We start from the raw sequence: 121,896 nt of genomic DNA, 5'->3' as shown, positions 1-121,896 counted from the left end.
AAATTCTCAAGGCGGCCTCTCTTTGTTGAGGTTTTAGAGAAAGGACAGTGTTTGACGATGACGTTCTCTTTCTGTGCTAGCAAAAGAAGAACACCGACCCCCCCCCCTTATAAGAAATAGAGAATCTTGCCCCCATGCCCTTCTGACCACCAAGCTGGAAAATTCTGGGTGGGACTTGGGGTGTCATGGGTTTGATGCCTGCTAAACAACGAGGCAAGCGACGACTTCTTTCTGCCCCGGCTCCGGAGAGCTGAGATCACTGAGTCGGAGGGGACTCCGCGCGCCTTCCACGCACGCGCCGATTCCCGTCACATCTAAGCTCGGGGCCGTGAATGCGTCCCCGGGCCAAGGTCGCCAAATGACCTCATCCCTTCTCCACCCCGCCGTCCACCCTGCCGGCTTCTCCGGCGGCTTTTCCACGCCCTTCCAGGAGCTTCAATGCGTTTTATTCAGCCCGAGGACCTCCCTGATAGACTCCAGTATGCATTTTAATTGCCTCCATCAACAATCTTTCTCCTCCCAGCCGTCAACCCGAACCTGGACGGTGGCTCCGGCGGCCACGCTCTCGGAAGGGGCAGGAAGCAGCTTCCCAGGGAATGGCGCGGCTCAGCAGGCAGCATTACACGCTCCTAAAGAGCGGTAAAGAGCCGGTCAGCTCCCGAGCACCCTCACCCCGCCCGCCCCTCCCCCGGCTCGCCCTGGGGGATTCAGGCCCGGTCCGCTGGCGCTCTGGAGGTCACCGCGACCTCCCAGCTCCCGCCAGGAGTCAGGGTGACGGCGCCTTTAAGCCCGAACCCCGAGGTACATCTCTCAAACTCATCTCGGTGCCCCAGCCCGCCCGGTCGGGGTCTCCGGGTGTTTCGGTCGCCGCCGCGTTGGTACCCTGGACAGCGCACGCGGGCCAGGCCGGCCGCCCGCACCTCCCGCCCGCGCTCCCCCGGGGCTGGCTGGCCCGCACGCCTCCCGCCTCCTCGCTCTGACTCCAGCTCGTGCGCACTGTCTGCTACGCACCCTCACGACTCAGCGCCCCTCCCGCTCCGCACCCCCCCGTTTCTTTCCCTCCGCCGCCCCCTCATCCATCCCTATTGGGCTCCCCCTCCTTGACAATCACGCTGCGCTCTGCTCTTTGCCGTCTCCTGGCTGGGAGCGAGGAGGATCGGGAGCGCTTCGCCGGTAACCTCCGTCAGCTCTCGGACCCCGGCACCCGTCTCGGGCTGCCACGCACCGTCGGCCGCGCGGCGCCCCCTCCCGCCCCCTGGCGCGCGCTCACGGCTGAGCCCACGGCAGCTCGCGGACACTTGACACTCGGCGGAGACCTGCTCCGGGCTCGCAGCGCCAATGGCATCTCCCGGCTCGGGCTTTTGGTCCTTCGGCTCTGAAGATGGCTCTGGGGTTCCTGAGAACCCCGGCACAGGTAGGAGACACCAGACGTGCATCGGGCGAGTTTTCGGATGGTTTAGGGGATTGGGGGAAGATGGAGATTTTTTCCCCCACCTGCAACAGGAAACTTCAGATGTTTCCTTTTGCGCTGGGGCAGGTCTTGATGGTCTAAAAGATACCCCCGCTCCTAGACTTTCATGCCCCTGGGGAAACGCCCAAGGGGACCCGGGATATTTTGTCGAAGTCTAGGAGAGTCATCCCATTTCCCCCCCCCCCCCAAAAAAAAAACAGCGGTGCCACCGCGATACCGAATTTCATGGGGTCTGTCTGGGACACAGCCACCATCTTAGCGACTGTCTGAACCCTGGAGAGGGACAGAGCGGCCAGGTTGAAAAGAAAAAATATGAGATTGGGGAGCAAATTCTAGGTCCGGAAGGAGAGTGAGCGAGGAAATGGACGGGCCGCGGTGCGGATGTCGAGGAAACTCGCCCAAATGAGGTAGGAAGTGGCTGGACAGGGGGATCTGGCTGACCCGAGCGATGCAAACGGGCTGCCGCTTGCGCTTCACCTTCGGGCACGCAGGGGCCCCACCGAAGGCTGCTCGGGGCCGCCGGGCTCCCGGCCTCCTTCCGCACCTGTCGGGCCCTTAGAACAAAACGTCGCGCGCTGGTGCGCGGTTCCCCGTCTGCCTCGCCTTCATCCCGCCTGTCTTTCCTTGCAGCGAGAGCCTGGTGTCAGGTGGCGCAGAAGTTCACGGGCGGCATCGGGAACAAGCTATGCGGTGAGTGCTGTGCTGGAGGGAGGCGAAGGTCGGCGTGCTCGGGGTTGCGGGCCCGGGGGTTGAGGGAGGGAGGGAGGGCAGGCGGCGGCGGGTGACCGAGGCCCGCGCTCCGTGTCCTTGGCCAGCCCTGATCTACGGAGACGCCGAGAAGCCGGCAGAGAGCGGCGGGAGCGAACCCCCGAGGACCACCGCGCGGAAGACCGCCTGCACCTGCGACCAGAAGCCCTGCAGCTGCCCCAAAGCCGACGTCAACTACGCGTTTTTGCACGCAACAGGTAAAAGAGCCTCGAGGGGCCCACTGCTCGGCCCGGGCCCTCGCTGCCAAACGGGATCGGGGGCTGCGAACCCCAACCGAAGCAGAGACGGCCCCTTGGAGAAGCTCCAGTCCCAAGCCAGAAACAGGCTGGCCTGATCCCAGCCGGGTGTCGCGAGTCCGACGCTTCCCCGGGCGCCGCGCTCCGTCCGCAGGTGGCAGGCCCGCCCGCCCGCCCGCCCGCCCCGCCGCCCTGGGTCGCGGCTCCTAGGCCCCCAGAGGAGAATGGCTCGACCCTTCTAGGTCTTTATCGCTGGAGTAATTTATAGATTTATAGCCGCTATTTCACTGGAGAACGATCGTTCACGTGAGATCTGTACGCGGCTTTACTCTCCTGCGTTTAACCCATCCCAAACATGCGCGCTCCCAGGCGCGCGCACATACAAACAACTCTCCCTCCCTCCCTCCCTCCCTCTCTCTCTCTCTCTCTCTCTCTCTCTCTCTCTCTCTCTCTCTCTCTCTCTCTCTCTCTCTCCCTCCCTCCCTCCCTCCCTCCCTCCCTCTCTCTCTCTCTCTCTCTCTCTCTCTCTCTCTCTCTCTCTCTCTCTCTCTCTCTCTCCCTCCCTCCCTCCCAACCTCCCTCCCTTCCTCCCTCCCTCCCCAAGATCCTAACATAGCATATTTTATTTGGTTTACCCAACAGCACTCCCCAAACAGCACTCCCCAAACCTGTCTTTATTCTATGATCATTTAAGATGATTCACTGAGAAATCATGTTCGGAATGAAGCTCTGTGATACAGACAAATAGAGGCATTTTTTCTTTATTTTTTTTTTTTAAGGAGGGGAGCAAACAAGCAAACAATAAATGATAGATGTAAACACCGGGAGTGTTTAGGCTGGGGCCCTGGGAAAATCGTTTAAACCCGAGGTTTAACTCTTTCGATTTTTGAGCCCCATCCTCCACTTAAAATGCTCTGTATTTCCAAAAGCTTTTTTCATTTTCTCTTTTTTCTTTCTTTTGTTTTTTGTTTCTAAACACAAAATCTCCCAGTTAACAGAGATGTTGAAGCATCAGTTCTTGTCTGGATATTTTCACAGTAAAATTAAAATGTGGCATTTTTATTCCATTTTAGACCTGCTGCCAGCCTGTGAAGGAGAAAGGCCCACTTTGGCATTTCTGCAAGATGTGATGGACATTTTGCTTCAGTATGTGGTGAAAAGTTTCGATAGATCAACCAAAGTGATTGATTTCCATTACCCTAATGAGCTTCTTCAAGAGTATAATTGGGAATTGGCAGACCAACCACAAAATTTGGAGGAAATTTTGATGCATTGCCAAACAACTCTAAAATATGCAATTAAAACAGGTATTGTATGATCTGAAATAAAGCTTTTTTTCTTTTACAATTTTATTTTTCATGAAATATTTTGCTTTCTGGCATTACTAATATTTTTAAGTACAGTTTTTTTTCAATTTGAAAAATGCCATTATTTCAATGATTAAATTCAAAGTAACTTTTACTATTCATGATAACATTTCTGAACTTAAACATATTGGAAACATTATCTAAATATAGTCAGATTTCATATTGCACATATTTAGCTTTGGCGATTAACCACTGATGTAGAGGCAACTGTTTGTCAGCAGAGGCCAGTAGAAGCAACCCAAAATGAAGAAAGAATGGGAATATGGGAATAACAGCTCAAAAAGCGTAAGCCAAACAAAAGCCCGAATACCAGTTGTAGGACTGGTAATTTCCTTGACATAGAGATGGTTAGAAGTTGGGCAAGTCATCCTATGTAATGATCAAACCAGCAAGATCACTGTCTTAAGTGATCTTAACTGTCTTAAAAATTAAAATCTGGATTTCAGATGATTTCAGTTAAGGGAAAAAGCATACACAAAGCAAAATGTAATAATAGCTTCACAACTCCCCCAGATTGACTACTCATCATGAATGACTTTAAAGCAAACACCAATACATTTGCTTTGTAGTCACCCTGTTTACAAGGTTAAGAAAAAGAAGTGGTGGAGTGGGGAGAGGCAAGAAATATCCAATCAAATATTCTTAGACACTAATTCCACAAAAACGTACTTGGTAGTCTGACTTTTTGTCTTCATGGTATTCTTTATGCCCTATCCATTTTATGGCCCCAAGTGGAACATTTGGGGGGGATACAGCCCAAGATTTATTTTTCAGCTCTTCATCATCCCAGGACTTGTTTGTACATCTTTCTTTCCTGCATTGTCTCTAACCATCTAGCTGCAAGGTGGCACACACTTCATTCAAGTCATAAAAATAAGTACAAATGAATTTCTGGGAGACATAGCTGGCAGGTCTATATTGATCTGTAGGTTTAAAAAGATTTGCTAGCAAATAAAAGGATAAAATACTACTTGAATAGTAATTGCTATAGCAATTTGATCTTTTTATATGCAAAATTTTTGTTGATGAATTATTAGTATCATTCAAGTGAACAATAAGCATTTTAAGAATTTTGCTATGGAACTTTTAGTTTGATTCACTTATTTTGCACAAACTTTATGTCAATAGAAAGGATATGAATGCCTAGACACATTCTAAGGAAATGAGTTCATTGAATTATTAGTAATACCTTTGTGAGCCTATAAACTTAGACCTAAATAGATGGGAAGAGGAATTTAATTTGGAGATTTTTTTCAAACTCAGTCTGTGGAGTGTGATTTTTGAAAGTTTATTAAAAAGCATTCTTATTTTATTTAAGAGAACTTACATAATGTTTATACTAAGCAATTGACTTTTTTTCTCCCAAATTTTCTTGTATCTGTAGCTGCAAAGATGAATAATTCTTTTTTATTTGACCCATTCCCCTAACCTAATATTTAAACACATTAGCAGTAAATTACTACCTATTATTTTTACTACCTATTATTTGGGTTTGGCTACCAAACCAAAAAAAAATAAATAAATCCATAAAGATGTACTATGTCTTTATCCTTAGAGCTAGTGGTGTCTAAAAGGCAATTTTAAAGACTTACCATAATGGGAATTTACATGTTAGTGAAAGTAAGGACTCTTTCTGTCAGTGTTCTGCTTGGGATCAGAAAAAGATGGGCTAATTTTGTTCTTAGACTTTTACCATAATGCTTAGGAAACCATTAGTCAAATGTAGCCCTGATGCATTTTATTGAAAGTTTAGTAGAAATTCGACTAAGTTGAATTTCTAAATAAGTCGTGTCAATATTAATAATAATATCGATATTATTCATAATGTTTTTAGTGTTCTATCTCCTCAGCCTCAGTGACACACTCTTGCATTCAAATAACAGCTGGCCCTTTTCTCTTTTTGATTGGCAAGTTTATAGTTTTTATGCTCAAACTTGTTCTTGACAACTATTTCGAGTCTGTGAGATATTTACTATCCCAGCATTTTAAGATTCCTGGAGAGATTGTTTTACCAAACCCATGTTTTCACTTGGTTTCTACCAAGAGTCCTTAACCTAATTTCCACTTTGGGCTACGAGCTCACAAAGGAGTGCGGTGCAGACAGAGAAACACTTTACAGTGAAATCCTCCACGCGTGGCTAGAATTACCTCTTTAAACAATGCTAAAATACCAAACTGGGAGAATGATAGAACTGAAACCATGAGCATTGCAAGAGTCATTCGATCTGGTGGCAGTGGTGGCTGGGAACAAAGGGGTTAATGGCATCTTAACGCTTTCAACCAAATCATCAGACAAAGGAATTGAAGGGCCAATCTGCCGGGTGGCCCTGGATGTCTGTGGCTAGCACCTAGAATACAGCTGGGACCAACTTTGGGCCCCTTTCCCCACTGACTGTGGGCTCCAGGTCTGAACTATCGGAATTGGTTGTTCTCGCAGAGTGAAACGCATCCTTCCTGGCTCTCTGGATAAGCGGTGGAGAGCATTCCAGGGGCTCAAAGGGCTCTAATCTCACGTCCCGAGTTTATCCTCTCTAGGGCTATCTAGGCAGGTTGCATAGAGCACCCGTGCCCAGCACTAGCGCTATGTTACCTCGTTACCTGACAGCAGCAACCGCAGTTGCAGCAGCTGGATTCGGGGAGCTGCCATCACAGGGGGCTTGTCTCCCAGGCGCATCCCTCATCTCCTTGCTCTCAGAGATGCTTTGAATTTGCAGGCAGCCTGTAGGGATCATGGGAAGAAGGCAAAAGACTCTAGTTCCTCTGCATACTTTTGCAGAAATCAAAAGGACGTATTGTTCTGATCTGTGAAATGACTTCCTTTTGTATTTTCACATTCAGAGTGGACAGAAATTTTGAGGCAAGAGAGATTCGGGTGAAATAATAGACCAAAGTATGAAAAAAAAAAAACGAACAAAAAGTGAAGGAGCCACACATTTCTAGAATCAGTCTTGTTTCTGCAAGTCCCTGCAGAGACCAGTCTGTATGCTTTCTCCTGAGCTCCAGGGCTCCCAACATGCCTGGGAATCCCTTTCAATTGTAAATAGAGGTTTTCACGTCATCATTCCCCTGGAGGTTAAATAGTCTGTGATAATAGACATCTTTGGGGGGCGAGGGGGGGCAGGGAGGGAGGATAATGCATATGGATGGTAGAGTAGATTAATTAAGAGCTTTGCTGATCCATTTTCATTCCCTCACTTTAAAAAAATGGTTACGGGGAAGAGAAATGAAGGGACATCAGGATGCGGAAGACAGCTATGATTTCAGCTGTGAGTGCTAATGAAATGGAGAGTCAATGAGGCAGAGAGTAGTGAAGGGTGGGCTCAGACGCCAGCAGCAGCAGCAGCAGCAGCAGGAGCAGCAGCAAAGGTTTTTTCACTTTTCATGTAAACTGACAGCAGTCAGCATTAGAGAGGGCTGGAAAAGAGCATAAAGATAGAAGGTACCACGCAAAGCCCCAGCAAGGGTAAGACAATGAGGGCGGATGCGAAGGAATGAGACCTTGCATAAATCCCAACAATTGTCCAATGTGCTTTTCCCAATTCCTCCTTTTCCTCCATGTCTCGTTCTCTAGCCACATGCCAGAGGCTGATAAGCAAACCCTCCAGTCCTGGAGATTAGCTCTATGTTGATTCCTGTGTCTGATTTCCCCACTGCTCTTCTTTATCTGGTTTTGCCCATGCTGTGGAGGAGAGACTATCTCATCACCAGGCTTCAGATTATCATGTCCCCAGGTGTCCAGTAAGGACCAGGGGTCTTTTTATCAGATGATAACACCTTAATTGTTCTTTTTCCCAAATTTCAGCTGCTTGGTAAATTACAGTTTTATAAATTACTTATGTGGGTCAAGACAAGGAATTGGAATTCTAATTTACAATCACAATTGGAGACATTTACAATCACATCTTAAATAATAGGCCTGGGGGCATTTAGATATGAAATCCTTTGGAGGGGTTTGGAGAAATCCAGAAGCTAATTAGATAAGCTTTGCTAATGGACTGGTCAGGTTATTGATTATATCTGCCTGTATTTTGTTGACAAGACAGCACTACTGTATTTTAAATCTCAACGATGAAGGAGCACTGCTATTTACACTCTAGTATTTTAACAGCAAATAATTGACAGAAATTAGATGTGCCCATGCCATGTTTAATATATCATCATCTTTTGAATACAGGGCAAGTCACTCAACTGTGTCCTCATTCCTCATTTTTGCCTTGTCTGTAGTAGCCATCAGTCATTTGTCACCATTATTAATAGGAATGTTGGAGTATCTGGAGGATGTCATGGTTTTGTCAGAGCAAGTTCAATAGAAAAGGATTTTTTTATATATGAGAAGTTGACTATCTTGGAATAACTTTGGATCGCTTGAGCTTGTTAGTTTGCAAATACATTGAAAGGATAATACATAGGAGAGAACACAGGAAATTTTTGAATCCAGATTGCAACTTTTATTTGGGATGTTTTACAGAGTGTGTAAAGGATTTTTCTAGATTGTGCTTTAAGAAATACTCAAAGCCCCAAGTAGTTGTGTTTGTTAGAAGAAATGCTCCATGTGTATGTCAGTGAGTACCTATGCATGTATGTTTGTCTGAATATGGATTTTCAATCCTTGAAGGGACTTTTCAGGTTCCTTAGTTAGGTAAATTATGTGTTTGAAAGGCACTGATTTTGGTTGAGTGTGATACTGATTCTGGTATTCCATTTTATTCAGGGCATCCCAGATATTTCAACCAACTCTCCACTGGCTTGGATATGGTTGGCTTAGCAGCAGACTGGCTGACATCCACAGCAAATACTAACATGTAAGTAGCTAAGTGTGTTTCTGTCTGATCTAATTATTAGTGAGATTTCATAGTCTTTACTTCTTATGTGAAAATCTTTTATTAAGTAGCAGCAAAATTGAGGCACGAAGTTCAGAAATACATGAGTGATCTGTCTTAGTGGAGTAAAAGCATGATGTCTTTCATATGATCAATGCTGTACAAATAACTTAAAATAAGGGCTTTTCTGGCTTTTAAAAGAGACATGTAGCCAGCTGTAGTTTTACTCTGCAGTGTTCTTTTTTCAATATAATAATTGATCCTTGTGAATTATGTCAATAATTACAGCTCTTGACTTTCAGGATATAGAAAAATGAACAAAACTTTCTGGCATTTATAACATTTGTGAATATGGGTTTGAAAAGGGAAATGGTTCTGTACATATTATGATACTGATTTTTGTTTTCCTTTGAGTTACAAACGTAAAATGTGGCCATTACTACGTTTCAGGTTCACCTATGAAATTGCTCCAGTATTTGTGCTTTTGGAATATGTCACGCTAAAGAAAATGAGAGAAATCATTGGCTGGCCAGGGGGCTCTGGCGATGGGATATTTTCTCCTGGTATATAATATTTCAATCTTTCTTTGTGTTTTTCTTCTGACATGCAATGCCTCGTGATGAGCTTAGGAAAGATTAAGAATCTAGCCTGTATTTCTCCTTAGGCTAAATTGATTCCCTGTTGATCACAAGAATGAGAATGCTGCGGCTCATATAGCCATTGACCAGACCTCCAAGCCAGCTATTCAGTGCTTAAATGTTGGTCAATCTTTGCAAAGAGCATAATCAGCTCAGTATATAGCACTGCTGGTACTTACCCAGTACTTGTATGGGACCTACCACAGGTTTTATGGATCATGCAGAACATAAGAATAAAGAATTCACTCTTAGGTGTTCTCCCCAGAGTTAGTGAAAAGTTGTCTTATCTATTAAAACAGAGAGAGTACAGCAGGTAAGGTGTTTGCCTTGCATGCAGCTGACCTGAATTCAATCCCTAGCACCACATATGATCCTCTGTGTCCCACCAGGAATGATCCCTGAGCACAGAGCCAGGAGTAAATCCTGAGAACTGCTCAGGGTGTGGCCCCCAAATTAAAAAAATACAAAAATAAAAATAGTCTGTTATGGAATACATAACAAGACAGTTGTTATACTTAATAAATCCCACATACCCTATTCCTTTCCAATAAAAGGCAGAGAAATTGATTTTAAGGACAGAACATCTGTCAAGATAATTTCTTAGACCTAAAAAGGTGATGATTTCTTCTAGAGGTTCCTCATTCCTTCTCACCTTTCTCATGCCAATCTTTCACACCCTGCTTCTTTTTTGTTTGTTTGTTCTTTTTTTAATCACCAGCCATTGCATTCTCAGGGCCATTAATTATACCTCTTACAGTCAAAGAGATTCGATTTGAATCAAAAGCTCTGCCCTTGAATGAGGCACTGTGTGAACTTAGTTATATACAGAGAAAAAATTAGTCAGGAAAGTAATGAGACAAGAGAATCAATGGCCCAGAGGAAAAGATCCTGGGGTAGAGCCCTTCACCTAAGGAGAAGTGGTGTCATCAGAACAGTACATTCTCCCCCTGGGTTCAGCACACAGGGACTCATTCAGACAGAGTGTCACACACTCACCATGTGTCAGACTTCAGAGTTCCTCATGACACATCCAAAGAAATAAGGGAAAGTGGAAAAGAAATGGTAACAGAAGACTGATGATGAACAGGTAGCAGCAACTTCAATGCCTGGGTTTAAATTGGGCAGGTTTTCCTGCCAGTTCAGGTCTACTCATTTATTTGATGTTTTAATGATAGAGCATAATTTTTCAGGTGCCGAAGGGAAATGTGTTAGTTAAATGGAAGGGAAAATTAGCCTCTTTCCTTTTGTCACTGAACACCAGCTGTGATGAATTTTAAGCTACCCTTAATTTGGTGGGGAACTTCGGATGTAGTTTCCTATCAGAAAAGTCAACCTCTCCTGAGGAAACTTTGTCATTATTGCCCAGAATTAATGCTTTGAATGTGCTTCACATGCATGAGGCACTAATGAGTTTAGAAATCAATAGTTTCTCTATTTTGATTCTTCTGCTTCTGTGGTTGGTTGTGTGATTGTGTTGTCCCCAACGCAGCTCCTGGACTCTCTATTGGTTTCCAGGAGTTGGGAGAAAACAGCTGTTCCTGTTGATCCTGAAAATTTGATAAAGGGGCTGGGGCCAGGCCTCATTTATCTAGCATTTTTTTATCAATCCACATGCCTCTGAAAATCTACAGTCAGCAAAGAGTCCTTTTGGTAGTTTGTAGTGCTAGGATGAGTCTTAGGAATTGCCTGACCTCCCTCACCAATGATAGGGAACGTTTCCCAAACCTAAGCTTGATCTTGTACTATAAAGACCCTTATACTGTCCTCACTCCAAGTATAGCATGCTCTACATGTCATACTGCAGTCTCATGTAGACACCATAAAGCTGAGAAGAGACAGAGGACAAAGCTTTTGCAACATGTTATTTAGCTCAATCTGCAGAGCATATTGAGGAGAGGTGAGTCTTAGCATCATTGCCTGCTCAAGGATGGCCTTCTCTGTAGATTCAGCCTGATTCTGAGCATAATGGAGCTTAAAGGAGCCAGGGCAGGGGAACTCATACAACTTAATGTTCCTGAGATGGGAAAGTCCCATGGTTATATCAGTGACTTGAACTCCAGTTCAATGGGTTTGCCTGATGCTAAACATATATATATGCTAAACATATATTTGCTAAACACATATAGCGTTCCCAGGATACATGCTTGGTGAAATGTCCAATGGGATTCTAGAAGAAATTTGGTGTGATGTCTCTTTGTCAGAACCAGAGAGAACTGGAATGTACTTTACTGCTGAAAGTCAGGAAGAGCTGAGGAGTGAAAAGGAGAGCTTGTCTTATCACAACCTTTTCTTACCCCACAGGACTTTCAGCATAATTCACCATCCGTTTTTGCATCTTTTTTCTGGAACATTCCTGGAAAATAAGAGTCTGCAGGTCTCAGGCAACTGCCTGTGTTATACAAAGCAATCTGCTCTGTCCAAAGGGCCAGAAACTCTGACCCTTTACACAGAGACTGAGATGCAAAATCAAGAGTGAGAGGAAAACTGGAAGATTCTTGATGATGAAATGAAATACACTTTCTTTGTGCATTCTCTCCCCACCCCCTCCTCTGGGAACAACTAGGGCAGTATTTACCAACTGGAAGCTACTTGGCTTCCCAGGGACCTTTGGCATTGTCCAGAAAAATGTGAAGTCATCACACCTGGGTTGAGACAAAGTACTATTGGTATCTAGTTCGTATGGCTACCCCACAATGCACAGGACAGCCCTCACCATGAGGAATTTCCCATCCTAAAATATCATTTAATGGCAAGACAGAGAAACCATGAGCTGATGTGAAAGTTTCTTTAAATTCTGGTCACCTGCCCAATAGCTTTCTCTTCTAGGCAGCCCTTGGTACAGGGTGCCTCCTCAGAGCAGTCCTGACCTGAATTCTGCTCATCCCATATCTCTGTGGTCCAGAATAGCTAAGAATTGCCCTCATTCTGACAGAGGACAGACAGAGCTAGGATCTGGGTGATCACGGCCCTGCCTGCTTACATCAGAGCCCCCAGCTTGGTCCAGAGAGTGAGCTTCCTCAGCCTCCAGGGAAAAGCTGAACCAAAACACTCCCATGATGGTATGACCTGAACATCCCTCTTTGGGTGGGGGAGAGCATCGAACCATCATGAGAACCAGATGTGAGAACCATCACACAGTCTCATGGGCTTCCAACATTCATGCCAGCTTGTTCATTTGCACTCACAGCAATCTGTCATTTTCCTGGATAGCCAAAACCTCACCTTCCCATCAGTGCTTGGGAGATCTCACTTCCCTTTGCTTGTCAAATGAGACCTGTGTAAGATACAGATCTCATCTCATCCTGAACCACTGGAGGACAACCCAGGAAAAGCAGTTCTGTATGAATTGGACATTCCCTTGTGTGTGTTTTCTCCTCCTTGTAAATAAGATCTTATCAATTTATTGCATTATTTTCGTTCTGTCTTTGAGGGGGAAGAACTGTTTGGGGATGAATTAACAAGCATGATGAGATATGTTGGGATACGTTCTTCTTTGTCATAAGAATTGTTGGCTAGCAGTCTGCATCATTCACAGGAACTGATTTGTCTCAATCTAAGTGCAAGGCATTGCATGAGCTAAAATGAAGAAAAATAAGTGTTCTCTGTGTGCATATAAGCTGGATTTCCACAGATCTAATGCAGAATAACCAGACTCTAAAGCTGGGAAGGAAGACAGCAGTCCCTGAACTTGTAAAAGACTTTTCAAAGGGCTCCCAGCATAAGTAGAATTCATTGCAATTCCCCTTAATTACAGAGATGGGACAGAGGGATAGCACCCATCCTATGGTTGGGTCCAGTGCTCCTCCTCTGGACCCTCTTAGCCAACACCTGAGTCTGGGGGCTCCATTCAAAGGATGGTTGATAAGGTTATCTCCTTTGTCCCAGGGGGACTCTAGGGCAGCAGGAATTAGGAATGTGATTTGCATGGAAGTGAAGTTGATGACTAGAAAAGGTAACTGTATCACTGTGTACTCCAGGTGGCGCCATATCTAACATGTACGCCATGCTCATCGCTCGCTTTAAGATGTTCCCAGAAGTCAAGGAGAAAGGAATGGCTGCAGTTCCCCGACTCATTGCCTTCACATCTGAGCATGTATGTCTTTCTGTTCTCTCCAACTTTTAAAATTATAGTCTGGAAAGCTTGAGTTGAAAAAAATGTATGATATTTGGGAATGCTTTATCTCCAGAAATTCTCTCTCCAGAGACAGTTTTGGGGATAAGAGGAGGGAAGAGAATGTCTGAGTAGCACTTGCATCACTTGTATCACTTGTCATCTCGTTGATCTTTGATTTGCTCGAGTAGGTGCCAGTAACATCTCCATTCGTCCCTGTCGCGTGCTAGTGTAGCCCAATGGTATCTGCTCGCGCCAGGAACACGAAGAGCCTCAAACTGTTCGTTCAGGTTTTGACAAAGAATCTCATAGGGGGGTGGCCATGTGGTCTTTTGATGTCCCGTGGAATCCACTCGGTAACAGCTCTAGTCCAGCGGTCATCTCTAAATCTCATTACATGTCCGGCCCATCTGATTTTTGACGTCTTGGCAAACAAGACAGCATCCCTGATTCTTGATCGTCAACGGAGGTCAGAACTCCAGAGTAGGACAGTGGGGGGAATTTCTTTCTCTCGGAAATTCAGGAAGACTGGGGAAAAGAAAAGATGTTTTAACCTCTACTTCCAATACTTTGTGTTTCTGTAACAATGTGATGTGCTAGGAGGAGAGAGCACAGAGTGACTGTGAGCCCCACCATTAGACTATTTTTTTCTTTTGGGGTCACACCCAGCGATGCTCAGGGTTACTCCTGGCTCAGTACTCAGGAATTACTCCTGGCAGTGCTTGGGGGACCACACGGGGTGCCGGGAATTGAACCCAGGTCGACCACGTACAAAGCAAACAAACTTCCCATTGTGCTATCGCTCCAGTCCCACCCTATTAGACTATTGATGCAGTTCCTACATAGCTACAATGCAGTCCTCAGATCAGGTATACTTTCACATCACCTTGAGTCATGAGAAATGGTTAATACCATTTCTGTCTAGATTTGATCACACTAGAGAATGGCCTCATGCCCTGTCATATCTGGACTCTGCACAGCTCAGTGTCAGTCAACTGACCTCTCACCTACTGCCAGCCTGCTCTTATCTTCCTGGTTAAATGCTGACATAGTACTTGATAGTCCCCTGGGGTTTTCAAAGAGTTAATGCTATTCTTCCTCAGCCCTTGGAGGAACTAAAAATGTGTCCCATTCTGCTGACATAAATTGAGGAAAACAGCTTTAGCTTGCCATTGTCTCACCTAATGGGGTAAAGCTCAAAGGTACATTAAACATGTTTGAGCAATGTCTTTATTCCAAAATATACCCACCATCCTGGTCCTGCAGTAAACCAGAGAAATTTTCTGACAAGTGTTTCATAAGCATTACCTGAGGAATTTCCCCGGCTTTCCTCAGAAAGTTCTTCACTAACTCCACTTTAACACGCTCTATGATCTGGAAAACAAATGCCTCAAGGATGACTGAAAATGCTCAGAAATAGGAAGTGGAAGGACAGAGAGTTCTAGAGGGATGCTAGGAGCACCTTGTAAGTTTCTCGCTCAGAGAAACTGGAGTCTTAACGGACCTCAGATGTACCATGGAACATGGTTCCTGTTTTGAATACTCTCTTTCTCTCTCCATTCCTCTCTCTCTCCTCTCTCTCTTTCCTCCTCTCTCTCTGTGAATTTGTGTATGAGAGAGACTTCATAACAAAGAAACAAAGGAAGATCAAATTCAGATTGGAATCCGCTGAATACAATTCGCAATGACCCACAGAATTAGTCATGACAAATGATAGAAATGAATCATTTCAGTTAACAGTTTGTCTTTTCCATCTTGTTTTTACTCGTGTTTAAGCATTTTTAAATGTCTTTTATCAACTGATAGGAGTCAAATTTATTAGGGAAGGTCACATAACATAATAAACCCTACTTTTCCGTGGTTTCTGGGACAAATTACCACAAACTTAGTGGCCTGAAACAACTGGGATTGTTTATCTTAGAGTTCTAGGGGTCCAAACTATATAATGGGTCAGAGAGGGCAACAGTCCACTGGAAAACTGTATAAGAGAATATGTTTCCCTGTCACTTCCAACTCCTAGAGGCTGACTACCTTCCTTTATCATGAGCACTTCCATCCTCTTCAAAAATAGCAGCAGAACATGTTCAAATCTCTGCCTCCATGAGCTTTTGCCTCTGACCCTCCTGTCTCTCTCTCCCCTTAACAGGCTCTGGTGATTGCATTGCATCCACCCAGAGAATCCAGGGCCCTCCACTCTCAACAACCTTCACTTATTCACATCTGCATTTTAACATATATTATATTATATATTATATATTTTGTATAGGGCTGAAGTGATAGCACAGAGGGTAGGGCGTTTGCCTTGCACGCGGCTGACCCGGGTTCGATTCCTTTGCCCCTCTCGGAGAGCTTGGCAAGCTACCGAGAGTATCCTGCCCGCACGGCAGAGCCTGGCAAGCTCCCCATGGCATATTCAATATGCCAAAAACAGTAACAAGTCTCACAATAGAGATGTTACTGGCAGATCAATGAGCAATGGAATGACAGTGACAGTGACAGTGATATTTTGTGTGTGTATATATACGTGTGTGTAATTTCTATATAAGCATACATCTTCTCACGTTTCCAGGATGAGGATGCTGTATCCAGGTTGAGGATGTTGCATCCAGTATCAGGACATAACACCAAGAGTCAAATTTTACTTTTCAACTTATTCCAGTGTTCCCTCTACCCAGATCCCCCTTTTTCCAGTAGCTAGGCAGTCAGACCTACAAACTGCCGTGTATTCCCATCAACAGCCAAGATCCAGAGACTATAAAACAAAGTTCCCAGAGACCTCTTATTGTCTAGTTCTCCCTCTCAGAGAACCTGGCAAGCTACCAAGAGTATCCTGCCTGCACAGCAGAGCCTGGCAAGCTCCTTGTGGCATATTCGATATGCCAAAAATAGTAACAATGATGGGTCTCATTCCCCTGACCCTGAAAGAGCTTCTAATGCAGCATTGTTAGGAAGGACGAGTAAAGAGTCTGCTAAAATCTCAGGGCTAGGACTATGGAGACATTACTGGCGCCCGCTCGAGCAAATCGATGAACAATGGGATGACAGTGATACAGTGATACAGAACTTCTTTCAGGGTAGAAAAGCCTTTTGATATAATCTTTTTCCCAATTTCTATTTTCCTGAAATCCATTTGGGTTCCAAACAGTTAAATGTTACTATATTTGTGTGACATCTTTTTCCTTGGGGTTCCATGCTATTTCTACAACCTGAAAAGAAGTAGAAAGTTACCCTGTGTTCTCAGGTTTATGAAGCTTAATATGATTTGAGAAAAATTCTGTTGTATCTCCTTTTAAAAGATCTTTCTCTTTTTATATTTTAAAGGTTCTCTTTAAATTTTAATTGGATCACCATGAGATAGACTGTTATAAAGTTGTTCATGGTTGGGTTTCAGTCATACAATATTCCATCACCCATCCCTTCTCCAATGTACATCTCCTCCTACCAATGTCCCTCGTTTCCCTCCCTCATTTTTTAAAAATTGAGATTCCAAGCACAATCATCTTTGGTAGCCACCAATCTCTTTATCTATGAGTTCAGTTTGAGTTTTTTTTCTTTTTAGTTTTAACATGCAAGTGAAAGATCATATCATATTTGTCTTTCTCAAATATGGCTTGCTTCACTTAGCCTAATAGCCCACAAGATCTATCCGTGGTTGTCACCAATATCAAGACTCCCTTCTTTTAATATTCCATTTTATATGTTTACTTCATTTTCTTTAACCATTTTCCTGATGGACACTTGGACTGCTTCCATATCTTGGCCATTATGAATAATGCTGCAATAAATATGGGCAAGCCGACACTTCATTTCCTTTAGATAAATACCCCAAAGTGGAATTGCTGGGTGAATAAAAATGGCAGATCTATTTTTAACTTTATGAGAAACATCCATCCTCTCCTATAGTGGTTGCACTAATGTTCAACCTAATCTAAAGAGCATAAAGATTCCCTTTTTCAAACTTGCCAGCACTTACAATCTATCTTCTTGAAAATAGCCATTTTAATTGAGTTATCAAGGTGATAACTCAGTGTGGTTTTAATTCTCGTTTCCCTGATTAGAGATGCTGAGCACCTCATCATGTACCTATTGGTCATTTGAATGCCTTTTAAAAAAATTGTTGCTCAGATCCTTTGCCCATATTTTAATTAGACAATTAATTTTTCTGGTATTGAGTTGTAAGGAAACCTTCTCTTCTTGATGTTGCAAAACTTGGAGTTTTCTTCATTTCTAATGGAAAGATTTAGCCATACAATAACCATTTCACCCTTTCTCCTCTTTCTGCTGCCTCTATGGACACACTTTATTTTGGAAAAACATTTGAAGTTGAGTCATAGAATGCATGTGTGCCTTGCATCTATGAGCTAATGGGTTCAATCCCTGACACTCTTCTCCCTGACACCCCCAATTTCATGAAAAAATAAATTTGAACAATAAGCCTTTTCTAAAATATGAATAAATTTAAACTACCAATCTTATTAATTGGTCTAATTTATGAGGTGACATATTTTTCTAGCATATAGTATATTAGTTTTTTTAATTGCTGTTTGATTATCTCCAAACACTTACAATATACATAATCTCTTCGTTATCATGAAATGGTAAAGCAGGAAAGACGAAGTTAAATTTATTTACTCTTTGCACTTCCTGCTATATCTCTGCTTTCTTTCCTGCACTTATTTTAGGGTGTTATTCTCCTCCACATTATTGTCTCTTCCACCCAAAGTTGTCAAAACCTACTGCCAGGAAAGAACTCAAAAGCCAAATAAATGGTTGTCAGACCCAAGTATTGTCTCTCACGCAGGTGTTTCCATTGCTATAAGAGACAAAGAAGGGCTCGGAATGATAGTACAGCAGGTAGGACACCTGCCTTGTATGTGGCTAACCTAGGTTAGGTTCCCTAACACCCTAAATAGTCCCCTAAGCTCACCAGGAATGATACCTGAGTACAGAGCCAGGAGTATGCCCAAGCATAGCTGGATGAGAATGAAAGAGAGAGAGAGAGAGAGAGAGAGAGAGAGAGAGAGAGAAAGTGGTAAAACACAAAGCCAGTGGGGAAAACTGAAAAGCTTTCTGGTTTGGTATTTTTTGTTTGTTTTTGTTTTTGTTTTTTGGCTTTTGGGTCACATCTGGAGATGCTCAGAGGTTAATCCTAACTCTGAACTCAGGAATTCCAAACACTGCTTCTGCACTGAGAGGCTAGTAGTGAACAGTGCTGACCCAGGAGCTTACAAGGAGCAAACATGATACTGGAGAGAGTGGGAGGAGAGATCGCCCTCCTCAAGAACCTTGAGATTGCAATCCACATCAGGAAGGGGATACATCCCCTTATTCTGAATGCCAAAGAGTGACTGGAGACTTTTAGCTTTCTTTCAAAGCTTTTGACTTGACTGGAAAAGGTGACCAGCTCACCCACCTCCCAGGACCTGACCTCAGAGTAGCTACTTCATTGCTTCCTTGTCTGTATCATGGGAATTCTGATGCTGAGCTCACAGAGTTGTTGTGGAAATGAAGCATGATAATATGGGTCAAGGGCAGAGCACAGCATCTAGCCTTCAGCAAGCATTCCTAAGAGTGCAAGAATCACAGCTAATGTTGCTGTTCCAACTGGCCAGGTTCTGGTGCCCCATGTGGGAAAGAGCTGACTCCATAGGAGAGGCAAAGTGGAGGCAGAATCCATAGGAGAGGCAAAATGGAGGGGGTGTATCTGGTGACAAACTATGTCCTTAACATAAAAAGAGATGCAGATGGGAAGCTTCTAGAATACCAGATCAATACTCAAGTACTCAGAGTCCAGGGACAGCTTAGTTTACCTCTCATTACTTGCATGAATGAGACATGTACCTGTATTCTCCATGGAGTCTGTCTTTATTTTAAGTCAACAAAGTAAATTGACATTGACTTTGTCTGAAAATTTCAAAATTCTGCTCAAGGTGACTTGGGACAAGGGAAGAGGGTATGGCATGAGGTCGGAACTTTGGGAATAAAAGCCACAGTTTTGGGAGCTATGGAGAGGATGAAGACTGGGCTAGCCAGAAGAATTTACCAGTGATAAGTGTGTGTCTCACCACAACTCTGCTGAGAGAGAAATTCATCATTGCAGTTGAGCAAGCTATGACTCAGAATGAGGAAGTCACTTGCCTAAATAGAGCTGATGTCAAACCCAGCTCATTTAGTCTCAAATGACCTTTTGATAATTATGTACTTCTTATTGTATTCTATATAGGAGCCTCAAATCCTGGAAATAATTGCTTTTCATTGAATAGGCACTCTTTCTGAAGACACACTCAGTGTTTATATGATGTTTGTCTCTGAAGAACATACTTAGATCCATTTCCATGTCAGTTTACTTCTGTTCATGTCATTGCTTTAAAAAGAAATAACACAGAGTAAGGGAGCAGGAAGCAGATTTTCAATGGGGTGACTTTAAATTTCAGAAATGAGTGTGAATAATAAAGTAGCAGCCTCCAGAAAGGTCTTGTGCGCATGTCCAGACCACCTCAAAATCACATGGCATCCCTACGAGCTGGTTGGATGAACCCTCCCTCAAAATCTAAAGATCATGGAAGTATGAAGTGGTCTCACAGGACACATGATTCTTTGCAAAAATAAGGATGCTTTAGACAGCAGCATGTCATTTAAGTCATTTAATGAGTTTATGCAAAACAAAGTCTGCCAAATTCTCTAAGGTAGATGAAATTCTCACTTCTCCAGTTCTAAAGGTGAAAGATGTGTGGAAGGGTGTGGAGAAGGGTAACAAGGGAAAGACTGGTGGTACTGATATTGCCAAGGCAGGGGAAAGGGTTTAAAGGCATGAGGAGTGAGCAAAGAGGCAAATTCCAATTTGTTCACAGGTTGAGCTTGAAGATCTGTATGCTGGTGACCTCTGGTATATCATTACTCCATATACTTCTGCTCAACTTTTCTCTGCATACACTCTACATCTCTGGAAAAGTGCTGACACAAAAGAATCAAGCCCAAGAATTTTTGCTAAAACTCAAAAGAGAAGAGAGCCTTTCATAAAGATTCAGATGAGTTACGGGCTCAGCCCTCCAAACTCGTTTGTCCATCTTTTCTCTGTTGGTTAGAAGTTAGTGAACAGCTGCTTCCTGCTAGGAAAGATCTCATCTTAGACCTTCTGATCTGAGTAAGATCTCCATACTTGCTTTTAGAATGGGTCCAGGATTGGAGGTATTAGAGTCTATTTATCCTACCTGGATTGTCAGGCTCCAGTCACCAAAGCCATACCTCAGTACCGGGATCTGAGGCTGGAGATTTGTAGCAATAAATAGTGTACCCTTCCCTAAAACTAGCTCTGAGCTTGTGGTCAAGTTCAATTACATTTGTGAACTCTAACCTACAATAAGACTGTTTTCATACATCCTATATTCTACAGATAATAAATAATAAGTATTTAATGTAACATGGTGCAAGAGAGTGGGGTGGCAGTAAACTATCTTACAGGATGGTCATGAAAGTTATCTATAGGATGATACATAGCAATGACCTCCATCCAGTGAGATACAAAGCCCTATGTATATTTGAGGGAATGATGATTTTTCTGAAAAATGGGACATCAAGTATAAAGGCCCAGAGACCCTTGGAAGGACAAGTTGAGTAAACCTCAAAAATGGGTCCAGGAGTGTCACTATTCCCATCTACAAAGGGCAAGAGTGGGAGGTTGGAGATAAGGGGGAGAGAGAAACAGAGATAAAGACAGAGATACTGGGGGTTCTCTTAATCTTTGTGTTCTCTGGTCCACACTGGGGCTCACCTAAAGTCCTATGAACAACATAGGAGTTGAACCTGAGGATCAGTAAAATACCTAACTGACTAATAAAGACTTGAAATAATGCATTAATTATTTATAAATATAATTTATTTATAATTAATGTATAAATATAATTATTAAACTGCTTATAGAAATTATTTTTATAGGGGAGTATTGGGCCACACCTGGAGATGCTCAGGGCTTATTCATGGCTCTATGCTCAATAATCACTCCTGGTGGTGCTCAAGATTCATATGGGGTGCTGGGGATTTATTTAACTTAGGTCAACCTCATGTCAGAGAAGTACCCTCTCTGCTGTACTATCTCCCTGGTCCTTGCATATAGAAATTCTAACAGAGAAAAAATTTAAAAAGCAATTTTAAAAATTATAAAAAAAGAGATTCTAACATGTCAAAATGCTGAAGTGGTTTGTTTCAAAGCTTTCAACTATAGGGGCTGAAGAGTGGGTAGGGTGCTTGCCTAGCATGCTGCCAACCCAGGTTTGATCTACAGCATCCCAGATGGCCCCAGAGCACAGCCAGGAATAATTCCTGAGTGCAGACCCACAAGTAACCCTTGAGCATCTCCGTTTTGGCCCCCCAAAAACTAACCAAACTAAAACAAAACAATTGCTTTTTATCATTCCCCTTGTTTTCTCATTTTGCCTAAAGAGAGAAAGGATTTATGAAAGAATACTCAATTCTTAATTCTTACTCTTAATCTCATTCACCTTAAATCCCAAAAGCCTACTACATTTTTAAATTTTTAAATTATTTTATAAGTACAAATCTCATACTTATTTTCTTTTTTTTTTTTTTTTTTTTTTTTTTTTTTGCTTTTTGGGTCACACCCAGCGATGCTCAGGGGTTACTCCTGGCTTTGCACTCAGGAATTACTCCTGGCGGTGCTTGGGGGACCATATGGGATGCCGGGGATCGAACCTGGGTCGGCCGCGTGCAAGGCAAACGCCCTACCCGCTGTGCTATCGCTCCGGCCCCATCTCATACTTATTTTCACATATTTTAAATGTCATTTAAATACTTTAAATGTCAACTGAATCATGTAGCCTGTATCTAGATTATGATATTAAAAATAGAGAAATTAATGTTCTATCGCCTTTGAATGTTTAATTTAAATTTGCATCTATTACTCTTGAATCAAAGTATGATTTAGTCCTAAGTAAGCACTAGATTCTATCAGAGGCCTATTGTTCTTTTTTCCAAATTCTGGGTGGGGGAAGTGTGAGAGGTGTTCACGAACTCATTCTCCAACTTTTCAATTGATGAGACAGTGATTATCACAAGAACACTTATTTTGAGGACTTATCTGAATGCTTAGAACTTCCATTTTGTTCATGACTTTGTCTTTTGAAGCCACCTGAGTCCATCCTTCTTCCTCCATTGCCACTTTGGCAGAGTCCTTCAGATGTGAAGGCCACACATCACTCATTCCCTCACTTCTGGGCAAGGTATCCTTTAAGTTCTCTCTAGAACCCTGGCCCTCAGACTTCTCAGCACCCCAGAGGATGCAGTTTAGATGTTGTTGTGCTCTGATTCATCATGTGCTTCCATTAAACCTGGTGCCATAGATTAAAAATGATTCTTAGCGTGCTGTCTCACCAACACAGGGATGTGCCATTTAAGCCCTCCTCACTCTTTCTTCTTCATTAGGCAATATTTTTTTTTTTGTCTCTCCAGTCTTGTCCTCTTCATGGGTTCCTTGCTATTTGCAGATAATATTGAGCTATTTCTCTATTCCCTTTCCTGAAAATATAAACAGACTCCATTCGGAACACAATTTTCTCCGTCATGCCTCATATCACCTTTGTTCCCTTGTCTAAAAGCTTTCTATACGGGCATGTATCTTTCCTTAAGTGTGTGGCATTTGGTACAGCCATCAATTATTCTAGGTAATTGCTCCTCATTTGAGGAGCTCTTTTCTTTCTCATTAAAGAACAGACAAAACTACTTCCTCTCATTGACCAGGTGCACCAAATCCCTTACTTATCCCCAATTTGCCATTTGGCAATTTAATGCTTAAGAGCTCATTCACCGAAAAGCCTAATTTGAGTAGTTTGTGCATGCTCAGTGGGGCAGCTGCCTCATCCATTCTGTGCCCTCCTGGCAGTAAGATGCTTCGCACTGTATCCCCCAACCTCCTGTTTTTCAGAGTCGCCCAGGAATCTGCTAAGTGAGCATGAACAATATTTTTAAATTGAGGGAGTTTAAAAAAAAAAAACAATGAAACTTTCTCTCCCAACTCCCAGGAATCGCCCTAAAGACTGCTACTTTTCTTTCCTGTCTGAAGTTGCCAAATGGGGCTAATGGCCATTTGCCATCACTTTTTAGCCACAATGATCTTTTTGAATGCAAAAACATTCAAAAGAAATTCAATAGAAATTCAGTACCTTGGTTATTGGTTTACTTTATTTTCTGGCTTATCAAACACACCCCCAGAAAATGTGTATGACCACTTCCTACAGTGCATATTTGAAAATTCAGGTGAATCTAAACGGCACATTTAGAAGAACCCTCTGCAACCAGAACTTAAAAATTCCATCTGGATGGCGGGGGGGAGAAGGGGGGAAATACTGGGGACATTGGTGGTGGAAAGTGCACTGGTGAAGGAATGGAAGTTCCATCATTGTACAGCTGAATCTCAAACATGAAAGCTTTGTAACTCTATCTCACACTGATACAGTAAAATAAACAAGTAATGTGGGGTTCATGCCCAATTCAATCAGCTTAATCAATGTCTGAACAAATAGCAGTACTTCAACATTTTTTTTTAAAAAAATTAGCCAGCAGCCCTTTGGTGATGTAAATTGAGGAAGCAGCCCTTCCTTTGGACAGTTTAATGATGTGTAGTTAATAGTGAGAGGCTGCTGGGCAGATGCAGTACAGCTGGCTTAGCTTAGTTAGCCTTTCTTAGTTCTCCAAATTGCACTGTGATTACAGCCATTGAGATTCAGAACCCTACTGGAATCAGCAACCTACAGCAAAAAGATTGGGTGGCTGCTTGTCAATGTGGCCTTTCTGCTTACACTGTTTTGCTTGAACCAGTAGCCTTCAGAAGCCTGCCCCAGACTGGACAGTGGAGTAGAATCCAGGAACTGTACAATACCGCCTCAATGTGGAGAGAGTTACTGTGTTCTACGCCTCTCAACTAAGTACAATTGGTTTAAATTAGTATTCCGGGACGCAGGCCTCTTACAATTTCCAGGGATTGTTTTTTTCACTCAATAGCCCAAGTAAATTTTTTGAAAAGAATTAAAAAATGAGCCAAGAATCTTCCCCCAGAGAAGATGTACAAATGGCCAATAAGTACTGGAAAAGGTGATCAACAGCATTAATAATTAGGGGAATACAAAGCAAAGCCATAATGAGGTACCACTCCACACCCTGTACAATGATTATTGTCCCAAATCAGGAAATAATAATGGCAATGATGTGGAAAAATGGGAACCGTTGTGTACTGATGATGGAAAGGCAAAATGGTACAGCTGATATGGAAAAGAATGGCAGTGCTGACAAGTAGGACTGCTGTATGATCCAGCAATTCCACTTAAACCAAAAAGAATTCAAAGCAAAGCATAATATCTTTTTCAAATATTTAAACATGTTTTGAAGATACTTAAACAGGCTTGTTCATAGAACCATTATCTACAATGGCCAAAAGGTAGTCATAACTCAAGTGTTACAACTTGAATTAATAACTTGAGTTACAACTGAAATAAATGAAAACAGAAAATATGGTCTATACATACAGTGACTGCAATTCATAAATTTAACATGAAATAAATCAGAGACCAGTTGCAACATGTATTTCAAGGACATTGTGTTAAGAGAAATATGTGAGCCAACAAAAGTGGCAATTTCTGTGTGATCCCACAAACATGAGACATACGTAAGATTCACAGAAATGGATAGTAGGACAGTGGTCACCAGAGGCTGGTGGGAAGGGAAGAAGGGGACACTGTTATTTAATGGTATAGAGTTTTACAAGATCACAATAATTTCCTAGATGGCTGGTGGTGATGGTTGTGCAACAATGTAAATATTCTTTTGCTTTTGCTTTGTTGTGTTTTTATTTGGGCGACAATATCCAGTATTTCTCAGTTGCTACTTCTGGCAGTGTTTAGAGCACCATGTGGTGCCAGGATCAAACTTCATCCCATATGCAAACAATGCACTCCAAATCCTTTGAGCGATCTAACACACAATGAAAGGCACTGAATTGTACACTTGAAAATGGTTAAGATGATAAATTGGTGGGGGCCAGAACAGTAGTACAGCAAGTAGGGCTTTCCCTTGCACATGGCCGACCTGGGTGCAATCTCCGGCAATGGTCTCCCAAGCACTGCCAGGAGTAATTTCTGCGTGCAAAGTCAGAAATAACACCTGAGCACATCGCCGAGTGTGACCCAAAATGCAAAATAAAATAAAGTTAATTAAGTTTTTATGTGTATTTCTCCACAATCAAAAAATTTTTGTGCTCAAAGTGTAGGGGTTAAGGAGCTTGACACTTGCCGTGCATACAGCTGATCTTGGTGCAATCCTCGGCACTTCGTGTGATCCCCTGAGCATCAGGAGAAGTGGCCCTGAAACACGAAGCCTGGAGTAGGCTCTGAGCATAGCTGGATGTGCTGCGCCCTGTCTCAGCACCAAAAAAAAAAAATCAAAACAACAACAACAACAAAAACACAAAGTTCAAGTGGAGAATGGGATCTTCTTTTATCAATCCAGGGTTTAGAGGACAGATCAGAAATATGGTAGTGCCCCTTCTAAATATAGAATGTACACCCTGTCAGAGGTACACTCCAACACCTCAAGGGCACAGAGGTGTCAGTGGATGTCTGAAACACTACACAGAATTGAATCCTAGATAAACTCACCCCAACTTACTTATGATTCGTTTTAATTTATAAATTAGGCACAGTAATTGATTATCAACAACAGTGAATAATAAAATATACTTATTATAACAATATGCTGTAATAAAAATTATGGGAATATGGTATGTCTCTCTCCTGGTATTTGTATGTTTACTGTTCCTTAAAAACTGTTGGGCTTTGATTGACCACAAGTAATGAAACCGAAGAAAGTAAAGCCACTAATAAATGGGTCCACTGTAGAATGAGGGAAGGAAAAAACAGCAGAGAGAATGGATCCTGACTTTCTCTGTAACTGCATGTAAAGTTTTTTGTGTTGTTTTACAGAGCCACTTCTCTCTCAAGAAGGGAGCTGCAGCCTTGGGGATTGGAACCGACAGCGTGATCCTGATTAAATGTGATGAGAGGTGAGCATGAATCTGCAACCTTGCTACTCGCTAGTTTGCAAGCTCCACACACAGACCTCTGAGTCTGTGAACAGGTGGAGATTTCATGGATGGGACAGTGAGCTTCCAGCCAGCCCAGACACCGCCTTTTGTTGGTCCTTTCTCACATGGGTTCTTGCCCGGAGTCCTGGGATGTTGTTCCTCAATGCCACAGAGATGTTCTCCAGCCCTGACTGAATCAGAACCATTGTTTAATCCTTCAGAATATTCTGCCCTAGGGAGGTGCAGAAGCACCTTCATCACTTGAGCACTTTGCGACAGAAAGCATTGGAGCTCTGGCTTATGAGGGTGTCAATAGTCTGGACACTAGTTTAGTCTAGTGAATTGTGTGAACTAGGTTGCTTCTGAAGTAGTGTATTGCTTCTGAAAAATTCACTCATTAGCAAGAATAAGCAAGAGTTCACTCAAAGGCTAATTCCTGCCTTTTTAATGAGTTATTATCTATTTTTGCCAAATAGTGATTTTTTCCAATTCTACCATTCTTTCTGCTTCTACTAATGCCTATCATTCTACTATTAGAAAGAGTTCTCCCTTCTCTCCATTTTTTCTCTCTCCTTGTTTTCTCCCATTTTGTATTAATATACTTATATACTTTTAGAATTCACTCTCTCTGGCACTCTCTCACTGGCTAATCCCCCTTTCATTTATCCATGTCGTTTTTTTCTTCTATCATGATTTCCTTTAAAATTTAGTCACTAGTAAATTGCTGAAAACTCTTATAGAAAATAAATCTGTCCAAGATACATGATATCTGCTTTGCAAAGTCCTATGAGAGTCATTGTCTTTTCTAACTTCCCTGTAACCTAAATTTCTGTTAGCTATCTTGATTAAAAGTTTAATAAAATAATTTCTATTACATGGTACACATTTTAATTTTTCTTCTCAACATATCACTTAGCTATAAAACTTATCTAGGTTTTATTTCCCTGTGCTTGGTAAATAACACACTTTTTCAAACAATTGTTTTAAACATCGAAAGCATAAATAATTAGGAATCATTATACTCTTTGTTGAGTCAGCTGAATTGCAGCCAGTGTATGAAGGGGTCTAGGGATGCTAGTGAACTCTTTCAGGTGCTACGGGAGCTGTTGAGTGCCCTGTAATAGGGTAAACTTCACTGAGACCCTAAATCAATTATGATGGAGCAGGACTAGAGTAAACTTTCCCAGTGTCATCTTTCCTATGGGTTTAAGATAATAGTGGCAGAAAACTCTGCATTATGCTCTATATCAGGGCTTGTAAAGTAATAATAACTGACACTGATATGTGTTATGGGCTGAGCACAGTTCCACACATTATGCACAATTCATCTTATTTGATCAGTTAACAGAGACACAAGTATATTCCTTTGTCTTTACCCGGTACTGACATAGTTACAAACTTTTATCTACACAGCCATCCTAAATGGTGTTCAGACTTCTCCTTCTTCCATTTAGCTCCTAACCCTGGAAGCCGTGCCACACTTCCAAGCTCATAGACTTACTCAGTGCAGAATCAAGGCTTGGGCTGAGAACTGGTCTCGTTCACCAGTTCAACCTTGTGCCTACTTCATACTATCAGAAAAGCAGAATTTTCTTTTTTTTAATAGATAATATTCTCTGTATTTATACATATTTCTCTGTATTTATACATATAAGTGTATGCGATACCATATTTTATTTATCCTGGAGATATAGTTTATTTCCTAACAGATTAGGAATATTGTGAATTGTTTTTGCGACCAATGTGGGAATGCATATATCTCCTCAAGTTACTGACTTCATTTCCTTTGGCTATATGCTAATGAGAGTTCTCATAGAGACTGTATAGTAGTTATATTTCTAATTTTTTGAGAAATCTTCCTATCGTTTTCCATAGTGATTGTACCATTTTACATCCTAGTCAACAATGCATAAGATTTTCTTTTTGTCATACCAATCCTTGATATTTCTTGTTTTTTTAATAATAGCCATCATAGCAAGTATGCAATGATATCTCATTATGGTTTTGATTTGCATTTTCCTGACACTACTGATTAGCTTTTCATATACTTATTAGTGATTTGTATGTCTTCTTAAGGAAAAATGGGTCCAGAATCTTTGCCCAAGAGATTACTTGGGTTCTGGTATTAAGTAGTAGCAGTTTCTAATCTATTCAGAGTTTAACCATGATCAGTTATAAAGTTTACAAATTGTCTTCCCAGTCCCTTTGCATTTTGTTCATTGTTTATTTTGCTGTGCAGAATAAACCTCACTTGACTTCTAGATTTATGTAATCTCAAATGTTGGCTTTTGATTTTGTAATAACAAATAATTGCCAAGATCAATGTTAAAGTGATTTTACCCTGTGATTTCTTCTAGGGGGTTTATGGTTTAGATCTTATGTTTATGTCTTGGATCTCTTTTGAGTTAATTTTACTGTTTTGGTATAAGATAAGGATCCAATCTGCTGTTTCTTATGATGATAACCAGTTTCCCCAACCTCAGTTATTAAAGCAACTATTCTTTCCTCGTTGTGTACTTGTGGCCCAAGATTAGTTGGCTGTGTGTGCAGGCTCTCATTTATGGTTTGTTAGTTTTTTGATTTTTGGTCTATACCCAGCAGTGCTCAGGGCATACTCCTAACTCTATTCTCCGGGATCACTCCTAGCAGCTTGGGAGATCATATAGGATGCAGGGAATCCAATCCCCATCAGCCACCATGCAAGGAAAATGCCCTACCCACTGTTCTATTATTCTATCCCATGTGCATTTCTGGGATCTCTTTGGTTCCATTAGTCTGTTTTTGTGCCAATATGTGCCATGCAGTTTTTATTACTGTGATTTTAATAATATAAAATGGATCCCCACAAGATGGGATCTATTCACCACTGTCTGTCTTTCTCAAGACTTTTTTATTATTAATTTGGCGTGTGTTTGTGTGTGTGTGTGTGTTCCCTCTACATACATTTTTTTGTCTTTTTAAATAAGGACCAACTCCACTGGTCCTTGGCAGTCTTGAGACCCTCCCAGAATATTCAACCTCCTAGTGTGTTTTTGACAGTGCTTGTCACAAGGGTCAGGAGTTGGGGGCCATAGCAATAGCACAGCAGGTAGGGTGTTTGCCTTGCACGTGGCTGACCCGGGTTCGATCCCCAGCATCCCATATGGTCCCCCAGCACTGCCAGGAGTAATTCCTGGAGTGAAGAGCCAGGAGTAACCCCTGAGCATCACTGGGTGTGACCAAAAAAGAAAAAAAAAGGTCAGGGTTTATCTGGGATGCACCCGGTGATGCTTGGGGGGCTTATGAAGTGATGGGTATTAAATTCAGGGTTTGGCACAGGTGTCTTACCACTTGGGCTCTCTCTCCAACTGAATTTTATAATCAATTTTTGCTATTTCTATGAAAAACGACATGGAAATTTTGACCAGCTGAACCTGAGACCTATTAACATTTATTTGTGCCTTCTTTCATCAGTATCTTTAATCTCCTCCTAAAGTTTTTTCCTAGGGTATTCTTATGTTATTATAAATGGAATTGATTTTCATATGTTGATCTTAAACCTTGCAGGTTTACTTAATTCATTTACTATTAATTCTAACTCTTTTTTTTTTTTGGTTAGATTTCGAAGTTTCTATTTACAAGATCATGCCATCTACAAATAGAGTTTACCTTCTTTTTATTTGATTTCTTTTTCTTGTTCATTTGCTTTGGCTGGAACTTTACCAAGTAGAAGTGGTTAAGAATGGGAATTATTGATTTATTCCTCATCTTAGAGGAAAAATTTTTAGCTTTTCATCTTTGAAGATGATGTTAGTTGTAGGCTTGTTACATATGGCCTTTACTGTCATAAGGTATGTTTTCCCTTAAGTCTTCTTGTATTCCAGAGAAAATTCCCATTTGATGTGTATAATCCTTATGATGTATTATTGACTTGGCTTTGCCGTTACAGCCTATGCTCATCAGAGACTTAGCCTGTATGTTTTTTCTTGCATTATCTTTATCTGACTTTGGGATAAGGCCAAAATTTTTCTCATAAAATGAATTTGTAAGATATCTTTCCTATTCAAAATATTGGAAACATTTGAGATGAATTAACATCAACATTAATTCTTATATGTTTCGTGAATAATCAACTCTGAAGTCATAGAGTTGTGACTTTTACTTTGTTGAAGACAGTTGATCGCTGCTTTGATTTCTTATGGTTTACTAAGATTTTGGTGAGAATCTTTGCATCTCTGCTCATCAGGAATATTAGTCTAATTTCCTTTGTGTGTGCTGTTTCTGTCTGCTTTTAGTATCAGGATAATCTTGGATTCATAGAATGCACTGCTGTAGCACTGTCATGTACTGTCATCCCGTTGTTCATCAGTTTGCTCGAGCAGGCACCAGTAACGTCTCCACTGTGAGACTTGTTACTGGTTTTGCATATCAAATATGCCATGGTAGCTTGCCAGGCTCTGCCATGTGGGTAGAACACTCTCACTAGCTTGCTGAGCTCTCTGAGAGAGATGGAGGAATCGAACCTGGGTCAGTTATGTGCAAGGCAAATGCCCTACCCGCTGTGCTATTGTTCCAGTCCAGATTCATAGAAATATGTTTGAGAATTTTTTCCTCCTTTCCAGTTTGAGACATATTGGCAAAATTCTTCTTTAAGCATTTAATAGAATTTACTAGTCATTGGGTCCTGGGCCTTTGTTTTGTAAGAGGTTTATAATTACTGATTACATCTCCTCAATAGTAATCAATCGATTCAACTGTTTTATTTCTTCATTAATCAATCTTAAGATGGTGTATGTTTCTATGAATGTGTGTACTTTTTTTAGGTCATCGCTCTATCCTTGAGAATATTCTGGAAGCTTGTTACATATGTTGTAGGCTTGTTACATATGGAAGCACTTTAAAAAGCGATGATGATTTATGGGTAGAAAGCTCTGGAAATATTTACTCAATCCATGTGATCTAATTTGTAATTTAAAACCATTGTCTCCTTGTTTGCTTCCTGTCTGCATTATTTGTTTATTACTGTATATTGAGTTCAAAACTCTCTAATATTATTTTTCAGTCAGTGTTTCTCTGTAGGTCTGTTAATATTTGCTCTAGATATCTCAGTGCTGCTATGTTGGGTACAAATATGATAAGAATTATTATGGTATTGATCTCTTTATCATTATATAATGGCCATGTTTCTTCTTGCCATCTTTTTTGGATGAAAGGGTTGTTTTGTTTGTTTGTTTTTAGTCTGACATAAGAAGAGAAGATTTTTGCACTTCAAAATTTTTCATTGGAGTATCAGTTTCCATTTCTTTGCCTTGTCTATGTTTCTTATTATAGCTTTAATGAATCTCGTGCTCAGCATATAGTTAGGTTTTGTCTTTTAAACTGTATGTGGCCATTCTGTGATTTTTTATTAGCAGGGTTTTCTTTCCAGTCCATTTGCATTTAGGATGATTATTGATACGTGAGGGTTTGCTACTATCATCTTGTCTTTAATGTTCTGGTTCTATTTCCTTATTCAGGTTTCTTTGGTACTCTTCTTAAAATTTTTATTGCCGGTTGAGGAGATTGTACTGGAGTTAAGGCACTTGCCTTGCATGAAGCTGACCCAGGTTTGATTTCTGGCACCACATATGGTGCCATGAGCACCACCAAGGGTGACCCTTTAGTACAGAGCCAAGAGTAAACCCTGAGCACTGCAGGGGGTGTTAGCTAGTTCAGAAAAAGAACTCAGGTTTTCATTGTCCTCTCTATGAGTTTTAATATTAAATGTTCTAGCACTGTCATAGCACTGTCATCCCGCTGTTCATCAGTTTGCTCGAGTGGGCACCAGTAACGTCTCCATTATGAGACTTGTTGTTACTGTTTTTGGCATATTGAATATGCCACAGGTAGCTTGCCAGACTAAGCCATGCGGGCAAGATATTCTCGGTAGCTTGCCGGACTCTCCAAGAGGGAGGGAGGAATCAAACCCAGGTTGTCTGTGTGCAAGGCAAACACCCTACTCGCTGTGCTATTGCTCCAGCCCCAATAAGGTTTTATTTGAAAAAAAAATTTTCATCACTCATGCCTGGACTCCCAATTGCAACTGCCCATCACTTGGCATTTTGTGGTGTCTGTATGCAAACCCCTGTTTTCTGGGGTAATGTTTTTAATTAATCAATCAGTTAATTTCTATTTGGCGGCCAAACCCAGTGGTGCTCAGGGCTTCCTGCTGGCTCTGTGCTCAGGATTCACTCCTGGTGGGACTCATATGTGGCGCTGGGGATAGAACCCAGGTCAGCCACCTGTAATACAAGTGCCCTACCCACTGTCCTATCTCCTTGGCCCCATATAAATTTGTAAAGGCTATTGTTGATCTGGAATCTCAAGGCAAACAGTTTATCAAAGTCAGCAGCCTGGTTCTACAATTCTCACTGGAATGACAGTCCTGGCTTAACCCTAACAGCTCCCAAGGAACCCACCTTAAAGCTTAACTGTGAGCCTAAGGCAGGATTGTAAACATTAGAGGTGCATGGGGTTTTTTGCTATCAAAATACTTCCAGGCCAGACTTAGAGAGGATGCATCAGCTGCCCTGCAGAGGCTCCTGCACCAAGAGGCTTGTTTGGAAAAGCCAGTGCTAACCAGACAGCTCCTAATCCTCAGAAACCTGATGTCACCCCCTGGCACACAGATAGGCAGGAGATGATCAGGGCCACATCTGATGTCCCTTCTGCTCACTTCTGCCCTGCAACCAGGAGGCCTCAAATCCCAAGATCATGGGACGACTGTGGGCTAATATGTAACTCTGTTCTTTAAACACCTATAGGCTGAAATGTGTGTTTGTAGAACAATATTTGTCAGTGTGTGGGCCGAGGGCTGTTCTGGATTGCTTATTAGGAAGGTCGATCTCTAGATGTGCTTGCCTATTTACTCTGCTTAGTAAATACATCTGGTTAGGCCCTTTTCTGGGTCTAAAATAAAAATTGTTCTGATTGCAAATAAGGTTTTTGGCACAGAATTCGTGCATAGAAATGATTTGCAGGATAAATTAATCCCTGGGCCCTTTAACTCATCTATTGAATCAGAACCTCTAATGGTAGGTTCCGGAACCTGCATGTGAAAACACATAGAGGTGATTTTTATGCACCCTGACTTCCTTTTGTTCGTTTTTGGGCTATGCCCAGGGGTTACTCCTGGCTATACACTCAGGAAATACTCCTAGAAGTGCTTGAGGGACCATATAGGATGCTGGGGATTGTATACAGGTTGACCACTGGGCAAGGTAAGTGCCTTGCCCGCAGTACTATCTCTCCAGCCCTTATGCACCCCAAAATTTTAAGAATCATTGTTCTCGAGTAATGTAGCCAAGAGATTGTGGCGATAGCACAGCAGGTAGGGCATTTGCCTTGAATATGGCTGACCCGGGTTCGATTCCTCTGTCTCTCTCAGAGAGCCCAGCAAACTACCAAGAGTATCCCGCCCACACGGCAGAGCCTGGCAAGATACCCATGGCATATTAGATATGCCAAAAACAGTAACAATAGATCTCACAATGGAGATGTTACTGGTGTCCTCTTGAGCAAATGGATGAACAACAGGACAACAGTGCTACAGTGCTACAGTAATGTAGCCAATTCTGAGAAAAATGGAAAGATGACAAATTTGGGGGCCTTCATCCAGCTGCATGTTAGATGCTGGATGAAGGGAACATACTAATACATGCTAATACATGAACAAGCCTTAGGTTATATGTTCGCCTTCTTGTCACAGGCCTCCAGAAAATAGGTATGTGCCACCTGTAGTGTACAAAGCTCTGGGCCCCTAAGAGGGCAAAGTGATCTGGGCATGGAAAATAAAGCCCTTGGCAGAGAAAAGCTGCACTGTTGTTGTGTGAGAAGTGAACACTTGGGCTAGATTATTAGGTGAACTTTTCCCTACTGCCTACCCAACACTCACTGACAGGGAAATACAATTATTTTGCTTTCTCGACTACATCAGAAACTTAAAGCAAGGGACTGGAAAGATACATCTGGTTAGGCCCTTGCCTTACACCTGCCCCTCTTCTGACTCTATTTTAGGCACGGCACTGGCACCTGAGCACTTCCAGGAGTGATCCTTAAGTGCAGAGCCAGGCGTAAGTCCTGAGCACTGCCAGGTGTGGCCTCAGAGCACAACCCACCCCCACCCCAGCCTTTCTCACTTTGTTCCAGAGGTGATCTTAGTTATCCCCAGACTTTCACCAGCATTTGGACTTGAGCAGTCACTTCCCTCTCTTAGATTGTTTCCTTACTTGAAAACAGAAATAATTAAATGCAAAATCAAATAGAAGTTGCTGCCAAGCCCAATGCCCCTTCATCTAAGACTTCCGATGACACCTCATTTTCTCTGCTTAATGTAACATTCATTAGGATGTGGTTTCAAGAGTAAATAACAGTCCTCATGTCCACCCAAAACTCTTCAAGGCAGAGGAGTTTGACTTGTAGTAGATGAGGCAAATGGGAATTTTGAGGTAATTCCTAAGAATTTTTTCAGTCTCTGTGTTCACCTACAAAATAATTGTGACAATTTTAATGAAATTAAAACTGTATTACTGTTTCACTGTTGTCCCATTGTTCATCAATTTGCTCCAATGGGTGCCAGTAACATCTCCATTCATCCCTGTCACATTCAGAGTCACAGGGAATGAGGTCAATTATTGTTACTCTTTTTAGCATATCGAATACCCCATGGGTAGCTTGCCAGTCTCTCCCATGTGAGATTCTACATCTCTCCCTTCTGGGGCTTTGTTTTATAGTCTCTGGATCTTGGCTGTTGATGAGATTACATGGCGCCGGTGGGGAGCAGTTTGGGAGTGTGACTGCCAAGCTACTGGAAAACTGGGGATCTGGGTGGAGGAGGCCCAGTCCTGATCTGAGCAGGCTTGGTGATCTCAGCCAAGGGTCCAGCATACCCGGGTTCCTCTGCTGGTTCCTTCATAGGTGAGGCTTGTCTCAGTGTGTGGAGAGTGGCCTTGAGCATGGCTGTGGCTGGGTTCTGGAGGTTTTAAACTGCCCAAGCTCTGCTTGGGGCGGGGAGGGAGACTCAACCTGCCTCCCTCCAAGGGGACCCTGGTGAAGATGGCCTGGTGCAGGGGCAGGAGATTCTGCATCACTCTCTTCCAGGAGCCAAATAAAAACTAATGTACAAAATAAAGATATTTTCCAATTTTTCCCTGAAAGTTGCGTATCTTATTTAGAACATGAGACTGTTCACTGCTGGATGGGGGTCAAAGGTGCCAATCCCATTTGCTTTAGACATAAGTGAATGACAAAATAAGTGAATATAAGTATAGTCAAGCCCAGTTTTGAAGGATGCCTCCAAACCAAGTAGTGAAGTGGTAGGAAGAGGGATGCTCTTCAAAGCACCTTTCTCTGACCTACTGTACCTCTCTGCTCTATTAGCCTCTCCTGGAGAATCTCATCTCACAAAGGAGAACTCCTCTGAGTCATTGAATGCCTTTGCTCCATTTCACCACTGTCTAATCACCGCTGATGTGTCCATTACCATTGCCCAAGTGATTGCATTTTAACAGCCTTTCTTTGGAAAACCTCAATCAATGAAGATTTCCAGGTCTAATGTCTACTTCATAGTCCAACTATTTTGTAACTCCTTTTTTATTAGCCTGCAATCAAGACTGCAGAAACAAAATTACTCACTCTATAATGCCCCAATTATGTTGATAAAATGGTAAAAAGATATTAGAAAAGTAATTTATCATAACATTTTAATGCTGAAGAGACAGCACTAGACAATAAAATGAGCTAATCCAGTTCATTTTACTCATTATCTAAAATCACGGAGAGAGTTACACATAGACTGTGGAACTAGTGACAAATATCAAATCCCCATTTATTACTCACTGAAGGCTAATAGTAACCCCACCCATTCATTGTGACAACCTGAATTTAACTCCCTCTATACCTTCTCTTGAATTACCTTTTAAATCTCTGTATCAATGACCCTTGGATAAAAGTTGGGCAAATTTAGCAGACTCAAGAGATCTATTTTGGTTAAAAGAATATGTCACTCCATCCAGAACCACATAACTGCAGTCTTGCATCAATGAATGACATTCTGAGAGATGCATCTTCAGGTCATTTTATTACCATGGGAGTGTCTTATAGTGGAATCACACACATGTAGATGGAGTAAACTAGTACACCTATGTATATGGTAGAGACAAAGAATACCACCTTTGTGTAGGTCTGGCCCATCATTGTCTGAATTGTCAATAGAACTATCCTCTGGTTTTTGTCTGCCCCCTCCTCCAAATCATCAGAACAGAACATCACCATGTGTAATCCTCTCAATTTTAAAGGCTAATATCCACTTCCCGTGGAACACTTCCCATGTGCCAAGCCCTGTGAGCATGTAGCAATCCTTGTAACTCCATAAGCAATATTAGCACTATGTTCTGAGCATAATTGGCATAGAGAAATTAAGTCAGTCAACAGAGATCACTTGCCTAGTCACATCTAGCATCTTGTAGAAATCAACTCTCCTTTAAATATTAGGAGGGTAGAGTCTTTTGTTTGCTTCTTTTGGATTGTTCTGTTTTGTGGATTTTTTTCCCCATTTGAGGGGTCACACACAATGGTGCTCTGTGGTCACTCCTGGCAGTGCTCAGGAGATCATGCCATCAAGAAATAGAATTTAGGCCTCCTGCTTGCAAAGTATTCACTCCAGCCCATTGAAGTATCTCTCTAGCCCATTTAGGTGTTTTTTTGTTTTGGGTTTTTTTTTTTTTTTTTTTTTTTTTGTATAAGCAAAATCCTGTCCTTGTTTTAGGAATGAAAATTTTCAGGGAAAAAAAGTCTTTTTCTCCAATGCCTGTCTACCTAACTGTTTAATATCTGAGTTCTTTTGTTCTAGACCCTCTTTAGGCTTTTAGCATTCAGCTTAATAGTTTTGATTTAATAGTTTTATTCAAATGTTTCTGAATGGATTCGCTTTCTTTTAGGCATTTGTCTATATGGGAAATTGTGGAACAGTTAAATAGTAGATTTGGAAGCACTTGTTTCCCTGAAATTCTCTAACATTGCTGAGCTTTTACTCCAAAACAGGCTCCTTTCTGACTAAATTAGGTCATTAGAATCACAAAGTAAACTGTGTGTGAGGGTCACAAGTGTGGCTCTTCTCCATAGGCGATCTGGAATCTCCTACATGCGCCAGAAGCTACAGCCATGCATTATGCAGGGAATTAATGCACTTCTTTCTGCAAGTAGCCCAGGAGTTGTTTTAACTGATGATTGATATTAGCAGCTTATCATCACAATATCATGTCACAATATCATGTAGCCACTTGTAAAGACAAATAAATTATTCAAAGCAAACCTATAATATATGTACTTCTCCTTTCAGGGGAAAAATGATTCCATCTGATCTTGAAAGACGGATCCTTGAGGTCAAACAAAAAGTAAGTTTTTGTAAGAAGCTTCATTCAGTCCATTCCAAGCTGAAAACACACATTTCTATTTCCATCTAGTAAAGAACACACTTTGCTTTTATTTTTCAAAGAGGACTCAAATCTCCTACTGTAATGATAATGTGGAATTTTGTACCTGGTTATTACTTATTTCTCTTTGCTTCTGAGAAGTCCAAGTTGCTGAATAAATAATGTGCATGATGATATTGTAGCACTGTAGCACTGTCATCCCATTGTTCATCGATTTGCCTGAGCTGGCACCAGTAACGTCTCCATTGTGAGACTTCTTGTTACTGTTTTTGGCATATCGAAAACGCCATGGGTAGCTTCAAAATCATTTGTCTTCCTAAGTGGCGAAGATTGACATGAAACAGATACATATTTGAAAGGTCATTTTTACCAGTTGAAAATAGAATGCTAAGGTGGCATGTGATTTATTTTTACAGTTATGGACTTACTCTTTCCACTTGGACACATACTATTAAAATTGCTTCTCCAAGCATGCTACTTTTTAGGACACCATTTAGTCCTGGTTCCAGTGATAATAATTCTGAAGAACTGCTAGATCCCCACAAAGCTCTCCAGAGTCATTCACCTCCCTGAACGGCTTGCAAACTGGAAGTCTTGTTTTTAGAGCTCTCTTAATTTAATGTTTAGGAAATAGTATCTATAATTCCTAGTTCAATCATGTAACACGTATTTTATTATTATCAGCCCAAGGGTAATTTTTAAATTTTATGCCTCCCATCTCCCCGCCCACTCCCCACCCTCACAATGGCAGCTAGGTTTCTCTGATTCTTGTACTTGAGCTACTAGGAACTTAAGCCACAAACTAGATCTTTACTGCCACCTAAGGGCTGACTCTATAAATCCTGTCTTAAATATGACTGTCCTAAAGATGCTTTTTGCTATCTTTCAGAGGCCGCCTGTCATTTCAATCTATTTTATTCAGCCAAGGCTAAGAAACACAGATAAAAGACAGGCTAATTGTTTGGATCCATATGAATGCTGCTTTTTAAAACTCAAAATAACTTATTCAGCATTTTCCAAATGGGGATAATGGATTCTTCCTCCTCTTGCCTGCACACCCTAAAGGATGCATTAAGTTCAAAGGCCCTGTCCCAAACCAAAAAAAGTAAAATATGGGCCAGGGACATAGCTAGACAGTAAGGCAGAGCACATGCTTTGGATATTGGAGGCCCTGGGCCCTGGGTTTGATCTCAGGCATGAGAGAGAGAGAGAGAGAGAGAGAGAGAGAGAGAGAGAGAGAGAGAGAGAGAGAGAGAGAGAGAGAGTGTCTGGGTCAAACATGATCTCTTCTGAGAACTGAATATCTGTTCTAATAAGGCGATTGTGGGGTCCAACAGCAGGAGCCCTCAACTCAAATATCACGGAATAAGCCTCATTTCTGCCAGGCTCCAGGGAATCAATCGCTTTTCTAATCTTGCAGATAGGTACAAGGGGAGAGAATTTTTATGGCTTTTGTCAGCATTTTAAAAGAAACTTTGACCCCTCACTTTTAAAATATTTGACTTTCTCTCTTTTACATAGGGATTTGTTCCCTTTCTTGTGAGTGCAACAGCTGGCACCACTGTGTATGGAGCGTTTGACCCCCTCTTGGCTGTTGCTGACATTTGCAAAAAGTATAAGATCTGGATGCATGTGGATGTGAGTATCCCACAGGAACTGCTGCTACGGTGGCCTGGCACATTTCTCACTTAGGGGATGCTCTTTCTCTCCCCCCTCTCTCCCTCTCTCTCTCTGTGCCAGTTCTCTCTTCCCTCTTTTCCTTTCCCCTCTTTCTCTCTCCCCTCTCCCTCCCTCTCTCTTTCTCTCTCTACTCCCTCTCTCTCTTCTCAAGATGATTTTTAAATTTTATTTTTTAATTCTTATACATTTTATTTTCATAAAATAGTTCACAATAATTCATTACAAATAATATTCAAACACTCACCCATCCAGCAAGCATCTTCCCACCACAATAAAAGGGAAGTGTGTGAAGTTTGTTGATTTCATTCTGGGCCCCTTTAAGATCATATATAAGAAAATACAGACAAGTATGTTAAAACCGAACACATGTGTGTTGCTTTCGGTACATAAGTGGGCTAGAGTATAAGAGGTTGCATGGCCCCGAATGCGGCCACACGCTCCAGGAAAAACTGCATCACTCTCTTCCGGGAGCTTTGTTTTATAGTCTCTGGATCTTGACTGTTGATGAGATTGCATGGCACCGGAGGTCGTATTGGAAAACTGGGGATCTGGGTGGACGAGGCCCAGTCCCAATCTGTGCAGGCTTGGAGATCAGCCATGGGTCCCACATACCTGGGTTCCTCTGTCAGTTCCTTCATGGGTGAGGCTCGTCCGAGCATGTGGAAGGTGGCCTTGAGCATGGCTGTGGCTGGGTTCTGGAGGTTTTCGGCTGCCAGGGCTCTGCTTGGGGCAGGGAAGGAAACTTAACCTGCCCCCCTCTGATGGGGCCCCGGTGAAGACAGCCTGGCACGGGGGCAGGAGATTCTGTGATTTTTAAATTTTAAATTATGAAATTTAAGCTCATAAAGGTACCACAGACATGGGTTGGACACAATAGTATAATGGCTAAGGCATTTGCCTTACACACAGTCAATCCATTTTGATCCCCAGTAATGCATGTGGTTGGTCCCCTGAGCAGCACCAGAAGGAACTCCTGAGCACAGCACCCAGAGTAAGCCCCAAACATCGCCACTAGGTGTGGCCTAGAAATCAAAAATGCGAAAAAATAGAGATGCCAGAGACAAATTAACCCCCAATTCGCACAGTACACAACAATTCTGAGACTGGTTAATCCTCCCTCTTCCCAGATAAGATAATATTCCTACTTCAAAAACCAGGATCTAAGCCAGGTGCTTAGATCTCAATTCATAATCTCTTGGATGAATACAGAAACTTATGTTCATGTACAACCATACCCATGAAGATCTTACTTCTCTAGAAGAATGATCAAGAGGGTGAAAAGGAGTAGCATTGATGTTGGAACCCCAAGGATTGTAAAAGAGAGAGAGAACAAAACTCAAGTCAGGTTTAAAAAAATAAGAATGACATACCCACCAATACATTTTGAAATGATGCCCCAAATGTTCCTTTTTAAAAGGTTCAACAGAAGGGATTTGCATTTACATCAGTTTTGCTCAAAGTACAAGTCAGAGGTCAGATTCCATTTGCAAATTGTTGGTTAATGATCCATGATGGGAAAAGGAGTTAGTGCCAACATCACTGAGCACTGTTTGCTTCAGCTTATTTATTTACTTACCTTATTGCAAGATCTTCTTTCTCAATAAAAGGAGCCATAGCTGGCTTCCATTCTAGTGCAAGTCTATGTTGTTCAGTGCCACTAACGTAGGTCATTTGAATTTTTAAATAAATATTTAGATGAAATTAAACCCTCTGTTCAGGATCCCAATACTCCCATAGGCTCAGCCAGGTAAATTTTGATTATTCCAGAGTTCTCAGGCAGAACAATTGCAATCTTCTTTTCCTTTCGGAGTCCCAATGTGAGTTGTTCATTGGGCTACCCAAGTCTCCTTCATTTTAAGCATGAAAAGACTAAGAAAAGATGGGAAAACTCAGGTGCCATTGGTGACTTAAATCTCAGCACTGGAGAACTTGTTAAAAGTTGGAAGCTGAATTCAGGAAGGGGCTAGTATAGCAACTGTGGGCATAAGAATGTGGACCTTGGGGCTAAAGCTAAAGGGCTGGAGCACAGGGCTGGGCACCTCTGAACTCTGTTGGGCTCCAGCAGCACTGAGTCTTAGGCCTGAGCACTGAGCATTGTTGGGAGTGACCCCAGAGTTCCCTAACCCCATGAATACTGCATAGGAACCTTTCCCCTCTGCACCTGCCCTTAGAAGAAAACATCTTTGTGATCAGAGTTGGTCATTGCTGTGCTCTCTGCTTCACTCAGTCTTCTTAAATTTGAACCAAGGGGCTCTTATACCCAATAATGTTAGTTTCTTTGATCATTGTCACTGTCATCCCATTGCTCATCTATTTGCTTGAGCGGGCACCAGTAATGTCTCCATTGTGAGACTTGTTGTTACTGTTTTTGGCATATTGAATATGCCATGGGTACTTGCCAGGGGCAGAGGAATCGAACCTGGATCGGCCACGTGCAAGTTAAATACCCTACTTACTGTGCTATTGTTTTGATACACATACTAAAAACATACATATACACATTCACCACTTATTCTTACTCGCTTTCATGTATATGTTCTACAGCTACACTAGAAAAAATTAATTATTACACTTATAGAAAATTGGGTAATTATGCAAAGTAGAAGAGAACTAAAATTACCCAAAAAATGTATCCTAACTATTCATTTTTTCTTTAAAATTATCCCAGACTTATTTTCATATGCAAAGAATGTCAGCATTTTCAAACAAGTCTCCATCTGGGTTTTTTGTTGCTGCTGTTTGTTTGTTTATTTGGGGGGAAGGGGCTAGGCCACACCCAGAACTGCTATGGGGGGTTTTCCTGGCTTTGTGCTCAGGGGTCACTCAGGGTGGTGTTCCAAGAACCATCTTGTTTTAAAAGGAGATACTACATGGTGATGGAGTGCAGGGAGGGTCTTTTTCTTGCAAACTGAGGAAATGCAGTTCCCAATCCTTATATCTGTATAAGTACGGGGTGGAGCCTGCGCCCTGAGACTCAGCCCTAATTTCAATCCTGGAAGTCTAGGTCCAGAAGAAGGCAGGTTCGGGGACTGGAGGAGGTTCTGACCATACGTACAACACCATAGGAGTGAAGGTGATGAGCTCCACTACTCTCTCCCTCATTTGATCTTCCTTTTCCAGGCAGCGTGGGGCGGGGGACTGCTAATGTCCCGGAAACACAAGTGGAAACTGAACGGCGTGGAGAGGTACCCGAATTTTTTTCTTGTCAACAATGTCAAGTGTCAATGTCAAATGTGAAAATGGATTTTAGCCCGTCTCTAAGGACTCAGAACTCAGATGAGTTCTCTCTGTGCAGTGCCTGCCTGCCTGGTGTGGGTCACATCTTGTCAATATGAGGTGCAAATAGGAACACAAAAGATTAAATCTCAGACCCAGTGACCCAAATGGACTGTGTCATGCACAGAGATCTTTAGCCAGGGGCTGAGGAATACCTTTCTTGGGGTCTCTCAACCAACTACCAACATGCTTTAAAACCTTTCAGGCTGGGATCAGAGTGGTAATAGTAGAAAGATATTTAGATAATTAATAGGGAGATATTTAGATAATTAGTAGGGAGATTGCCTTACATGCAGCCAACCTTAGTTCAATTCCCGGTACCCCATATGATCTCCCTAGTCCCTCTGAAGTAATTTCTCAGCATCAACAGATGTGACCCAAAAACAAAAACTAAAAAATTTTTCAGACTGTTCAGTTTTCTAAGGAGAAAACCCATGACCCTTAAAGAAGTAAGAGCTACTGCTTTAAAGAAACCAATAAAAAAAAGGTGGTAAAGCAAATTTAAATACTCTGCAGTTCAATGTTAAAAGTTGGGGGGAGGGCAAGTTAACTTGAATAAAATTCTCAAAGTGGTCATTTGAGGGTCAGAGACATGGCTTGAAGGACTGAACACATGTTTTGCAGGCAAGAGACCCTGGTTCAATCCCTGGCACCACATGGTCCCCCAAACATTATCAGGAGTCACCCCTGAGCACTGAGATGGGAATAACCCCTGAGCATTGCTAGGTGTGATCTCAAAACCAGAAGCAAATGAAAATATAAATGTAAAATAAAATCATCAGTTGACTTAAAGAAAGACTTTCTTGTGATGACATAGCTCCTGGCTTTGTACCCATAATAAGTTTTTCCTGGTAGAGCTCTGAGTGATACTGCAAAGCACCTGTTATTCCAAGGGATATAGTCAACCACTTCGAACAGCTACAAAACAGAGACGGGGGCTGTTTGATTGGCATCCAGCTGAGTCAGAGGGAAAGGGAAATACAGAATGCACAGCCAGCCCTGGGCTTCGGTCCTGAACTTCGTGTAAGGGAGCACAGAGTCCCCAGCCTCCCTGCACATGGTGGGTCAACCCCTGCCGTGAGCTTCGACACTGCAGGCCATGGAGAAATCCCAAATTCATCAGAGGCTGCCAGATGCCCACGGTGCCCTGCCAAGAGGCCAGATGTTACCCAGGAAAAGTTTCCCTCTGGCTCTTCCCCTAGACATCTTGGCACCATTTCTGTTCCAGGATGAAGAGAGGGGCCTGTGGAGCTTGGGAGCAGCTGTCAGCCTGGGTCAGACGCTTTGGGAGAAGGCAATGAACTAAGCAGAGAGAGATCTCAAAGGAGAGGTGGGGGCGAGGATGATCAGAGCGTGGGAGATACCTGCTCAGATGATCAGAGAGGAATGAAATTCTTGTGCTTTCAAGAGAGATGGCCCTCCGTAAGAGCAGTCTCTTCCTCACAGTTTCCTTCTGACAAACATAAAGGAAGGGCATTTGTCATTTTGATTTTCGTGCCACCCGTGACACCGAATGCTGACAGTCAGAGATCTCTGCTGATGAACACTTTAAAGCTCACTGAATTACCTCCCCTGAGCCTGGAAAAATAAACACCCACTCGCTTTGCACAGAAGACTGTTATTTGAGAGCAAAGCTTAGAACATTCATCACGGAACACAGAGTCCTCTCGATGGCCACGATTCTTGAAACTGCTTCTAACAAATGCTATGACAGCGGATTCCCCAAATGCAGAGTCCCTAATATGAGGTTGGCTGCCAGGGGGAAGAGAATCCTCTTTAGGAGTTCATTTCTCAGAGTCTGCATCCCAATGCCTTATTACAGAAAGCTTTATTTCTTTGGTAAATCCAGTCTCATTAGTGGAACTTCTGGGCATAATGCATAAGGGGCACAGGTTGAGGAAAAGAATTGCCTCATGTGTCGGTTTTACATTGCCTACGCAGTAGGATGCAGTCTACAGTGGAAGAGACCAGGGCTGGGATCATAGTAGAGTGGGTAGGGAGCTTGCCTTGCACGCAGCTCACCCAGGCTATATCCCGGTATTTCATATGATCCCCCAGAACCCCACCAGGAGTGATCCCTGAGTATGAAGCCAGGAATAAGTCCACAACACTACTGTATAGTATGACCCAAAAGTCAAACAAGAACATGGAGACAAGTGACCAGGAGTTGGGTGTGGCACATGCTTCACATGCATCAGGCCCAGGAAGTACCACCCTGCCCCGTGTGCCGATGGCCCTCTCCCTCCCTAGATCTGAGCCTGACCGGTTCTGTGCATTTTAGAGTGACAGCAGGCTGCTGCGAAAAGTGCAGGAACCATCTCTCTGGACCAAGCTCCAGACTTGCTGGTGCAGCTGAAGTTTCTGCTGCCACTCTGGTGGCATTTCAATCATTGTCCCCACTTCTAATAGTCAGGGTGCAGAAACTCCATTCAGTAACTGAAATAGTTGTTCCTGGCACAGGCTAGTTTTTGAACCCAGCCCAGGGAGAGGGGGGGATAAAGGTGCAAATGATAAAAAGCCTCACTTCTTATCATTGATGGGTGATACTGACCCCCATTCACCCCCACACCAGGATGATAGTAGCCTCAGGAGAAACTGGTGGTCACTATCTGTTTACTCTCTTTAAAAAGGTAAATTTTGGACTAGAGAGTACAGGGAGGTGGGCGCTTGCTTTGCATGTGGCAGGCCCTGGCTTAATATCCAACACTGAGTATGGTCCCCTGAGTCCTGTCAAGAATGATCCCTGAGAGGCAGGAGGAAGTCCTGGACACCATCAGGTGTGGCCCACCCATGCCTCACTCCCCTAACTCCTGCAAAAAAAGAAGGTATAGTTGGAAGGGACAAAGCTAAGTAATATTTTTTTCTGAAAGGATAGGCCAAATAAGTTGGGTACTTCTGCTTTAGAATCTAGTAGAGAGATTGGCAATCAACCACAGACAAAAATTTGAAGTAGAGGAAATAGAGGCTTAAGAGACAGATAAGTGAGCTAGATAACAGATAAGGAGGACACAGAGGAAGGAAAAGTTTTATCTAAAAGAGAATTCTTAGAGGAAGCCCTTACCCAGGGGGTGGGCACTGAAGAAAAGGGCACTTCATAGGCAGACGCGGAAGAAGCGCATTCAAAGTGAAGAGATCCGTGGGCACTGAAAGTGTCCTTAAGAAAGTGAAGACAGGCTTAGGTGGGGATATAAATGGGGTCAGAGTAGTGCCCAGGAGGCCAGGGACATGTCTGAGGGTGTGCTGCCCATTGAGCCTCAGTGTCCCCCAAGGCTCTAGCTGAGAAGGGGGGCCATGCGAGCCTCGGTTACAGGTGGAGAATGGAGTTTTCTACTGTAGTGACAAGAGAGGAGCGGGGCTCTGGTGATGCTTTCTGCACGTCGGAAAGAAAACAGATTCGAGAAGCTACGAGGGGCCTGGAACCAGCTCGGAGCTGCTGCACAAAGGATGCAGTGGAAGACAGTGGAGAAGCTGAGGTGGGGGAGGGAAGGAGGGATTGAACCCTATAGGTGAGGAATGAGATTTGAAAGGGGTGACCTCATGACAGTGAACCCCAAAACTGGGGTTTGAGGGCTGGGTACATGGGAGGAAAACAGTTAGAGGAACAGAGGCACAGAAGTCACAGTATCCAGGGTTTGTCCTTAGAAAGAACAAATCTGGAAGGACAGGGAGAGGGTAAATGAGGAGTCCGTGTGGAGTCAGCAAGAACCGGACAGAAACCAGCCCTGGGGCTTTCATTTCCTCTGACTCAGGTTCTCCCCCACAAGTAGCACCAGACTAAAACATCTGGAAACAGATCCGGGGCTGTTTTTCTAACTGGCCAACTAGGCTCAGATCAACCTATAGTTCGATTCCCGCCCACAGCTTCTGTCCTCTTCCTGGGCCAGCCCCTCAGCTATAAGGCAAGATCCAGCCATCGCTGCCTGTGGGGAAGAAGTGGGCAATTTCTTTCCTCAAAACACCCACAGGGGCAGGGGATGTGGCTCCAAGAGGCAGAGCAGGTACCCAGCACCCTAAGGCTTCTGCAACAAGTAGCATCAGCAACTGACCACTGCATAGGATGAACTTGGAGAACAGTTGATGTTTTCACCATGGCTGAACCATGCTAAGTATGAGCAGGGAATGGATGCACCCATAAGGCTTGCAAGTGGTAGAGTGGAAATCAATAGCAAAAGTCAGTCCAATTTCATGTTTATTATCTATCAGAAATCGCTTTATCTGAGGCATATATTATTATTCTCTTTTGCACAGACAAGTAAATGTAGGCAGAGAAAGCTTTATTAACTTGTTCAAGATCACACATCTAAGGAGTAATAGAACCTGGATGCAAACAGTACAAACGGTCTGGCTCTTGGTTTTCTTCCTGCTAGCTCCGATAATAATAATTCTGTCTTTCTGTCATTCTGCAGAGCAAGGAGCTATTTTCTTAGAAGAAGCTCCTTGGCTAAACATAGCCTTTAATAGGCCTCAAGTTACTTAGTCCTCTTTCCAGGGGATGTAGCCCTCTGACCACTAGCTGCCTTTGATTCTTTAGTTTTCAGTGAATGTAACAGTTTATGTCAGAACCTAAAGCTGAGACCCAAAGTTGAACTGTACCCATCACTGAGTCCGATAAGATCTCGGGCCATAAGTGTTTCCTGGCCAGCTGACTGATGCCTGATGTTCATCACTGAGACGAATGGGAGCCTTTAATCTGTGTCTTCCTGCAGTGCCCACATGGGGTTCTGGGAGCAGAATGAGGCTGTTTTTTAGCCTAAGGAGGAGTTGCTCCCCCATAGCATTCTGGCAGCGGCTGCTGAAGATCATACTACTGTTTGTTTGTTTGCTTTTGGGTCACAACCAGGGATGCTCAGGTTTACTCCTGGCTCTGCACTCAGGAATTACTCCTGGAAGTGCTCAGGGGACCATATGGGACTCTGGGAATGGAACCTGGGTTGGCCACATGCAAGGCAAATGCCCTCCCCGTTGTACTATTGCTCCGGCCCCCATAGTACTATTTTCCTTCCTCCTGTGACTCTGGACCCAGGTCACATTCAAGTTCTCATTCATGTGGATCCCTCCATCTCTCTGAAGACTGTACAGAAACTCTCCAAGTGAAGGAAGCAACAAGAAGAGCAGCTCAGGGTAGGGGTGGCTGCTTCCCTGAGAGGTGGAGAAGTCTGAGCAGTAAAGATGAGGTCAAGAAAAACAGTTTCGGGGGATGGATCAATACTACAGTGGGGAGGGCATTTGCCTTGCAAGTGACCAACCCAGGTTCCATCCCTGGTATCCCATATGGTTCCGCAAGCACTTCCAGGAGTAATTTCTGAGTGCAGATCCAGAAGTAATTCCTGAGAAATGCTGGGTGTGACAAAAAAAAAAAGGCAAAAGAAAAGAAAAGAGAGGAGAGGAGAGGAGAGGAGAGGAGAGGAGAGGAGAGGAGAGGAGAGGAGAGGAGAGGAGAGGAGAGGAGAGGAGAGGAGAGGAGAGGAGAGGAGAGGAGAGGAGAGGAGAGGAGAGGAGAGGAGAGGAGAGGAGAGGAGAGGAGAGGTTTAAATCTTGGAAGCTCATTGCATTTCTCAAATATGTTGAGAACAGGTAGAATGAAATCTGCAAACAGGCATCCCAGCATATTTCCCCTGTGGTCCAGTCTTGAGAGATGGATCTGAGAAAAAATTGGAAGCGAGGAGGAGTGAGACACTATCATTAAAAGATGCATGTGAGAAATGGGTAATTGTGTAGAAAGGAGAAACTGGACAGTGCCAAGAACCAGTGAACTAGTAAATGGACACGTCCCTCTGAGATCCAGACATTCCAGGACTGCCTGAAGCAGGAAGTGGGGAGGATTGTGTTTGTTCCCAAGTGAATAAATTATCTGATTTCACCCCCACTGTCCCTAAGAAGCCAAACGAATTCTTTCATGTGTGATCTGGGGTGGACATGGAGAGAGTCTTCATAGTCTTCATAGACCATGCAGTCTTGCAAAGCCAAGGAAATGCTGAATGAAAAGATGGTTCCTTGTTTGGAACATTTAGTGTTGTGTTATGCTAAAAAATGTGCAAGAAGCCCAGGGCTCTGCTGCCATGCACAATGCCGGGTATCTGAATCTGTCCTTGGGCCACCCTGTTAACATGATTTGTTTCCAATAGGGCCAATTCTGTGACATGGAATCCGCACAAGATGATGGGGGTTCCGTTGCAGTGCTCTGCTCTCCTGGTCAGAGAAGAGGTATGTGTTTCCTGGTCCAGTTCTTCTGGGGGGTTAGTAAAAAGGTGTAGGAACCAAGTCATAATAGCCAGTGACTTCAAAGGTGGAAACAGTTCATGGGAAGAATTGTAAGGTCCAGTTCTTAGGTCCAAGCAGGATACATATCAGCTATACAAGACAAGCTGCTTTCACACATGGTTTAGGGATGTGTGTGTGTGTGTGTGTGTGTGTGTGTGTGTGTGTGTGTGTGTGTGTGTGTGTAAAAGGCTACCATGTTAGGTTGTAGACTCTGGAGGGTCAACAATGAGTCAAGAAAGTTACCACTTAAACATTCTTGGGGGGCTGGAGCAATAGCACAGCGGGTAGGACATTTGCCTTGCACGCAGCCGACCCGGGTTCAATTCCCAGAATCCCATATGGTTCCCCGAGCACCACCAGGAGTAATTCCTGAGTGCAGAGCCAGGAGTAACCCCTGTGCATCGCTGGGTGTAACCCAAAAAGCAAAAAAAAAAAAAAAAAAAAAAAAAAAAGCAACATTCATGGAATAAAAGACATAACTTCAGGATGAGGGAAATGGTGACCTTTCCACTCTCTTCTGTGGAATAACTCTTGCAATGGTTTGCTTAGGTCAATGCTAAATTCCCCATGGAGCTTCAGCAAAGGTAGGGCTTTTGCAACAGTTTAGTAAACAGCCCGTGAGAGAGTTCATGGTTGAAAGAACAAAGGAGGCTTAATCTTTGGTTTTAACTTAAAGGGTGAGAGGATTACACTCATTCATAGTTTAAATGATGCAAGTAGAAAAGATTCTTGTGTACTTTTGTTTGTTTTCAAGGTTTCAGGAATCTGGGTTAGTAACTCTAAGTAGTACAGATTTGGTGGCAAATGAGAAATACACCAGATTTTAGTCATGATTTGGAGTCAAAAAGAATTGTTATAAAAATAAGTTGCCCAATAGGCAATAAATGCATTATGGAAAAACAAATTCACCATTCTTTAGTAAGAGAAGAAAGGTGATTCTTCTATTAGGAAGAAATAAATTAATTGCTCTGAATCCCTTGCACATTTAAAACCTTATAATGCTCTGTTAGCATTTTCTTTATTGGGGTCCAAGAAATAATGCCATTGTATAAGATTATATAAGCATTCTCTGATCTGAGAGTTCTGTGCTTGAAATAGCTTGGGGTATATTAAAAGGGTTGAAACAAATTTCATTACTTGCTTTGTAGGTATATCAGAGCCTTTAGTGTGATTATATCTACTGCAAATATCTAAATACAGAAAGTGTATGGGATAAAATAATATCCAAATACAGGGGATATGTGCACTTGCTAAGTTTATTTGACTATGAAAATTTTCCCAGCAACTTTTTACTCACAATAGCTATTAATATGTACACAGTAGTTTGGGACATAGTATTGGGACTTCTTAATGACTCAGGACCAGTATATTATCTCACCAGGTCTTCCAGATGGGAAAACAATATCACTTCTATTTATTCTTCTGAGCAAAAAGACTGTATTGTGCAACCTTTTAGAAGTCAAGGTTTTGGAGTTTTTCTTTTCCTTTCCCAGAGAAGATAACCCAATATATCCACCATTTCATACTCAATGCAGTTAGTTATCTCTCTGAGGATCAGTGGCAATAATCTGAGCGCCTGCATGATTAGGGACAGAGGGCACCAACTTCTGGGTCCACAAAGCAAAGTAGAGGCATCGGTGGCACTTTCCAATCTTACTGGTCTTCACCTGAAATGTTTCTTTCATATTCAGTGTTTTTGTATTGTTCTATTATAAATTCAAGGTATTCACTTTTCTTAAAAATATTTTAATGAATTTCGCTGGCTATGAAGCCTGCACTACAAGGCTTGGCCATGTTCTCTTCTCTACAATTGGGGTGCTTGGTCTTTCATCACCTCGTTGAGATTTGGTTGCATTGCTTTTGGTTCTCCAAATAATTTTTAAGAAGGTTCGCACTTCTAACTTCAACTAAGTGATCACATGTTATAGCCTTTTCTCTTCTTGTCATGAGTCACAAGAGGAAAAAAAAACAACCCCCCCAAAAAACTAATTTTTTGTCAAAGCACATTTAGACTCCAGATAACAAAAGAGTCCCAAGTTTCCTGCTGTTCTTGACAAATTGAAACATGGTGGGGTTTCTAGCCAGGAGCCTGGCAGCACTGTTTTAGTCAGAGAGCATGATTCATTCGCTGCTCTTTGGGAGCATTTTCCCGCTTTGCCACCATTTCCCACCGTCAGCTTCTGGAGCTGGAGCAAAAGAATGGGCGCCGACAGTGCAGTTTTCCGGGAACTTCCAGAAGCCGCTGAGTCTGAAAATGCTGTCCTGAAGCTCTAACCGTTCCTGGGAAAGGAACAGGACACTTAGACGTTTGCGCATTTCAGAGATCTCAGAACAGCTTTATATTTTTAGATGATAGTATATAAAAATGGTAGCAAAGGGGCTGAAGAGATAGGACATCGGGGAAGCTACTTGCAGCTGCATGCAGCTGACCCACGTTCTATCCCTGCACCCCAGATGGTCCCCTGAGCCCTGCCAGAGTGATCCCTGAGAGCAGAGTCAGGAGTAAGTCCTGAGCACTGCCCAGTGTGGCCCAGTCCTCATCCCCAAATATTACAACAGTGAACTATTAAAAGTATGAGTTCCAAAGAGATCTCATTATTTTTGGAGGGTGGGGGTGCACCCCGCAGTGCTCATGACTCTGAACTCAGGGATTATTTCTGGCAGTGCTCAGGGGACCATCTGTGGTGCCAGAGATGGAACCCAGGTTGGCTGCTCTGCCAGTCAAGGCCAGAGCCCTACCCACTTTACTATCACTCTGGCCCGAGAGCTGGGTCTTTTAACAGCTAAATGATAAAATGCTTAAACTAAGCATGAATGAAACAGAAAGAAAATTATACTAACAACATTTTCCAGAACCTAAGATCTCCCAACTGTTTCATTATAACAAAACAAGAGTATCAGGATGGCTTGTTAAAGGATGAATGTTACACTCTAATTGTATTGATTTTTTTTTTTTTAATAAATGTCTTCTCACACAGGGGAAAATTTTTCCACACAACTGAATTTGGTGGGGAGGGGCTTGGAAGAGAGGGGCTTTGGGATCCTTGGGGGAGGGAGGTGAATACATTGGTGAGGGGTGTGGCGTTGGTCTTATGTAGATGGGAAACCATAATTATTGCATTATAAATTACAGAACCTCAATCAATAAAAAACTTTAAAAATAAAAGTAGATAAAGGAAGTAGAAGTGTAAACATGCCCTTGTGGTTGACCTCTGGTACAGTTTGACTCTGTCTTGTATCATAGTTAAACTATTAATATACAGTTCATCTTGTCCAGATTTTGGTCTCATTTTTAAAAAATTGATTCATACTATTTTTCTTTCTCTAGGATATTCACTGTCTCTGTTCTGAGCAATTTCCACTGCAACATGAATCTAATAAAACCCTTGGCGAAGTCTGTCAGGTCTCTTACTTCTCTTTTCTCGTCTAGGGACTGATGCAGAGCTGCAACCAGATGCATGCCTCCTACCTCTTTCAGCAAGACAAACACTACGACCTGTCCTACGACACTGGAGACAAGGCCTTACAGTGTGGACGCCACGTCGATGTTTTTAAGTTATGGCTAATGTGGAGGGCGAAGGTGAGCACACGTGAAAAAACAAACAAACAAAAACCCTCTGTCTAGTCTGAACCTTGTTAGGACACTGTAGCACTGTAGCATTGTCATCCCATTGTTCATCGATTTGCTCAAGCAGGCACCAGTAATGTCTTCATTGTGAGACTTGTTGTTACTGTTTTTGGCATATCAAATACACCATGGGTAGCTTGCCAGGCTCTGTTGTGCCGGCGGGATACTCTGGGTAGCTTGTCGGGCACCAAGAGGGACAGAGGAATCAAACCCGGGTCGGCCGCGTGCAAGGCAAATGCCCTCCAATCTGATCATTACTTACTCAAGTAATTAACCAAATAAGTTTCTTTAATCCTAGATCTATATTGTATTCTACATAGGCAAGAGATGAGTTAAAACCTTTTGATCTTTTCCCGTTAGCTTCTAATGCTCACTCACTTACAAAAGAGATCTGTGTGCTTTATACAGCAGAACATATGGGTTCTGAAAGGTGTTTTGTTGTCACTCTAATTACCAAGTGTTGGTTTTCATTCAGTAAATTGATGGCTTGGATAGGTTAATGCAGTCTGACAGCTTATGTTTAAAGAACAAAAAAGAAAAAAAAATCCAGCATGGTATTTTTGACATATTAAAGGATAACCTCTAGTAATAACTCAGAAGTCCTTAGAAACCTCTTTTTTTTTCTTGGCTTCTCCATTTCCTTCTGAAGGGACTGTGGTTGCTCCCTCTTTCCTCAGCCACAAAAGCAGTGCAAGGAGCGGAGCCTTGTTTGAGTTGGCCTCCCGGCAATGTGCATGTCTGTTTCAAGACAAGCAGGCTGGAAAGATCAAAGACATTATTTATTTATTTATTTATTAGCTTTTTTTTAATTGAATCAACATGAGATACAGTTACAAAACTTTCACGTTTGAGCTTCAGTCATACAATGATCGAACACCCATCCCTCCACCAGTGCACATTTTCCACCACCAATGTCCCCAGTATCCCCCACCCCATCCCCTGCCTCTATGGCAATTTCCCATACTCTCTCTCTACTTTTAGGCATTATGGTGTGCAATATAGATACTGAGAGGCTTTCACATTTGGTCCTTTATCAACTTTCAGCACACATCTCCCATCCCGAACTATCCCTCCAAGCATCATCGACTTAGTGGTCTCTTCTCTATCCCAGCTGCCCTCTCCCCCAGCTCATGAGGCAGGCTTCCAACCATGGAGCAATATTCCTGGCCCTGTCTCTACTGTCCTTGGGTGTCAGTCTCATGTTATTTTATATTCCACAAATGAGTGCAGTCATTCTATTTCTGTCCCTCTCTTTCGACTCATTTCACTTAGCATGAATACTCTCCATGACCATCCACTTATAAGCAAATTTCATGACTTCAAAGGCTTTATTTTTCATTTTTATATCAGATTTCCAATGTAAAGGGCACAAATCAGTGACTTCTCTCTGGATTCATTGATTTCCCAAAGTTGATCAGAGCCAGCATACCTACCAGAAAAACCCAAAAGAACAGTTAGGGGAAGCTTGAGGAATGATGATAGAAAGGGAGAAGGGAAGAGGAAGCTACCGCGTGCCAAGGGCTTGTAGGAATGGCAGAGAGATAGCCACTTGGTTCTCTGTTTTCTAAGTAGCATACTCCATAAGGTAGCAAGTCCAATCCCAAGACTAAGCAAATATGACTTGACCAGCAGGAATGACACTGAAGGAATGAGATTTGGTTGCCTATTTTAGGTCGATATAAAGACATACGATCCATGTGCACAGAAATAAATTCTATATGGTGTTATTTATTTTTTAAGAATTAAATGCAGGGGCTGGAGCGATAGCACAGCAGGTAGGGCATTTGCCTTGCCTGTGGCTGACCCTGGTTCGATTCCCAGCATCCCGTACGGTCCCCTGAGCACGCCAGGAGTAATTCCTGAGTGCAAAACCTGTGCATCACAAAGCCTGTGACCCAAAAAGAAAAAAAATTAAATGCAAGGAATTACCTTAAGCATTTCAAACAGATAACAAGAAACAGAAGGGTTTGGAGTGACATAGACAGATCATAACTATTTTGGGGCCTCCATTTTCAACCTGCTACAGAAAATGTATTTTAAATTAAAAGATGAGCTTGCTTAAATACCTCAGCTGATTTGTTGAATTTCACTGAGTGGCCCTGGGTCCCCTGAGTACCTCTTAGGAGCCACCCCCACAAATACAATAATGAAAAAAAATACTTAGCATTATTTTATTACATATTTTATTTTATTATTATTTCTCTTCATCTAACAAAAATTTCATAATTAGACGAGAATTGCAAGACTGAAAAATACAAAAATAAGTATCAGAGACTAAGTTGAGGAAAGTAAGTTGATTGCTAACTATTTTTTTGTCTCATTCTTTGTGTCCCTGTTTTCCTGTGGCTTTTTTATTAAGAGGATGATAATTAGCTATATTTACAAAAACTGTTTCTCTCATGGTTCATCAGTTCCTGCTGCTCCTTTTCCATCTGAAGCCTCTTGTCAGCATGGTGCAGCTGGGTGGTTCTGAGAGAAATGACTTGGAGGACATCAGGTGTGAATTAAACAGCAGGACCTAATGAAGCCTGAAATAGAGGCGCTGGGCGAGTGGATAAAAAGAGAAAAACTTGGACAAATCTGCAACTCTTTATGCAAAACCTTACATATCCATACAAGGAGCTGTAAAAACCTTAATTTATTTATTTATCTATTTATTTATTGAATCATCATGAGATATAGTTACAAAGCTTTCATGTTTGAGTTCCAGTCATGCAATGATCGAACACCCACTGATGTATGTTTTCCACCACCAATGTCTCCTGTATCCCTCCCACCCCTCCCCACCCTTATCCCACCCCTCCTCCTGCCTCTATGGCAGACAATTGCTATAAAAATCTTTTATCTGGTTTTCAACTTTTATCTGGCTTTGCACCATGCAAAGTGAAACTATAGAGGTTACTCAAGTAACAATCTCAGTCCTACAATTGATGTCAGAGGTGAGGGTAATTAATCTCTCCTTTCAAAAGCCCCCTGTTATAGTGTCAGCCAGGGAAGAAGTCAGCCTCTCCCCAAAGAAAGCACCCCAAAGTTGGCCCTGATAGTCTATCAATAGTCTATCTCACATTTCCTTGGCAATGAGCAAATAATCTGGGATATATAAAACAATGAGAAGGAAAGGAAAAAGAGGGAGCAGGAGGAGCAGAATATTACTTCAGTAAACTTTGTTATCAGACCTACCTAGAGAAGAAGGGCTAGTGATGCCACCTTTCCTCCTTAATAAGAAAAATGCTATGAAAAATAGTAGCCTTTGTATCAATTATAATTCTCTATCCTGTCCATGATGCACTGGTGTTGGCCAGCATATTAAGTCTAAGATTGCTTGATTAGAGTAAATTCACATGGAGTGAGCAAGCACAAAATTCTCTAACTAGGATAGTCGAAGGCATTCTTCATGGCACCAATAGCTGAGGCTGCCATTGCCAAAGCCCTATGCCCACCCCTCTCTCAGCTCTCTTTTTCCTGATAGACCTTTTTCTTTTTTTCTGCCTTGTATTAGATCTAAGGCTTGAAGACATCCTTCTCCTGCAGCTAGGCATATCCCTGAACTCCAGGAGTTCAGACCCCCCAGTTAGCAGGCCCCATCCGAGCTTCTAATTTCACATGCCTGAGGCACACCCTACCCTCTGCGCTATATTCGCTATATTCGTCATTCTCAAAGGGAGAACTGAGCAGCATATGGTATTTGTCCAATAACAATTTGATAAATGAATGAATTTTCAAAGCATCCTAAAAGCTGTCAAATCCTTGAAAACAGGACCACAGAGATAGCTCAATGCATTTGAGGGATCTACATTTGATCCCTGGCATTGTAAGATCCCCTGAGGACCACCAGGAGCAACCCCTGAGGGGGCTACCCCCAAACAAAATTTGAAATAAAATATAGATCTTAATCTCACACATAGTCAACATCATGGAAGGAGCCTTAGTCTTCCAAGGGCTCATGAAGGTTACTAGGACTATGCCCCCGCGTATGTTTTTCTAGAAAAGTGATGAATGTATTACATATGATAGGGCTACCTCTTTAGCCTGGATGAAATTGGGGAGGTTTAGATTAGATTACTTGGTCATAGTACTCATGACTATCTCCACCATGAAATCCCAGATTCAAAAAATCTAGAGGATTCCCAATCCCTTTGATGTGTGGACAAAGCATTGAATTTACCTTACAGTGCTTCTATGTGGACCATGGGCCAGACAGCTCATTCCCACGTGCTCAAAGATAGGTCAAGATCATATAATGGAAGTGGTCAGAGTGACACTGGTCCTGGCTCAGGTAAATACAGTTTTAATTATGACTCTAAATTGGCCTGAAGCATCCAGTTTGAGGAACACTTAACTTCCTTCCTTCACCCTAGGTGCTATCCCAAGGGGACCCTAAGTCCCAAATCACTCTGAACCAATCCTGATTGCCTTGGCATCCATTGTCTCATGGTTTGGGTACAGGCATGAGAAATCCAGACCCTTTCCTGTGATTATCAGGAAGCAGTCAGCCACCTTGATCCAACATTAGCTAGAATGTCACTGTCATCCTGTTGCTCATCAACTTGTTCGAGTGGGCACCAGTAACGTCTCTCATTATGAGACTTATTGTTACTGTTTTTGGCATATCAAATATGCACGGGTGGCTTGCCAGGCTCTGCCACTCGGGCTCGATACTCTTGGTAGCTTGCCGGGCTCTCCGAGAAGGGCGGAGGAATCGAACTCGGATGGGCCGCGTGAAAGGCGAACGCCCAACCCGCTGTGCTACTAGAAATCTTTAAAGTATGAATTTCTTTTTTTATTTTATTTTATTGAATCACTGTGAGATAGTTACAAGCTTTCATGTTTGAGTTACAATCACACAATGATCAAACACCCGTCTCTCCACCAGTGCACATCCCCCACCACCAATATCCCTGGTATACCCCCCCTTTCCCACCTCCATCTGTCACTGTCACTGTCATCCGTTGCTCATCGATTTGCTCGAGCGGGCACCAGTAACGTCTCCATTGTGAGACTCGTTGTTCCTGTTTTTGGCATATCAAATATGCCACAGGTAACTTGCCAGGCTCTGCAGTGTAGTCGAGATACTCTAGGTAGTTTGCCAGGGTCTCCGAGAGGGGCAGAAGAATCAAACCCGGGTCAGCTGCAAGCAAGGCAAACACCCTACCCTCTGCACTATATTCCCCATACTCTCTCTCTGCTTTTGAGCGTTATGGCTTGCAACATAGACACTGAGAGGTTATCATGTTTGGTCCATTATCTACTTTCAGCACACATCTCCCATCCCGACTGATTCCTCCAGCCATCATTTTCTTAGTGATCCCTTCTCTTCTATCTGCCTTCTCCCCTCCACTCATGAAGCAGTCTTCTAGCTATGGAGCAATCCTCCTGACCCTGTATCTACTGTCCTTGGGTGTCAGCCTCATGTGATGCTGTTCTATACTCCACAAATGAGTGCAGTCCTTTTATGTCTGTCCCTCTCTTTCTGACTCATTTCACTTAGCATGATACTCTCCAGGTCTATCCATTTATAAGCAAATTTTAAAGTATGAATTTCTGAACTCATCTGATTACTGTAATGCAGCTTAGTCTTAATGAGGCTTCAGATGTGAAAAGCCACTCTTCGTGCTGGGATGAACTTCTCACTGAGCTATGGGACTGGGAAATGGAAAAGTGGGCGCTTCTTACCTCCATTGCAATTGTTCCCTCTACTTTCCACATTAATTACTGACAGACCAGTTCTAAGTGCTCCTGGGATGAACATTAGCTGTTTTTCTCGGCTCTCTATTAGTACTCTGCAAATGCTGAAGGAGATAGGAGGGAAAACCTTTTTGAGAAGTAACTCCCCAGAGTGTCCTAACATCAGTTAAACAGCTCCACTCTATGGTGATTTGGTTGTTTTCCACTGAGTCCAGATCTCAGTCTTTCAAACAGGAAAAGCAAAGACCTTCATGCTAATGTTTGCCTATTGCAGACATATGAATCACTTATTCCCAAAGGAAATGTTTCTGAGATTTTGGAATGATAGAGAACAAAGTGTCTGCGAGGCCTTTCGGATCTATTCTTTCTTTTGTTCACAAAGAGTCATTGAGCCTGTACTCTATTTGTTTAAGTATAAGGGTACCTTGATGAGCAAAACCCGGGTCTGAAAAAGGCACTGTCACTTGGCAGGTGGGGGCTAAGCAAGCATCCAGTGCTGCTTCGTTTCCGCAGGAAGAGAATAGCCCAGCCCTCCTGTCATTAATGACTTCCATAATGAATCCTGTGAATGGCAGGGGCAAATTTTCCCCTTGAGTAATCAAATTAATTGCCTGGGGAATGAATAGAGGTTGAACGAGGAAGCAAAGGAGTCCTCTGTGGAAAGCATTACTGACAGACAGAAGAACAAAAGCACCTGGGGGCAGAGTACTAAAGGAGAAACTTTGACCAGGAAAGCTTCGGGGAAACAGATTCTTGTAAGCAGGGCTGAGATCCAAGAGCAGGAGAGACCAAGAGCCAAGAGGGCGCCATCCTGCCTCTTGGCTACAGCATGCTTCACCCTTCTTTCTCAGCCACCTACTATCTTTTCTTCTTCTTTTAGGGGACTATTGGATTTGAAGCACATATTGATAAGTGTTTGGAGCTGGCGGAGTACTTGTATAATATCATCAAAAATCGAGAAGGCTATAAAATGGTGTTCGATGGAAAGGTAGGCATTGCAATTTCCACCCCCACCCCCAGATCTTAGAATTCCAATATGTACCCCTTCATTTTTATGTCAATAGAGAACCCTGCAGATAAGGGGAGGAAGGGGGAATAAAGGAACAGCAGGGACCATAGGACTGATCTTATGAGCTGGAGTATAAATTTAAATGCATAAAGACATCAGTCAGTAGATGCGGAAGCCAGGCCCTCCAGAGAGGATGGCAAGTTTCTACATAGGAATTGTATTGGAAAGTTGCAGGATAGATTTGGGGTGTCACTGGAATTTCCCAAATTGCCAGATTTACTGAATAGACATCTGACTTTCCTCCTTGTAGCCTCAGCACACAAATGTCTGTTTCTGGTATGTGCCACCCAGTTTGAGGATGCTGGAAGACAATGAAGAGCGAATGAGCCGCCTCTCAAAGGTAAATCATACCGTCTCCTGTGTGGCTGGGTCCCTCAGGCCTTTCATCTCTGTGGTTGGCTGTGTTCTTGGGGCCTTTCATCTTCTACCCTCTTTGTCACGCATGCAAAGATCTTAGAAGAAGCATAAGCATCTGTGAGTTCCTGTACCAACCAGTCAGATAAAGCGGCTCTATCTCCAAATTTCACAATGATACATACTTCTTGTTTCTGAGAGCAAGCTCATGGTGTCTTATGATAAGCATTAGGAAAGAACCTGTAGGGGCATCCACCAAGCCACAACCAACAACTTCCTTGCTGAAGTTGACTGGAGATGGAGCTGGTGTTCAATGACAAGCATAAGGGATACGTGCCAGAAGCGTTAGAAGGTAAACCAAACCACTACTCAGTCTCACAAGATATTAGACTCAAATTTACCACTCTATATTTTTGGAGCTGTTATCAGAGGGTAACAAGCAAAAAAATAAATGTACTAAGTAAAACAATAATAGTAATCCTACTATCATCTTGGGCTGGAGCACAGGGGGTAGGGCGTTTGCCTTGCATGCAGCCAACCCAAGTTAGATTCCTCCATCCCTCTCGGAGAGCCCGGTAAGCTACCAAGAATATCCTGCCTGCACAGCAGAGCCTGGCAAGCTACCCGAGGTGTATTCGATATGCCAAAAACATTAACAACTGGGGCTGGAGCGATAGCACAGCGGATAGGACGTTTGCCTTGCATGCGGCTAACCCAGATTCAATTCCCAGCATCCCTTATGGTCCCTTGAGCACCGCCAGGGGTTATTCCTGAGTGCAGAGCCAGGAGTGACCCCTGTGCATCATCGGGTGTGACCCAAAAAGCAAAAACAAAACAAAAAAACCAAAAACAGTAACAACAAATCTCACAATGAAGACGTTATTGGTGCCCGCTCAAGCAAATCAATGAACAATGGACGACAGTGCTACAGTGCTGCTATAGTCTTGGGATCATTGCACCTAAGGTGGGAAGCATGGTTGTCCCCATTTTGCTGATGGAGAAACTGAAATCTCAGGAAGGAAAAATCTCACCCAAATCCCTGCCTCTACAGCCTGAGGGCTTGAGCTTAAAAGCCTATTATGGCCATTAAAGTACTTTTATCCTTCTTTCTCTCTTCCCTACCGTTTGCTCATGGGTGAAATTTGATTTATGATATACACTGAGTCTTGAAGAGCGGTAAAGACTAAATAGAACCCATAGACATAGAAAACTAAGGAGCCTCAAGAGTTTGGGGACTTGTGAGTTGGTTGCTGAACTGGCTCAGTTCCTTGGTTTTCCATTTATCACAAAGGAAGGCAATGTAATCTCTGCCTGGAGCTGGAGAAGTTCTCCCCCCAAGGCCAAGAAGTTCCAGCTGACTCACTGACCTTTAGAACACTGTATTTCCTTGTATGTTAAAAAAAAAAAAAGAGCAAGATTTTGGGTGAGTTGAAAGTCTCCAGACTAATTTAACACCCATCCTTAGGCAATACAGATAAAGTTCCCCCCCCCCCAGAAGGAAATGGACACAGAACTAAGACCTTAAAACCTTTTAGACTTTTTGGGGCTGGAGAGATAGCACAGGGGGGTAGGGCATTTGCCTTGTACCCCGCTGACCTGGCTTCTATTCCCAGCATCCCATATGGTCCACTGAGCACCGCCAGGGGTAATTCCTGAGTGCAGAGCCAGGAGTGACCCCTGTGCATGGCCGGGTATGACCCAAAAAGCAAAAATAAAAAAATTAAAAAGATGCAAGATAAAACATAATTTTTATAAACCTTTAGACCTTTAGACCTCTGTATCTCTAGATTTGCAACCATGATGATATATGAATCCAACCTAAAACTTTACTTAAGAAACAAAAACACTGATGACTAACTCTTACCCCAAGAATTTTATCTGACTTCTTTTTCCACAGCTCTGGAATGGTTCTAAAAGTTCTCCAGGGGATTACAATGTGTAGGTTGAGGGCCACTGAGTTATAGGAACAAATGAAAACTTCTAGACCAGCGACTCCAGCCTCATGTTTGTAAGGTCGGAAAGATCATGGTCATGCTGGAAGTTTTAGAACAGTTGGTTCATCCAGGTCAAGCTGAAGATGCAAGAGGGTAGGAATAACTTCAAAGAAGATTGGCACACGTAATCGAGAAGGCTGCTATCATTTGAGCAGAAAGAATTCATTTTTCCCTCTAGGTGTTTTATGGTGGCTTCTCTGTTATGGATTATCTTAACAATGACAGATTTTATCTAAAACTTCAGTTAGAAATTAACTGTTTCCATTTTAATTGACTTTTACTTCTTCAGTGAACTCATTGACCAGATCCATAGAGGAATTTTTTAATTTAATTTACTGATGATTCATTATTGCTGGTTGGAGGATGGAGAAAGAGAAGAAGGGAATTTCTTTTCTACTTTTTTTTTTAATTCCCCCCTCTACTTTTTTTTTAAAGCAAAAGTGAACTCTGAGAATCCCCATGAAAATGTACCTATCTCAAATGCCTTTTAGTTTTTAACATGTCATACAAACTAAGATGGGAGTGATTATTTTCTGGGGATAGCAATTAGAATATTAGTAAATAAGTTCTATTCTATTGATAATTGCAATTTGGACATCTCGGGGGATGGCAAATTAAATTCTCCTAATTGTTTCCTCTTCTGTGGTCCCATTTTATTATCTCTATAAAGAGAATTTAGTAATTCAGAATTTTAAATAAAAGTAGATCTACATGAAACATCAAAAGTAACTTTTATTTATGTCAATAATTCATCAGTTCAGAACATCTTCTCACTAATGTTCTGAAACTGACAATACCTATTAACTATGAAGCCCTTAAAGTCTAATGTCCAGGTACCAATAAAATCTTTTCTGCCCCACCCCTCTCTCTCACACACACACACACACACACACATGTGTATGTGTGTGCACACAGCCTTCCCAGAAGTAAAAAGAACTGTAACACTGGGGCCGGATCGATAGCACACCGGGTAGGGCGTTTGCCTTGCACGCGGCTGACCCGGGTTCAATCCCCGGCATCCCATATGGTCCCCCAAGCACTTCCAGGAGTAATTCCTGAGTGCAGAGTCAGGAGTAACCCCTGAGCAGTGTTACAAGAACTGTAACACTGTCCGCCTGTTGTTCATCGATTTGCTCAAGTGGGCACCAGTAATGTCTCCATTGTGAGACTTGTTGCTGTTTTTGGCATATCAAATACACCATGGGTAGCTTGCCAGGCTCTGCTGTGCGGGTGGGATACACTTGGTAGCTTGCCGGGCTCTCCGAGAGGGACAGAAGAATCGAACCCGGGTCAGCTGCATGCAACCCTACCCACTGTGCTATAAAGTGAAATAAATCACATTTACTAACCAATCCAGTAATAATAGTCACACGTGACTATTTAAATTTAAATCAATTACAATTATATTGGTGAAAAATTCACCACACCCTGCTGATCATATTTCAAATGCTCAATTTGAGATGGGTGCCAATCAAATGATAGGCAGAAAGAAAATTCCTCTATTGTTGCAACCATATCCTAGAATATAAAGAAAGGAAACAATGCTTAGGAAACTGATGAATTAGAAGGCTTTTTCCTAATGCTCAGATTGGCTAAGGGAACAGATGTCTAGGAAACCAGTGGACATGAAGTTACATGAGGGTAGAAGGTAAAGGGGACCATCAGGTTGTACATTTCTTGCTGTCCAGTGAGGACTGAGAGTGTGCCAGTGGCCTGTCACTGAGACAAAGACAAGAGGGCTGGGACTTGTAGCCAGGACCATATTCAGATTCTAGACACAGGCAAGGGGCAGCAATTAGATGCAACAACAACTCACAGGTAAGGCTGGCAAGTTAGCTCAATGGGCTACCGTACATGCTTTGCATGTTCGAGGCCTCGGTTCAAGCCCTAATACCACCTAGCTCCCCAAGCACCAGCAGGAGTGAGCCCTAAGTACTGCTGGGTGTGACTCAACCTGACCACCCCCCACCCCCAATTTCAGAGTTAATTATACCAAACATGTCTTATGTTTCTGGCTCCTCTTTATTATCATCTTGTATTCGAATTTCCATTATAGTTTAGCATTATTGGCATCCCTGCAGTCAGCATTGTATAGTCCTTTACTGGTTGATGGGCTTTAAAACGATCAACAGGGGCTAGAGCAACAGTACAGTGGGTAGGGCATTTGCCTTGCATGTGGCCAACCTGGGTTCGATTCTCAACATCCCATATGGTCCCCCAAGCACCACCAGGAGCAATTCCTTTGCGCAGAGCCAGGAGTAACCTCTGAGCATCGCTGGGTTTGACCCAAAAAGAAAAAACAAAAACAAAAACCCCAAAAACAGTGGGCACATGTGAACTGCCCGGGTGCCTCCCAAGCACATGCCTCCCACATTTTACCTCTTGAGATGGGTACTTTCATACCTTCATATCTAATGCCAGGATCTGGACTGGTTCTCTCTCCCAGTCTGCCACATTTTCTCTTAAGCATGTTATACTCTTTCTCCTCTTGCTCAGAACTTCCATAGAAACCTGTTTTAACTTTTTATTTACTTTTTTGGATTTATTTATTTATTTGTTTGTTTTGGTTTTTGGGTCACAACTGGCGATGCTCAGGGGACCATATGGGATGTTGGGGATCAACCCAGTTCAGCCACTTGCAAGAAAAACACCCTCCCTGCTGTTCTATCGCTCCGGCCCTGTTTTTACTTCTTAAAAAGGATCAACAATGGATTTTAAAATAAATTGATAAGGAGCTAGTTTGGAATGACATGTAAGATGGAATGGAATGGCGAGCCCAGAGAAATAGTACAATAGGTAAAGCTCTTGCCTTGCACACAGCTGCCTTGGATTTGATCCTCCCTGAGCACAGAGCTAGGAGTAAGCCCTGAGCACCTTCAAGTGCGGTCCAAAAACAAAAATAATAATAAATGTAAAGAGAAACTTGGTGAAAGTGTAACATTTTAGAATATCCATTTGTAGTTTTTCATAAATCTTTTATAAAAATCATTTTCAGTGGTTCCCTGAGTACCACAAAAGTAATTAATCCTGCATACAGAGCCAAGAGTAACCCCACCTGGCTCCTGGCCCTTGGCAGATATTGCAAAAAAAATTTTTTTTTCAAAAATTTTTTTCAGAATCCAATATTTAAGAACAAAATATTTTTGTAATTCTTAGTAAACAATGACTTCCTGTGATAGCTTGTAAGATTCTTTTCTAATGCTTTCATCTGAGCTTTCTTTGGAAGAAACAAATGTGGATTTAATTATGGAAAAGTTCCTTGGCTATCATTTCTAAAGAATTTAAAAAAGCTAATATTTCAAGGGAGAAAATGATGCCCCAACACTCTTGGCCACCCAAAGAGCTCTTATTGATTAGACTTCTAGTGAATTCTTCAACAGAAAGTACCTTTCTTTTGTAACTGACTTTCTCTATTCAATAAAACTAAGAATGTGACCCCCAAAAGAGTCTAAAAATAAGTGAACAATATTCATCAGAAAAGTTATAATCTTAATTTTTTCTTGACTTGCAATTAGTAATTATACAATGAAGTACATGAACCATGTTCCTCTAATTTTAGCTTATCATTTTCTGGAAGCAACCAAAAGTCCTATCTATTTAGACAGCTGTGATATCTGCTAACCCAGCTATGTCAGAATCTAAGAAGAGTTTATCTTAGTTTATGGTAACATCATCTTAAGATGACTGTTACTATTAATATTCCAGTCTTTAATTTACATTTATCTGAAAAGTTGAAACGGCTGTCTTTAATAATTAGTTCTGTTCCTAAGGGATTTTTTTTGCTTTGATTGCTCATGAAAACTGAATCAGAATGGAATTAACTGAGCATTGTTGTTTTATCAGTCCTAAAGAATAAGCATCATTTGTTATGCCAAGAAAATCAAAAGATAGTTATGTAATTTTTTCCTTAAATTCCTACAGACACCTGGATTTAGAATTCCTTTTCTAATTTGGAATTTCTCCTCCTAAAAGCATGTTGACTTGCTATGCCTCACAGCACAAAGCAATTAATTTCATGTACTGAGGCTAGAATACTTTGGTAGATATATTTTAAAAACATGGCCCACAATTGAGGTATTTAAACTCCTTTTCACATTATTCCCTAGATAAACCCAGTGCTCATATATACTTAATGCTTTAGGTGAAAGATGGATCAACTTAACAAAAGCATTCTAAGGAAGTGACAAGGAGAGGAAATAACTTGTGATTAGAATCAGAAAGTCTCAGTATGGGAATCAGCATCCACACTGATTTTCAGTGAGGAAATTAAGTGAAGTGATGTGAAGTGAAGGTGAAGTGAAAGCAACAGTGACTTCTGGCTTTGGCAGCAAACCAATAACCAGGCCTGACAGGAACTAAGTTGATTTTGTGCAATGAGTAATTTGAATATTAAACCTTAGTGCAAGCCAGTGATTATGTAAGTGTCAATATCCCCAAAGTCACATGTTCTAACAGCATTCCATTCAGATCTAGTCATCATCTGTTTAAGATGACTCCAACTAGGATATAAGGCCTGACTCCCATTTTGAACTGAGTTGCTTGCTTATCTATGTGTGTCTAAAATAAGCCTAACACTTTCCTCAAATTTACTACTCCTGGTTACATATTCACAGCAATGAACTTACAAGACCTACTTACAGACTTCGATCATCACAGACCTGGTCAGGGTCATCTAGAGAGTTAAACATAATTTATGTGTATCAGCATATGTCCCATTGTAGAATGCTGTTTCTATTATTCTGTTCCTCCCACAGAAAGAACTCAGCAGCCCTCACCATACATCTGGCATTACACTAGTAAAAAAAGAAGCCAGAACACTGGACTTGCCTTCAGGAAGCTGAAAGCTGAAGTAGACAGATAAAATGTCTTTTCTCATAACTCAAAGGACAATAGGAAATTAGAATCTCTTCAGAGTCAATGGCAATTATAGATTTTATCATGATTATAAGACTCCAGTGGAACTTTGATGTGTGTGTGTGTGTGTGTGTGTGTGTGTGAGAGAGAGAGAGAGAGAGAGAGAGAGAGAGAGAGAGAGAGAGAGCAGGAAGAGAAAAAGGATTCCAATAAATGAGGAAAAGGGAAAAAGTGTGGTGATAGGGCAACACTGAAAGTACGGGTGAAAGGGTAAAAGATGTGTGGTATATTCATGGGATGCTGAGTGTCCTGTTTGATAAAAGATTCATTTTAAATGAGCATTAGAAGAGGATTTCGCAGAGCTGGATAAGCAAAGGTGTTTCTGCCGAACTGAATTTTATAGACAATAGAAGGTTGCTGACACTGTTACAATAAGACAGAAATAGGCAAAATTCTCTGTGATCCACTCTTGTGATAGTAAATTTTGGTGGCCTCAGCTGTCTTCCTCAACTGATATTAAGAAACACATCTCAAAATATAAACTTGAGAACTAAAGGTTCTCAAGAAAGTAGCTTTAGTGGTTCAAAAGTTTGCTTGTTTTCCTATATCTCTTATATTGAGATTTATTTATTCATCTTTACCAATTTAAACTATTTTTAATGTTTGACACCTACTGGGAGGGTGCTTCTAAATGTTGTGCTGCTCAGGTAGACGAACTACAAAGTCAAGGATAAGATAACAAATATCTGATTTTATCATTTCTTCTTCTTCTTCTTCTTCTTCTTCTTCTTCTTCTTCTTCTTCTTCTTCTTCTTCTTCTTCTTCTTCTTCTTCTTCTTCTTCTTCTTCTTCTTCTTCTTCTTCTTCTTCTTCTTCTTCTTCTTCTTCTTCTTCTTCTTCTTCTTCTTCTTCTTCTTCTTCTTCTTCTTCTTCTTCTTCTTCTTCTTCTTCTTCTTCTTCTTCTTCTTCTTCTTCTTCTTCTTCTTCTTCTTCTTCTTCTTCTTCTTCTTCTTCTTCTTCTTCTTCTTCTTCTTCTTCTTCTTCTTCTTCTTCTTCCTTCTTCTCCTTCTCCTCTTCTTCTTCCTCCTTCTCCTCCTCTTCCTCCTCCTTCCCCTACCCCTTCCCCTTCCCCTTCTCCCTCCTCCTCCTCCTCCTCCTCCTCCTCCTCCTCCTCTCCCTCATCCTGCTGTTCTTTCTTCTTTTTTAGTTTGTTTTTGGGACATACCCAGCTGTTATCAGGACTTACTCCTTACTCCTGGCTCTGTACTCAGGGATCATTCCTTGTAGGGTGCCAGGATCGAACCCCGGTTGACTGTGCTCAAGAGGAACCCCCTCCCACCGTACTATCTTTCCTGTGTGTCAAGTGTATAGTATTCTTATCACCTTCAACAAAGTTTAATCAAGAGAAAATAAAGTGATTCTTAATGTTGTTATAAACTAAAATGCTCCCTTTGACTAAGCAGGGAGTCCATGGGAGAACATGTACTAACCTGGTCTGTCCGATAGGTGGCTCCAGTGATTAAAGCCAGAATGATGGAGTATGGAACCACAATGGTCAGCTATCAGCCCCTGGCTGACAAGGTCAATTTCTTCCGTATGGTCATCTCAAATCCCGCAGCAACTCACCAAGACATTGACTTCCTGATTGAAGAAATAGAACGCCTTGGACAAGATTTATAACTTCGTTCACTAAGCTATTTCAATTCTCTAGGTAGACAATTAAGTTGTCACAAACTGTGTGAATGTATTTGTAGTCTGTTCCAAAGTAAATCTATTTCTATATTGTGGTGTCAAAGTAGAGTACAGTTTCAAAATCAAGAAAACATTGCACCTTTTAAAAATCCTTTCTTAAGTTTAGAATACCTCTCTGATAATTAGTGACAAAAGGCCGTGTTTAATCAATAAGGAAAAGCTTAAAATTGTTATAAATACTTCCTTTAATTTAATATAGTGTGCAAATTAAATTTTATTTTCCCTTTAGAATTAGTAAGATTGAGTAGTGCCAAAATACCCCTGAATCATCATAGGTTCTTTGGGGTGCAGAGAAAGGATAAAGTAAAATGTATGTTGAAAATAAAAACTCTTGCCTTTTTCATAGTATTAGAAAAAAATTTCTAATTTACCTATAGCAACATTTCAAATGTATTTAAATACATATAATTTTACAAAAGGAAAATATATATTAAAATAAATCGTATTTTGTAACACATAGATTTTTATTTTATATGGGTTATACAAACTGCAGGGGCAGATATAAAAACTAAGTCAGATTTTATTTCTCTTTATTTTAATAGAGGCACAGTAAAACACTTAGAAAAGTTATTTTGAGCTATAGGCCCACACAATTCTTCAAAGTTAGATTCCTTCTTTCTAATCATATTATAGCTTATCAAACTTATAAGGTTAGTATTGTAAGACAAATACAAAAGGTACTGCAAGTTCTTTAAAAGGATTGACCAGACTGAGAATAAGATTGTGTTCACCTTTAAGTTTTCCAACCCAGTTGACCCTTATTAGACCCTTCTAATAAGCATGACCAACCAAGTTTCAATGTGCGTGGATGAAACTAGGATAACTGTCTTCATTCTGCTATCTAGTTTAGCCTTTTTTGAGTAGAAGGTTGATGCAGTTTCTTGAGGCACTTTCCCAAACAGTATTCTTTCATTAGGTTGTTCAAATTAATTAGGTAAAATAAAATTGTTTCAGCCTGAGCAAAGAGGAATAAGTACACTCTAGAATGTGGCAAGCCCAGAAAATTGAATTCTGCCTTGGGGGAAGAACTCTTGGTGTGAAATGATGATATCATCCTAATGCCATATTGCCACAACCAAGAAAGGAGTCATTTACCTCCTGGGAAATTTCTTAGACATAAAAATCTCTCCCGCAATCAGCTCTCAGCCACTAGGCTTCTCCATTGCTGCAATCTCAAGCAATTAATTTCTATGTCATAGGTGGATTTTTTTCCCTCTCCTACCCAAGAAAAATAAAATGAGCTCCAACCTGAGATATTTGAGATCTTTTTTCTGTCTCCCACCAATATCCAAAAATTACCAAACAAGGCAGAGATAAGAAGATTCCTAGAATTCAAAATAATATTTAAAACTCACCTGGTTGCCCCTAAAAATCTCATGTGAAAATATGAACTAATGAGAGCTCCTAAAATTATGGAACCACAGAGTCAAACTTCATGTGCTAGTGAAACTATGAACTCCTTTATGTGCACTATGAGTATTAATTTAGAATCATGTGCCCTTTCTATATTGCCCAAACATATCAGTAGAAAGAAATATAAGGCAGATAGTATTCTGCTGTGACAATAGTGGAAAGAAAGACAGGTAGCCATTAAGGTCTGTTGGGAAGAAGGAGCCTATCCTTCAAGCAAAAGAGTAAACCCATATAATACAACCCCCTGAATCGTCGTGAGCTTGTCCCTCTATTATGTCTCTGAGAAAATTTACCAAAACACTCGCCCTGGGATTAACATGGCTTTGAGTCTGGTCTAGCTAACGAATTCTCTATGGTTATTAGAGAAAAATTTTTAGTTGTGCCCAGAATTTTATGAAAGAACAACCCTCCCTTTCCAGGCTGTTTCCAATGGCCAAGCACTTTCAAACAATTGGCTACTGAGAATCAACCCACAACAGCCCCACCAATCATGAGTCAAAAGCACCCAAGTGAGAGGCAGGGACACTAGTGGTCAAGCCCACTTTCCTGCCTGAACTAGGCAGTGGATCTCATGTCCTCGTTCAGACTGACTCCTCTCTGTCTTCATCAGGGTACTTGTACCTTACAGATAAATCCTACCAGAATCCACTGCTCTTTAACTGGTGGCCATTCTTAGCACGAGTTGTTCGCCGCCCCCACCCCAAACAACCCTCTCCTCCCCTTTTCAAATCCCTCCCCAGTGATGTAGGAAGCCTTTCTCAGATCTGTGCGGGGAAAAGTCCCTACTGATGGTAGCCTAGGAAAGGAGGTAAAGAAAAGCCTCATCTCATCGTCCCAATAGTTTAATAAATATCAAAAGAGAATCTGGTCTGTGACCCATTCAAGATGGAGGAAGGAAGGAAGGAAGGAAGGAAGGAAGGAAGGAAGGAAGGAAGGAAGGAAGGAAGGAAGGAAGGAAGGAAGGAAGGAAGGAAGGAAGGAAGGAAGGAAGGAAGGAAGGAAGGAAGGAAGAAAGGAAGTTAGTTTTGAACATCAGCCCAAATTTCTAGTGTCAAAGGCCTTGATGTGGAACCATTCTTTATCCATTTTTGAAAGGTTTGATTTTAGCTTTAATAAGAATTGACATGGCTATTTTTCTTTATACAGCAATATTGTGTTAGTTCTTTTAAAATACTTGAAAAAAGGGTGGCATGTCTTTACCTGAAACATAACTGGTGTTGACTTCATGTGCTGTCACGAGGATGTGAGAAAGAAAAGGAAGTGAACACGTGTGTATCTGTGTTGCCTTTATTAGATTGATAGTCCCGACTTGTCACCTCAGCTTGGGGTTGTGCACTTTAGATCTGAACTGTACAGTGTTGCAAACCAACATGTCTTGCTGTAAAAGCTTGTACACTATATTACCGGTATGTCATTTTCTGTGTGGTAGCTGTACTGATATCACAAGAACTACATTTGCACCTACATGCACTATCTCCCCTCTCTCTGCTGCTGTTACGCTTCACAGAAGCTCTATAGAGAACCTGCCCTCAGCTAAGCTCCCTACTGAGAAATCTTTGGAGACTTTCATGATGTCACAAAATGCAAGGTGAGCGCTTCTTGGTCTCTGCAGATAGAAGAGACCAGTTATGGAGCGTGTAGGACAGCTCACATTGCAGTGAGCTGTTGGGCTTTGGAAGAGCAACTGCTCCTTGGAATGTGGATCAAGGAAGCATGGGTGTAAATATAGGGGCAGGACAAGAAACTGGGGCACCTCATGTGGGTATCATCTTGCACGTGCTCTTCTGTTTTCAAATGCTAAGTAAAACTTGATGTATTTATTAATTAATGTGTGCCAAAATACTGTTCCCAATTGGTGTTTATCAAAGATGTCAACTTCCCAACATTACTCCATTACTAAAGACAAAAAATAAAAAATATAAATATGTGGCAACCTGTTCTTCTTACCAAATAGAAACTTGTGTATGATCAAAGTATTTTATCTGTGTTGTCTCTCTAAACCCAAATAAATGTGTAAATGTGGATACACCTCAGGCTTGAATGCTCATTTCTGAGGTGACCGTGTTGGGGGAGATAGTCTTTAGATGAATTCTCTATGAAAAAGACAATGATCACACATGACATGTGATCCTGAGTGTCTTTGGGAGAAGAAAGCTCTTATTCCTGCAACCATTTCTGAAGAACATTGTTGATACACTCTGGTTCCTTAATCATGCTACCTTTTAAATATATATTTTTATGTATTTTTTAATTATGAAAAGTTTCACATACCTACAACAGTGGAGAAAATAGTGAATGAATGCCTGTGTAACTTCCACTACGTTCAACAGCTACTAACTCATTCCTATTACCTTGTTTTTTCTCCCCAAACTAAATTACTTTTACAGAATCTGTAAAATGACTATTTGCAAAGGGGCCTAAGGAGTCAGAGCCATGTACAGCGGATAGGGCATTTGCCTTGCATGCGGTCTACCAGAGTTCAATCCTGGGCAACCCATATGGTCCTCCAAGTGATCCATGAGCACTGATCCAGGAATAAACCCTGAGCATAGCCAGGAGTGGCCCAGAAATAAAAAATAAAAGGTGGGGGAGGGTGGAAGGTGGTAGCTTGAAGGGCTTTAGCCATAGCCCACTGAGTGGGTAGGGCATTTGCCTTGCACACTGCTGACCCAAGTTCAATCCTGAGCACTGCCAGGAGTAATCCCTGAGTGCAGAACCAGGAGTAAGTCTTGAGCACCACCGGGTGTAGCCCCCAAACAAGGAATAACAGGGGGAGGGGACTTGAATACAATCGCCATCAGTAAACACTGATAGCAATATTCATGACTATACTATCATTATCATTATACAATCAAATGTCCCAATATTGTTCTCCAATCTGTCCAATTCTCAGTTCTCCAGCAAACCCTGCTACCTGTGTCCTGTCCCAAGAAACCACAGTGAGGACCCACAGACCTTTTAGGACAGCTAACAATGCAGTCAGTGCACAATGCAACGTTGTCTGCACCTGACTGTCTTAGGTTGTGTGTAATTCCACAGTGTTGAGTTTATTTCTGGGCCTCTTAAAACTGTGATTTTTGAAAGTATCATATATTTGGGGCCCAGATAGGACAATGGGTAAGACACTTGCCTTGCATGTGGCAGACAGGATTTGATCCTGGGCACCCCATACAGTCTCCTGAGGCTGCCAAGAATGATCCCTGGGTGCAGAGTCTGGAGTAAGCTCTGAACACAGCTGGAGTTGACCCATTCCCCCACAAAAAAAAAAAAAAAAAAGAAAGAAAGAAAATTTGATGTGCTATTTTCTCCCCAGAAAGGTTAGGGCCAAATTGATGGTGAGTTTTGAAAGTATCATATATTTGGGGTCTGAGATAGTACGTGGGTAGGCATTTGCCTTGCACGCGGCTCACCTGGATATTCCCAGCATCCCTTACGGTCCCCCAAGTACTGCCAGGAGTAATTCCTGGACACAGAGCTAGGAGTAAGTGCTGAGCACTGCTGGGTGTGGCCTAAAAATGAAATAAAAGAGAAAGACACACACAGAGAGAAAGAGAGAGAGAGAGAGAGAGAGAGAGAGAGAGAGAGAGAGAGAGAGGAGGAAGAGAGAGGAGAACTTCATAAGGTTAAAATGTACAAGGTATAGGTGGTAGAGATATACCTGATGTGCCTTATCAAGACTGGGCTGCCTCTCAGGCCTGAGAGGCATTAAATATCTGAAGTAAATAACTGCTACCAAAGCAATGTAGGGAGGGGGTAAAGGGTAGGATGATGAGGAGGCTTTCTTACAAAAAATTTAATGTTGCTCAGTGAGGGAGCCAAAGGGCAAAAGCCAAGAAGGGAGGGGCCTTGTATTTGATCACTTTTCCCCCTCGCCCAGGGGAGCATCACCCATTCCTTCCTTCTCACTCTAAGGAGCACTCACTCATGGGTGCTGCTTCGACAGTCATCTTCAAATGAGGTTTTCGTGGGAATTAAATCATGTTATGAATAGCACCGATTGCCTCCAACAGTGGTGGGGAAAATTCCAAGCAAACTAAATAATTCCACCCTGTGCCAAAATTCCATCATACTGAATTTTTATTTAAAATATATATATATATATATATGGTTAATAGATGGGAAAAACCTGTTTCCAGCTAAACATAGCCTTCTCGAGGAATGGAAAGACTTTCTTTTTTTCTTTTCTTTTTCTTCTCTCTCCATGGTAACCAAAGCCAGTTTGACTGAAAAAGTCAACAAACTCTAAGAAACAGAGTCAATAAGCAACACTGGTTTTTGGTTAACAGCTTCTGCAGCCCTGCACCTCCTCCCTCTGTTCTCTCATGTGTGTCACCGGTGGGGGGAAGGGGTGATGTGCAAAAATTTTCTTAATCATTTTTTACAATCTTTTACTTTTTTTTTTTTTAGCTTTTTTTGAGGGAGGAGGTCACACCCGGCGATGCACAGGGGTCACTCCTGGCTCTGCACTCAGGAATTACCCCTGGCAGTGCTCAGGGGACCATATGGAATGTTGGGAATCGAACCCGGGTCGGCCGAGTGCAAGACAAATGCCCTACACGATGTGCTATCACTCCAGCCCCATCACAATCTTTTAAAGTGCCACAGAGGGAGATGACAAACCAAGAGTTTACCTATCCACAGAATGTATAATTAAAACCAGAACTTTCTCAACCTCTATAATGGTCAAGCCAAGAAAATTCATACATGTATGCACAAGAAGAAGTGTAACTTGTCCTGTTTTGACATTCTAATACTCTGCAATTACTAAAGACTTTTCATTCAGTCCTGCCTTATATGAACTTTCTCTAATCACCCCATCTAAATTAGACTTAAACTGTGCTAGTATATGATTATCACATTTTAACTTGGACATTTTGTGTTGCTCTCATAAATTTGATTTTTTTAATTTAAAAATTATTTTTCCCATTTAGCTTTTGAGCTGGATGAAAAAAAAAACTCCTGCTTACTCTCAGTGAATACACAAAGCTCTAAAATAAAATTCTAAGCAATTTTCAGTTTAATTCAAGTTTTATCAAAGACACTGTGCCTGAGATAATATTTGTACTTTCTATTATTAAAACCAGTCAGGGAAAAGCTGCTCTTTTAAAACTTTTGCCTATTACAAGTGTATAAATATCTATGCATATTCTATAACACAAGTGTATGAATATCTATGCATAGTTAATATATGCAATATTCACAAATATCTATACATCTATAGAATCTACAATACATGTATATAGTCACATATCAATTGATGGTAGATGTGTATTCTGGAAAAACATGTCATTAGATGCTTTTGTCATTGTTGGAACATGGCAAAGTGAGTGCTGTTCTCAAAACACTTGTTCTTGGTTTTGTTGACATAAAAATTCCAGAGGCCCCTTGGAAGAAAATCTGTGTTATGACTTCTCAGTGCTCTGGTGGCACTCTGGTCATGTGTGCTATCATGTACTCAGGCTTTATTTTGAGATTTTTGTCATATATATGAAGTCATTAGTTGACCAAAACACTGATGAAATATATGACTCTATATAGATCAAAGTACACACACATATAAATATTCACTGTCAATGTCATCCCGTTGCTCATCGATTTGTTCGAGCAGGCACCAGTAACGTCTCTCATTGAGAGATTTATTGTTGCTGTTTTTGGCATATCCAATACGCCACGGGTAGCTTGCCAGGCTCTGCCGTGCGGGCTAGATACTCTCGGTAGTTGGCCGGGCTCTCCGAGAGGGGCGGAAGAATCGATAACGGGTCTGCCGCGTGAAAGGCGACCGCTCTACCGCTGTGCTATCGCTCCAGCCCACACATAAATATATTATAATTAAATAGACTTAGTGGTCCAACACTACCTTTCTGAATTATTTCAGTTATTGGTGGAATAATACTTGTCAACTCAATAGCTCAGAGCTTAAGTTTAAAGAAAACTAGGCAGAGAGATGACTCAGCAGTAGTGCATTTGTCTCATGTGTGATGCCCTGAGTTCAGTCCCTGGCACCATAATAAATAAATAAACAATAAACAAACTTAAAGAGAACTGAAAGGGACAGATTTCCAAAAATTAAACAGTGGCTATAAAAACACTGTGACAGTGGATAGGGTGTTTGCCTTGCACAGGGCCGACCCGGGTTCGATTCCCAGCACTCCACATGGTCCCCCGAGCACCACCAGGAATAATTCCTGAGTGCAGAGCCAGGAGTAACCCCTGTGCAATGCTGAGTGTGACCCCCAAAAAAAACAACAACACTGTGAGTTTTGGCCAGTTAATTCCCTATCATTTGGCCAGTTATCCCCTATGCTTGCTGGGGATAACAGGCTGAGAGAAGTTCGCTGAGGAGGGCAGCAGTTTCCCAGGAGTGACTCCATGTCACCCTCAATGCTATCTCATCTCACTGTTCAGCTTTCTCCCAATCCCTGAGCTATTATTACATCAATGACCTCAGAGGAAAAGGTAAAGTTTCTTTTAAAAAGTAACTTTTCTGCTATAGTGGCTGTTATATGAGGGATAGATAAGATAAATTGTTGATATGAGGGGCTGAGTGTGGAAAGAGAAACATGTCAATATTGAGGAAGAGGGAGGGAGGAAGGAAGGAAGGAAGGAAGGAAGGAAGGAAGGAAGGAAGGAAGGAAGGAAGGAAGGAAGGAAGGAAGGAAGGAAGGAAGGAAGGAAGGAAGGAAGGAAGGAAGGAAGGAAGGAAGGAAGGAAAAATAAGAGATTTTCATCTTTTTTTTTCCACTTCAAGAAATTAGCACCTAAAACCTCCCATAATGGTTCAAATAACTGAAAACCTTCTTAATTCATCTTTGACAAGCTGTGACTATGAACTAATCCAAACCACCTATTGGCACTACTCTATCGACTTTAGATGCAAGTGAATCCCGAGACTGTTTCATTATCTGCATGCTTCCCGTGTCCGAGTGAGTAGATGGTGATTATTTTTTCCATTTAATATTTCCTAAAATGTCTTTGTCCATGATTCAAATAAATGCATATGTCTGATTCCATTAGCTGCTGCATGGAAATGGACAGTTCTCAGCAACAAAAATTAAAATGTCAAGTTAGGAAAAGTACTTGGTTTAACATCTGTCCTTGTTTATTCGAAGGAAGCTCTGGTAGAAACTGACTTTATAAACTTATAGTTTGTCTTGGTTCTTCTAGTCTCGGTACTGAAGTTTGCAGTGAGGGACAGAGAAGAAGATGAGCATGAAGAGACAGAAACAAAGCTACTAGTTTGTTTTATAACATCTCCATTCCAGAAAGAGAGGGGTTTTTCATTTCTATTGAGGAGCTACAATGACCAATTATCTACTTATGTTAAGACTAATTAAAAGGGTTGTTTTCATCATAAAAACAATATTATTCAAATTTATATGACGGTTTGTGGGTTTTTGTCTTTTCGTTTTTTGGCTATTTGGATCACACCCGCAATGCTCAGGGGTTACTCCTGTCTCTGCACTCAGGAATTACTCCTGGCGGGCCTCAAGGAGCCATATGGAATGCCGGAAAAGAATCCAGATCGTCTGCGTGAAAGGCAAACACCCTACCTGCTGTACTATCGTTCTGGCCCCTATATAATTTTTTTTCTTTTATGCCCCTGAATGAATGCACATGGTCTTCATGGTTCCTATATAATATTTAATTTTTTTTGTAATTCTCTATTTTTTAATTAATAGTTTATTTTTAATTAGTGAGTCAACGTGAGGGTACAGTTACAGATTTATACATTTTTGTGCTCATGTTTCTCCCTTACAAAGTTCGATAACCCATCCCTTCACCAGTGCCCATTCTCCACCACCAGTAAACCCAACATCCCTCCCCCCCTCCCTAGTCCCGTCTCCCCCCACCCCACACTGCCACTATGGCAGGGTATTCCCTTTTGTTCTCTCTCTCTAATTAGGTGTTGTGGTTTGCAATAAAGGTGTTGAGTGGCCATTGTGTTCAGTCTCTAGTCTATATTCGGCTCGCATCATCTTTCCCCCACATGACCTCCAACCACATTTTACTTGGTGTTCCCCTCATTCTGGGCAACTCAGAGAAGGGAACACCTATATAATATTTTAAAAGATGTCTCCATTCAAGAACCTCAGCTGATTTTACTTTTCGTTCCAGTATAAAAAGATTTCAATTATCAAGCCAATCAGCATGAAAATTTCCTGCACTAAAACAAAGAGACAGAGGGATAAATGATAGGAGCTGGGGGCTTGAGGGGACATTCTTCATGTCCTTGTCACTTACTAAATTATCAAGTCCTCAGGAACACCAATGATCAAATAAATACGGATCTGAATTAATAAATGTATGAGTGCTATAACTGCATGGGGAAAGTATCTATAGTCCTGGAAAACAGTGATCCTGCCAGGATAGGCTGAATCATGTATTTATGTTTTCTTACCCCCTATATGGACTGGAGCGGTAGCATAGCAGGTAAGGCATTTCCTCCATCCCTCTCAGAGAGCCTGGCAAGATACTGAGAGTATCCTGCCTGCACAGCAGAGCCTGGCAAGCTACCCAGGGTGTATGCCAAAAACAGTAACAACGAGTCTCACAATGGAAACATTACTGGTGTCCGCTGGAACAAATTGATGAACAACAGGACGACAGTGCTACAACAGTGCTACCCCCTATACAGTAGCAAATGGAGCAGCATCTGGGATCAGATGTCTGGCATCATATACAGGCTCAGCCACTTATTAGGTGTGTGACCCAGAACAAATCACTCAGCCTCCCTGAACCTCAGTTCGTTCATCTGTAAACTGAGGGTAAGTAGGGCACTTACAGTCACATTGAAGGTTCAAACAAGATGAACACTCAGAGCCTGGAAGAAGTTCAATGCAATACATGTTAATTTTATTCTGTGCTTCTGCCTGTAAGGATCAGGTTTCCAGTGTAAACCCTTTCTCCAGCTTAACTCACCTAGAGATGATTTGGTTCACAGATGATGAGCAGCATGTCCCTGGAGAAAGCCACTTTCAGGAGCATCCCCGAAGTCAGCAGGCTGGTGACAAAGGCAGGCTTAGCCTTAGCCTTTGCTTTAACAGAAACAAGGCCAGGAGGAGTAGTCCACAGTGGGAAGCTTACACAAGTGGTGGTAGGGACAGGACAACTAGGATAGAGAAGGAACCACTATGCCAATGACAATTGGAAATGATTACCCTGAACAAGAACTTACAGCAGGTAGGGCGTTTGCCTTGCACGCGGCCGACCCGGGTTCAATTCCCAGCATCCCATAGTAATTCCTGTGTGTAGAACCAGGAGTAACCCCTGTGCATCACCAGGTGTGACCCAAAAAGTGAAAAACAAAAGTAGGTAAAGGAAAAAACATGATAGTAACCTTTCAGCACCTGTATTGCAAACCATAATGCCCAAAATAAAAGAGAGAGGAGAGAGAGAGAGACAGACAGACAGACACACAGACTGAGAGAGAGGAAAAGTGCCTGCCATAAAGGCAGGCTGAGGGGTGGGGAGGGAGAGAAACTGGGGACATTAGTGGTAAGAAATGTACACTGGTTAGGGGGCTGGAGTGATAGGGCAGTGGTAGGGCATTTGCCTTGCACGTGGCCGACCCGGGTTCCATCCCCGGCATCCCATATGGTCCCCTTAGCACCACCAGGAGTGATTCCTGAGTGTAGAGCCAGGAGTAACTCCTTGAGCATCACTGGGTGTGACCCAAAAAGCAATAAATAAATAAATAAATAAATAAATAAATAAACCTATGCCTTAAAAAAAAGAAAGAAATGTACACTGGTGAAGGGATGAGTGATAGAATATTGTATGACTGAAATCCAATCATGAACAACTTTGTAACTGCATATCTTACAGTGATTCAATCAAATGTGTGTACATATATTTATAGTTTTAAAAAAATAGACTAAAATGAAAAAAATCCAGAGGACTGGGCAGGGTAGCTGAGGGAAAAAGAAAAGCAGGAGGAAACAAGTGATTTTATTTTATTTTTTTTTAATTTTATTTATTTTTAATTAGAGAATCACCGTGAGGGTACAGTTACAGATTTATACACTTTTGTGCTTATACTTCCCTCATACAAAGTTCGGGAACCCATCCCTTCACCAGTGCCCATTCTCCACCACCCGTAAACCCAGCATCCCTCCCATCCTCCCCAATCCCATCTCCCCCCCACCCCACCCTGCCACTGTGGCAAGGCATTCCCTTCTGTTTTCTCTCTCTAATTAGCTGTTGTGGTTTGCAATAAAGGTGTTGAGTGGCCGCTGTGCTCAGTCTCTAGCCCTCATTCAGCCCGCAACTCCCTTCCCCCACATGGCCTTCGACTACAATGTAGTTGGTGATCGCTTCTCTGAGTTGACCTTTCCCCGGAACGTGAGGCCAGCCTCGAAGCCATGGAGTCAACCTCCTGGTACTTATTTCTACAGTTCTTGGGTGATAGTCTCCCACTCTGTTATTCTATATACCATAGATGAGTGCAATCTTTCTATGTCTGTCTCTCTCTTTCTGACTCATTTCACTCAGCATGAAACTTTTCATGCCCATCCACTTAACTACAAAATTCTTGACCTCCTTTTTTCTAACAGCTGCATAGTATTCCATTGTATAGATGTACCAAAGTTTCCTCAACCAGTCATCCGTTCTGGGGCATTCGGGTTTTTTCCAGATTCTGGCTATTGTAAACAGTGCTGCGATGAACATACATGTGCAGATGTTGTTTCGATTGTACTTTTTTGCCTCTCTGGGATATATTCCCAGCAGTGGTATTGCTGGGTCAAATGGGAATTCAATATCTAATTTTTTGAGAGTCATCCAAATTGTTTTCCAGAAGGGCTGAACCAGTCGGCATTCCCACCAGCAGTGAAGAAGGGTCCCTTTCTCCCCACATCCTCTCCAACAGCGGTTGCTTTTGTTCTTTTGGATGTGTGCTAGTCTCTGTGGTGTGAGGTGGTATCTCATGGTTGTTTTGATCTGCATCTCTCTGATGATTAGTGATGCAGAGCACTTTTTCATGTGCCTTTTGGCCATTCGTATTTCTTCCTTGGTAAAGTTTCTGTTCATTTCTTCGCCCCATTTTTTGATGGGGTTGGATGTTTTCTTCTTGTAGAGTTCAACCAGTGCTTTATATACCATTGATATCAACCCCTTATCTGATGGGTATTGTGTAAATATCCTTTCCCATTCTGTGGATAGTCTTTGGATTCTGGTCAATGTATCTCTTGCGGTGCAGAAGCTTTTTAGTTTAATGTAGTCCCATTTGTTGATCTCTGTTTTTACTAGATTGCTTAGTTCCGTGCCACCTTTGAAGATACCTTTATCTTCAATATCGTGGAGGGTTTCGCCGACATGAAACAAGTGATTTTAGTTGGAACGATTAACAAGTCCTAGAACTAACCCTGGAGGTAACTCCTTACTCCTATAGGCAAGTTCATGTCAGAGTTAGAGCCAACAGCCAGAGAAGTCAGCTGGCGTTAGGGAATTGCTTATGCTGACCTAGTACCAGCTTTCTTCTAATAGAAATCAATCCCTGGAGACACCTCGCAAAATGGAAAAGGGACTTGGTTCCCTCCAAGTTGTTTGAATGTTCCCAAGCACCTTGAAAATACCTCCATGCTTAGAGCACTTGGCCGGTAAGCTGCATACTGAGTTTAGTCCTCAGTGCCACCTTGTGTGATCTGGTTAGCTCTGCTCACATGTGGTCCCTGGGCCACAACTCATTCCCACCACACTGCAGACAGATCTGTGCCAGCACCGCAACTAAGGAAGTGTGAGCCCCAGTGCAAGAAGAGGGGACACCCGCTGGTAAGTACAATTGAATGTCTGAGCACCACAGACAGGTGTGTGTATGTGTGTGTGTGTGTGTGTGTGTGTGTGTGTGTGTGTGTGTGTGTCTCCTTGGATCATTGCAACAATGAAGGGAAAGAGTGACAGAAATGAAACCCTTATTAAAAGAAAAAGAAAAATCAAATATTTTCAAAGGCTGGAAAAGCAAATAACAAGAGGTTGAAAGTCTGCCTTGAAGGCAGATCCTGCCCAGTGCCATTACTCTGGGCCTCGAAGCACACTGTGATGAACACCAAGAAATCGCACCCTCATGTAGGCTAGACTCCACTTCTTTACTTAGAATCCTGCTTCGCATGTTTGAAGAAAATGTGATTTCCATTAAAGCGTCAGAACCTGGCTCTTGGCTGTGGTATAACAATCTGAGGCTTATCACAGTTGTAAAGAAAATCACTTTCAAGAGGAACTTTTAGACAGGATGCCCTTACAAATTCCAAGAAAATTCAATTCTACAAACTCCCAGTTTCTTGAAGAGGTATGCTTCAAAGAATGTCTTTCAGTTGAATTTCATTCCATGAAAAGGACAGCTCATCTTCTCTTGATTCCTTTATATTTGTCATAGGACTGAGGAAATGAAGAGAACTGGGAGATAAGAGTTGTCTTTAGAATTGTTTTTATTTAAATGGTTGGGTAAGGTTTACATTGTGTCTGTTCTGTCAAGACAAATTGGAGAGAGAGAAACTATTCCTCATTGCATCTTCACAGCCAGCTGGGCTAACACCATATTTGGGGAAAGGCAGATGGTTCCAATTATTATTTAGCAGCTAAAATATAAAGAAAGTTTCCTTTCTGAAAAAAGACTTCTTTATTTCTTTTTAAAATTTATTTTTATTTTTATAAGATTGTTCATAATAATTTATTACATTCAATATTCTAACACCAAACTCACCATCATTACATCTTGCCACCACCATTATTTCTAATTTTCTCACCACAACCACCACCCAAGTCTACCCCCAAGACAGATCTTAAATATTTTGTATTGCAGGTTAAGAGTAATCCACTAAAAATGATCCAAAAAGATTTCCTTAGAGGAAAATGTATGAAGATTGTTGTACCCTGGAGCCATTAAGCCCTTGTGTAAGAGATTACTAACATGTTATTGAGCTTTGGTGCATATCAATGTCATCCCATGGCTCATCGATTTGCTCGAGGGGGCACCAGTAACATCTCCATTGTGAGACTTGTTGTTACTGTTTTTGGCATATTGAATATGCCACAGGTAGCTTGCCTCTGCCGTGCGGGCAAAGTTCTCTCGGTAGCTTGCCAGGCTCTTTGAGAGAGGTGGAGGAGTTGAACCCGGGTCAGCCACGTGCAAGGCAAACGCCCTACCCGCTGTGCTATTGCTCCAGTCTTGTGTGTGCATATTATACATATATCAAGATCAGTTGTCTTCTACATTACACCCCATCAAATGTGGTGTGTTACTCTTGGTACATCAGTGGCATAGAGTATGAGATGTTGTGAGGCTGTGGCTCTTAGGAATTCTAAAATTTTAAATAGGGTGGTACAGTTGGAGGTAAATGCATCTCTGCAGCTTGTTGCTCTCTTCTGAGATTTGTTTGTGAGTCTCTGTATCAAGGCCATTAATGAGCATATATGGCATCCAGGGCAGATGGTGGGCATGATCACCAGCCTTCCAGAAAAACGGGGGGTGGGGGGGGCGGAGATGGCCATTCCGGGTGAGCTCAAAGATTTCCATCACAAAATCTGCATACCTTCATGTCCAAACATGAAGGCCACTCAATACCTCTATTGCAAACTACAACACCCAAAAGGAAAGAGAACAAAAGGGAATGCCCTGCTGCAGAGGCAGGGTGGGGTGGCGGGGGAAGGGGTGGGGGTGGTGAGAGGGATACTGGGATCATTGGTGGAACTGAATGGGCACTGGTGGAGTGATGGGTAAACAATCACTGAATGAGTGATATGCAAACAAAAAAGTTCATATGTTTGTAGCTGTACATCACAGTGATTCTCTAATAAAAAATGTTTTTAATTCTGCATACCTGAGTTTTTCAGCAGATTTAGTCTCATGCGTGGAAAGCTCATCCTCGGCCTGTAGAGATCAGCTGTGAGCATGGTGGCAATTGGGTTCTGGAGGTTTTGGCTGCCAGGGCTCTACTGAGGCAAGTGGTGGGCTCATCCGCCCCCTCTGGGGTGCTTTGATGAATCCAGTCTGGCACAGGGTGTAGAGGCATTCTCTCACTTTCTTTCTTTCTCTCTTTATCTCTTCCTTTCTTTGTATAAGGAAATTTTCCTTCACTTTTTTTCCCCCCAAAAGTAAGTAGACATCCACATAAAATGTATCATTGTATCACTGTTATCCTGTTGCTCATCGATTTGCTCAAGCGGGCACCAATAATAACTCCATTGTGAGATTTGTTGTTACTGTTTTTAGAATATCAAATACACCACGGGTAGCTTGCCAGGCTCTGCCATGCAGGCGAGATACTCTCAGTAGCTTGCCAGGCTCTCCGAGAGGGACAGAGGAATCAAACCCAGATCAGTCACATGCAAGGCAAATTCCTTACCCGCTGTGCTATAGCTCCAGCAAATATATATACAGAAAATAAACTATTGGTTTTCACACTAAGGTGGAAAATTAAGTTGTGACATTGAGTCATTTCCTCTGTTCTTGTTATAATGAGCTATAATTGTTTTTTATAAAATGATTTACTTAGGGGCTGGAGCAATAGTATAGCAGGTAGTTGCTTGCTTTGTACCATATATGGTCCCCAAGCACCATTAGAAGTTATCCCTGAGTGCAGAGCAGGAATAAGTTCTGAGCATCGCTGTGTGTGGCTCAAAAACAAACCACAAAATAATTGACTTAATCAGTAAACTAAGCACATGAAGGGCCCCAGCCCCTGTCGCTATTTATGTGGAAGTTATAGCAATCCTAAATGATAGGATGAGGGATGGAAGAGCTTGCAAAGGCAGATCTAATTATTTTGTTGTCAACTCACATGGATCAAAGGCTGCTATTCCAGGATTCCCAGAAGTCCCTTCAAATCCTTCTTGACTAAGGATAAAACCCATAACTTGTTATCAATATGAGATATATCTCTCCTTTTGATTTCTGAACGTCTTTTCCTCACTTATAAAACTGGTTTAGCAGAGGGTTACCAGGAATTTATGTTTCCAGCGCATCTGCCCTTTTCCCCAGTTCTGCCTGGTACCTGTTCCTTCAAGGTAGTATAAGAATCACTACCTGAGCTGGGGAGAGTGTCTAGCAAGTAAGGCACTTGTCTTGCATGTTGCTGAAGTCAAGTTTATTTCAAGAACCATGTATGGTGCTTCGAGCACAGACAGGAGTGATCCCTGAGCACAGAGCCAGAAGTAAGCCCTGAGCCCAGCCAGATATGGCCTTAAAACATCAAATAATCGACAAATCAATCATCTCCTGATGGATTTGCTGCTGCGGAGGCAGAGAGATTCATATATTCACAAAGAATACTAGGAATGTGGTTATTTGCTTCCTGGGTAGCTTAGGTGAACCTACACTATGGATTCAGTTGAGATACTAGTTTGTTTAATACATGTCTAAAAAAAAAATGATTCATGCATCTGAACATTTGGGAGCGGGTTTCACTTCAGCAAACTCATTAATAAACACTATTGTTTTCTATTTAGGGAGGGCCCCGTGAGGGGCAGAGAGATAATCACATATTAGCTGGTAAATAGCAACCACCTGAGACCACAGACCTTCAGGTTGATGAGTGCCACGGCAGCCTTTGCCACCCGGATGTGCTGTGGACTGCCTCAGTCTCCAAGGAAGGGAACCTCCAAGCTGCATCTCCCACACCCCCTCCCTGAGACTGATAATGAGGAAGAAACTCATTCTGCCTTCATTGGCCTCAAGCATGGGCCTGATTCCCCATCTTTCCTGAGGAACTTTGGCAGGTGCCTACGTGCTGTCTCCTGTCAGCTCAGAACCACCAATGGGGAACTGTGTCCTGTCAAGTTCTCTCTGGAGCCATGATTTCCTCATCCTCCCTGAGCCTCGTCACAGGAAACACAGAAAGAGGAAATGAAGGAAATGGAAAAGGCCTTAGTCATTGTTCTCTTCTGAAATTCAATAACACACAGTTCCTTGAGGGGATCGCAGGGGTGGCTGAGAATAGATGGGCAAACTTCACTTGTTAATACATCTACCTCTATATTGTGTGCCACATCTAAACTTTCCCTGCCCACAGCTTCATGTCTTTTCTCCAGCTTCTCCTTCACCAGCCAACCACTGAAGAAGTTGTGCAAGAATAAGTGCAATTATATGGGGCACGCTATCTACTGGGCAACCTGGATAGACTATTGCTGCCTCGGGCTTCAAATTTCTTGCAGTGCTGCAGGAGAAGAGAAAGGGATGACTCAATAAGGGATCTTCTGTAATCCTTTTTTGCAGTTCTGGGAGGAGGCCTTAGTGGGAGCACAGAGAAAGCAGAATTCTGTGGGTTGCATTCTAAGAGGAATGAGGTATTCTGGTCATGGTGACGTGCAGGAGAAAGGCTCAGATGTTCCTTCACGGTGTCGCCCCAGAGAAGCGTGCGGCTTGCAATCCAGAACACTGAGGTGAGTCCTGCTCTCTCTGCCTAGTAAGATGCTCTGACCATGAGGAGACCTGTGTGCACGTTGTTAAGTAAATGCGCATTTAAAAAAAATAAAAATAAAATAAAAAATCAATCAAGGGATGAGAGAAAAGGTGCAGCGGTTTGGGTGCCTTCTTTACATGGTGCTGACCCCATTTCAATCTCTAGCATGTGGAACCTCGATCCTTGCAGGGTGCAATCCTTGAGGTATCTGAGCAGTACCTGGGGAAGGCAGCGGGGAAGAGGAGGGAGTGTGAATCTGCAGGGAACCCAGGAGATGTGGAGGGGCCCAGGGAATCTGCAGCACCACCGTGAAACCACCAGGTCTCCTGCCTGGTGCCCTTACACTGAACCACCAGCCTGATTAGCTGAGAATTGCAGGGAAGGACGCCAGGGCCACCTGGACACCACTTAAGAGCCCCACCCCTGCTGAAAATCATCACTATTCTGGAAGTGACTGTGAAAAGTTGGAGAGTTATGGGAGTAGGTGAGTAATGCATTTGCTTCTGGAGTGGGGTTTCCTAAGTGAGACTCCACAGATCCCTCCTCCCTCTCCCCACCCTTCCCCACCCTGCTGACCACCGTGTGGGAGAACTTTCCTCCATTCTCAGGGCCAGTTTTGAGACCTCAGCAATAGTTCTGTCCAGACCAGCACTCAAAGGCAAGTCTCAGAGTAAAACTTTTCTTCTCTGGAGCTGGAGCAATAGCACAGCTGGTAGGGCGTTTGCCTTGCACGCGGCCGACCCGGGTTGGATTCCCAGCATCCCATTACTCAGGAGTAATTCCTGAGTGCCTGAGTCAGGAGTAACCCCTGTGCATTGCCAGGTGTAACCCAAAAAGCAAAACAAAAAAACCAAAAAAAACCTGTCCTTCTTTAAGAACAATGTTTTCCTTGGACAGATGGTAGTGGAAGGAGTATAATTTTGCTTGGATTTTGTTTGGGGGCCACACCTGAAACACTCAGAACCTACTCCTAGCCTGGGGCTCCAGGGCCAATTCAGGTGGCTCCAAGGAAAAGCATGAAGTGCTGGGAAGAGAACCCAGGGCTTCTGCATGCCTGATTTAGTACCTGGATTTGTTTTTGCTGTTTTTATTTGGTTTTTGCTTTTTTTTGCCAGTGCTCATGGCTTATTCCTGGTTCTTTCCTTAGGGATCACTCCTGGCAGTGCTCAGGGGGCTGTATCAAGCCCAGGTCCGCAAGTGGCCTTCCCATTATAATATGTCTTCAGCCTCAGTCCTTTGAACCCTTTGCCAGTCCAGAACAGATTTAAAGTTAGCCTTGGGTTTGGTACTCCTTAAATTCTAGAAGCTTTAAAAGTTGGTCACCCATAGGAGGAGGCAAAACACTAGCAATACTGTGCTCCAGAAAAATTAAAATCTAGTAAAACCATTTTCAAGTGATTAAGGTGATTAGATTTGGAGGCAATTAATCTGCAGGCACATGAAATACTTTCTGGGTTCCTCTCCAGGTGTTGGTGGAAAGGGGGGTGGCTCCTTTCCACTTCAGACAGAACTCCATTGAATCATATCCAATTGTCACCTTGTTCTATCAAAATTAGTTCTCCTTCAAAACGAGTGCTTTCTTCCTATACTACTGCCACTCCTCTTCAGTTCTGGCCCAAAATTTTTTTTGAAGTTTTATTCATTCATATTTTATAATTTTTCAAATTTTATTTTATGTACTTATTCATTTTTATTAGTGAATCACCGTGAGATACAGTTACAGGCTTACAAACTTTCGTGCTTGCATTTCAGTCATACAATGATCGAGTACCCATCCCTCAACCAGTACCCATTTTCCACCACCAGTGGTCCCAGCATCCCTCCCACTACCCCCACCCTGTCCCCTCCATCCCGCCCTACCTCTGTGGTGGGGCATTCCCTTTTGCTCCCTCTCTCCTTTTGGGTGTTGTGGTTTGCAATAGAGGTATTGAACTGTCTGGCTCAAATTTCTAATGTAGAATGTTGCAAACAGGGGCTGGAGCGATAGCACAGCGGATAGGGCATTTGCCTTGCACGTGGCCAACCCGGGTTCAATTCCCAGCATCCCATATGGTCCCCCGAGCACCGCCAGGAGTAATTCTTGAGTGCATGAGTGCACGAGCCAGAAGTAACCCCTGAGCATTGCTGGGTGTAACCCAGAAAGCAAAAAAAAAAAAAAAAAAAAAAGGTTGCAAACAGCAGTTACCTTCTATGTTAGATAATATGTTCTTTTGGTTGCAAGTTAGAAAACAGACTGACCTAGTTTGAGGTGGGGGTAGGGGGTTATTATAGAATATTCCGAGAACCCAGGAACACTGGGGACTTAGGAAGGGCAGTGATCAGAGAGCTGCAATGACCTTAGCCTCAGAGTCTATGTATCTTCCCATTAGAGCCCTCATTAATAACTCCCAATTTCTAATCTCTGTTTCTGTTATTTTGTTTTCCGTTTTGGTTTTGGGGCCTCACCCTGCAGTGCTGAGGGCTTTGTCCTATTCTCCTGGCTCTGTGCTCAGGGATCACTCCTAGCCAGTGCTCATATGTGAGGTGCCAGAGATTGAAATGAGGTCAGCTGCATGGAAGGCAAGTGCTTTAAGTTCTCTGCTTCCTGGCCATCGGCTTCTGTTCTTTCCTTCAGTGAAGAATCCAATTGGGTGAACCTTGGGTCAAGGGTCCAGCCAGGACAAAGTGGTCAGATGATGGTATGGTTCAACACAGCTCTCTGGGCTCACCCCAAAGATCAGGGCCAAAGGGAAAGGGCAGGCTTCCTTGTGTGTTCTGCTGGCAGACAGCCCTACTAGGGGCACCGGTTATTGATGTCATACACACACACACACACACACACACACACACACACACAGGATCTCTATCTACAGGCAATCCTGTTCATCCACTCAATCATTCGTCTAGAAGACAAATATTTATTCAGTATCCTGGAGACGTAATGGCAAGGAAAGAGAAATAGTTCCTATTGTCATAGGGGCACAATTAAGTGAGACAACAATTTTTAAAAAATGCAAAACTGCAATTTCAAAGTGGAATGGCACATGATGGGATGAAAAACTATGATGAAGTCATTTTCTGATAGACTCCTTCATGAGCTGAGATCTGAAAGATGACAGACAGTGAAGTGGGAAGGGAAGAGCATATGTAAGCACCCTGACTGGGGACGGGTGAGGTGGGGACCGAGACTGACTAGCAAAAGGGGCTTTTCTGGTGTTGGACTTCTGTAGATCTCCAGGAGTGTGGAGTACTAGCCCTGCTCTTGTTCACCCCTGTGACTCAAGCATCAAGAAGGAGAACCAGTCCCTGACTGTCGGGTCTCAAATTGAAAGAGAGAGCAAGGAAGAGCTTGGAGGGGTGTTAAACAACGAGTCCAAAGAGGGCCACATACTGGATGAATTCAAAGATCATACTAAAGACACATGTTCTTTTATCCAAAGAAGGAAGAGTAGAGAGGCATACTTTCATTTTGAAAGGAGAACTGTTTAAAATGTGGAAGGAGGAACTGAGGATGTGGCTCAGTGGCAGAGCCTGTGTGAGGACCTGGGCTTGATTCCCAGAACCACCTGGTCCCCCAAGCACTGTCCCCCTGAATACCATGCGAGACAGTCCAGCCCACCACCAGGTGGAGAAGGAGAAGGCCCAGTGAGAAATGTGGAATCACATTCACCTTCAATGTCTGCTGAGTGGAGGAACCACAACTCAGGCTTGAAAAATCTTAGCAATTTACTTTCTCCACAAATTAGAACATAGATTGCAGCTAACTCCAATGTTCAGTTCTAAATAAAGATAAATCGATCCTGAGATTGAGAGCTAGAGTGCACATTTTCATGCAGGAGCCCAGGTTGTATCCTTAGCGCTGCAGACTCCTCTGGGTACCACTGGGTGTGGCATCCCCCAGAGAGAAGCAGAAAGCTACAGCTGATGTGGTCTCTAACAAGAACATATTAATTCTCCGTTAGGTTGGTTTTTTTTGTTTATAATTCTGTTAGGGACCTTCTAAACATAATTTTATATAGAAATAATGCTTAGAATATGATTATGTCTATTAGGGAAAAAATGTACTCCTGATTCCCAAACCAGAGTAAAGACTGTTTTTTAACTTAGTTATAGTCAACACAAGGGCTCAAAACTGAAGTGGGAGCGGTGCTATATTGAGAAAGAGAGCCTCTGCAGGTCTGGGGGCTCCAGAAGTATACACAGAAGTGGTTTGCACTGTGGTTTATAGTGGCTGCCAATATCAGGTGCAAGGGGAGTTCTAAGACTGAACTTGAGCAGGCAATAGTCCCACTAACTACTCTGGTCTTGTGGCATCACCACAAGCAGACTGCTAAATAAAGGGGGAAAAATCAATACAGAAAATGACATAAAATTTCAGAGAAAGGGAAGTTTGAGCGCAGTCTTTGACATGAGTTTAACACAGAATAAGCATCTTTTCTTCACACACTCTTGGAATACCACCTTTTTGGACACTTATTGTGCTGTATTTTTTTGTAGAGGATATTTTATTAGTTTCTGTAGTGAAACCCATGTATATAAGACCTTACATATTTAATACAGTGCAATTACCCCTGTACAAATGGAAAGAGAGAGATAGATGATCCCCGTTTCTGTGAATTTCTGTACAATGCCAACCTGACACGGTAGAACTGGGATACTTTTTTTCCAAAGTTGACGGCACAGCTAAAGTTTCTAAAAATTCAAATTATATATACATATATATAAAGACCAATAGCAGGAAGTCATGCATCTGTGCTGTATTTTTAACAAGCACACTGAAAGAGGGCAGTTTTCCTAAATTTTCTTTCTGCATATAGTTACTGCTTCATAGACCAGTCAATCAGGTTTCCCTACACACACACACACACACACACACACACACACACACATATTTGGCACAGGTCACCAAGTATTCTTTCAGATATGCAATCTTTATGAAAATATTTTATAAAATATATCATTTAATATATTGTTTTAAATTATTAATAGAAATATTAATAATATTTGTAGTAATAATAATGTAATTTTGATTTAAACCATATTATTGAGTTCCAGATAGCTTCTATCATCTACTTAAGCATGCTTGAGATATTCTGAATTTTAATGGGTTCTGGAATAATATTCATATGATGTATTTTTTCCCTCTAATTGCTGTCTTACCTGATTAATGTGTATTCCCAACTGCGGCCAACAGTTACCAGCTGCTTTTATTGATGCTTCATATTTCATCAAATTCAAAACAGGGAAGAAAGAAAAAGAGATAAGAAATGCATCACTCTAAGACTAGATTATCTAACACAGGTAGAAAAAACAAGTCTCAAGAAATGAAAAAAAGAGGGACTGGAGCTATAGTACAGTCGTCCTGGGTTCATGCATCCCATATGGTCCCCCAGGAGTAGTTCCTGAGTGCAGAGCCAGGAGTAACCCCTGAGGACTGCTGGGTATGACCCAAAGAGGAAATAAAATTTTCTTTAAAGATATAAAAAGAAACCAGGATCCCTACTCCAATATTTGCTTGTTCACTGGGGCTTCCTCACAAATATTCTAGGCCCTCTACCTAGAAGTCTCTGTGTGTTACCAAGGGAAATCTCAGCCAGAAATGTATGTTCCTGTAGAAATTTCAACTTATAACAATGATCGGGCCAATTCTTTCTACAGAAGTGCAAAGCTGTTCTCAGTAAAAATGAACAATTTACGACCCTTTCCTTACCACCTCTTTCATGCGTGGCAAACCCTACCCTCCTCTGAACCTGTCATCACTAAATATGATTGTTTAGGCAGTAGATGCACAAGATGGATTTAGAATCTTGGGGCTCTAGCACATATTACCAAAGCAAGAACTGATACCTGAGTTTTCTTGCCACTGTAGATCTAAGATCAACACCAAGAAACTTATAATGGGAAAACAGGATTATTTCAGCAGAAACAAACTTCATGTAATAGAGACATTTCTGAGACACTCTGTGGGCCAGGAATAAAGTTCAGCATCAGAATGCTTTTTGCATGTGGGTTTGATCTCGTGCACCACAAAGATAAAAGCAAAATGGCTGAAGCATTCTAATCATCATTCATATCATGAGATTTTTATCACTTACAATTGTACTTAAGTTATCTCTCCCATGTGGAAAAATCTTATGACATTTTAATCCTGTAAGAAAATTTCAAGTAGCTCATTAGCTTTTTTCAGACTATGATGAATGGGAAAAGTGCTGTCTTTCTCGAATAGCCACTTTCTCAGCAGGATTCGTGACATGTCGACTATAATTTAATTATTCCCTTGAGCTTTTCCTGTTTCTGCCAGTTCTTTATAGATGAATGCTACATTTATAGTCTATAGTTCTGTGTTTTCAGAAATTGAAGTGGGGAAGATAAATTCACACATAACTGAACTTTATTCACTCAGTCCATCCTATTGATGTGTCACCAGAGCAACATAGGTGCAGCATAAGTGCTGAGACTGAGACTGTCCTTAACGCCAATAGAAATTTGAGAGAGGTGCTAGAACCCAACCTTAAACTCAGCATCCAACAATCTGTGTGCTCCTTTCCAATTCTTTTCACTTCCCTAGCTCTCCTTGATCTCATAATCAGTATATAAAAATTTTATACCAGTGCTCCAAGAACACCCTACACAATCACCCTTCAATGCAAGATGAGGTATTCATAAACTAACTTTCTTATCAGCATCTTTATGGCTCATATTTGACCCTTGGTTGATATTCAGACACTAGCACAATATTCTCACCTCAGGGGAATTCTCTGTAATCGCATCCTAGTGATAGTTCTATCATTTCAACCCGTAAAATGGCAGTACTGGGGCCAGAGAGATAGCTCAAAGGGTAGAAACCTGTCTCACATACATAAGGCCCTGAGACATATCCCAGGTAGCACACAAAGTCCCCTGGGATCTGCAAATTATATCCTTGGTGGTCCCCCAGAATCATTACAACTGAGTAAAAAATATTTAGGCTCACACTGCCTTACCAAGAGTCAACCCTCAAATACTGAGGGAGGGGGGACATCATCCAAATGGCAGTATCAGGAAGTAATAGTCAATTCCTTTTGGAAATAATGTTGTCTGCCCACAGTTTTGCACGTGCTTTTTAATTTGAACAGCTCTACCTTCACATGATCTCCCTCCAATATTGAAAACAAAGACTCACTTTGCTGTTTTAGAGAACCTGTTCTACTGAAAAAAAGTTAGTTTCCCAAGTCCACATTTTATTAAAATTTCCTTCTGCAACTTTCAAAATGCCTGGAATGTCATGACATTTTCCTTCTGAGAGCAGAAATGTTCTCTGGATAAACAACAGTTTCTCTAGCTCATCAGTGATAAACTTCTGGCTGGGACACATATTTCACCTTCATTGCTAAGGACATGCAGAAAATAATTACTTTATATTCTTGCTATTTTTCTCGTCTTCCATTTCTAATTCTCTATTGTGGTTCTTGGAGGGCAAATCTTTTCTTTTACCATTCATCTATTCTTCATATATAATTAGGCCTCTCAATTTCCTTTCACAAGCAGAAAGTGAAACTGAGCACATTTAAATCAAGAGAAAGTCTGTACTGAGCCTGCATACTGATGAGTACTATTACTGGGACTGATGATCATAATTAATGCACTTCTGAGATGGAGAATGGTCTGTAAATTCTAAATACTATATATGAAATGTCATATTATTCTCAAATGTCTTCATCTGCAATGGACCATCAATTGTTTCTGTGAGATTCTATTATTTAAAAGACACCTTGTAATAAACACATACACACACACGAGTGAGAGAAGAGAAGAAAGGAAAGAGAGAAAGAGAGAAAAAAGAGAGGCCCTCTAGTGTTTTTCCCTCCAGTGTTTTTCTTTTCCCATTATAGATGATATATAGATACAGTTTATGTATGAATATATTAATATTGATTGAGCAGTTCCTCGTCGTCACGTCCTCACGCTGAACCCCTGCCCAGTTGGCTGAGATACGCTGCAGAGGCCCCCAGGCCACCTGAGCCCCTTCCCAAATTCATTAATTTTTTTTTAAACTACGTCTAGCCAGACTGGAGCGATAGCACAACAGGTAGGGAATTTGCTTTTCACGCAGCCCAACCGGGTTCGATTCCTCTGTCTCTCTCGGAGAACCCGACAAGCTACTGAATATCTCGCCCGAACAGCAGAGCCTGGCAAGCTACCCATGTCGTATTGGATATGCCAAAAACAGTAACAAGTCTCACAATGGAGACCTTATTGTGCCTGCTCGAACAAATCGATGAACAACGGGATGACAGTGCAACAGTGCTACCTATATTGTTTTCCCCTAGGGAAAATTTGTTAGCTATGACTCACCTGCTCATAGCACAGCTTTTAATTATATAGCTACTCCACTTTAGGGACTCCTCTTTCTGAATTTTTCTGAACATTCTTTCGTACTTATTTATCTAGATAAACTTCACAATTATTTTTCATAATTTTCTCAAAATATTGATCTATTTTTACATGGTAGTCTTAGAAAATATATATATTGATTTAGAAAAAGTCAAAGTCTAATAAGCCTGCATTTCCATGAGCACAATATATCCTTCATTTATTTGTGATTTTAAAACTCCCTTTGCAAGCATTTTTGCGAACATCATTATAATGTGAGTTTTTGTCTAACTATTCTACTTCCCATCAGTTATTTAGTACAGGGCATAAGGTGCTTGCCTTGAATGTAGCCAAACCTGGTTTGATTTCCTACCACTCCATATGATCCACCAATGAGCACAGAACCAGGAATAACTCAAGGGACCTCATAAGATAGCTTTTTCAAAAAGAAATTTTTCTATGCTCTGAGAAAGGCATTGGAATGATCTACTTATTGAGCAGTTGAAAGAATTCACTCAGGAAAATAGCAGTTCCAGTACTTCTTGAAGGGAAACAACCGAGAAAGAGGAATATTTCCTCTTCTCAGCAGGCGTGGGGCTGTTGTTTAGTTCACAGTCCAGAGAAATGGCTGCTACTTTGATTACCTTCAATATTTCAACAAAAAACTCACTGTTATTATTTGGAGTTTCCCCCCCAAGTCAGACCTGCTAAAAAGGAACCGTTTCACATTGCTGACAATTGAGAGATGTTAAGTCTCTTTGGATTTCTGTATAAAGTCCAGGGAAAATTCTGCCAGAAATTGCATAGCCCAGCTCACAGTCCCAGTGCATTTCTGTAAGAAGCTGCGATGGATGCCCAAATGTGTTAGATCTCTGGAAACAGTCTTTAGGTGCAGAGGGTCCGTTTCGCTCTCAGCAGCTCCGGATTTATCTGGGCCGAGGGCGTGCCGGTTACACCCACTTCCCATGATTCCCTAGGAGCCCCAAGTGTAAAAACCGTATACCTCTGGGTTAGGAGTCTTAGAAGGTGGCTCCTGCCATGTGGATGTTGCTGCCGTCGCCATTTTCCGTGCAGAAAGACAGGGTGGAGAGGAGAGATCCATCCCCGGGCAGCACGGAGTTGTAGCCCAGCTCACAGTCCCAGTGCATTGCTATAAGAAGCTGCGCTAGATGCCCAAATGTGTTAGGTCTCTGGATTGTCTCAGTGGTAATGTGCATGCTTTGCATGCATGTAACCTAGATTAAATCCCTGACATTTCAAATAAACAAAGAAATTTTATCCACAGGAATTATTCCAAAAACAGTGAAGACACACAGCAGAGAGATGAGAGATGCACACCAAGGACTAGGTGATCGAAAGGTACCAGCTCCTAGAATCTAGAAATCCTCCCCAGGAGATACTAGAAGTCTAACTTCTCCTTTTCTCTATAGCCTGACCTGGGAGTGTACTACAGACACCCTCCCCTGTCCTGGAGAAACCACCATCATTATCAGTTATACCAGCCATGGCCCAACTCCAGGTCAAGCAAACCATCTGTCTTCTTCTTTTTTTTTTCTTTTTGGGTCACACCTGGCAATGCACAGGGGTACTCCTGGCTCTGCACTCAGGAATCACCCCTGGCAGTGCTCAGAGGACCATATGGGATGCTGCGAATCGAACCTGGGTCAGCCGCGATCAAGACAAATGCCCTACCCGCTTTTTTCTACTTCTTTAAGCTCTTCTAACTGAATTCAAGCTCTTTGTTCTAGGACCCAAGATCAAAGGTCACCTTTCAATTTCAGCGAGATGTTATGCCAGCAACTTTTAGTGGAGACTAGACTGTGTGCATCCACTTATCTCTTAAAAATAATAATAGTTTCCAGAAACACTCTTTCTTTGCTAGACAATAATTTTTTGAGCCTATATTCTAGGTCTTGCACAACTCCAAAAAACTCTATTTGATGGGGCTGGAGTGATAGCACAGCGGGTAGGGCGTTTGCCTTGCACGCGACCGACCCGGGTTCGAATCCCAGCATCCCATATGGTCCCCTGAGCACCGCCAGGGGCAATTCCTGAGTGCAGAGCCAGGAGTAACCCCTGTACAATGCCAGGTGTGACCCAAAAAAAAAAAAAAAAAAAAAAAAAAAAAAACTCTATTTGATATCTTGATTACCTAAAAACTATTTTCAAAATGTTCTTAGACTTTCATCTATCTATTCAAGAATCACACAAAATCCTCTGCCAGGATGCACTTTAGATATACAAAAATTATTTCTAGATCACCTCTAAGCCCATTCGTGCCTTAATTGTTCAATTAGGGGAAATTTTTCTTCCTGAGATTGAAGGGAACATGGAAGCAGGGGGGGGAAATGTACCTTATGGCATAGGAGAGAAAATAAATATTGGAAGAGTGATCATAGTACAGAAAGCAAAAGTATTTGCAAAATTCTGCTTGGAGAATGGCGGAACATTCAACTGAATCAGCCCGATTATAGAGAGGCTGAAAGCAGAACTGATTAGCCTTCATGCATTCTATTTTTATTGTTGCTGTTGTTATAAATTTTATTTCCTTTTCTTCTTTTTATATTGAAGTTTCAGTTTTTTAACTAGAGGAGTGACATCAACAGATAGACATTTTGAAAAATTCTTCCTAGTATTCATGCCACATAGGGAATAGGGCTGGAAGAAAGAAGACAGAAACCAAAGATCATAGTTCTGGCTCTGTTGAAGATGTGGACAGTTCATCCTTGAGGTGACTTTGGGATGCCCATGTGAAATATTTAGCAGTTCTTTTTGGGAATTTGAATTGTTTCATTGCTAGAGGGGGAAAGGAACAACAGAATCACTAGGAAATGGAGAGGTTATTTTAGACACTGGAAGTGAAGCCCAAAGGGAAGTAATAGCCGCCAGGAAGTTACTTTTCCCATCATTCACTTCTCAGTGTTCTCATCCTTATTTTGGTTCTCATGCAACCACAATCTACTCCCTGCAGCCAGCCAAAGGAACCTTCTGATGGAATCAAGCCATACCCCACTGACTCTTGTGAAACTGAGGAAAGTTCCAAAACCCTAACTTGGCTTCCAACAACCTTTATTGTTAAGTTCTCACTGCTCCTTGCCCTCATCTCCCACATCTGTCCCCTTATCACCAATGGGGGGTGACTGGAGGACTGGGGAAGAAGCAAAAGGATGGAGATGATTGCTCATCTTTTCTTTTCTGCCCACCAACTCCATTCCAGACCCACTTCCTCTGTGAGGACCCATCCAAATTCTCTTAACTACTCTTGTGTATGGTTCTGTCTTATCACCTTGGATGCACTCATCATGCATCAGAAATTTGGCTGGAAGCAAAATTCTTGAGTATTTATGCTGCATTTCCAGATCTCTCTGAGAGCAAATCTAGGTGATTCTTAGGAGGATCAGTGGCTACTTCCATTCCAGTCCATTGTGGACAAGGTCAATGTTCCATAGAAGGTCAGAGAGCCTTTTCAGCTTTGTGGGATAATCAGGTTCTCAGACTGCAATGTGGATATCAGGGAAGCCATTAATTCCTTATTCCATATGCTAACACTTTTGTGTGCCAATATTTTTCTAGTTTTTCAATTTTCATTTAATTCTTGTGCTTATGTTATAAGGTAGCATAGTTTTTTCAATCTCAACCAATTCTGTATTACATGTGAATCTGATAATACATGGCCTTGTTCTCCTTCCTCCATATCACTTTTGAAAACAATTTAGTGACTTGCTACCTAGTATACCACTACAGAATGTTTGAGATTCTTTCAAAGGCAGGGTGGGTGAGAGAATGTGGGTTTGGAAGAAAAATGTTTTTAAAAGTCAGAAAGTTATTGTCTACATCTGTCTATAATGACAGATGGTAATATTCATTGTTGTTCAAGACTCGCATATTGTTTTAATTTTCTCAAGGGTAAATATGAAAGTAGACATGTCCAGATTTTGAACATTGCATTTCTAGACTCACAACATGAGCTTTGCAAATGTTCTGACTCTTTTAAAGCAATTTCATAGTTTTTTATTTTTGAGCCATTGATGGTTTGAGGATGGGATTATCCTACCTCTGCACTTGGGGTCATATCTAGGAAACTTCGGGGACCACTATAGTGTTAAGGATAGGTTCCAAGCCTTAAGTCTGCAACGTATTAACTCAGCCCATTAAACTAAATCTCTGGCTCTCTAAAAGCATTTTTTTATTTTGAGTTATGGGTCACACCCAGCAATGCACAGAGGTTACTCCTGGCTCATGCACTCAGGAATTACTCCTGGTGGTGCTCGGGGGACCACATGGAATTCTGGGAATCGAACCCAGGTCGGCCGCATGCAAGGCAAACGCCCTACCCTCTGTGCTATTGCTCCAGCCCCTTTAAAAGCATTTTAAAACAGAAAATAAAATGTGTTATCTTCATTTTAAAAAACATGAGGTGGCCCTTTAAAGGGAAACATTTTTAAATGATATTTAAAAAAATCACAGCTTAAAATAACTTATTTGAAATTAAGTCGTGTGTTTGCATATGAATGGGGTGATATTTCTGTTCATTTTAATACATTCTGCTTCCAGGAACATTCAGACTTGACTATCAAATTCTAATTGCAAGTCACCATGATCAAGAAATTTTGTGTTTCTTACAACTCAAGACACAAAACTCACTCTTTTGGTTCATGTTTTAGTGTATTTCTGAGATTTAAAAACTAGTTGAAAGATGAACTCTCTCTACTCTCACTGAGTGCAGCATAGAGCTAAAAGTTCAAGTATCATGTTGAAGGGTCTATGAGATGGAAGGAATGTAAGTAGTTCATCAAATTGATCATATATATAGACATATTCATATATAATTATATAAAGTATATTATAATGGGGAGATAAAAGAGGTCCTGAACTTCATGTTTGAAAGGAATTTGATTGGAAGGGGTCATGATACACTCAGTGGTACTTAAGCCTTTCTCCTGACTCTGCTCATAGATCACTCCTGGCAGGGTTCAGGGGAACATATGTGGTACTGGGAATCCAACCCTACCCTGTAGTCCTATCTTTCCAGCCCCGTGAAGGAACTTTTTAAATCTCCATTTTATTCTTTTATATATTGTACTTAAAATATAAATATTGGACACTCACTCCATAATCTGCCTGAGTGCATGCCAGGATGGCCTATTTTTTTAATTGAATCACCATGAGATACAGTTACAAAGATGTTTATTATTTGGTTTCATTCAGTGTTCCAATACCCGTTCCTCCTCCAGTGCACATTTCCCAGCACCAATATCCCCAGTATCCCTCCTATCACTCCACCCCCAACCCCTACCCTACCTCTATAGAGGAATTCTTCTTTCTCTTTCTCTCCAGAATGGTCATTTTTGGCCCTCTTGTTCCCAAGTATTATATTTTTTGCCTTGTGCTTTCACAGAGCAGTTCAGTATAATGTTAGAAGATGATCTCACTGGATTAAAGCCTTTTTTCTTAGAACTGCAGCTTCTTCTGAAAGAGGTGATAGAGTGTTACCGAATACATGTGCAGAGAGTAGGGTGTAAGGAACAGTTAAGGAAGGGTCAGGAAATGGGTGTGAGGGGACACACTAATGATGAACACAATGGTTTCAAGTATGTTTTATTTTGTGTTAGACTGATTAAAATCCTGAAACTATGATTAGACAAGTCATGTGACTAAGATTATATTTGTACCCAAAGATTTGTCAGCTGCATTTAGTGAAGTGGTCACCTGATTACTGCCACCTACGATAGACACAAGAGAACTTAATGTTCCAGGCTGAGTTCATTAGTGAGTAATCATAGCATTGTTCTCATTGTACAATTCAATGTAGAGCTGAAATGTTATTGTGTTTAGATGCTTAAAACAGTGCCTAATCTATTCTCTTTGGGTTAAAATTCTTTGGAGAACAAGGCTTCTCCATGATGCTTTTTGTCCCAAAAATTATAAGGAGGGAGTCCACAACAGAAAATGTATAACTCAGATGAAAACCGTGTCAATAAGCCCAAGAATGGAAAATGGTCACTATCTGTTTGATCTCTAGAAACATTTATGAGAGACTGTCCAGTGACTTTACACAGCAGGATGCAGAGGGTATGTAAGGTTCCTAGGAATGGGTCCTTTGTGATTCCCACCTCTTGGTCCATATTGAATCAAACTAGAACCCATAAATCATACATTAGCCCACGTAATACATTTCTCACCACTACCATTTAATTTCTACTTTTAGATAGCTTGAATTGAATTCTGTTTCTTGAAAATAGAGTTGAAACTAGCAAAGTCCTTAGCAAAGTTCTACAAATACTTTGATCTGTAACTATAGGTCATGCTAAATTGCCAGTGAGGAGAATTTAAGATAAATCTTGTACACAAGAGAAATAAGCATGCAATTCTTGGTTACTCTTGAGTCTTTTATTCTATTTATTGATGAGCAGTGGTATGTCCTAAATTTTTTATAAACGCTATTGTATGCAAAAGTCTCTTTTAAAAGTATTAGGATCAAAAGAAAACATCTCAGGGTGAGGCATTGGTGTCTATGTTTACAATCATGGAAAATAAGAAAAATTGAGTCTTCCAAGTCACTGGCTAAAAGGTTTTAGTCAAAAACTTAGAGTATTACAATAACATGTCTAAGGAATGGTAGGCTAAAAAATGGTAGGGCAAAACACTGGCTCCAGATTGAAGAAATAAAAATGTCAAGGAAGAAGAGATACAGAGAGGGCAAGAGGAGAGAAAAGGCAGTCTAGAAGTAACACAGGGCAAGGTTAAGGGCTTTTCTGTGTCTGTATCTAACCCTCTAGACCCAACACTACTATAAGCATGGAAACTACAGCAATGAAACTCAAAAATGTATCAAGGAGTCAGGACAGGGATCAGGACAGAATCTGGGGTCAGTGGTGGTGGGCTGAGGACACAGGTGGTGGATTGGAGGTGGAGGTATTGTAAGCCTGAAAACTTACCATAGACAACGATGGAAATCACAGTGCCTAATTTTTTTTTAATTTAAATCTTAGAGCAAGTCAGTGCCAGGAGTATATCAATAATGACTAATTTCTCCTGTTTTTTTTTTTCATCTCTGCTTTCTTCGTTCACAAAATTCCAGCTGCCCTGCCTGTCTCTAGTGGTGTTTGTGCTCAATTCAGTAAACATGAATTCTCTTCTTTTAGAATACCTTGGCCAAAATTCATTATTATGTATAAGCAAAAGATTTGGCTGGGGACAGGGGGGCCTGGGTGATAATACAGGAGTAAGAGGACTTTGGCTCAATCCCTGGCATCATGTAGCTTCCTGGGTACCACAGGATGTGGTCTTGGTTATTCCAGGCACAGCAAGGCCCAAGCAGCATCATCCAGCCTCGCTGCCTTAGGGCCCCTAGGGACTTTGGGGAGCACTTTGGGGAGCACTTCCTCTCAAAAGGATGAAGGTATTTTTATGATAAAGCAGGAAGTGTTCACAAAATGAACTAAACATGAGTTAGTTTCACCAGAATCAATGTTAAAAATGGGAGAAATAATCAACACGCCTTGCCAGTCTGTATTTTTTATGAGCTTTCCTTGAGACAGACCTAGCCAGGAGAAATCTTTCTCAAAAATTTATGAGATGAAAAAGGTCATAAAAAATCCCTTATAGTTTCTCTTCATCTTGACTTTTCAAATACTTGTAAACATTTATATGGGGTTTTCAAATTTTTTAAAAGCCTCAGTTTCATTTGTATGCAAGCCTTTGAAGATAGTCATCACTTTCTGTTTCCTTTAAAACTCCAAATAACACATGCACAGCCTCTTCTGACATTTGGCTATTGGTCTGATTTAAAACTTCTTCCCTTCAACCTTCTCTTTCTATATTACATCACCCTGAACTCTAGATAAAATCCATTTTTCCTTAAGTCAGGTGTTCAATGGAATGAAAATTCTACATGGAACTTTACACAATTTTAAATGTTCACATTAAGCCTATGGCCTTAACTAATCCCAAATTTCTTTATAATATGGATTTTTAAATTACACAATGAAGACACAATCACAAAAATAGTTGACTCTAAACTACTACCACATTACATGGCCGAGACAGCCATTTAAAAATCTCACTTTAGTACTGAGAACCTTGCTATGGACATATTTCAACTGTAATCAATACCCAATTTTCAGGAGGAACCGCACTCAAAGGAAGAGTGAATTTGCTCTGACACAGGGTGTTGTATTTCCCACCTATTTAGCAGTGCAATCATGCATCTGACGTGGTTCCTTGGGGTGTGACTCTCTCCTCACCAGTCACCATGCATCTTGTTCCTTCCTTACCCTTTTGGTTATTGCCACTGAACTATTTTCTCAGAGGGACCTGTCATATCTGGCCTCTCTTCTCCCAATTTTGACTTTCTTCGTATCCAAAGGCCTGTCCTGTGTGGTGAGGGGCCTTCAGCATATAGCTTGTGGTCAAACATTCACATAAACAGGTTGAGAAAGCCATTTTACAAGAACTGGAGGACTGAGACATTTTTACAAGAGCAGGATGGTTAGTCAACAGGAACAGATAGATCAGCCTTCTGGATATCTATTGTTATCTCCCTTAGTTGTCCCGGGTGCCATTAGCTACTTCTAGTTTTACCTTAAGGCCATGACGCAAGTAGATTGAAGCCTAAGCATACATAAGCGCTGTGGAGTTACAATAAATTAGCTTTTGCTCACGTGTGTGTGTGTCCCCTCTCCCTATCACTCCTCGTGAACCCCGTTATCCGGTTCCTCGGGTCGGGACAGTCCTGCTTTTTTAGATCTATAAAATACACCATCCTGCTCAAACAATAAATTATGGGAACATCATCCTTGTGCAACCCCATCCATATTCTTGTTTCTCTTTACCTCATTGTTCAATTGCTCCACACACAGCAACAAGCACTTTTAATCCTCTGGTTTTGTGTGTGTGTGTTGGTTTTGGGTCTTCTAATGACACCCACCTGTGATTAGAGCTTACTCATGGCTCTGCACTCAAGTTTCACTCCAGGTGGGTTCAGGACCATAAGCCAGGAATCAAACATGTGTTGACCACATGAAGACCTACCCACTGTACTCTCACAACAGCCGCTCTTGATTTCTTTCTAGCCCACTATTCACAAATATTTTTATTTTGCACACCTAGTGATTAAGATAGTGTTACCTTTGGAAAGTATATTTGTTTCCAAAACTTGTAAAGCTTTCTTTATGTGCAAGTATAATTATTATTTAAGTGTATAATTCTAAAATGAGAACACTTTTTAAGTTACATAATTCTGTTCTAAAAAGTCTTCATAGAAAAAATTCACAGCAAGTTGTCTATGTGAAAATTATGTTTGCAATAGCAACAGGGTTTTTATTAAAATTCTTTTAATTTTTTTGGCTTACAGTATTAATAATAATGGCTTCCCATGGACATAATTCCACTACCAACCCATCAGCAAGATATAGAGGATATTATGCTGAGTGAAGTCAATTAGAATGAAAGGGACAGATTCAGGATGATCCCTTTCATATGTGTGACATAACGATATACAGCAAGGTAGCAACAAAGGTCCAAAGGCAACATAATGGGAAAAACTGACACACAAAACATATATAGGCAACAGAGTTATCTCAAGAATTTAATGCATACATGACTGTCACTAGCTACACATAAAAATGGTTTTTAACTCATTGCATCACATTTGAAATGTTCACATCTGGCCAGTTTCGAGAAATGACATGATAAAGAATATTTAAATATATATTGCATATTAAGCCCCTAGTATATACATAATTTAAAAATATATTTTCCCATTTGATAGAAATGGGGAAAAGAGATGGCTTTCACTTTTTCACTATGCAGAAAGTTTTATTTTATGTAACCACATTTGTTTACTTTTGCTTTTCTTTCCCTGGCCATTAAAGTCAAATTGTCAAAGATATCTCTAATGCTGGTGCTCAGAAGCTAATTTCCTATGTTTTAATCTATGTGTTTTATGATTTTAGGTCTTACATTTAAGGATTTAATCCGTTTGAATTATTGAGCACAATGTAAGAAGTGGTTTAGCTACATTCTTTTATATATGACTGCAGTTTTCAAATCATCATTTGTTTAAGAAACTTTTCTTTTCCTATTTTATGTTCTTAATTGTTTTTTCATATAGTAATTATTCACATGTATGGGTGGGTTTATTTCTGGGCCCCCAACCAGTTTGATTGATCTGTGTTCTTTTATTCCAATACCGTATTATTTTGATTGCTATAACTTTATACTATGTTTTAGAGTCTGGGTGCATTATATTCCTGTTTTACCCTCAGAATTATTTTGGTTATTCAAGGTCTGATATAGCTCCAAATAAAATTTCTGATTTTTTTGGTTCTATTTCTGTAAAGAATGCCACTGAAATATTTATAGGGAATGCAGTGAATCTACATATTGCATTAGCTAATAGCACCTTTGTAACTATGCTAATTCTTTTGATCCATAAGCACAAATGTCTTCTCATTTTTATGTGTCTTACATTTCTTTCAATAGAATCTCTAAAATTTTAGTGTACAAGTTTTTGCCTCCTTAGTATTTACTTTTAATGTACTGTTTTTCTACACAATGTGGTTTTTCTACACAATAAAGAGGTTTAATACTCACCCTGGAGGTCATAGGCACAAAGGAGAGTTCACTGGTAATAATATTCATCTTCACTATCAAACATGTATCATTAACTTATTGAACTATTAAATTATTGAAACATACTTAAGAAACACTGAGGATGCAATTCAGAGACGTTACAATGTTTTCTGATAGGACAAAACAAGGATGTTAAGGACCTGAAATATAGCTGAGAGCAAGAGCACATGCCTCACATATTTGAGGCCCTGTGTTTACTCCCTATCAAGATATGTACAGGTGCATGTATGCATGCACATGAACACACACACACACACACACACACACACCATTCATCATAGGTTGAGCACTTAGAGAAATGAAGAGGGCTTACAGAAAAGGAAGAGAAAGTCAACAAAGCACAAAATGAGAAACAAAAGAAAAAAAGGGAAGTAAACACAGAAATGCTGAAATAAACGGAAAGTACAAAACAAGATTTGTTCGAGCGGGCACCAGTAACATCTCTCATTGAGAGACTTATTGTTACTGTTTTTGGCATATCCAATATGCTTGCCAGGCTCTGCCGTGCGGGCGTGATACTTGCCAGGCTCTCCGAGAAAGGGGCGGAGGAATCGAACACAGGTCAGCCGCATGAAAGGCAAACGCCCAACCGCTGTGCTATGACTCCAGCCCACAAAAATAGATAAGAAAACCCAGCATCCCTGAAGGGATGGGTTCCCGAACTTTGTATGAGGGAAGCATGAGCACAAAAGTGTATAAATCTGTAACTGTACCCTCACGGTGATTCACTAATTAAAAATAAATAAATTTTTTTAAAAAGGGAAAAAAAAAGATAAGAAAATTAAGTAGCCTAAAAACATAGCCTGTAAAAATGCATAGCATTAGCATGAGAAGGCACCCAGCATTCTGGAAACACAAAACTTAGACTATGACCTCCATGCCTTGGAGAAATGCCACCATCTTCCACCACTCACATCCATGGATTCAGTTTGTTCCAATTGTCATTAAGGAAAAAAAGGGTCAAGTGCGGGGGAGAAGGCAGTTGGCATAGAGAAGGGACCACTATGACAATAATAGTTGGAAATGATCGCTCTGAATGAGAACTGCATGCTGAAAATAGGTAAAGGAATAAACAGAATAACTTCTCAGTATCTGTATTGCAAACCATACTGCCCAAAAGGAGAAACTGGGGATATGGTGGTGGAAAATGTATACAAGTGGAGGGATGGGTGTTGGAACACTGTATAACTGGAACCCAACCATTAACATATTTGCAACTCTGTATCTCATAGTGACTCAATTAAATAATAATTGATAAAAATAAAAATAAAATCTATTTTTTTAAAAAAGGTAAGTTCTTGGACAATCACAAAAATTTAAGAGAGAACTAAAGATCTTGGACCTGGCTGATTGATAAGCCTTATCTCCCACGTGAAACTAACCTGTAAACCTGGAAGAGTGGCTGTTCCATTGGATGATCACAACATATACTGTCAAAGAAAGAAATATCCAGGAATAGATCTTAATGAAATCTGATTTACTCAATAGAGTTCAAAACAACAGTGATCAAGACGCTCACCAAGATTAGAAAAGAGATAACATAATCAAAACAAGGATCACAATAAGATAAGTATTTTAAAATAACAAATCACAGAGATGAAAAAACATAGTAACTGAACAAAAAATATAGAGGTCCAATTTCAGGTTAAAAGAAACATAAGAAAGAATTTAGAAAATTCAAAATCAAGACAATGATATTCATCCAATTGTATGATTTTAAAAAAAAGAATGAAAAAGCCTAATGTTAGCATAAGTAACTAATGGAACACCCTCAGATGAACTAATAAAATTACCTATGAATGAACTCCTAGCTACACCTACATCGTTGTAATGTAAAATTTTCTCATATTGTATGCTGTTGCTATAATAAATACACTAGGGGATTCTTTCCAAGACCCTTTATTAAAATATTTGTTTCAGGAATAGCTTGCATTTATGGAAAGCCCAATATTCATAACAAGCATAACATTGTAGAAAGTCCTGGAATACTTACCTTTCTAAAGGAAGATATTTCCATTGTGGAATTAGTTATTTGAAATCTCTACACCCCCACATTCTCATGTCACTCAGAATTTGTTTCATCAACAACTCTTTAATCTGAGCTTACATCTCTGTTCTTCCCATTTTCCATCCTTATCTACAGATAGTTTAAAACTGGTAGGAGACAAGTTAGAGAAAATTACCAGAAGCCATATATATACTAGGCAAAAATTCTTAGTCCATCCAGTGAAGAGATGATTCAGCACCACGGAAAAGGGCACCCAAGCATGCCCAGGCTGATTGCCCTGCCCTCTTCACCCTGTCAATATCTTTAGTCATGCCATAAGAATGTCCCCACATTAACACCACCTCCTTGTGCTGAAAGTGGTAAAGGACCAAACATAATTGTCTCTCAGTATCTGTATTACAAACCATAATACCCAAAAGAAGAGAGAGAGAGAGAGAGAGAGAGAGAGAGAGAGAGAGAGAGAGAGAGAGAGAGAGAGAGAGAGAGAGAGAAAGGAAAGTGCCTGCCATAGAGGCAAGCTGGCAGGGTGGGGGAGGTGGCAGGAGAGATACAGGGGATATAGGTGGTGGGAAATGTACGCTGGTGGAGGGATGAATGCTGCAAAATTGTATGACTAAAACCTGATCATGAGGGGGCTGGAGTGATAGCACAGTGGGTAGGGCATTTGCCCTGCACGTGGTCGACCCGGGTTTGATTCCCAGCATCCCGTATGGTCCCCTGAGCACAGCCAGGAGTGATTCCTGAGTGCAGAGCCAGGAGTAACCCCTGTGCATCACCCGGTGTGACCCAAAAAGCAAAAAAAAAAGAAAAAAAAAAGAACCTGATCATGAAAGCTCTGTGACTGTCTCACAAATAAATAAATACATAAATAAATAAACATTTAAAAATAAAAGATTACAAAACAAACATAAAAAGAACATTTTCTTATTGCTGAGTTTGTTTCTATTATACTTATATCCTTACATTGAATTATGTTTCTTATTTACCTCTCCCAATACAAAACAAAACTAGTGATTCAATAAATTGAGTCCTGAGGCAGACTCAATAAATTATAGATATATTAATTTATAAATCAATATATCAAGAATATATTTCAGGGACAAATTAATAACATATTTCAGGGATAAATTCAACATTTAATTAAAATAAATATACAAGGAAGGAAAGACTATATATATATATATATGTTATTACTTCTTCAGACATCAATTCTCAACCCTGATTATTCAGGTAAATAATATGCTGAGATTATTGGAAGTGAAAACTAAAGAAAGTGTTTCAGAAATATAGAATAAAATACTTAGAGCAGGGACTTTTTATGTGTGTGGAAGTGGGGAACAATTTCCACAGATTATTCCAAAACATGAAATAATATTTTTTCAGGTAGAAATAAAGAATCTGAAAGAGAAGAAAATTCCAGCTGCTTTTCTTTTTATATGCGCAACAGGATCCAATATTTTCAGCTAGGTGAAATGGAAATTAGCAGAAATTATGTCTTTTTGCTGACATCTGCTGTTCTCCCACACATGTAATAATGGTGGAGGTAAATAGCATCGTAGGTGTAATGGTTCTCCCCTTCCTGCGAGAAACGAATAGACTACAGAATCATCTCAGTTCTCAAACCCACTCTGTTCAGCTGAGCAAGAAAAGAAATCAACTGTGTGGTGGAGATGAAAGAATCTATTGCATCATTTCATTTTCTTCTTTCAGAAATGTTATCTCTCAATTCATCTTAGTAAAACTAGCTGCCTTTTTTCCTCATCAAAACCTAAGTGCTAAACACGCTTTATAAAAACTTTCAATTTCCTACATTGAGAATTCACTTGAATTGCCATGCACATTTATATTATTTCAAGGTAGGCTATTCAATGGATTTTTTGGTCTAGAAATGGGCAGTTTTCATTCTAAACACATCTTTCAGAGTTTTTCAAAATCCAGAGACAGTGTTAACTGGACTTTGTTGTTCAATTTTTTTTAATGTTCCCAAGTTTTATATTACATCTGCCATTAGTTCGTTTGATTCAGTTCTGTTCTTAGGACACATGCTCTGGCCAACAAGTGATAGGAATAAAAAAGAGCACAAGAAATTGTTCAATGGGCTGAGCACATGCTTGGCATGCAGGAGTCCCGGGGTCAATCCCCAGCATTACTCAACGATGGAGGTAAATAGTGTAGGTGTAATGGTTCTCTTCTTCCTGTGAGAAACCAATAGAATATGGAACAACTCATTAGCACCACCAGTCATAGTCCCAAAACAAATAAAAACATAATTTTTAGTGATATAAGTGGGGCTTGAGATAAAAGACTGGGGTAGGGAAAGTGCTTTGCACATGACCAACCCTGCTTTAATCCCTGACACTACATATGGAACCCTGGGCACCACTAAGAGCAAACACTGAGCACAGGAGTGAGCCCTAAGCACCACCGGCTGTGGCCCTCCAAATCAAATAATATGCATGAACATTCTGACCAGCTTTTTATCATTCCTCTGCCAAACCTAGGTACTTATTATGCATTGGGGGGGGGATGGTCACACCTGGCAATGCCAGGGGTTATTCCTGGCTCAACACTAAGGAATGACTACTGGCAGTGCTCAGGACACCATATGGGATGCTGGGATTTGAACCCAGGTTGGCCACTGTCACTGTCACTGTAACTGTCTTCCTGTTGCTCACTGATTTGCTTGCGCGGGCACCAGTAACATCTCCATTGTGAGACTTGTTGTTACTGTTTTTGGCATATTGAATATGCCACGGGTAGCTTTCCAGGCTCTGCCGTGTAGGTGAGATGCTCTCGGTAGCCACATGCAAGGCAAATGCCCAACCCACAGTACTATCACTCCAACCTCCTATCTTTTAAAACATCACTGTCCTGATGCTAAGTAAAATTCACCAGAAGTTGCAGAAAAGTACAGTGTTAGGGTTCATCTCTTGTATGCAGTCCCTTGTCTGATTCCTATGCCCCCTGTGTGTGGTCTTAGAGGCCACCAAGAGCCAGCAGGTGGCCCTGGCATCCCTGGCACCTCAAGGGCCAAGCAGTACTGCATTCTCTGGCCCTCATATTGAGCTGTTGGCACATTTGCTGAGAATTGCCAGGGACAAGGGAGGTCACAGGTTTCCTGAGAACCACTTGGGGGACATTCCCCCCAAACTCATTAAAGAAAATTATCTGGCAACTTAATACTTTTATTAAAGTTTTAAATGTATTGATTGGTGTTATTTTCCAAGTCTTTGCATTTTAAAATTTCTAAATCTTTTATTAATATGGCCTGAGGGCCTGGAGCAATAGCACAGAGGGTAGGGTGTTTGCCTTGCACACGACCAACGCAGGTTCTATCTCCGACCCGGATTTGATCTCCGGCATCCCATATGGTCCCTCAAGCATCACTAGGAGTAATTCCTGAGTGCAGAGCCAGGAGTTAACCCCTGAGCATTGCTGGTGTGACCCAAAAAACTAAAACAAAAAAAATTAAACCCAAAAAATGAAACAATAATATGGCCTGAGATTTGTTTCATTGCAGGTATCTGAAATCTAAAAATTATGATCAATTTAAGAAAGATAATGAGATGATGAATTAAAAACATCAGTGTGTATGAAACCATTTAGAAAAAAACAATATGAATTCTCTATATCTTTCTCCTTTGAAAGTAAAAATAAAATTTTTTATGTTCTTGATCTTCAAAAATGTTAACATTCAACAAAATCTTTGTTGATTATATTCTGTTGTTCAAGAAAGGAATACTCTCTTTAAATATAACTATAATCAGTGTATTGAGAAAAATAGGGCTACTGTATGTGCCAACTGGCTCCCATTTTCTAGTTTTACAAAAATAGAAGTGATAGAAGAAAGACACAATGGTAAAGATACAATGAAAATGAGAACATTACAGATGGAATAGAATTTATAGCTAAACTATCTTGAATAGGAATTATCCAAGAAAGAAAAGCTATTTAAAGAAGCTCCCAGAATTGTGTCTATATTGATTTATGTCTTAGGAGTTTAAAATGTAAGATAGCGTAAGAGCAGTGCATCTAAGAAATGAATGTTCTCTTTTATGACAACAGGAGTCAGTATTTATCAAAACTAAAAAACTTGGCAATCTACCTACATCACATCAATAATCCTTTTATCTTCAGTAGTGACACTTTCTAGCCGTCTGCTTTTCATAGCTAGATCTGAAGGCACATTTACACCAGAGACATGTTTTTTCCCCGTAATACTTTGTGAGTTGGGCTGGAGCGATAGCTCAGTGTTAGGGTGTTCGCCTTTCAAGTGGCCGTGTAGTTATATAGTTATGTAGTTATAGAGTTTTGTAGTTACATAGTTATGTAGTTACATAGTCACAGTGTAGTTATATAGAAATTGTGAAGGGTGGAGGCACACACATAAGTGTGGTTGAACATTATGATAACAATAAATAGATATAAAGCACTTCCTTCAGGGAACATTCTTCTAGGAGATTCATAGAAATTGATTTCTATGCTGTAATCTACCCAGGTTATGCCAAAATCTCATCTGGGGTTCAGCATTCTAGATTACTAGGAGATCTGCTCAAGGGTGAGATTCCATCTAAAAGCATATTGCTTTATCTATTCCTTGGTTAGTAATCCATTTAAACAATCATGTTAAATTTACGCCTTACTAATATTTCTAGTAGTTTTGTATGAACACAGGGAGAGATATATTAAGCTTAAAGGGTGGCTCTTCCTGGGGACATCTTGATGTATTTCCCAGACTACAGTCCTCAGGCCAGGTGAGTCTTTCCTAATCCCAGCAGGATCCTTATTCATTTGCTTCTTCTTGAGTTATGACAGTTTGTCATGACCGTGTTCTTAACTTATTATACTTCTTATGGCGCTTAACTTGTCTCCTTTCCATGCCACCATAGCTTATAGCTTGTCCCAGGTCCATCCAAGTCCCTTGTCAGGATCCTCCATTTGAGGGTGGCAAGGGTAATGGAAGCTTAAGTCAAGTAAATATGATGGATGCTCAGGAGTAAATATTATTCGAAGTCACTTAACTCCCATGTTATAAAAGCATAGCATCAACTGTTTTCCTGTGTCTATACAGAAATCCTCCATTTGAGGGTGGCAAGGGTAATGGAAGCTTAAGCCAAGTAAATATGATGGATGCCCAGGAGTAAATATTATTCGAAGTCACTTAACTCCCATGTTATAAAAGCATAGCATCAACTGTTTTCCTGTGTCTATACAGAAATGACATTTCTAAACCATGCAAAGGACATAAAGAAAAAAAGAAAAAGTAATATAAGATTATTAATGCCTAATGGAAATGGGTATGCCTCAGGAGCACTGTGGGAGTAACTCAATAAACCTAGGAGATTAGGAGCAAGGAAAAACCTAGGAGATTAGGAGCAAGGAAAAACCAATGTTATCCAACAACACTTTGACTCGTTGATGCCTACAAACTAAAGAAGTCTAGTTTTCCCCTCTAAAGAGCCTGAGTGTTCCCTAGAAATTCCGATATTTAAAGCCGCCCAACATTCAATGCGACATTAGACAGAAAATTTGGGAGAGTAATACGGTGCTGCTGCCACTGTTCTCATGAATTACACTAATGCCCTCGTGAAAGAGTCCCCAGAGATACTCTCGCTCCCTGTTACTCCAGTCTCATGAGGACATAACGTAGCACAACCCATCATGCTGGTACCCTGATTCTGACTTACAGACTCTATAGCTCTGAGAAATTGATTTCTATGCTGTAATCTACCCAGGTTATGGTAGTACATTTTTAGAACAGTGCAAATAGACTAAAACAATAATTATTGCATTCAATTTTCATTTTTTAAATTATTGATAATTGCTGAGACAATAATACCTTTTTAAAAATAAAATTAGACCATTCGTATCTCTTCCTTGGGAAGGTTTCTATTCATTTCTTCGCCCCATTTTCTGATGGGGTTGGGTGTTTTCTTCTTGTAGAGTTCAGCCAGTACCTTATATACCCTTGATATCAACCCCTTATCTGATGGGTATTGGGTGAATATCCTTTCCCATTCTGTAGACTGTCTTTGTATTCTGGTCACTGTATCTTTTGCGGTGCAGAAGCTTCTTAGTTTAAATGTAGTCCCATTTATTTATCTCTGTTTCCTCTTGGTTGGTCAGTTGTGTGTCATCTTTGAAGAAACCATTAGCTTCAATATAATGGAGGATTTTGCCAACCTTGTTTTCAATGTACCTTATGGTTTGTGGTCTGGTGTTGAGGTCCTTAATCCATTTTGATCTGACTTTTGTGCATGGTGTCATGTCAAGGTCTATGCCCATTCTTTTGCATGTGGTTGTCCAGTTGGGCAAGCACCATTTGTTAAAGAGGCTTTCTTTGCTCCATTTCACATTTCTTGTTTCTTTATCAAAAATTAGATGGTCATACATTTGGGGTTGTGTGTAGGGATATTGCATCCTGTTCCATTGGTCTGAGGCTTTGCCTTTGTTCCAGTACCATGCTGTTTTGATTATTACCGCTTTGTAGTAAAGTTTGAGGTTGGGGAGGGTGATGCTTCCCATCATCTTTTTCCCAATAATTGTTTTAGCTATCCGTGGGCGTTAGTTGTTCCATATGAATTTCAGGATTGCTTGATCCTTTTCTTTGAAGAATGTCATGGGTATCCTTATAGGGATCGTGTTGAATCTGTACAATGCTTTTGGGAGTGTTGCCATTTTGACAATGTTGATTCTCCCTAACCATGAGCATGGGATATGTTTCCATTTCCTCACATCCTCTTTTATTTCATGGAGTAGCATCTTGTAGTTTTCTTTGTAGAGGTCTTTTACTTCCTTAGTTAAGCTGATTCCGAGGTACTTGATTTTCTGGGGCACAACTGAGAATGGGATTGCTTTTTTCATGTCCCTTTCCTCTGTCTCATTGTTTGCAAATAGGAAGGCCATGGATTTTCGGGTATTGATTTTATAGCCTGCAACTTTACTGTATAAGTCTATTGTTTCTAAGAGTTTCTTAGTTAGAGGCTTTAGGCTTCTCTAGATATAGTATCATATCATCTGCAAATAGTGAGAGTTTGATTTCTTCCTTTCCTATCTGGATGCCCTTGATATCTTTTTCTTGTCTAACAGCTATCGCAAGTACTTCCAGGACTATATTGAACACAAGTGGTGAGATTGGGCATCCTTGTCTTGTCCCTGATCTTAGAGGAAAGGCCCTTAGTTTTTCCCCATTGACGATAATGGCCAAAAGGCACATGAAAAGGTGCTCTACATCACTAATCATCAGGGAGATGCAGATCAAAACAACCATGAGATACCACCTCACACCACAGAGACTAGCACACATCCAAAAGAACAAAAGCAACCGCTGTTGGAGAGGATGTGGGGAGAAAGGGACCCTTCTTCACTGCTGGTGGGAATGCCGACTGGTTCAGCCCTTCTGGAAAACAATTTGGACGATTCTCAAAAAATTAGATATTGAATTCCCATTTGACCCAGCAATACCACTGCTGGGAATATATCCCAGAGAGGCAAAAAAGTACAATCGAAACAACATCTGCACATGTATGTTCATCGCAGCACTGTTTACAATAGCCAGAATCTGGAAAAAACCCCAGTGCCCGAGAACAGATGCCTGGTTAAAGAAACTCTGGTACATCTATACAATTGAATACTATGCAGCCGTTAGAAAAAATGAAGTCATGAACTTTGCATATAAGTGGCTCAACATGGAAAGTATCATGCTAAGTGAAATGAGTCAGAGAGAGAGAGACAGGCATAGAAAGATTGCACTCATCTGTGGAATATAAAATAACAGAATAGGAGACTAATATCCAAGAATAGTAGAAATAAGTACCAGTAGTTTTGCTCCATGGCTTGGAAGCTGGTCTCACATGCTGGGGAAAAAGGCAGCTCAGATAGAGAAGGGAACACCAAGTAAAATGTGGTTGGAGATCCAGCCCGGGAAGGGAGATGTTTGCTGAAAGTAGACTAGAGACTGGACACAATGGCTACTCAATACCCCTATTGCAAACCACAACACCCAATTGGAGAGAGAGAGATCAAAAGGTAGTACCCTGCCACAGAGGCAGGGTGTGGTGGGGGGAGATGGGACTGGGGGGGGAAGGATACTGGGTTTATTGGTGATGGAAAACGGGCACTGGTGGAGGGATGTGTTTGTGAACATTGTATGAGGGAAAAACAAGTTATAACATGTGTGAATCTGTATCTGTACCCTCATGGTGATTCAGTAATTAAAGAATAAAATAAATTTTAAGAAATTTAAAATAAAATAAGAGTGAAAAGTTTGATTTGTATATAGTTATATCAATATTGTTCTAAAATAGAGTTTAATTATGTTAATAACCATGCATTAAGCTATCATTGGAAGGCTACCTCAACTCTCCTTTGCGAAGTTAGCCCAATGCCAAATCTCTAAAACATAATGACAAAAATAAAACTATAAAATAAAATTCTATGCTTTGCATGTGAGAGAACTAGGTGTGACCCCTAGTACCTCATGGTCCCCAAAGCATTGAGTCTGAGCAAAAGAAAAGGGGAAAATTTTTCTAAAACTGATGACTTATAATCATTTCAGTGAAATAACTGGAGGCCAGAAGGCGAGCTCAATGTACTGGGGCACATGCTTTGCAGGTAGGAGATCTAGATTTGATCCCTGGAACCATGTGGTAGTGGAGCACCAGTAGGAGTGACCCCTGATCGCTGAGCTAGATATAGCCCAGACAACCCATGGGTGTATCTCAAAGAAACAAAGAAAAACTTTAACTTCATGTGACCATTTAAATGCTTTCAATTTAAATTGTCATCCAAAGTTCAAAGATATGTATCCAATCAGAATGAAACAGAACTAGAATGAGATACTTATGCATTTGCAACATAGGTTTCTCTTAAGCAACAACTGTTTCCAAATCACATTTAACCATAAGGTTATGATCTGTTTTAAAACTGCAGATGAATTGAAAATGCTAGGTTATAATATAAGAGCAAACAGAACTTCTTATGACCAAGTCTGTCTTGTCTGCTTTTGTTTGTTCTATTTGCAGTGCTAGGGAGGCCACATATTACTGGGTAATTGATTCCCATGCCATGTGCATGCCAGGCATGAGCTTCAGCCCTTCGAGTTATCCCCCCAGCCTGCCTCTACCCCACCAACATGGAATCTCCTGGAAACCAAGAAACAGCCCCGCACCATCATCAGAACACTCAAGTTTAGACAGCCAGCCTGGGCAGGCCTGGTCAAGAGCTAAATGGAACTCAATTCCTCCTTCTCTAATTTACTTTTAACTTGCCTCTTCCATTAGTCCAAGTCATGTTAGGAGTGCACCTTGATACCCAGGCCACCATTTGCACTGACACCTGCTAATTCCAAACTTTTCCGAAGCTCATTTGACACTTCCTGATCAGTAAGTTGGAAAATATTGATGTGAGATCCCTACACCAAACACCAAACACCACCAGGTTCCAGGCAGGATTGGTGTAAATTTTTAAGAAACCATGATGTGAAAAAGAAAGTAAAATTGTTTTTAAAATCTTTAAAAGCAGATTGTAAAGTCTTTACAGGCAGATTTCTCTAAGGCTCAAAATTTCTGTAAGACTCAAAATGTGAGGCTCAAAATTTACCTGTGAAAATAAAGCCTAGCCCGGGTTCCTTTGATACTTCCCAAGATGGCTCCATATAATATTTGTTTTTGAAATCTTTCTTGAGGTGGAGGAAGAGAGAAGTGCTGAGTGCTGCTTTGCATGTGGGTGGTCAAAGTTCAATCCTCAAAAAACTGCTGGGATGGTCCCAAAGCACAAAGCAGGATGTGGCTCAGTGTTTAATTGCTGAATCGTTTGCATGAGACCTGGGTTCCCATCCCTGGTACCACAAAAAATTGCAAAAATTAAAGTGAAATTCCTCTTGAAGTGCAAGCAAGAGGCGGGATCTCAGTATAGGACCTCAGTTGAATACAGATGAACTTGGCTGTAATGTTTGGTCCATAGGAATAAAGCTTTAAACTGCCCCAAATCCCCAAAGTAGGGGACTTCCAATTTAGTACCACCCTTGATTCTGTTATATCCTTGTATATGTAACACTTTCTTATGAAGAATAATAAAGTGAGAAAAGGGCAGAAATTTGAGACACTCCAACAGGGTTAAAATCAGGCTCTGCTCTGATATACCAAGAATAGCACCACATTTGATGGGGTATAAGGTAGAAGACAACTAATCTTGATTAAAAAAACATATATATGCACATATATAGTACACATGCACACACAAGATGAGATACAACAATTTTCACACACTTTCCTCTAAAGAAATATTTTTGGATCACTTTTAGTCAATTATTCACAACACGCAATACAAAATTAATTATTTAGCCTCTGCTTTTGAAGCAAGCTTGGGTGGTGGTGGGAAAATTTGAATAGCGGTGGAAAGGTGTAAGGGTGGTGGGGTTGGTGTTGAAATATTGAATGTAATCAAATACTATCAGTTAGCCAGAAGAGATCTCTCAGCCGAATGTCAATCTGTCAGGACCTTAATCTTGAATGTCCTGCCCCCAGCACTGTGAGAACATACATTTCTGATGCCTAAGTCATCCAGTCTATGATAGTTATGGCAGACCAAGTTGACTGAGATTCCAGATACCAAACTGTATATAAAATAACCATAAACCTGAGGTGGAAAATATTTATTTCTCATGTACCTTTCATTCATATATCTGCTCATTGAACCCATGTAAGTGCATAAAGTATAACTTCAACCAATAATTTAGTGTACAGTTATATTCATAGCCCTAATAGCCCATAGTCTTTCAATACTAGAAGTCTATTTACAGAATATATTCCACCAGAAACAAATGCATAACAAACTAGCTCTCACAGGATTGTATACAGTGTAATGAAAAATAAGAACCTGTATGGAATGAGAGTTATGAAACTGTTTTGAAAATTAAGAAAATGTGGGGCTGGAGTGATAGCACAGCACAGTGGGTAGGGCGTTTGCCTTGCATGCGGCTGACCCGGGTTTTCAATTCCCAGCATCCCATATGGTCCCCTGAGCACCGCCAGGGCTAGTTCTTGAGTGCAGAGCCAAGAGTAACCCCTGTGCATCACCGGGTGTGACCCAAAAAGCAAAAAAAAAAGAAAGAAAGAAAGAAAGAAAGAAAGAAAGAAAGAAGGAAGGAAGGAAGGAAGGAAGGAAGGAAGGAAGGAAGGAAGGAAAGAAAGAAAGAAAGAAAGAAAGAAAGAAAGAAAGAAAGAAAGAAAGAAAGAAAGAAAGAAAGAAAGAAAGAAAGAAAGAAAAAAAGAAAGAAAGAAAGAAAGAAAGAAAGAAAAAAAGAAAGAAAGAAAGAAAGAAAGAAAGAAAGAAAGAAAGGAAGGAAGGAAGGAAGAAAACGTGATGGGGACTTTGAAACTGAAGCTGACCCTCTAAAGGAGAAGGGAAGAAGAAGCAAGAAACAAGAGAAGGGAGGAAGAAGCATTCATTTTATTACCCCAATTAACCGAGCTAAGGGCCCATCGGCTCAGATTGACGGCTCAGATTGACGGCAGCACACTGGGCCCACAGATTTATGGGAGTGCTCGGGAGATGGTGCCTGAAGGCCGCATAAAAATGGGCAAGAGATACTGACACTTCTTCTTTGAGCACCAGAAGGCTGTACCACGTGGGAATGATGCACTGATTGTTTTTCTTACCTCTGTATCCCCTGTTTCACTGATAAGAATGCACATAGATTGCAGCCTACGTTTAGAGGATACAAGAGAGACCCTCTCAGCAAACAGGGCTCCAAGTCTCTTTCTCTTCTGACTCCAGGTCCTTATCACTGGGCTTCTAATAAACTATCTATCCTGAACTCTCTTTGTTCACTTGTGGGTCCCACCAGCATACAACAGGAACAGAAAACTTTGCAGTAAAAACACTAAAATATCTAATATTCTAACACCAGAATTTAAATAACCGGTACAATAATCATGTTCTTTTGAGTGAAAATCTGAGAGTGCTGATTATCTCAGACACGTTTTATACTTTCATCCTTAATCTTTTTTGAAACCTCATTTTCACGACTTTAATGTTCATAGACCAAGATGCTCCACAAGGCTTGCTGATGGTCAGTGTGACTGACAAGCACTTTGCCACTCCCCACAGCTGAAGATCAGATACATGCAGAACTCTCAGTAGCTTGCTGGGCTCTCCAAGAGGGATGGAGGAACCGAACCCGGGTCAGCTGCGTGCGTCCACAGCTGGCTCTTGAATACATCAGAATGAAACCCTCACAGTGAAAGCCTCACATCTCCACAGCTCACCTTCCAGCTCCATCAAAAAGCTCCACTTCCCAGCCACATCAAGGACACAAGGCTCCTTCTTATGGGCCATGTCATTCAATCCAGTATCTCTGACAGGGCTGAGATTGGGGCTATTCTTAGCCGAAACAATAAAGAATGTTTGTCTTGGCTCTGGTGCTGCATATTTCATCCGGGATATAAAGCACTTTTGATTATTCTCTAGATATAAAATCTTCCTTGCTTTGCTCATTAGGGGCTAGAAAAAAAGGTACTGTAATGAGATCCTAAGTATCAATACGACAGCAAACAAATCAGGTTTTATAGGCATAAATAGGAAAAATCCCAAACAATGACAAAAGATAGTCATACAAAGGCCAGTCTCATCATTCAAATCACTGGATCCCAGACCTGGCAAAGCCAGATAAATAATTTTCTCCAAGACAAATTTGAAATATGTGTTTTTATTTTGATTTTTTTAATATTAAGTTTATTTGAAGTGGCTTGGTGGCCCTCGTGGCAGTGCTTAGGGGTCACTCCTGGTGTTCAGGGGACCATGAAGGCATGCAGCTAATCCCAGCTAGATCCCTAGCACCACATATGGTCTGCTGACCACCATCAGGGGTCGCTTCTGTGCACAGAAGCAGGAGCAACTCCTGAGTACCACCAGTTGCAAGAAAAAGAAGAGAGTAATGGAGAATGGAAGAAGAAAGAAAGGAAGGGAGGAAAAGAGAAAGAGTGGAAGGCAGGAAGAAAGGAGGGGAGGAAGGAAAGCAGAAAAGGAAAAATTACAAATGCCCAAACCAAACAGTTTAGATCGGAGTAAGAAAGCAAACTTAGGAAATCGAACTTAATAAGATAATTGTAGTTTTCTCACATTCTAGGGGCAGGGAATGTAGATCAAGGACATAATGCATGATCCACATGTGTGAAGCCCTGGATTTGACCCCCAGCACCCACTCCAAGTGTGTGTCTGTATGAGTGTGTGTGTGTGTGTGTGTTGTGTGTACCCGAGCATTCCTTCCCCTTTCAATGCTGAGCCAACAGAATTTGTGCAACTATGTGACTGAACATTTGAAACTGTCCCAAAAGAAGTAAAGAGCTGAGATTGAACTTTAAAATCCAGTAAACTCTTCTGGACAGGGGAAGTTGTCCTTATCTTGCCCTTTATCCAGAGTTACTCAGAAACCTTTGATTTAAACCTGCAGATAAAATGAAATGTGCCTCCAGGGACTAGCAGGAGGCAATTTATGGATTACTTTTGGGCTACACATCTACAACTCATCTTTTCTAAAAGCATGCTTTCCTGTTCTCTTTCTCTATAAAAAACAGCTTCTCTCACTTCAGACAAGATGGGTTTGGTGCTAAGAAGTTCACTATATTCTCTTACCAACCCCTGGATAAATCTGTTTTTCTATTCATGTTTGTTGAATAGAAATCTATCAGCAGAAGGCTCCTGAACCTGTGTTCAGTCCCGCTTTGATAGCCAACATTTCACACAGTCATGCCAAAGAAAGTGATGTCATTTCAGAAAAGAAAAAGATACTTCTAGTGCCAGAGTGTAAAACAACTGTGAATTATACTTACCAACTATACAGGAAAAAAATCAGTAAGTAGTAGGTCTCATAGCTCAGTTTTAAATATAATTTTTAGGGAAAGAAGATAATGTAAAATAGATACTTCCATGTATTTTTCCTCATTAAAATCTCATTTGGGACCAAAAGAGAGGGAGAGAGGGGGGGGCGGGGAGAGAGAGAGTGAGAAAGAGAGAGAAGAAGAAAGAGGAAGTGGAGGAGGAGGAGAAAGAGCAGGAGGAGGAGGAAGAGGAGGAGGAGGAGGAGGAGGAAAAGGAGGAGGAGGAGGAGGAGGAGGAGGAGGAGGAGGAGGAGAAAAGCAAAGTGCCTCCCATAGAGGCAGGCGAGGGATGGAGTTGGGGAGGAAGTGATGGGAAGGAAACTGGGAACACTAGTGCTGGGAAACGTACACTGGTAGAGGGAGGGGTGGGTGTTAGAATACTGTATGACTGAAACTTAATCATGAATAGCTTTGTAAGGGTCTTTCTTAAAGTGATCAAAAAAAAAATTTTTTTTTAATGTCTCATTGTGGGCCAAAGAGATAGTGTAGCCGTTGAGGTGTTTAGTGGCACCTGGTCCCCTGAGCACCGCCAGGATGGCCGACAACAACAAAAATTGACAAAATAAAAATAAAGTTTCATTGTCCCCCATATTTGTTTTTTAAAGGAAAAAGTCTGCCTGATATATTTCTGCAGAATTTTATACAATACACGTAATCAATGCATTTAGCCAGCCTGAGATATTCCAAGAACACAAATTACTCTTGGGATCACATACCTCTGTCTTCAATACCTC

At 41.4% G+C, this 121,896-nt stretch overlaps 1 protein-coding gene across 2 annotated transcripts; it reads left to right on the top strand.

The window, feature by feature from the left end:
* Positions 1–488: 488 nt before the first annotated feature.
* On the top strand, positions 489–71,942 carry GAD2 (glutamate decarboxylase 2). Of its 2 annotated transcripts, none has more exons than XM_004605361.2 (16): positions 489–1,414; positions 2,102–2,161; positions 2,287–2,436; positions 3,549–3,782; positions 8,554–8,644; positions 9,113–9,225; positions 13,278–13,393; positions 26,398–26,477; positions 37,855–37,909; positions 39,470–39,586; positions 42,749–42,813; positions 49,030–49,108; positions 52,596–52,745; positions 59,359–59,466; positions 59,798–59,887; positions 68,256–71,942. In XM_004605361.2, the coding sequence occupies exons 1-16, from the start codon at positions 1,339–1,341 to the stop codon at positions 68,427–68,429; spliced, it is 1,758 nt and encodes a 585-aa protein (XP_004605418.1). In that variant the 5' UTR covers positions 489–1,338; the 3' UTR covers positions 68,430–71,942. The 2 variants fall into 2 exon arrangements, with proteins under 2 accessions (XP_004605418.1, XP_055002780.1); XM_055146805.1 differs by lacking the exon at positions 489–1,414 and adding an exon at positions 1,744–1,878.
* The last annotated feature ends 49,954 nt before the right edge of the window (positions 71,943–121,896 follow it).

This window comes from Sorex araneus, chromosome 9, assembly GCF_027595985.1.
Source record: "Sorex araneus isolate mSorAra2 chromosome 9, mSorAra2.pri, whole genome shotgun sequence".
Taxonomy (NCBI): domain Eukaryota; kingdom Metazoa; phylum Chordata; class Mammalia; order Eulipotyphla; family Soricidae; genus Sorex; species Sorex araneus.
This window is presented reverse-complemented; position numbering and strand designations above follow the sequence as displayed.

What these genes read in the sequence shown, in the direction of transcription:
- GAD2 (XM_004605361.2), top strand. Translation starts at nt 1,339, where the DNA reads ATGGCATCTCCCGGCTCGGGCTTTTGGTCCTTCGGCTCTGAAGATGGC. An exon ending in TCCTGAGAACCCCGGCACAG is followed by an intron (nt 1,415 to 2,101) that starts GTAGGAGACACC and finishes CTTTCCTTGCAG; the next exon opens with CGAGAGCCTGGTGTCAGGTG. An exon ending in CGCGTTTTTGCACGCAACAG is followed by an intron (nt 2,437 to 3,548) that starts GTAAAAGAGCCT and finishes ATTCCATTTTAG; the next exon opens with ACCTGCTGCCAGCCTGTGAA.